A 144,179-nucleotide genomic window follows, 5' to 3' on the forward strand; every position below is an offset into this window, starting at 1 on the left:
TAAGCTGATAAGCAACTTCAGCAAAGTCTCAGGATACAAAATCAATGTGCAAAAATCACAAGCATTCTTATACACCAATAACAGACAAACAGAGAGCCAAATCATGAGTGAACTCCCATTCACAATTGCTTCAAAGAGAATAAAATACTTAGGAATCCAACTTACAAGAGATGTGAAGGACCTCTTCAAGGAGAACTACAAACCACTGCTCAATGAAACAAAAGAGGATACAAACAAATGGAAGAACATTCCATGCTCAAGGGTAGGAAGAATCAATATCATGAAAATGGCCATACTGCCCAAGGTAATTTATAGATTCAATGCCATCCCCATCAAGCTACCAATGACTTTCTTCACAGAATTGGAAAAAACTACTTTAAAGTTCATATGGAACTGAAAAAGAGCCTGCATCACCAAGTCAATCATAAGCCAAAAGAACAAAGCTGGAGGCATCATGCTACCTGACTTCAAACTATACTACAAGGCTACAGTAACCAAAACAGCATGGTACTGGTACCAAAACACAGATATAGATCAGTGGAACAGAACAGAGCCCTCAGAAATAACACCACATATCTGCAACTATCTGATATTTGAGAAACCTGAGAAAAACAAGCAATGGGGAAAGGATTCCCTATTTAATAAATGGTGCTGGGAAAACTGGCTAGCCATATGTAGACAACTGAAACTGGATCCCTTCCTTACACCTTAAACAAAAATTCATTCAAGATGGATTAAAGACTTAAATATCAGACCTAAAACCATAAAAACCCTAGAAGAAAACCTAGGCATTACCATTCAAGACATAGGCATGGGAAAGGACTTCATGTCTAAAACATCAAAAGCAATGGCAACAAAAGCCAAAATTGACAAATGGGATCTAATTAAACTAAAGAGCTTCTGCACAGCAAAAGAAACTACCATCAGAGTGAACAGGCAACCTACAAAATGGGAGAAAATTTTTGCAACCTACTCATCTGACAAAGGGCTAATATCCAGAATCGACAATGAACTCAAACAAATTTACAAGAAAAAACAAACAACCCCGTGAAAAAGTGGGCGAAGGACATGAACAGACACTTCTCAAAAGAAGACATTTATGCAGCCAAAAAACACATGAAAAAATGCTCACCATCACTGGCCATCAGAGAAATGCAAATCAAAACCACAATGAGATACCATCTCACACTAGTTAGAATGGCAATCATTAAAAAGTCAGGAAACAACAGGTGCTGGAGAGGATGTGAAGAAATAGGAACGCTATTACACTGTTGGTGGGACTGTAAACTAGTTCAACTATTGTGGAAGTCAGTGTGGCGATTCCTCAGGGATCTAGAACTAGAAATACCATTTGACCCAGCCATCCCATTACTGGGTATATACCCAAAGGACTATAAATCATGCTGCTATAAAGACACATGCACACGTATGTTTATTGCAGCACTGTTCACAATAGCAAAGACTTGGAACCAACCCAAATGTCCAAGAATGATAGACTGGATTAAGAAAATGTGGCACATATACACCATGGAATACTATGCAGCCATAAAAAATGATGAGTTCATGTCCTTCGTAGGGACATGGATGAAATTGGAAATCATCATTCTCAGTAAACCATCACAAGGAGAAAAAAACCAAACACCGCATGTTCTCACTCATAGGTGGGAATTGAACAATGAGAACACATGGACACAGGAAGCGGAACATCACACTCTGGGGACTGTTGTGGGGTGGGGGGAGGTGGGAGGGATAGCATTAGGAGATATACCTAATGCTAAATGACGAGTTAATGGGTGCAGCACACCAGCATGGCACATGTATACATATGTAACTAACCAGCACATTGTGCACATGTACCCTAAAACTTAAAGTATAATAATAATAAAATAAAAAAAGAGAAATATCTTGGTTGCTTCTAGTTTTTCAAATTATAGATAGAGCTGCTGTACACATTTGTGTGCAGATATTTGTATAGATATAAATTTTCAATTCATTTGGGTAAACACCTGGTGTGATTGCTGGGTCCTATGGTAAGACTATGTTGTATTTTTTAATAAGCTATAAAAATGTATGCTAAAGTGGCTATACCACTTTGCATTTCCACTTGCAATGACTGATCATTCCCGTTGCTTCTTCAACCCTTTCAGCATTTGGTATTGTCAGGTTTTTTATTTTAGCAATTTTAATAGGTGTGTAGTAGTATCTTATTGTTTTAATGTTCAATTCTCTAAGGAGACACATTGTTGAGTATCTTTTTTATATGCTTATTTGCCATGTGAATACTTCTTTGGTGAAGTGTTTATTCAGATCTTTTGCCCATTTTTAATTGGGTTTTTATTTTCTTATTGTTGAATTTTGAGAGTTCTTTGTATATTTTTAATAGAAGTCCTTTATGAGATATGTGTTTTGTAAATATTCTCTACCAGTCTGTGGCTTGTCTTTTCACTTACTCAACAAAGTATTTTACAGAGCAAATGTTTATAATTTTAATAGAGTCTAACATCAATTTTTTCTTGGATTATACTTTTGGTGTTTTATCTAAAAAGTCATTCTCAAACCCAAAGTCACCTAAACTTCTCCTTTATTATCGTCTATAAATTGTATGGTTTTGTGTTTTACATTTAGGTTTATAACTCATTTTAGTTAATTTTTTTGTGAAAGGTATGGGTTTTGTGTCTAGATCCATGTAGTCTTATGTAGTTAGCAAGTTGTTTTAGCTCCATATTTTGATGATCCTTTCTCCATTGACTTACCTGTGCCCCTTTGTTAAAGATCGGTTTATTTGTGTAGGTCTATTTCTGGACTCTTATTCCATTCCATTGATCCACTTGTCTGTTCTTTTTCTAGTACCACATCATTTTTTGTTAAAGTCTTGAATAGTGTTGACTCTACGATTTTCTTGTTCCCCTTCAGGATTGGGTTGGCTATTCAGGGTCTTCTTCTTTCTACATAAACTTCAAAATCAGTTTGTTAATATACACAAATAATTTGCTAAAATTTTGATTGTGATTGCCTTAAATCTATAGATCAAGTTGGGAAAACCAATACATCTCTGTTTATTAAGATCTTTGATTTTTAAAGTCAATTTTATAGTTTTCCTCATATAAATCTTGCATGTATTTTGTTAATTTGTATCTAAGTATTTCATTTTTTTGATGCTAATTTAAATGATGTGTTTCTAATTTCAAATTCCAATTGTTCATTGCTGGTTTGCAGGAAAGCAACTGACTTTTGTAGATTAACCAACAGCACACTTTTGTTTATTATCTTGCAGACTTGCTATAATCGCTTATTAGTTCCAGGAAGGCTTTTTATTTTTTCTCAGTCAACAATAGATAATCATGTCATCTGCTAACAAATACAGTTTTGGTTCTTCTTTTACAATGTATATACCTTTTACTTCTTTGTTTTATTGCACTAAGACTTTTTCGATACAATGTTAAATAGGAATGATGAGAGGGGACATCTTCCCAGTCTTAGGAGAAAAGCATCTAGTTCCTTATCAAGTATGGTCATATCTGTGGATTTGGCAAAAGATGCTCTTTTTCAAGTTGGGTGTTCCCACTCCTATTTTCTGAAAGAGATTATGGATAATTAATATACTTTCTTCTTAAATATTTGTTTCTTAAATTCACCAGTGAAACCATCTGGCCCTGGTGTTTTTATTTTTGGAGGATTATTAATTATCAATTTAATTTCTTCAATAGATATTGAGCTATTCAGATGGTATATTTCTCTGTGTGTGAGTTTTGGTAAATTATGTCTTTCAAATAATTTTTCCATTTCTTCTAAGTAAGTAAGCAAATTTGAGAGCATGGAGACATTTATATTATATTCATTTACTATCCTTTTAATATCCATAGGATTGGTAGTAATTTCTGATATTAGCAGTTTGTGACTTCTTTCTTTTTTTTTTCTTGGTTAGCCTGGCTAGAGGCTTATCAATCTTATTAATTTTTTTCAAAGAACTGGCTTTTAATTTCAATGATTTTCTCTTTCAATTTTTTCCTGCTTTTAATTTCATTGATATGTTTTAATTTTTATTAGTTCTTTTCTTCTGTTTGCTTTAGGTTTGTACAGCTGTTTTTTCTCTAGCTTACAAAGGTGAAATTTTAGGTTATTGATTTTAAATGTTTCTTCTTTGCTAGTATATGCATTCAATACTACAAATTTCCCTCTGAGCACTGCTTTTTCTGCATTTCACAAAGTTTGATAAGTTGCATTTCATTTAGTTCAAACATTTTAAAATGTCTTTTGAAATGTCTTCTATGACCTACATTTTATTTAGAAATGTGTTGTTTAATCTGCATATTTTGGAACATTCCAGCTATCTTCTGTTTTTTTTTTTCCAGTTTAATAGTATTTATTGGGGTCTGAGAGCATGCTTTGGGTGATGTTTATTATTTTGTTAAGTTGTGTTTCATGGCTCGGAATGTGATCTATCTTGGTAAAAGTTCCATGTGAGCTTGAGAAGAATGTGTATTCCGCTGTTGTTGAACAGTGGATTCCATAAATGTCAATTAAATTCTGTTGCTATTCAGTTCAACTATATCTTCTCTAATTTTCTGCTGGCTGGATCTGTCAATTACTGATGGTGTGGAGTGGTGTTGAAGACTGTGATTATAATAGCGAGTTTGTCAATTTCTCCTATTTCTATCAGTTTTTGCCTTATGTACTTTGGCCCTCTCTTGTTAGGCAATTACCTCAAAACCAGCTACAAAATATGCTAGATGTTGTCATGGGAAAAATGGACAATATGCAGGAACAGATGAATAATGTAAGCAGAGCAAAGGAAACTAGAAAAGAACCAAAAGAAAATGTTAGAAATAAAAAAGTTTGTAACAGAAATTAAGAATACCTTTGATGGATTTGTCAGTAGACTGGATATGGTCAAGGAAAGAATCCAGAAGTTTTTTTCATTAGAACTCTTAGCATATTAATCATAGTTATTTTAAATTCCCAGGATTCTAATCATTCCAAGATCTATGCTCTATCTGTACGTGGTTCTGATGCTTACTTGTCTCTTCCGACTTTTCCTCCCGCTTTTTGGGATGTCTTGTAATTTTTAATAATTTATACATGATGTATTAGGCAATAAGAACTGAGGTAAACAAGCTTTAGTGTGAGGTTTTAGATACATTTATCTGGCTAAGAAGAGTGAGGCTGTGTTTACTGTTTACTGTAGCTGTAGTTGTCAGGTTCCTCTAGTGTTCTCATTTTTGTCTGCCTATTTTCCTTGGGTGTTTCCAGAGACTCCTTCTTAAGTAGAATCCATGTCTTGCTACTCTATCACTTGTAATCCACTGTTATGCTGGAGCTCTGTAGATGGGTTAGTAAGGTATTGGAGAGGATAAATGTCCAATCATCTTATGATTAAATCTCTGTTTTGCTTTTTTTTCTTCTTTGAGATGAAGTCTTGCTCTGCTGCCCAGGCTGGAGTGCAGTGGTGCATTCTCAGCTTACTGCAACCTCTGCCTCCTGGGTTCAAGCAATTATCCTGCTTTAGCCTCCTGAGCAGCTGGGATTACAGGTACACACCAACATGCCCAGCTAATTTTTGTATTTTTAGTGGAGACAGGGTTTTGCCATATTGGCCAAGCTGGAGCTTTTATTTTTTATTTTTGGTCTTTTCAAGTGGGCCAGAGTCCTTGGGCTGTGACCTTCAGAAGAGTTTTTTAGTTTTTTTTTTTTTCTCCTCCCCTTATATAAGGCAGGAAGGCCAGAGGGGGCTTAAATTGTCCAATTGCCTTATCCTTCATTCTTTATATGCTTTCTTTCACAATCTGGGAAGTATTCTTTAAATAGGTGTCAAATATTTATTTAGAAGAAAACTTAGGTACTGTTGGGGAGGACAGAAGAGGGAACACCTTTCAATACTCTGAGTATTTCATCCTAAAATTGCATACTGAATTTAGCAAACACCATGTACTTAACCAGATCCACCTTCCTTCGGAGACCACAGTGGCTTTAAATGTCCACAAATTCTTTGATACTCTTCCCTTCAGGACATGGAGCTTCCCCTTCTATTTGAGTGTGAACTGGACTTAGTGAGTCACTTCTGATGAGTAGAAAGAAAAATGAAAATGTGATTTCAGAAATGGGGTCATAAAAAGCACTGCGGCTTCTTGCTTGCAATCTCACCTGCTCTTGGATCACTCAGATGAAGACACCCAGGTACTAGTGAGAAACTGAAGCTTTCTGCCAAGACCCAGTAGGAAATGTAGCTGTCTGTCATTAGCTGTCAGTGGGCTATCTTCAAGTGGATCCACTAGTGCTGGCCTTGAGATGACTGCATGCTGGCTGACATGTTTGCAACCTCACGAGATACCCTGGGCAGAACCACATAGCTAAGCTGCTCCTGGATTCTTGACTCTCAGACTCTCAGACACTGTGTGAGATAATAAATGTTTGTGTTTTAAACTACTATTTAATTCAGCTATTTAAAATATATCTATGATGACTTAAGTATAGTCCTTGGCAGTCTTACTCTACTACACATCACACCATCACATTACACAGACACACACACACACACACACATATCCCTCTGTTGATTTCCAAAATATTTACTCAAATTTAATTTCTTAAATATTATAATTTTGCCCATCTCATTACATTTTAGTGCTACTTACCTGGTAGAGTTGGCAATCAGATCTATTTGACTGGGTAATCCATCCCTTAATGTGCCTCTCTTTGGGGTAGAAGAGTGATACAACACTATTTTAGCAGTGGGATTTAAGGCTTTTTCACCAAGGCTAGAGACTAGCCTTGGGAGTAGTGAACCCTAGAGTCAGCAAACGAGTCCCTAAGAGCCCTGGGGTAGGTCTCATGTTTTTTTCTTCAGTCCTTGTATTATTATTCAGAAGGAAGCCAGGGAATCTAGTACTTGATATACATTAAGTAAGAGGATGAAGAAAGGCAGCATAGAGACAGGGAAGTGAGGATAGCATCCTTTCCGATGACTTTGCCTTGGTGACTAAATGATGTTGGAGGCATAGTGAAGTGTGGACTCTGAGGTACCACTATATATCCTTTCATTCAACAGATATTTATTGAGCTCTCACTATGTGTCAGGCACTGTTCTAGGTGCTGAGCACATAGTGGTAAGTACACACATCCCCTCACTCTGGACAAGTTATATTCTGGTGGTTTTGAGGTTCATTCAGGTCAGGTCCTTGTCATGGCCCAGCTACAACTGACCCCAGTCAACTCACAGTTGCAGCAAAAATCTTTGTACAACTCTCCATCTCCACAAACTGTATTCGCTGAAGGTGACTCTGTGAGAGAAGAAATTCATTAATAAATTTCAAACAAGTTGTTCTTTAGAGAAAGAGCTTCCAAAAATGATTATACATTCTGGAGGGTGAATATCCCGTGATGTATTCATGTATCAGTATGTTAGTCCTAAGGTCATTTTATACAATAGAAAAAAAAAGAAAAATAAAGAGAACCGGAAACCAAAATCTGAGGATGCAAACGAAGTGTCATTTGTTCAAGAAAGAAATAATGTCAGAACCATGGACATTTACAAAGATTCAGGTCTTTGTGATTAAGACTGTGCCTGAAAGGTAAATATGTGTTCTCTTAGGGAGACTCTGGGAGGCTGAGGAAATTAGTTCTTGTTAGTTTCTTCTTGACAGGCCTGGGCAGAGGCTGAGGCCCTGCAGAGCCTGCTTTTCACTTCACTACCTGTGGCAAAACAGTAAGTAGGCTGGTGCATCAGAGTCCTGTTGCAGGAAGCAGAAACCATGCAAACTGTTTTAAACAGAAAGATGTTGAAACGATGTAATTAAGTGTTTACAAAGTCACGAAGGACTGTAGAATCAGGCTGTAAGCTGTGTCTTTAGGAATGACTCTCAGAACAAGATTATTGAGCTAGCCCACCAGGGGTGCTTCAGTCTGTGCAAAAGTCAGGAAGGTGAGGGATCAGGAGGTCACTCCCAGGCCTGCAGCATTCACAAACTCCCCACTGCAATAGTGACCCAGGGTTCAGAAAGCCACTGATGCTGAGGCCAATGCCTGTCTGCAGCAAGGTAGCTAGTGGCCAGACACTGGATCACAGATTTGTTTTGTTTTGTTTTGTTTTCCCGCCACTACTACCACAACTGCCTCTTGAAACCCATGAAGCTAGTCTCTAGATGCTGGAATGCTGCTTCAGAAAAACAACATTGCTACAACCTTGCTGGCAGTAAATACCCAGTAATTCAGCATCTTGCATGTAACATAGTTTCAGCCAATGAGACACAGCAGATTTCTGCATGGAGTGGGATGGGGCAGAGGGCTTCCAGAAAACTTTGGCTTTTCTAAAAAACGGGATGGATATTTCTGGTTCTTGCCTCTTTCTCTTTCTTCTTACCTTGAACGTGAATGTGATATCTGGAACTGCTGAAGCCATTTTGTGACCTACATTGCTAGAATCAACATGATCTGGAAGGAGACATTAAAAATGCACCACTCTGGACCACTTGCTTTGAGCCTCTTGGTATGAGACACAGAAAAAGTATGTATCTTTGTTAGTTTAAGCCACTGTTAGTCCAAAAGGAGTTGGAGTATTGGCAGTTGAAGGCATTCCAAATGGCTACAACATCTTTTCTCTATCTATCTACTCCTTCCTTTTCTTTCTTCTCTTTCCTCTGTTCCTTCTCCTTTTCTTTCTCTAACAACTCTTTCATCTGTCTGTCCATGCTTGTGAGGTGGGGGGATGGTACCCAAGAGGTTGCACTGAAGGAATACATCACTGCAGCACATTTTTGTTTCCATTGGAGGTCATTTATCTCCTAGAGACATAGCTGAGTGGGCCCTTTGGAGCCACCAGGCCTCATGCAATGTATCAGCTGCAATACTCCAGTCAACCCTGACTCCTACAGTTGTATTATTCCAGATGTAAACACCATACTATCCCAACTCTGAGGTTGTTTCTCTGGGTATCTATTAGGTTGAAATACATAAATGAAATTGCTGATATTTGACCATTTTGACTGCTAAAATAGTATTAAATTTATGTGGTGCCACTTAAGATGATGCTTAGTCATGGAGGATAATGGAAAACTCTGAAGCCCAAATGAAGTTAATTTATAACCCAAAGAGCTATTATCTATATCAGGTCAAAGTGATCCATGTCTGGTTCCTCTTTTCATGTCAGCATTGGGACATCTCTTTGGGTCATCTGAAAAGTTCAGTCTCACATTTCAAAAGGAACTAGCAATGAACACTTCTAGGTCAAATCTTTCACTTTTTGTCATCTCAACTCAATCTGAAGCTAAATTTTATTGTAGTCTTAAGTAGACTATTATTTACTGTAATCTCAAGGATCTACACTGAACTGCCCTAAGTAAATTGTGGGGTATAATGGTATGGAGCAGAGTATTACCACATGTGCTGTATTAGCCAAACCATATCATGTGCTTTTTTCCTGGAAAATTCCTTAGTAAATTGCACGGGAAGAGCTTACTGTAGACTCCCTGCCTCATCCCCACCATAGGTAATAGACTTACCCATGAATATGGTAGAGGATCAAAAAAGGGACATTGATGTTAATGACTGCTCTGCCCACTGGGCATTTATCCTAGGACACCAATATATCCATTGTTCTCCAGGGCTTCATTGGCTCTATGACAACTGGAAGGGTCAGAAATGATCATGATCTCTGACTCTGGTTTCTTTCTTCAGTTATGTTTCTGGGCCTCTGTGCTGTGCAGATAATTTTTTTTCCCTGTTGGGTTATGAATGGCACAAGTGTTTCCCAAGTTGGGATTTTTTTTCTCCTTTGCTATCACTGCCAATGTATCTGACAGTTACAAAAGGTACCAAGGGAAAGTTACCAGAGTTCCAATTCAATTAACACAACTAACTGACTATTGTAACTTGTAGACATTACCAATGGTAATTAACACTTCTGAAAAAGGTTTATTTCTTCTCTTGAAGAAGAGATTGGGAGGAAAGGTATAGCATTAACTAGAGTTTGGAGAAATGTCAATATTCAGGAGCCAAAGTTTACAACATTAGTTAATTGTTGAGTTGGAGAAATTTGTTCCAGTGACGAAACTCCTTGGGAAGAGATTTCGTCTGTTTTGCTCTGTCCTGTATCTCCTGTGCTTAGCACAGGGCCTGGCACATAGTAGACATGAAATAAATATTAGCTTATTAGACAAGTGAATGAAGGAATAAAGTGGTTATGTGATATCAAAGTGCTATAAGCCAGTCCTCAGAACTTCTCCATGTTTCACAGAAGAGCAGTCTCATTTCCACAAGTTCCCAATGGGTCTATCTGTGTAGTGGGGCTGAGTATTTTACTCACATGGTAACTCTCTGGTCTTCCTCATGAATCACTACTCAGTAGACAATGTGGTGGTGGTGGGGTGCCTGGACTGATTATTTAAGTCATCCCTTTAGATGGTAGTCTTCTGGAATAATTGATCAATGTCTCCCATTTCCATGCTCTTCCCTGCACTTCCCAAAGATGGTGACTGGGTATAGAAAAGGGAATGTTCTTTCTCCCATGTGGGTCTCATATAAACCCTATTGACTTTCATACCGCCTGCTTTCTGAACTTCTCTCAGGGTCTGAGGAAACATATTCCCCATTTGGAAACAGAGATCACAAGTTAAGCTAGATTTCTAGGCCCCTCTCCCAAACTGAGTTGAACCACCACATTCGCTTTGATGGGATGATTCCTGGATTAGCATAGGCAGCCCAGAGAGGAGGGATGAGGACACACAAATCTAATTGATTCCCTTTCTCTTCAGTCTGCCTTTTCCTTCACACAACCCTTAAGGGACAGAAGGAACACATTTTCCTGTGATTTATTTCCTTCTTTTTCCCTTATCTATCATTCAGTAGGTATCTTAGATTGGACAGGGCTATGTTTCAGCAGCAAATAGAAGCTGGACTCTCAGTAGCTTGATATAATGCAGTACATATCCACTGTACACTGTGCACTGTGAGATGCTCTGCTATATACCATCACTCAAGGATCCTGGCTGACAGAGGCACCACCAGCTTGCAGCTGCACCAGAATGGGTTTTGTGGACTTTCCCACATGTGGACTTTTCCACACTTCCTCACATGTGGATATCTCACACTCACACTTAAATACTTTTTTGTCTTACTAAATTATGCCTACCTGGGAACAATATATCACATATCTTAGTCCTAGGGATGAAAGGCCGCATGGGAGAGATATTTTAAAGGAAAAACTAAAATGCATTAAATTAATGCTGGCAAAAGATTATTGCCATTATATTCATCAAATAGAAAAGGTAGGATTTTGTTTGTTCTTTCCAGTATGAAAAATACAAAATTATGAAAAAATGTATTGATATGATTTGGCTCTGTATCCCCACCCAAATCTCATCTCAAATTGTAATTCCCACATATCGAGGGAGGGTCCTGGTGGGAAGTGATTGGATCAGGGGGGCCATTTCCCCCATGCTGTTTTGTGACAGTGAGTGAGTTCTTATGAGAGCTGATGGTTTTACAGTGTAGCTCTTCCCCTTTGCTTGCTTACTCTTTCTCACCATCATGTAAGACGTGCCTTGCTTCCCCTTCACCTTCTGCCATGATTGTAAGTTTCCTGAGGCCTCCCTAGCCATGTGGAGCTGTGAACCAATTAAACCTCTTTTCTTTATAAATTACCCAGTCTCAGGTAGTATCTTTATAGCAGTGTGAAAACAGATTAATACATGTATTATAAACAGAAAATATGTGGTTAAGTCAAGAGATGGCAGAGGAAAGTAAAACATTTCTCATATCAACAAAACACCTGCCTATCCTGGTCTACTTACCATTCTCTTACCAGTTGATGGGACTTGTAAGAAATACATGTAGCAGCTCTTCCTTAGCATTTAGGAAACCTTTGCAGGCTCAAATGACAACTCTATTATGCAAGTGTCTGGGAATTTTATAGCGGATTTTAAGCAAAGGTGACATGAGTACTGTTCAGAACATATTTTCTTGATGACTGTGGGACATTGTATGATCTTTAATTATATACAGCACTTCTGGGGCTACTGGCTATGAGGAAGATTCACCTTGGCCCATATGGTCCCAATAGTCCTGCTGCCCTGGTTTACATGCATGTGTTTTACTGGAACGGGTCTAGGGATGTGCCATAAAGAAAGGAGCAAGAGCTCTTCATGGGTAGAGCAACCCCAGAACTGTTCTAACTTTCTATTTCTATTAACTGTGACCTGGAAATCCAATCTGGCATCCTTCAATTGAATTCCACATAAACAATTGTGATTAATTAATTGTCAGTTGTGAGTAAAATAAGAATAAACTTCATTAAATGAAAAGTCTAAAAGTTTCTAATACTAATCAAGTGTTAAACCTTTTACTTTTTCCTTCTTATTCCAAGTTTTTTTTTTCATTGTATCCTGGTTGTGCCCCAGTTTTTGAATAATGGCAACACTTAAAAACGTGACTTCCAAATGAGAGATGTTTTCGGCCATGAAAAAATACTGAACAAATGCTAGAAGGCATTGTACTTTTATTGTAAATCAAGCAGTTCAATAGATAGGAAATTCAGAGAAAACAGAGAAATAGACATAAGGCATGAAGTAGAATTTTCTTCAGAGCTGGTCTTTCATGTTGGGGATTTCCTTGCCAGTAACTTTGTCCTGTTGAAGCAGAACTTCAACTCTATTTATGGGGCTGGGTGACCACATAACCTTGCATTGTATAGTTCAATGCCCGCCAGTCCAGAATATTGGGTTTGATGTAGATACCTTGATACACAAACCAGATTTTTTCTGGGGACAGCACAGAGTCCCACATGTACACATCTCCAATCTCTCCCACAATGGACTGGCTCTTATCAAACTTGCCTCCATAGGAACCCTGCTGCTACCCAGGGCAATCTTGGGGTAAGCTCCCACAGAGAAACCCTGCCTTAGCCCCATCCTCACCTAAGGCTTCTCACTGACCCAGAACTCAGCAATGCCTGAGGAGGACTCCCAGCTGGCATAGATGTGCACCAGGGTGGGGAAATTCTCACAGACCTTGAAGAAAACCTTGTCACCCCCAATGATAAGATTGTTTTCTCCAATTTGAGACTTAAAAATGACCATCTCATTGCTCTTGGTCTGGATGCTGTAGGAGAAGAGGTGATAGCCATGGGAGAGGTCGGTATAAGCATGAAGACACGCAATGAAGTTCTGTAGAGGTTTCTCCAGCTGTGTGATCAAGCTCACGTGAGCACTATTAGATTCTTTAGGAAAAATAAACACCTTCCCAATCATGTCTGTGAGAGAAAAAAAAGATATAATCTTCATCTGAAATGTGAACAGGAAAAAAATCACAAATTCAATTTTACATTCGGTAACCTCTTGTCTTTTCTTCCTACCATCTATCCCTGACACCCCCACCTACCCTACTCCACATAGTCATATACCTTTGACCTCCCTACTTGTCTGAGCAATGGCTTCCACGAGGCTAGTGAGGACAGAAACCCAAACAGTAGCTTGTCCATGTTCTTAGCTTGGGCTCTTACAGCAGCAGCAGTGACCGGGATGAGGGTATCAGATAGCACAATGGTTGTGCCCACCCAGCTTCTAACTTAGTTATTATGTAGAGATTCACATTCTTAGGCCGCAGGCTATTCAGGGTTTATATGCACCTTGGGTGAGGATGGGGGAGGAAGAGCACCAATAATGTGTGAGTAATTTTCCAGCCCTGCCCCCTGGGTATCAGCAATCAGAGCTGCTGCTGGGGAAGGAAGGGTGAGACCCTGGGCTGGAAAATCAACGGGAGTTATTTATTAGACACAAGTGACTGCTAGAGCTCCGAGTCCTGTGACCCAGATTTTGCTGCTAGAAAGACAGTGGTTACAGAGCTGCTTCTGGGGAAGGAAGGGTGAGACCCTGGGCTGGAAAATCAACGGGAGTTATTTATTAGACACAAGTGACTGCTAGAGCTCCGAGTCCTGTGACCCAGATTTTGCTGCTAGAAAGACAGTGGTTACAGAGCTGCAGTGTTATGGATGAGATGAGGGGCTGGGCTGGCCATGTCAAGAGGGCATCATGCTACTCTTCACTCTGTCTGAGGACCCTGTGTTCTTCCATGAGATCCTGAGCCACGTGGAGGGTCTCCCTGAGCTTGGGCCTCTAACGGGCTGTGGAAACAAGGCCTCTTCTTTCTTTTTTTTGTTCTGTGAAGTAGTCGTCTGTTTGTAGAACATTCTGGGATTCTGCTTTCTGATATAAACATTGAAAATCTACCCCCTCCCCCCATTAATTTAGTATAATATGCCAGCATTTTGTTAAGGAGATTCAAAAAATTGGAGGATATCCCTTCCAGTTTCTGAGGAATTGTTCTGACCATCTCTCACCTGCCTCTCTCCCTTTCCCTTTTCACATTATGACTTGCCTTCCCAGATACTTAGTAACCGTTCTCTGAGAGGTCAGCGGTTGACTGACAGTTTTGTTATCTTCTGACCCCAGCCATTTAAGGGGAAGTTTAAAAACCATATATGGTGATACTCTCTCTTTTTTTTTCAGTGAAATAACATTTTATTAAATTCAATATGTTGCTCCCGGTGCTTAAGATTTTTTTTTGAGATTGATTTTTGCCACCCACCATACTTATTATTACTTCTAGCTTCATTGCATTAGGTAATATGAAAACCTGTCCTCTATATCTTCTTATCTATTTATTTATTTATTTTTATTATACTTTAAGTTCTGGGGTACATATGCAGAACGTGAAGTTTTGTTACATAGTTATATATGTGTCATGGTGGTTTGCTGCACCCATCAACCCGTCATCTACATTAGGTATGTCTCCTAATGCTGTCCCTCCCCCAGCCCCCCATCCCCTGACAAGCCCCAGCGTGTGATGTTCCCCTCCCTGTGTCCATGTGTTCTCATTGTTCAACTCCCATTTATGAGTGAGAACATGTGGTGTTTGATTTTCTGTTCTTGTGTTAGTTTGCTAATAATGATGGTTTCCAGCTTCATCTGTGTCCCTGCAAAGGACATGAACTCATCCTTTTCTATGGCAGCATAGCATTCCATGGCTTATATGTGCTACACTTTCTTTATCCAGTCTATAATTGATGGGCATTTGGGTTGGTTCCAAGTCTTTGCTATTGTGAATAGTGCTGTAATAAACATAACGTGTGTATGTCTCTTTGTAGTAGAATGATTTATAATCCTTGATACTCTCTTAACATGCACACATGCATGCATGCATTCATTAAACACACTTTCTGTGAATGTCTATTGTGTGCCATGCATTATGTAGATTTTATTTTCTTGACTTTCTTGCTGGGCTTTAACAGTGACCGCCATGTCTCTTGCGGTTAAATGGTCATGAATGGAGTCATAATAACTCAACCTTGCTTTTTTTCCCCAAACATCAAACTGAAATTTCTTAACCCCAGATATTTATTATTCCATTTATTCTACATTTTAAATTATATTAATCAGCTCTACACCTTATTGTGATTACTCTACTCCTGAACACTCCTCTTTTTCTTTTCCTTTTTTTTTTTTTTTTGCCAGCACTTCATCCACTCTGCTTCATCTTTCCTCCCAACATTCTTGGATGGATTTTCCTGATTTAGTAACTCCCATCCATAACCTTTTTCTCTCCTGTTCTAATCTTCAGAGTGGGTCACACCTTGTCACTTTCTCAAAGCAGTTCCCCATTTTGTCATTTCCCTGAAAGTCTGAGTGAGGTTTACAGTTGGAGTTTGCTTAAGCTACCACTTGTGTCTTGAATGAAATGCAGAATCATTATCCTGGGATCTGAAGTGATTCACAATTCTTTCCCAATCTATTGGTCTGACCTTGCTTCCTCCACAAGTCCTGTTCTGTGGTCAAACTCATCTACTTATAATCCTATTATATGCCCTGGGTCTCTCCTTTTAAATACTTTGATCCATTCTCTTCTTTATAACTGAAGTAGCTTTCAGACATATCTCTCTGCTTCTGAAACTCCAATGCTTCTTAAAATTCTATTTCATATGCCATCCCCATGAAGTCTCTCCTGATTGAATAAATTAGGATGTTTTCATCTTCTGAATATCATAGTGCTGAAGTGCAAAGGTTTTGGAATTAGACAAACCTGGATTTCAAATCTAGCTTTCTCATTTTATAAATGTGGACACTTAGGGAAGTATTCAAACATTTTGAACCTATAGTTCCTCATGTGTGAAACAGGAATACCCCCACATTCATGGGGTTTGAGTGGCTAGTAATGCACACTAAGTACTTAGCGCAGTGCTTTGAAGCATAGGAAGTGCTTCAACATCATTGTTGTTATTATGAAATTTCTCTGGTAATTACAATATTCTGCTTCATATTATAGGTGTTTATATATGTAACAGGGTGCCATCTAAACACCCTTAGAGATGGGAAGATACTTAAAGTAGTTTGTCCTTCTCTTCATTCCATCCACCAGCTAGCCCTTTGTTTTATACTTAGTAGGGACTTAGTAAATATTTTGTTGAATTAAATAAGCAGTAATACAAATCTGTATAGATTTTTTTTTTTATTTTTATTTTTTTATTTTTTTTTATTTTTTTATTTTTTATTATACTTTAAGTTTTAGGGTACATGTGCACAATGTGCAGGTTAGTTACATATGTATACATGTGCCATGCTGGTGCGCTGCACCCACTAACTCGTCATCTAGCATTAGGTATATCTCCCAAAGCTATCCCTCCCCCCTCCCCGCTCCCCACCACAGTCCCCAGAGTATGATATTCCCCTTCCTGTGTCCATGTGATCTCATTGTTCAATTCCCACCGATGAGTGAGAATATGCGGTGTTTGGTTTTTTGTTCTTGCGATAGTTTACTGAGAATGATGGTTTCCAATTTCATCCATGTCCCTACAAAGGATATGAACTCATCATTTTTTATGGCTGCATAGTATTCCATGGTGTATATGTGCCACATTTTCTTAATCCAGTCTATCATTGTTGGACATTTGGGTTGGTTCCAAGTCTTTGCTATTGTGAATAATGCCGCAATAAACATACGTGTGCATGTGTCTTTATAGCAGCATGATTTATAGTCATTTGGGTATATACCCAGTAATGGGATGGCTGGGTCAAATGGTATTTCTAGTTCTAGATCCCTGAGGAATGGCCACACTGACTTCCACAATGGTTGAACTAGTTTACAGTCCCACCAACAGTGTAAAAGTGTTCCTATTTCTCCACATCCTCTCCAGCACCTGTTGTTTCCTGACTTTTTAATGATTGCCATATATAGATTTTTTTAAGTGACAAGATAATTAAGGGAAAAGAAAGGAAAATACTCCCTCTGAGTCAAGACCTTTACAACACGCATTCCCATGGATTAAAGATTTTTTTTATAATTTTGATGAGAACACTTAACATAATATCTACTCTTCTGACAAATTTTTAAGTGCACAGTATGGTATTGTTAGCTATAGGCACAACGATATACAGCAGATCTCTAGAATTTGCTCATATCGTATAACTGGAACCACGTACCTGTGAAACAGCATCTCTCCATTTCTCTCTCTCCCCAGTCACTGGCAACAACAATTTTCCTCTGTTTCTATGACTTTAACTATTTTAGATTCCTCATGTAGGTGAGATCATGACAGCCTTACTTTATTTAGCATAATGTCCTACAGGTTTTAAATTGTTTCCATGTCTTGATTATTGTGAATAATGCTGCAATGAACATTGAGTGCAGATATCTCTTCGAGATGCTGATCTAGATTCTTTGGATATATACCCAGAAGTGGGATTGCTGGATCATGTGGTAGTTCCATTTTAATTTTCTGAAAATCTTCCATTTAACAAACCTATATTTTTCAGAACAACTTCACCATTTTACATTTCCACCAACAGCATACAAGGGTTTTAACTTTCTCACATCCTTGGTAATACCTGTTATCTTTTTTATTTAAATAGTCATTCTAACAGATGTGAGGTGACAGCTGATTTTGGTTTTGATTTGCACCTTCTTTATGATTAATGATAATGGAGACCAGTCGAACGGACAGCAAAGCTAGCTTAAAGGAGATCCCACTGACCACACAGGCAATAATTGAACACTAATATAAGTAATTAATGTAATTATAAATCATTAAATAAAATAGCCATGAATCCAAAATGATTTAGATAAAAAATTATTTAAAAGTTAAAGAACAAGATATTTAGTTTCAAACTACCTCCCTGAAAAATATTTACTAATTTAAAAGAGAAAAAGAGTGACTTCAGAAGAGAGAATCTTGATTTATATAACCTTAATCAAGCTATTAAGCAAACATCATTAGAAATAGGATAATTCAGAATCACATGCCTCTTGATAGCATGCAATGAAAAAAACACAGCATTCCTTCTGTCATGCCAACAACTCATAACATAAATCTAGCCATAAGAAAATATCTGAACAATAAAAATTTAGGAATATTCAACACAATAACCAGCCTATAATCTTTGGAAGTGTCCAGGTAATGGAAGGTAGAGAAACACTGAGGAACTTTTCCAGTTTTAAGGAAGTTAATAACAATAAATGAAAACTTTGATTTTTGAGCTTGACATTTTTGTTATAAAGAAAGTGTTTGACACACCTGGAAAAACATTGACTGGGAATCTGAGGATTACATAGTAATAATTAATAAATGTTAATTTTCTGATTGGATGATTGCTTTGTGGTTACAAAGGAGAATGTCCTTGTTTGTTGGAAATACTAAAATATTTGAGAGTGATGACCTTTGTGTCAGCGACTTACTCTCTAATGTTTAAAAACGGAGTTACTGTACTTTCAAGTTGTCTTTAAGTTTGAGAAAAATAAAAAAGGAAAATTTGAAGAGAAAAAATAGCACTCGATCTTGCCTGGGAAGATACATGAGCCATGGTCAAGGAGAAAGTAAGAGAAACTATTTAGGTCATGGAAAAAAATGAGGATGAGCGTTTTCACAGTTTCTAAATGAACACTCCTGTTGGGTGATCAGTCACTCTGAGGAGACTACCCTTCTCAGAAACAATGTTCTTGATCAGGTGGGAGAAGGAGAGGTAATAAGAGGTAGGAAAAGGTGAGGTGAAGGGACTCTAACTGTTCTACTCTTTCTTTTCTGGAATAAGTCATTGTTTCCCTCAAGGCCTTGGGGGAAAGCAATAAAGGGTACGCAGAAATCAGAAGGGGATGTATTGGAATTGTGATGTGGAAAACTGAACTTTATGTCTTAATTTATGTTTTATGACACTAAGTGTTTAGGAATGACAGTGGTTCTTGATTTAGTGTCTTTGTAATTTGATCACCTTATATAAGAGAATTTCCTTTTTCCTAGGAAACATTGACTAACGTATTTAAGAGTAAAGGGGCATGATGACTCCAATTTACTCCATATAATTTAGAGATAGAAATAATGAAGCAAATGAGGCAAAAAGTAAACAATTGGTGTATCTAGGAACAGGGTATGTAGGAGTTACTTGTATTATACTTGCAACTTTTTCATAAGTTTGAAATTAAAAAAATACACATGTAAAAACAATGTTGGGGGAGGAAGAATTAGTGATGACATTGCTTCTGTCAGAAGAGCTGAAACAAACATAGGACAGGTGAAAGGCAGAGATCATGGAGATAACTGAAGATTAAGGGATTTATGAATATGCTTCAGATAACTTCTAAGGTCCTAAGGGTTATGCAAGATATCAAGGTCACTATAAACTTGAGGAAAGACTGAGTTAAGGGGTTATGGGATTGAAAACATGAAGTAGAACAGGATTTGGGGACAACTCAAGAATTCATTATTCTGATTTTTATTGAAATGCTGTGGAGGTTTAAGGACATTTAACTGTACTGGATGGAAGCAGGTGCCACAGTTGATATGACTACTTGATTACGACCCTGGTGTGTACGTGCACTAAATCAAAAATGCACAATTCTAAGCTGATGGAATGGTTTTATGGAATAAAAAGCAATTACAAGTCTTCACTCCATTCCATAACTTCCATGTAGTAAAGAGAAAAATAAACAGAAGTCAAATGAAAAAATCAAAACATCACTTGCAACTGTCTCAGAAGAACTTTGAGTGACATGCAGGAGACAGGAATTTGCATCAGGCAAGAGGAGTTGGCATTGTGCAAATATAGGGAACCCTGGATGCCAGGAACTTGACATGCCCAATGAAAAGTCTCCCAGAAAGAGTCTAACTGCCGATACTCAGGCTATGATTTTCTCAGAAAATCTATACTGCTGAAATGGAATTAGTTAACAAATTGATGTCTTTGGAAAATACCAAACGTTACCTACTCACATAGTGCCCTCTGCCTTGGAAACACTACAGAGGCTAATCCACAGTCTTTTAAAAATTTTAATTTAATTAAATTTTAATTTCCAGGATATATGTGCAGGATGTCCAGGTTTGTTATATAGGTAAATGTGTGCCATGGTGGTTTGCAGCACCTATCAACCCATCACCTAGGTATTAAACCCACATGCATTAGCTATTTATCCTGATGCTCTTCCTCCCCCCATCCCCCAACAGGCCCTAGTGTGTGATGTTCCCCTCCCTGTGTGCATGTGTTCCCATGGTTCAGCTCCCACTTATAAGTGAGAACATGGAGTGTTTGGTTTTCTGTTCCTGTGTTACTTTGCTGAACATAATGGCTTCCAGCTCCATCCATGTCCCTGCAAAGGACATGATCTTATTCCTTTTTATAGCTGCCTAGTATTCCATGGTGTGTATGTACCACATTTTCTTTATCCAGTCTATCATTAATGGGCATTTGGGCTGATTTCATATCTTTACTATTGTGAATAGTGCTGCAATGAACATACCTGCAATGAACATCCCTTTCATTTGACTTATATTCCTTCAGTATGAAGTATATTCCTTTGTGTATATACCCAGTAATGGGATTGCTGGGTCAAATGGTATTTCTGGTTCTAGGACTTTGAGGAATCACCACACTGTTTTCCATAATGGTTGAACTAATTCACATTCCCACCATCAGTGTAAAAGTGTTTCTAATTCTCCACAACCTCACCAGCTTCTGTTGTTTCTTGACTTTTTAATAATCACCATTCTGACTGGCATGAGACGGTAGGTCATTGTGGTTTTGATTTTCATTTCTCTAGTGATCAGTGATGTTGAGCTTTTTTTCGTATGTTTGCTGGCTGCATAAATGTCTTCTTTTGAGAAGTGTCTGTTCATATCCTTTGTCCCCTTTTTAACGGGGTTGTTTGTTTTTCTTTTTTTTCTTGTAAATTTGTTTAAGTTCCCTGTAGATTCTGGATATTAGACCTTGGTCATATGGATAGATTTCAAAATTTCTCTCCCATTCTGTAGGTTGTCTGTTCACTCTGATGACAGTTTCTTTTGCTGTGCAGAAGCTCTTTAATTAGTCCCATTTGTCAATTTTTGCTTTTGTTGCAATTGCTTTTGGCGTTTTTGTCATAAAATCTTTGCCTGTGCCTATGTCTTGAATGGTATCACCTAACTTTTCTTCTAGGGTTTTTATAATTTTGGGTTTTACATTTAAGTCTTTAATCCACCTTGAGTTAATTTTTGTGTAAGGTGTAAGGAAGACGTCTAGTTTCAATTTTCTGCATATGGCTAGCCAGTTTTCCCAGCATCATTTATTAAATAGGGAACCCTTTCCCCATTGCTGGTTTTTGTCAGGTTTGTCAAAGATCAGATGGTTGTAGATGTTCAGTCTTATTTATGAAATCTCTATTGTGTTCCATTGGTCTATGTGTCTATTTTTGTACCAGTACTATGCTGTTTTTGTTACTGTAGCCTTGCAGTATAGTTTGAAGCCAGGTAGTGTGATGCCTCCAGCTTTGTTCTTTTGCTTAGGATTGTCTTGGCTATACAAGCTCTTTTTTTGGTTCCATATGAATTTTTGTTTGTTTGTTTGAGATGGAGTCTCACTCTGTTTCCCAGGCTGGAGTGAAGTGGTGTGATCTCACTGCAAGCTCTGCCTCCCAGGTTCATGCCATTCTTCTGCCTCAGCCTCCCAAGTAGCTGAGACTACAGGTGCCCACCACCATGCCTGGCTAATTTTTTTTTTTTTGTATTTTTAGTAGAGACAGGGTTTCACCATGTTAGCTAGGATAGTCTCGATCTCCTGACCTCGTGATGCACCCGCCTTGGCCTCCCAAAGTGCTGGGATTACAGGTGTGAGCCACTGCTCCCAGCCTCCATATGAATTTTAAAGCAGTTTTTTTTCTAGTTCTGTGAAGAACGTCAATGGTAGTTTAATGGGGATAGTATTGAATCTATAAATTACTTTAGGCAGTATGGCCATTTTTACGATATTTATTCTTCCTATTCAGGAGCATGGAATGTTTTTCCATTTGTTTGTGTCCTCTCTGATTTCACTGAACAGTGGTTTGTAGTTCTCCTTGAAGAGGTCCTTCACTTCCCTTGTTAGCTGTATTCCTAGGTATTTTATTCTCTTTCTAGTAATTGTGAATGGGAATTCATTCATTATTTGGCTTTATGCTTGTCTATTTTTGGTGTATAGGAATGCTTGTGATTTTTGCACATTGATTTTGTATCCTGAGACTTTGTTGAAGTTGCTTATCAGCTTAAGTAGCTTTTGGGCTGAGATAAAGGGTTTTCTAGATATAGGATCATGTCATCTGCAAACAGAGGCAGTTTGACTTCCTCTTTTCCTGTTTGAATACCTTTATTTCTTGCTTTTGCCTGATCGCCCTGGCCAGAACTTCCAATGCTCTGTCGAGCAGGAGTCCATCATTTTTTAAAGACAAAAATTCTTGCACCATATATATATAAAATCTCCCTCGATGTAGTCAAAAATAGGGGAAGATAAACCATCTAAGAGAATTGCTCCAGAAATCTCAAAGTACCAACTACTGGGAAAATTAAAAATTCCCATTTTTAATAAGTCTCCTTGGTATCTGTCTGGAGTCTAATTCTATTGCTTCCCTTGAGATACTCAGAAAGTATTGAGAAAAAGAGACCCAGGAGAGGAGGTGTAGACAACATGGCTTTTCCTCTGAGATTTTCCTCCTGATCTCTGAGCTTATAGGAACTTCTTTTTCTCCTCCTATAGACATAGCTTTCAGAGCCTGGGAGATCCATGAAATGTCACATGCCATTCTTTCTCTAAGCTACAATCTATTCGGAGAAGTAAGTAATTGTAAGAGTCTAGATCTCTGAAGAGGAACTAGGTTTTTTGCTTTATTGTTTGTTTATTTTTTATAGACACTGTCAGACCAGATTTGAGAGGTGATGGGGATACCTTCGTGTCCTTCTTAGCTCAAGCAGGTTCCAGTCCTACTTGTTCCTGTACCCATCCTAGGCTAGGATCTAGAATTCTGGGTGGAAAACATCACATATATGCCAACTGGACTCAAGTTCTAAAAGCACAGCCTTACAGAGTCTTTCTCACATTCATCTTATGAACAAGGATTTTTATTCCTTTGGATTCTTCAAATAGCTATTATAATCACAGATGTTTAAAGAGGTCACTTTATCCATGCCTGGCATCTTACAATTTGCTTGTGTTTCAAGGTGTCTGGGGAAGAAGCCATAGGGTTTTGTTTATTTGTTTGTTTTCTTTAGTAGTTATTTACATGAAACATCAATTTTCAGGAAATAAATTGAATATTTTAAATTCTTTTCTCTCATAGGTTCATTCAGATTTAAATAAAAGACACACACCTTTTTATAAGTACCAGTAAATTCTGTAACACCTTCTTTGTATCTTATCACATCTTTAGAATTTTCTAGTCCCTCTTTTCTTTTTTATTTGGCATATAATCTTCATAACTAAAACATTTGCCGTGCTATTTTATCAGTCTATTGCAGTGCTCTTATTTTCCCAAGAGGATCATCTACACATCAATCTCTCTCTCTCTTTCTCGTGCTCTCATCTTTTATTGTCTCATACTGTTTTGTTCTCTTTGTTTTTGTTGATTTTAAAAAAATTCTTGAATACCTTCTTCCTATTACAGAGCAATATCAAGGATAATTTTAAGAAATATCAACTGTTGAACAGCTACCTTGTGCTAAGGGCTTTGAATGAATTACATAATTTAATCCTCACAATATTACTTTGAGGTTAGTACTTTTGTTACCCTATTTACAGATGAGAATGAGGGTTGGTGAGGCTAACAAGTTGCTCAAGTCTTCATAGTTAGGTGGTAGAGCTGGGGATTGATTCAAGAATTAATGAACTTTAAATTTACACAATAATAAGAAAAAGAAAGGATCCAGGAATGGTGGTAATGTTGGTGCATAGGGATACTTTGTTAACACTATTCCTTACTCTAAACTCTCAACGTGGATGGTGGACACATTCACCAACTAGCAGAGATAAGGAGATGGCAAGGTCAACTAATAAAGACCTGACACCTATTGACAACTCAGAAACTCATCCCTCCTAAGCTCTAACATCACTGGCCACTAAGTCAAAGCTGACCCTTCTCTTTCCCATGCAACATTTTTTGTCTTTTCCCATGATTGCTCTAGTTTGTCATTATCATCTGATTCCATGTGGGAAAATGTGAAGAAGGATTAGGAGAAAAACACTGAGATTTACGCCAGGATGCTACACAAAAGCATCCCTTATTGTTTGAGTCCCACAATTTTCATGGGTAGCTAATGCTCTCTCCTTGGCAAATTGAGCTCCAATTATAATGCAATAATAATTCTAGGTTCTTCATACTCTTCAGTCACCTAGTACATATTGAAGGATTCTCTGAGTGAATTGTGTGAAGGACTGAGAAGATTTAACAGCCCTGGCACATTCTTTCAAACTGTTTACAATCTAATTTGGGAAATAAGACTGACACATGGGAGAAAACAGACAACAATGCAAGATAACATGGACTGGGCCACAGCATATGGTACAAGGATGAAGGCAGTGGTGTGTTGGTAGATGTTTAACAATCAGCTCTCCAGGAAAAAAAATAGTCCTGATACTGATTGTCCATTTCTCAGTTAACACTATTTCTCTACAGCAGATCTTAATCTACCCAGATGATACTACAGAATATGGAGCTGAGAAAGAATGTTAGCAATCTTCTCTGGTGAGCTGGTGCAAGCTGCCTCCAGCTTGGGTATAGGCTTTATGAAAGAAAGAGAAGTGAGAAGCAGGGTTGTTGTGAGATGATTTCATGAAGATGCTAGGCAATGAGCTGAGTCTTGAAATACTCCTAAGAAACAATTTTTAAACATTAAAAATAGATCTAATTTGGTGGTTTAAAAATTCTGTATTTAAGCGAAGAATAAGAATATAATTTCATTTGGGGGTTTTATGTTAAGAAAGTACTGAGAGTGATGAGGATGTGCTTCCAAGCACAGAGGACTTGGAATCTGGGTGGGCAACAGGGAGTGGAGGTCAGCCCAGGCAAGAAGAAAAATATGAACACAGGCACAGCTTTGACAAGGGGTATTGGAATGTTCCTAGACCCTGGGAAGGTTGGCTTTTTTTTTTTTTTTTTGCAGTGGAGGAGATAGTGAAGATGGCAGATTGGCTGTGTAAGAATAGTCTGATAGTGCAGGGCCTTATCAGCCCAGCAGAGGTGTGCTTACCAGACCAGATAAGTGATATATGATTAGTATATTAGAACTTAGAGACAATCTTGTTTAAGCTTCTTATTTTGCATTTGAGGCCATGGAGACATATTTGCCCCAGACCACATGTTTTGACATTGACAGACTCCAGATCAGGTTCCAGATTTCCCAAGTCCCAGTCAATTCCAATGTTTCTTCCATCATAATAAGCCCACCTAAAGGATGGTAAGTCTAATAGCAACAGATTCCTAGGGATAAAATCTTATTCATGCTCAAATGAATTAACTTTGATGAAGTATAATGCAGTATGATACAATATAATATTACATGACATAATATAATACAATGCAATACAATTAAAATATAACGTAACAAAGTTTACCATTTTTTTGGTATACATTTTTGTGAGTTTTGACAAATTTATGCACCTCTATTATCACCTTCACAATCAATAACATTTTTTTTTACCCCAGTAAGTTCCCTTGTGTTCTTTTTTGGCAATTCCCCAGCAATTCTGGCAACCACTTTTTTTGTCAGTATAAATTAGATTTGTATTTCTAGAGTATCATATAAATAGAATCATACAGTATTAACTCTTTTGTTTCTGACTTGATTCAACATACTGTTTTAAAGATTCAGCCATATTGCTGTTAGTATTAGAAATTTGTTCCTCTTATTGCTGAGCAGTGTTTCATTATATGGATGCATTATTTCTTGGACAATTGGGTTATTTGCAGTTTTTTGACATTCAGGAAGAAAGCTGAGAGGGCCATTTACACATACCTGTCTCTATGTGGACACATGTTTTCATTCCTATTGTGTCAACATGTAGAAAAAATTACTGAGTCATGGAGTAAGTACATATTTAACTTTATAAAAAACTGCCAAATTGTTCTCCAACTTGATGATTCTATTTTACATTTCCACCAGCAATGTTTAAGCTTCAACTTCTTTACTTACTTGCCAAAATTCTTTGTTGTTAGGCTTTTAAATGTCAGCCATTCAAATGGGCATGCAGTGGTATCTCATTGTGGTTTTATTTTACAAGTTTTTAATGGCTAATGATGTTGAGCATTCTTTCCTGTGCTTACTGACCATTTCTATATCTTATTTTTGTGAAATGTCTCTTCAAATATTTTGTCCATGAAAAATGTGTCTTATTATTGAATTATAAGAATTCTTTATATATGCTAGTTACAATTTTAGACATATGTATTGTAAATATTTACTCCTACTTGCGGTTTTCCTTTTCATTTATCTTTTCTTTCTTTTTTTTCTTTTTTTCTTTTTGATATGGTCTCACTTTGTCACCCAGGCTGGAGTGCAGTGGCACAATCTTGGCTCACTGCAACCTCCACCTCCCAGGTTCAAGTGATTCTCATGCCTCAGCCTCCTGAGTAGCTGGGATTACAGGTGTGTGCCACCAGATGAGCTAATTTTTGTATTTTTAATAGAGATGAGGTTTTGCCATGTTACCCAGGCTGGTGTCAAACTCATGGCCTCAAGTAGTTAGATTGTCTCAGCCTCCCAAAGAGCTGGGATTACAGGTATGAGCCACTGCACCTGCCCAAGCCTTTTAATTTTTCTAACGATGTTGTTTGAAGGTTAGAAGCTTTTGATTTGTGATTTTGTTCTTTTATGGGTTATGCTTTTTTTTATTATACTTTAAGTTTTAGGGTACATGTGCACAGCGTGAAGGTTTGTTACATATGTATACATGTGCCATATTGGTGTGCTGCACCCATTAACTCATTGTTTAACATTAGGTACATCTCCAAATGCTATCCCTCACCCCTACCTGCACCCCACAACAGGCTCTGGTGTGTGATGTTCCCCTTTCTGTGTCCATGCGTTCTCATTGTTCAATTCCCACCTATGAGTGAGAACATGCGGTGTTTGGTTTTTTGTCCTTGCGGTAGTTTGCTGAGAATGATGGTTTCCAACTTCATCCATGTCCCTACAAAGGACATGAACTCATCATTTTTTATGGCTGCATAGTACTCCATGGTATATATGTGCCACATTTTCTTAATCCAGTCTATCATTGTTGGACATTTGGGTTGGTGCCAAGTGTTTGCTATTGTGAATAGTGCCGCAATAAACATACGTGTGCATGTGTCTTTATAGCAGCATGATTTATAATTCTTTGGGTATATACTCAGTAATGGGATGGCTGAGTCAAATGATATTTCTAGTTCTGGATCCCTGAGGAATCGCCACACTGACTTCCACAATGGTTGAACTAGTTTACAGTCCCACCAACAGTGTAAAAGTGTTCTTATTTCTCCACATCCTCTCCAGCACCTGTTGTTTCCTGACTTTTTAATGATCGCCATTCTAATTGGCGTGAGATGGTATCTCATTTTGGTTTTGATTTGCATTTCTCTGATGACCAATGATGATGAGCATTTTTTCATGTGTCTGTTGGTTGCATAAATGTCTTCTTTTGAGAAGTGTCTGTTCATATCCTTTGCCCACTTATTGATGGGGTTGTTTGTTTTTTTCTTGTAAATTTGTTTGAGTTCATTGTCGATTCTGGATATTAGCCCTTTGTCAGATGAGTAGATTGCAAAAATTTTCTCCCATTTTGTAGGTTGCCTGTTCACTCTGATGGTAGTTTCTTTTGCTGTGCAGAAGCTCTTTAGTTTAATTAGACCCCATTTGTCAATTTTGGCTTTTGTTGCCATTGCTTTTGGTGTTTTAGTCATGAAGTCCTTGCCCATGCCTATGTCCTGAATGGTAAAGCCTAGGTTTTCTTCTAGGGTTTTTATGGTTTTAGGTCTAACATTTAAGTCTTTAATCTATCTTGAATAAATTTTGGAATAAGGTGTAAGGAAGGGACCCAGTTTCAGTTTTCTACATATGGCTAGCCAGTTTCCCCGGCACCATTTATTAAATAGGGAATCCTTTCCCCATTGCTTATTTTTCTCAGGTTTGTCAAAGATCAGATAGTTGTAGACATGCGGCATTATTTCTGAGGGCTCTGTTCTGTTCCATTGATCTATATCTCTGTTTTGGTACCAGTACCATGCTGTTTTGGTTATTGTAGCCTTGTAGTATAGTTGAAGTCAGGTAGCGTGATGCCTCCAGCTTTGTTCTTTTGGCTTAGGATTGACTTGGCGAGCTCTTTTTTTGGTTCCATATGAACTTTAAAGTAGTTTTTTCCAATTCTGTGAAGAAAGTCATTGGTAGCTTGATGGGTATGGCATTGAATCTATAAATTACCTTGGGCAGTATGGCCATTTTCATGATATTGATTCTTCCTACCCATGAGCATGGAATATTCTTCCATTTGTTTGTATCCTCTTTTATTTCGTTGAGCAGTGGTTTGTAGTTCTACTTGAAGAGGTCCTTCACGTCCCTTGTAAGTTGGATTCCTATGTATTTTATTCTCTTTGAAGCAATTGTGAATGGGAGTCACTCATGATTTGGCTCTCTGTTTGTCTGTTATTGGTGTATAAGAATGCTTGTGATTTTTGCACATGGGTTTTGTATCCTGAGACTTTGCTGAAGTTGCCTATCAGCTTAAGCATATTTTGGGCAGAGACAATGGGGTTTTCTAGATATATGACAATGTTATCTGCAAACAGGGACAATTTGACTTCCTCTTTTCCTAATTGAATACTCTTAATTTCCTTCTCCTGCTTGATTGCCTTGGCCAGAACTCCCAACACTATGTTGAATAGGAGGGGTGAGAGAGGGCATCCCTGTCTTGTGCCAGTTTTCAAAGGGAATGCTTCCAGTTTTTGCCCATTTGGTATGATATTGGCTGTGGGTTTGTCATAGATAGCTCTTATTATTTTGAGATTTGTCCCATCAATACCTTATTGAGAGTTTTTAGCATGAAGGTTGTTGAATTTTGTCAAAGGCCTTTTCTGCATCTATTGAGGTAATCATGTGGTTTTTGTCATTGGTTCTGTTTATATGCTGGATTACATTTATTGATTTTCGTATGTTGAACCAGCCTTGCATCCCAGGGATGAAGCCCACTTGATCATAGTGGATAAGCTTTTTGATGTGCTGCTGGATTCAGTTTGCCAGTATTTTTTTGAGGATTTTTGCATTGATGTTCATCAGGGATATTGGTCTAAAATTCTCTTTTTTGTGTGTGTCTCTGCCAGGCTTTGGTATCAGGATGATGCTGGCCTCATGAAATGAGTTAGGGAGGATTCCCTCTTTTTCTATTGATTGGAATAGTTTCAGAAGGAATGGTACCAGCTCCTCCTTGTGCCTCTGGTAGAATTTGGCTGTGAATCCATCTGGTCCTGGACTTTTTTTGGTTGGTAAGCTACTAATTATTGCCTCAATTTCAGAGCCTGTTATTGGTCTATTCAGAGATTCAACTTCTTCCTGGTTTAGTCTTGGGAGGGTGTATGTGTCAAGGAATGTATCCATTTATTCCAGATTTTCTAGTTTATTTGCGTAGATGTTTTTATAGTATTCTCTGATGGTAGTTTGTATTTCTGTGGGATTGGTGGTGATATCCCCTTGATCATTTTTTATGGCGTCTATTTGATTCTGCTCTCTTTTCTTCTTTATTAGTCTTTCTAGCAGTCAATCAATTTTGTTGATCTTTTCAAAAAACCAGCTCCTGGATTCGTTGATTTTTTGAAGGCTTTTTTGTGTCTCTATTTCCTTCAATTCTGGTCTGATCCTAGTTATTTCTTGCCTTCTGCTAGCTTTTGAATGTGTTTGCTCTTGCTTTTCTAGTTCTTTTAATTGTGATGTTAGGGTGTCAATTTTAAATCTTTCCTGCTTTCTCTTGTGGGCATTTAGTGCTATAAATTTCCCTCTACACACCGCTTTGAATGTGTCCCAGAGATTCTGGTATGTGTGTCTTTGTTCTCGTTGATTTCAAAGAACATCTTTATTTCCAGCTTCATTTCATTGTGTACCCAGTAGTCATTCAGGAGCAGGGTATTCAGTTTCCATGTAGTTGAGTGGTTTTGAGTGAGTTTCTTAATCCTGAGTTGTAGTTTGATTGCACTGCGGTCTGAGAGACAGTTTGTTATAATTTCTGTTCTTTTACATTTGCTGAGGGGTGCTTTACTTCCAACTATGTGGTCAATTTTGGAATAGGTGTGGTGTGGTGCTGAAAAGAATGTATATTCTGTTGATTTGGGGTGGAGAGTTCTGTAGATGTCTATTAGGTTCGCTTGGTGCAGAGCTGAGTTCAATTCCTGGGTATCCTTGTTAACTTTCTGTCTCGTTGATCTGTCTAATGTTGACAGTGGGGTGTTAAAGTCTCCCATTATTATTGTGTGGGAGTCTGAGTCTCTGTAGGTCACTCAGGACTTGCTTTATGAATCTGGGTGCTCCTGTATAGGGTGCATATATATTTAGGATAATTAGCTCTTCTTGTTGAATTGATCCCTTTACCATTATGCAATGGCCTTCTTTGTCTCTTTTGATCTTTGTTAGTTTAAAGTCTGTTTTATCAGAGACTAGGATTGCAACCCCTGCCTTTTTTTGTTTTCCATTTGCTTGGTAGATCTTCCTCCATCCCTTTATTATGAGCCTATGTGTGTCTCTGCATGTGAGATGGGTTTCCTGAATACAGCACACTGATGGGTCTTGACTCTTTATCCAATTTGCCAGTCTGTGTCTTTTAATTGGAGCATTTAGCCCATTTACATTTAAAGTTAATATCACTATGTGTGAATTTGATCCTGTCATTATGATGTTAGCTGGCTATTTTGCTCTTTAGTTGATGCAGTTTCTTTTTTTTTTTTTTTTGGATTTCACCATTTTTTTTTTTATTATACTTTAAGTTTTAGGGTACATGTGCACATTGTGCAGGTTAGTTACATATGTATACATGTGCCATGCTGGTGCGCTGCACCCACTAACTCGTCATCTAGCATTAGGTATATCTCCCAATGCTATCCCTCCCCCCTCCCCCCAACCCACAACAGTCCCCAGAGTATGATATTCCCCTTCCTGTGTCCATGTGTTCTCATTGTTCAATTCCCACCTATGAGTGAGAATATGCGGTGTTTGGTTTTTTGTTCTTGCGATAGTTTACTGAGAATGATGGTTTCCAATTTCATCCATGTCCCTACAAAGGATATGAACTCATCATTTTTTATGGCTGCATAGTATTCCATGGTGTATATGTGCCACATTTTCTTAATCCAGTCTATCATTGTTGGACATTTGGGTTGGTTCCAAGTCTTTGCTATTGTGAATAATGCCACAATAAACATACGTGTGCATGTGTCTTTATAGCAGCATGATTTATAGTCATTTGGGTATATACCCAGTAATGGGATGGCTGGGTCAAATGGTATTTCTAGTTCTAGATCCCTGAGGAATCGCCACACTGACTTCCACAATGGTTGAACTAGTTTACAGTCCCACCAACAGTGTAAAAGTGTTCCTATTTCTCCACATCCTCTCCAGCACCTGTCGTTTCCTGACTTTTTAATGATTGCCATTCTAACTGGTGTGAGATGATATCTCATAGTGGTTTTGATTTGCATTTCTCTGATGGCCAGTGATGATGAGCATTTTTTCATGTGTTTTTTGGCTGCATAAATGTCTTCTTTTGAGAAGTGCCTGTTCATGTCCTTCACCCACTTTTTGATGGGGTTGTTTGTTTTTTTCTTGTAAATTTGTTTGAGTTCACTGTAGATTCTGGATATTAGCCCTTTGTCAGATGAGTAGGTTGCGAAAATTTTCTCCCATGTTGTAGGTTGCCTATTCACTCTGATGGTAGTTTCTTTTGCTGTGCAGAAGCTCTTTAGTTTAATTAGATCCCATTTGTCAATCTTGGCTTTTGTTGCCATTGCTTTTGGTGTTTTGGACATGAAGTCCTTGCCCATGCCTATGTCCTGAATGGTAATGCCTAGGTTTTCTTCTAGGGTTTTTATGGTTTTAGGTCTAACGTTTAAATCTTTAATCCATCTTGAATTGATTTTTGTATAAGGTGTAAGGAAGGGATCCAGTTTCAGCTTTCTACATATGGCTAGCCAGTTTTCCCAGCACCATTTATTAAATAGGGAATCCTTTCCCCATTGCTTGTTTTTCTCAGGTTTGTCAAAGATCAGATAGTTGTAGGTAAGCGGCGTTATTTCTGAGGGCTCTGTTCTGTTCCATTGATCTATATTTCTGTTTTGGTACCAGTACCATGCTGTTTTGGTTACGGTAGCCTTGTAGTATAGTTTGAAGTCAGGTAGTGTGATGCCTCCAGCTTTGTTCTTTTGGCTTAGGATTGACTTGGCGATGCGGGCTCTCTTTTGGTTCCATATGAACTTTAAAGTAGTTTTTTCCAATTCTGTGAAGAAAGTCATTGGTAGCTTGATGGGGATGGCATTGAATCTGTAAATTACCTTGGGCAGTATGGCCATTTTCACGATATTGATTCTTCCTACCCATGAGCAAGGCAGAGCCAAAGACAAAAACCACATGATTATCTCAATAGATGCAGAAAAAGCCTTTGACAAAATTCAACAACCCTTCATGCTAAAAACTCTCAATAAATTAGGTATTGATGGGACATATTTCAAAATAATAAGAGCTATCTATGACAAACCCACAGCCAATATCATACTGAATGGGCAAAAACTGGAAGCATTCCCTTTGAAAACTGGCACAAGACAGGGATGTCCTCTCTCACCGCTCCTATTCAACATAGTGTTGGAAGTTCTGGCCAGGGCAATCAGGCAGGAGAAGGAAATAAAGGGTATTCAATTAGGAAAAAAGGAAGTCAAATTGTCCCTGTTTGCAGACGACATGATTGTTTATCTAGAAAACCCCATCGTCTCAGCCCAAAATCTCCTTAAGCTGATAAGCAACTTCAGCAAAGTCTCAGGATACAAAATCAATGTACAAAAATCACAAGCATTCTTATACACCAACAACAGACAAACAGAGAGCCAAATCATGAGTGAACTCCCATTCACAATTGCTTCAAAGAGAATAAAATACCTAGGAATCCAACTTACAAGGGATGTGAAGCACCTCTTCAAGGAGAACTACAAACCACTGCTCAAGGAAATAAAAGAGGATACAAACAAATGGAAGAACATTCCTTGCTCATGGGTAGTTGATGCAGTTTCTTCCTAGCCTCGATCGTCTTTACAATTTGGCATGTTTTTGCAGTGGCTGGTACTGGTTGTTCCTTTCCATGTTTAGTGCTTCCTTCAGGAGCTCTTTTTGGGCAGGCCTGGTGGTGACAAAATCTCTCAGCATTTGCTTGTCTGTAAAGTATTCTTTTTCTCCTTCACTTATGAAGCTTAGTTTGGCTGGATATGAAATTCTGGGTTGAAAATTCTTTTTTTAAGAATGTTGAATATTGGCTCCCACTCCCTTCTGGCTTGTAGAGTTTCTGCTGAGAGATCAGCTGTTAGTCTGATGGACTTCCCTTTATGGGTAACCTGACCTTTCTCTCTGGCTGCCCTTAACATTTTTTCCTTCATTTCAACTTTGGTGTATCTGACTATTATTTGTCTTGGAGTTGCTCTTCTCGAGGAGTATCTTTATGGTGTTCTCTGTATTTCCTGAATTTGAATGTTGGCCTGCCTTGCTAGATTGGGGAAGTTCTCCTGGATAATATCCTGCAGAGTGTTTTTGAACTTGATTCCATTCTCCCCGTCACTTTCAGGTACACCAATCATACGTAGATTTGGTCTTTTCACATAGTCCCACGTTTCTTGGAGGGTTTGTTCATTTCTTTTTATTCTTTTTTCTCTAAACTTCTCTTCTCGCTTCGTTTCATTCATTTGATCTTCCATCACTGATAACCTTTCTTCCAGTTGATCGAATCGGCTACTGAGGCTTGTGCATTCATCACGTAGTTCTAATGCCATGGTTTTCAGGTCCATCAGGTCCTTTAAGGACTTCTCTGCATTGGTTATTCTAGTTAGCCATTCATCTAATCTTTTTTCAAGGTTTTTAACTTCTTTGCCATTGGTTTGAACTTCCTCCTTTAGCTCGGAGAAGTTTGATCATCTGAAGCCTTCTTCTCTCAACTCGTCAAAGTCATTCTCTGTCCAGCTTTGTTCCGTTGCTGGTGAGGAGCTGCATTCCTTTGGAGGAGAAGAGGTGCTCTGATTTTTAGAATTTTCAGTTTTTCTACTCTGTTTTTTCCCCATCTTTGTGGTTTTATCTACCTTTGGTCTTTTATGATGGTGATGTACAGATGGGGTTTTGGTGTGGGTGTCTTTTCTGTTTGTTAGTTTTTCTTCTAACAGTCAGGACCCTCAGCTGCAGGTCTGTTGGAGTTTTCCAGAGGTCCACTCCAGACCCTGTTTGCCTGGGTATCAGCAGTGGAGGCTGCAGAACAGCAAATATTGGTGAACAGCAAAAGTTGCTGCCTGATCGTTCCTCTGGAAGTTTTATCTCAGAGGAGTACCCGGCCCTGTGAGGTGACAGTTTGCCCCTACTGGGGGGTGCCTCCCAGTTAGGCTACTCAGGGGTCAGGGACCCACTTGAGGAGGCAGTCTGTCCATTCTCAGATCTCCAGCTGCATGCTGGGAGAACCACTACTCTCTTCAAAGCTGTCAGACAGGGACATTTAAGCCTGCAGAGGTTTCTGCTGCCTTTTGTTTGGCTATGCCCTGCCCCCAGAGGCAGAGTCTACAGAGGCAGGCAGGCCTCCTTGAGATGCGGTGGGCTCCACCCAGTTCGAGCTTCCAGGCCGCTTTGTTTATCTACTCAAGCCTCGGTAATGGTGGGTGACCCTCCCCCAGCCTCGCTGCCACCTTGCAGTTTGATCTCAGACTGCTGTGCTAGCAATGAGCAAGGCTCCATGGGTGTAGGACCCTCTGAGCCATGTGCAGGATATAATCTCCTGGTGTGCCATTTGCTAAGACCATCGGAAAAGCGCAGTGTTAGGGTGGGAGTCACCCGATTTTCCTGGTGCCATCTCTCACCCCTTTCCTTGGCTAGGAAAGGAAATTCCCTGACCTCTTGTACCTCCTGGGTGAGGCGATGCCTCACCCTGCTTTGGCTCATGCTCAATGCACTGCACCCACTGTCCGGCACCCACTGTCTGACAATCCCCAATGAGATGAACCTGGTACCTCAGTTGGAAATGCAGAAATCATTCATCTTCTGCATCACTCATGCTGGGAGCTGTAGACTGGAGCTGTTCCTATTCGGCCATCTTGGCTCCGACCACTGCTTTTTGTTTTATATCTAGGAAATCTTTGCTCATTTCAAGGTATTGAAGATTTTATTTCTTATTTTTGTCTGGAATTTGTATAGCTTTATCTTTTATATACATATCTATGATTCATTCTGAATTTGTGTGTGTGTGTGTGTGTGTGTGTGACATGAGATAAGGTTTGAGGTTTATTTTTCCCATATGGACATTCATTTTTTCTATCAACATTTGTTGAAAATACTGTCACTGAGATACATTAGCACTTTATCAAAAATCAGTGGCTATATATGTGGGTCTACTTTTGGACTCTCCATTTTTTTCTATTGCCTGCACTTGCATCACTACCATACAATGTTGATTACCATAGTCTTCAAATGAAGTAGTGTAAGTTCTTTAACTTTGTACTTCTTTCCTAAAATTGTTTTAGCATTCTTGGTCTTCCACATATTCATATAAATTTTAGAATGGGAATATGTTTCATTATTCTGGCTAGAAGATTTGGTACCCTAGTCTTAAGTAGGTCATTGTGAATTCAGAAATTGTACAGAGAGGAGACATAACTTTAAAGAAAAAGCCCACTGAATGTGATGTCAAAATAGATATGGCTCCAAAATGTTGACCCATTAATGTACAGGTATAATGGCAAGGTCATTAAAGAAGACAGAAAAATTGAAATAGAGAGCTTTTTATCAGTATAAGAAAGGTTAATGTTTAGTTTGCTTTCAAAAATATGAAATTTATTATGATTGCAAGAAACATTAATAGAGAAGCCAAGAGGGAGGTAAGCTGGAGACTTGGGAAAAAGATATGGTGATGAAAATAGAGATTTGAGAACAATCATCATAAAAATCGCACACACAAGGGCTAAGGATGTACCAGAGAAGAGCATACGTAATTATGGTAGAGGGAGAATGAGCAGATTCATGGAAGGTAACGAAATGAGTGCTGGGAAGAGAGAAAAACAGTGTGGTTTCATGGAAACCAAGGTCAGAGAATGTTTCCATGAGGTAGGAGTTCGAAGTGTTTAAACAGAGAAAGATGAGAAAAAGGAGATAAAACAAAGTCCAGTGGCCTTAGCAATGGAGAATTCTTTGGTGACATTTGAGCAAACAATCTCATGGGCATGAACATGCCAAAGCCAACTTGCAGGGAATTATGGAGAGTGGGAAAGAAAGCCTGTTTTAATACTTCTGAAAATAAAGGGAGAACAATAAGATGGTCACTAAAGAGAACCATAGGATCAGATATATGCTCTCCATACAGTTTATACATGCTTGCTTTTTGACAAAAGGGATTAGTATCTCTGCTTCTCAAAATTGTATGTTCACCATATTTTTAAAAATAGTTAAGCCAGTTGGGCTACAGATAGCTGCAGATTTCTCTCTCAACTCCGGAGTCTCTTCTACACCTCAAGTTGTCCCAGTCCTTTATAATGACAGTGGCAACTACACAACGTTTTCTGTCACAGCTCTCTCTTCCTGACTTCACTCAAAAGGCCTACTGGAATCAGTAAAAAAAAAAAAAAAAAAAAAAAAAAGATTTCTTTGATGGGACTTGAGTGATCAATTTTAGTAGAGAGATAATGGCAGAATTTGTGTTGTAGTTGTTCCGTTTTGAGAGTACAATAACATATTTGGACCACATTACCTCTCCAAAATCAAGTTTCTATATTCATAATTCAACTGAAACACTGTGTAAAAGCTCCTTGGTGACCCTGTTATGAAATCCAGTGACCACGTCTCAAAGTTTTCCGTCTTCAAATATTTCAAACTGCTATATCTTTTTTTTTTTTTTTTTTTTTGCAAAACTTTCATCTTTATGGTTTTCTTGACATGGGCTTCACTGGAGTCCTCCTTGTTAAGAGGGTTTAAAGAGTGGATGTTATTATTGGTTGAAATATAGAGCATGGCTTTCTCCTTGCTGTCTTTTTCCCTTCTTAACATCACTATAATGTCTGTGAGGTGAGCAGGCATGCAGAAGCCCTCTCCATGCGCAGAAAGTAATTTGCTCCACAGTGACAATGTTCATATGTATAAAGCCCCAAAGAGCCACAAGTAGGCTTCTCTCTTCATGTGCAAGGACCCTGCATGAGCATCATGATCAAAAAGAAGGAAATTGGATTCAGTCTCAGTACAGTTATCATTTTTCTTTGTTTTAAAGTCCAATTAGTGTTGAGAATTTACTCCTTGTTGACTCCATTTGTTGCTTTCAGACACTGATATAGCAGAATGCAGAGAAAGAACTTCACAGAAGTGTCAGAATTCATCTTCTTGGGATTTTCTAGCTTTGGAAAGCATCAGATAACCCTCTTTGTGGTTTTCCTAACTGTCTACATTTTAACTCTGGTTGCTAACATCATCATTGTGACTATCATCTGCATTGACCATCATCTCCACACTCCCATGTATTTCTTCCTAAGCATGCTGGCTAGTTCAGAGACGGTGTACACACTGGTCATTGTGCCACGAATGCTTTTGAGCCTCATTTTTCATAACCAACCTATCTCCTTGGCAGGCTGTGCTACACAAATGTTCTTTTTTGTTATCTTGGCCACTAATAATTGCTTCCTGCTTACTGCAATGGGGTATGACCGCTATGTGGCCATCTGCAGACCCCTGAGATACACTGTCATCATGAGCAAGGGACTATGTGCCCAGCTGGTGTGTGGGTCCTTTGGCATTGGTCCGACTATGGCAGTTCTCCATGTGACAGCCATGTTCAATTTGCCATTCTGTGGCACAGTGGTAGACCACTTCTTTTGTGACATTTACCCAGTCATGAAACTTTCTTGCACTGATACCACTATCAATGAGATAATAAATTATGGTGTAAGTTCATTTGTGATTTTTGTGCCCATAGGCCTGATATTTATCTCCTATGTCCTTGTCATCTCTTCCATCCTTCAAATTGCCTCAGCTGAGGGCCGGAAGAAGACCTTTGCCACCTGTGCCTCCCACCTCACTGTGGTTATTGTCCACTGTGGCTGTGCCTCCATTGCCTACCTCAAGCTGAAGTCAGAAAGTTCAATAGAAAAAGACCTTGTTCTCTCAGTGATGTACACCATCATCACTCCCTTGCTGAACCCTGTTGTTTACAGTCTGAGAAACAAGGAGGTAAAGGATGCCCTATGCAGAGTTGTGGGCAGAAATATTTCTTAATGGATTGGATTATTTCATTAAGAGACCATTAGCCCAGTGTAGTGTGTCTACTCACAAACACGCCACAATACACAAGTTCATCAAATATAATATTTGTTGAGAATACTGTCAAAGAATAGAAATGCCTGTCTGTTTAGTGTTCTAGGCATGGCAGAAAGCAGGATTTCTGCTCTGGTGAATTTTGTTACCAGATACAAGAATCACTCCAAGCTGGATTAAGACTACTTGTTTCTGTGCTTGAAGATTTCAGTTTTGAAAGCTTTTTGGCTCCCATTTTACCTGAACTCTCTGACAGTCAAATCTTTGAGCTTGTCTGGTTAGGGGATGTGGAGTAGAGACAGTGGGAACATAGGTGGCAGCGGTGTTAGGGAAATAAGCCGCAGAGACACCAACCTTTATTTCTCTCTGCTTACATAAAAAAGAAAGCTTTCATTCTCAGGAGTCAAATAATATTCCATGTGACAGTCATTTTGTAATTATATCTTAATTCTTGCGGATTGAAAAATGAACAGCTTTGAAAAAAAAGTCTCTTCTTTTATTATCCAGCTGTATTCGCTCCTCAAGTGTTCATTTCTATGTGTATTCCTTCCTTCTGTGCAACCAAGGCAGAAATCTCTGCTGTTCCCTAGGGGATAAGCAGAAAGAACACATACTGGTGGCTTTTCTCTGAAACTACATTTTTATCCAGATGCACTTTTCATGAAGACTCGTCTCTTTTCAACTTATGGTAGCTTTTTAGATTTTTAATTTATATGTAGTAGCTTCAGTGACATTGAAGTTGTTGTCTTAGATATTGGTTGTACTAATTCTAGGGTCCAAGATAAATGCCATTAACTTCCATTCTCTCAGCAAACTGTGCAAGCTTCATATTTCTCCAGATATTTATTTGTAAAATAAGCATAACTATGCTACATTATTGTATACCCTCAATGGGAAACATTGTGGGAATATTTTGTTTTATGAATCTTCCCACCAGAGTTTATCTCTACTCTGAGACAGAGCTGGAAGGTACTTTCTAAGAGACACAGATATGGAAACATCTGTTTTCACACACTCATGACATCTACTGTTGTTCCATCCTCAAGTCAGTTCCTATCTCTTACTCTCGAGTTTTATTTTTCTGTTCCTAACCACAGAAATATGGTTAAGTGTCTTTTAGGTGACCTGTGATCTTCTCTGTCTTCTACAGATCCCTTTGTGAGGAGGTCACAAACTGGAGGTGAAGGGTCTCTGCACAGAGTCCCCTTGATCCCCAACTGGCTGTCCCAGTTGGATAACATCACAGCTGATAGCAGGGTCTCCCTACTGACCAGCCTGATGTCCTTCCCAAAAGATGTCTCAACCTGAGGTTCATAGTTTTCTAGGGGGTGCCTGGGCGGGTGTCAGAGGATTTTTGAACTTTTTTGAAATTATTCACTACATTTCTAATATAGGTGTTAATGTGACCTTTTCATCGTATTCTTAGAGAGTTAATTCTGGCATAAGTATTTCTTCCCTCAAATCCAAACAGAAATATGAGACCAGATCCAACTTTCTTCCTTCAGAGACTATTGATATCTACAATATCCTTACACCCTCTTAAATAAGGATCCTTTGACCTGGTCCAGTTTTGCCTATATAGGCATTGCTGTTCTTACACTAGTTAGAGAATATGGAAGGTATGGGTGGTTCTCAGCTTGGAGGTTGAGGAATAATGGGTTATGGGGGAATATCAGAGGCCAAGTGTGGTCTTATTGAAAGTTTTTCTGTCTTCTTCCATCCCTTCCTGTATTCCCTCCTGTATTCCTTAAGTATTTCAATACAATTCCTGCTCCTCCAACACTTTGTAGATGAGTGAATACCCCACTAGTGTTCGTTGTTTTACATACTTCGCATGGATTTAGACTCACTAGAGAAAGCAGCATCTACAGGCAAAGTGCAATAGCATAAGAGTGGGTAGGTTTATGTGGTCACAGGTCCCTCCTGGAGGATGAATTAGGAAGAGTGAGTCATTTTGTTGCTGCTTCCTATTGTCTATGCAAAATGCTTATATTGATAGTAAATGTGGCATTATTTTCACTATCTCAATTGTTTTGTTGTCTTTATTTGTTGCACTCATCCTGAGTGCATGATTATTCCCCAATGTCTCACTCTATCCATACTCCTTTATTTTTCTTCCTTTGTACATTTCAAATACTTTTATTATTTTAATATGTTTTTTGTTAAGCTCTTTTATTCACCAGAAACATAGTCATAATATCACATATTTATTAAATCTATTTACCTATTTCAAGCACTATGTGTCAAGCAATTAACTATCTCTGGGGTTACATTAACGACTAATGCGGAGATTCTGTTTCATGTAATTCACAGTCCAGTGGGAAAGCAGACAAAATAACAAGAAGTACAAAAACTTGCTAAAGGCACATGCACAGGATTGTTGTTTGGGGTCAGAGGCGTTGTTCAGAAAAGGAATCTATTTAGAAGGTCAGAAAACATTCATAGAGAGGTGATATTTAATTAACTTCTTGTGGCATTGGGTCAACTGGTGTCTGCAAAGGATGAGGGAAGATGATAAGGGAAAGAGAAGAGTCTGACAGAGACACACTAACCTTAAAAATGCAGAAGTGTTAGTTGGGCGGGTGTTTTATTCACCTGTATGCCCATTGCCCTGTTGAATACTAGTCTGGCAAAAAGTAAGTGCTTAATATACCTTTGCATAAATGAATGTGTGAACATCTATTGAGTATAAAGTCTTGTCCAAGGGTTTCCTCAGGTGTATTTTTTGATAGATACATCTTGTTATATTCTTTCTGTTTGTCTGATAGACTCCTTTTACCTAAAATCAAGTAACAGAGAAAATAACAGAGTACAGGTGACAATCCTGAGTGCATACTTGAAGTTATTTGCCTTCGTTGCAGGATTGCCTAATAAACTCAGCTGACTATTTATCATATATTTACATTAGTTAGTCACTTAAAATTGCACACTGGATTAATATGTTTTAGCTATAAGCAGGACCATTATTTTGACAATCTTTAAAATAATTGCTTGATAGCTTGACATATAAAATCAAGAGTTAAGACATTTAAACATTTATCTTTAGGAAAATTATGAAAAGACTATTATGGATCTTATAACTTCTGTAAATGATTTTTACAGTGTTGATTTTGTAACTTCTTTAGAGAAAAACTAGTTTTACCTGATATCCTTTTACATTCATCACTTGTAACCTATAATGGATTAGAGGAGACGATGGCTCCATCCCTCCCAACAATGAGTGGAATAAAACATTTTATTGATGGGTGCAAATGTTTCTGGGAGAAGAGAAAGCATGGAAGTGGGCAGGAGAGATAAACTTAAGCCAAGGATAAGCAGGTAGTATGTGTCACAGAGAGCTTAACTTTGAAAATGACATGTTTAAAGGGTACAAGAACCTAAGTTAGTTTTGTTGTGCCGCTAAGGTGTGAACACAAGTGTGAGTGTGTGCGGTGTGTGTGTATATGTATACATGCATGCACATGTATATTTTTGTGGGAGGGTGCTAACATTTAAAAGCTTTAGGTATAATGGGCATTGCGATAAAATGCTTTATTTGCATTATTTCATTTAATAACGATCTTTAATGTTTATATAGCTCTTTAGAGTTTACAAAGGTCTTTTGTGTTCATCATCCCGTTTGATTCTTATAACACTCCTGTAAGGTACTAGTCCCACAGTTTTCGGATATATCCATTGCAAATGGTAGTTTAAATTACTTTTCCAAGGTCATATTCATTGTTAGAACTAGCAGTAGGACTAAAATAGAAGTGAGCCTTAACTATAAATCTAGTAATTCTGAATTCCATGCTTTTTATTCTTTGTCCATTTTTATTACTTCATCCATTCATTCAAACACACGTGTGCATGTGCCTGCGTGTGCATGCACGCACGCACACACACACACTGTATTAATTCTTATCAGAGAATAAAGTACAAAGAATAAACTTTATTTTTGAGATCCTAAAACTTCATTTCACTCAGAATTGATGAACTTCTTCTAAAATGTTCTAATTCCTTCCCTGACCCTGTAAATAAAATATATTGATGATCATGAATGTATTTTTTAAAAACGTTTACCATGGGCACTTAACTGTATCTTGTGTTGTGGTTCGGTGATATTGTCAGTTGGAACTGAGCTTATATAATCTTTGCTTCTGAATTAAAAGATTCACATATTCCAGTATTTTATGAACTTTGTGTAGAATTGTATAGTTTCTGATTCTTTAATTATTTAGTTTGTTACTTCAACAAATATGAAATGCCTGTTCACTCTGAGTGTCAGACACTGGGTTAGGCACTAGGAATGTAGAGATAAATAAGGCCCTAGTCTTGCATTGAGTAGCTAACAATCTACTTGCAACCCATTTCAGTGCAGTGTGATTAATGCAATACACAGAGTACTGTGAAGACCCAGAGAAAAAAATTCCTAACTCAATTGGTGAATTTCATCCTTGCATGTATTTGTAGCAGGTCAAGGTGAATGAGTTTGACAAGTTCAAGAACTTTATTCTAGTAAAACTTCAGGAGATTAAGCCTACTCAGAGATAGCAAGTGCCCCCAGGTTAATGAATCCAGAATCTCTATAATTTATCATCCACAATGTTCAGTACGTAATTACAAAATGCTCAACATTGGGGAAAAAAACAACATTGTGGCCCCTATCAAGAGAAAATGAGTCAACACGTCAACCCTAAGATGACTCCATTCAGTAGTCAGGGACTTTAAAGTAGCTAGTGTATATAGGCTCAAGAACTTATAGAAAATTTTCTTATAATAAGTAAACATATGTAGAATCTCAGTCAAGAAATCTAGAACTGAAAATTAAAATACGTGAAATAAAAATTTACTGTTTAACAGTAGACTGGTGTTGGTAGAAAAAAGGGTCAATGAACTTGAGAGTGATTAATAAAAATTATTGAATCTGAAAAACAGAGAAAAAATGAATAACAATGAACAGAGTCTCAATGACCTGTGCTACAATTCAAGACATCTAATGTACATGTACTTGAAGTCTCAGAAAGAGAGAATAGTATGTGTCACAAAAATATTTGAAAAAACATTGGTTAAAATGTTCATATTATTAAAAAATATAAGATACAGATCTAAGAATCTGAGTGAATTCCAGGTAGGGTAAATAGAAAAATGTCAAATATATGTAAGCAGAGTCAAATATTTAAAACCAGAAATGAAAAAAAAATCTTGAAAGTAACCAGGTTAAAATAATAATTTTTTCCAAGATGACAGATTAGAAGCTTGTCAGCACACCTTACCCACTTGGAAATAGCAAAATACTGTGTATAAATTTACACTGCTAAATTTTATCAAAAAAAAAAAAAAAACAAAACAAAAAACACCAGGAGTGCCTAAGAAACTGCCAGCCAGCACAGGAGGCAGTTATTGGTTTGGAGAATTTTGGTAGGGAAATTTGTGATCTGGCCTTGAGTAGGGGAGGAGTCCCCATGGCTAGAACAGAGGTGAATGTGATGTGGGCTTTAGCCACAGGCATGGGAGTTGATCACCCTGTCTTTGTAAGACGACTTGAAGAGATTTGGCCTGGAAGCCATGGTTTTGACACAGGCAGTGAGTTTATGGCCTGCAGCAGTTTTGCCATCTGAAGACAAACTATTTGTGACTTGGCTGGTTGTCTCAGCTTGCTGCCAGCCGCAAGCTGTGGCAAGGATGCTTGTCAGGTTGAAAGCATTAAAGCAAGGTGGGTTCCACTACTGCCTGCTTGGCTGTGGTGCATGAGTTGCCTCTCCAACTATGCCGGCTCTATGGCATGGTAACAGGTGCTTTGCTCCTCCTTGAAGTATTGCTCCATGGGCCTAAGAACTGCCTTCTGACTCCTGTCAGGGCCAGCACATATGCCCACTATTGAGGGCCCAAGTGCAGGCTTCACCATCCCAGCCCTCCCCAGCTTGCCTGCTCACCCCTGCCTCAGAGGCAGAGCATGAGATTAGAACCACTGAGAGCTCCACAGCCCAACCCATCACCTGGGACACCTGAGCATTTCTCCTGGTTAACAAAGGTCAAGCATAAACTTACTGCTACCACCATAGCTGGCTCTCACCTGCAAGCACCACTTAATGGCCAGGAGGTGAACCCACACAGTGCAATATAAAATTTGCTAACATAATTGCAGCCTAGAAGCAAATAGCAATGTCTAACCTAACTGAACATCCTGAATGCCCAGACAGAGATGTGAAGGAGAAACTGATCCCATTTTTACCTGTTGAGTTTGTGGTACTGGGATTACCATAAAGAGACCTCAGCAACTTCCTCCAGGGACCTGAGGACTTCCCCACCACCCTGTCAGGGCTAGTGCTTGCACTTGCTATTGGAGGGCCTGAGTGTAGGCTTCCCCTCCCTGGCTCCACCATCCCCTCCTAGAGGGAGGGTGGGACTGAAGCTCTTGAGTGCTCCAGAGCCCAACCCACCACCTGAAACACTGGAGCACTTCTCCAGCTGTTAACAGAGTTCAAGCATAAACCCTACAGGTACCACCTCAGCTGGCTTTTACCTGAAAATGTCACCTACTGGCTAGGAAGTTGACTGGCACAACACAATACAAAATCTGATACAAGAGTGCAGCACTTGGGAAGGAGACAAACTTTTCCCAACTTCTACTAACACCATTGCCCATGCCACCTTAGCTTGTCAGGGGGCAGTGAGCCTGCTCACCCACCTGGTACACCACTACAACAACCAGCATTTTAGAAAGCTGGCACACTACAGCTATTTATAACCAAGAAAATAATAGAGTCTTGACTACTGAATGCACCCAGAGGCACAGTCAAATGACCCTGTCCAACATAAATCATAGTGACACCCCCAAGAAAAAAAGTTCCTGCCTGCATTAATGAAAGTAAATTCAAAATTAAGAAGTGACTGTTTGCCCAGATGCAAAGAAATCAGCATAATTATTCTGGAAGTATTAAAAAAACAAGGGTTTATGATGCCCCAAAGGAACACAGTAATTTTCTAGCAATGGATCCTATCCAAAAGAAAATATTTCAAAAGCCAGAAAAATTCAAAATATTGATTTTAAAGAAGCTCAATGAAATACAAGATAAATCTAAAAATGAATACAAAGAAATCCGAAAATCAACTCAGGATATAAAATAGAAATTTACTGAGGAGATATCTTAATTTTTTTTCTGGAAATGAAAAAATCTTTGAAGGAGTTACAAAATACAGTTGAAACCTTCAACAATAGATTATACCATGCAGAATAGAGACTCTCTGAATCTGAAGACAGGTCTTTTGAATTAATCCAATCAGACAAAAATAAAGTAAAAAGAATAAAAAGAAGGAACAAAGCTTTCAAGAAGTATGAGACTACAGAAAATGACCAAGCTTATGAATCATTGTTATTCTTGAGGGAAAAGAAAAACCAAGAAGTTTAGGAGATCTGTTTAAAAAAATAATTGATGAAACCATCTCTTATCTTACAACACATTTAGACATCCAGATACAAAAGGCCTGGCAAACACCTGGAACATACATAGCGAGATGGACTTCACCACAGTATATAGTTAACAGACTGTCTAAAGTCAATGTGAAAGTAAAAGATTCTGTAAATTACCTTGGGCAGTATGGCCATTTTCACGCTATTGATTCTTCCTAGCCATGAGCATGGAATGTTCTTCCATTTGTTTGTATCCTCTTTTATTTCCTTGAGCAATGGTTTGTAGTTCTCCTTGAAGAGGTCCTTCACATCCCTTGTAAGTTGGATTCCTAGGTATTTTATTCTCTTTGAAGCAATTGTGAATGGGAGTTCACTCATGATTTGGCTCTCTGTTTGTCTGTTGTTGGTGTATAAGAATGCTTGTGATTTCTGTACATTGATTTTGTATCCTGAGACTTTGCTGAAGTTGCTTATCAGCTTAAGGAGATTTTGGGCTGAGACAATGGGGTTTTCTAGATATACAATCATGTCGTCTGCAAATAGGGACAATTTGACTTCCTCTTTTCCTAATTGAATACCCTTTATTTCCTTCTCCTGCCTAATTGCCCTGGCCAGAACTTCCAACACTATGTTGAATAGGAGTGGTGAGTGCCAATTTTCAAAGGGAATGCTTCCAGTTTTTGCCCATTCAGTATGATATTGGCTGTGGGTTTGTCATAGATAGCTCTTATTATTTTGAAATACGTCCCATCAATACCTAATTTATTGGGAGTTTTTAGCATGAAGGTAATTTACAGATTCAATGCCATCCCCATGAAGCTACCAATAACTTTCTTCACAGAATTGGAAAAAACTACTTTAAAGTTCATATGGAACCAAAAAAGAGCCTGCATCACCAAGTCAATCCTAAGCCAAAAGAACAAAGCTGAAGACATCACACTACCTGACTTCAAACTATACTACAAGGCTACAGTAACCAAAACAGCATGGTACTGGTACCAAAACAGAGATATAGATCAATGGAACAGAACAGAGCCCTCAGGAATAACACCGCATATCTACAACTATCTGATCTTTGACAAACCTAAGAAAAACAAGCAATGGGGAAAGGATTCCCTATTTAATAAATGGTGCTGGGAAAACTGGCTAGCCATAGGTAGAAAGCTGAAACTGGATGCCTTCCTTACACCTTATACAAAAATCAATTCAAGATGGATTAAAGACTTAAACGTTAGACCTAAAACCATAAAAACCCTAGAAGAAAACCTAGGCTTTACCATTCAGGACATAGGCATGGGCAAGGACTTCATGTCTAAAACACCAAAAGCAATGGCAACAAAAGACAAAATTGACAAATGGGATCTAATTAAACTAAAGAGCTTCTGCACAGCAAAAGAAATTACCATCAGAGTGAACAGGCAACCTACAAAATGGGAGAAAATTTTCGCAACCTACTCATCTGACAAAGGGCTAATATCCAGAATCTATAATGAACTCAAACAAATTTACAAGAAAAAAACAAACAACCCCATCAATAAGTGGGCGAAGGACATGAACAGACACTTCTCAAAAGAAGACATTTATGCAGCCAAAAAACACATGAGAAAATGCTCACCATCACTGGCCATCTGAGAAATGCAAATCAAAACCACAATGAGATACCATCTCACACCAGTTAGAATGGCAATCATTAAAAAGTCAGGAAACGACAGGTGCTGGAGAGGATGTGGAGAAATAGGAACACTTTTACACTGTTGGTGGGACTGTAAACTAGTTCAACCATTGTGGAAGTCAGTGTGGTGATTCCTCAGGGGTCTAGAAGTAGAAATACCATTTGACCCAGCAATCCCATTACTGGGTATATACCCAAAGGACTATAAATCATGCTGCTATAAAGACACATGCACACGTATGTTTATTGTGGCATTATTCACAATAGCAAAGACTTGGAACCAACCCAAATGTCCAACAATGATAGACTGGATTAAGAAAATGTGGCACATATACACCATGGAATACTATGCAGCCATAAAAATGATGAGTTCATGTCCTTTGTAGGGACAAGGATGAAATTGGAAATCATCATTCTCAGTAAACTATCGCAAGAACAAGAAACCAAACACCGCATATTCTCACTCATAAGTGGGAATTGAACAATGAGAACACATGGACACAGGAAGGGGAACATCACACTCTGGGGCCTGTTGTGGGGGAGGGGTGGGGGGAGGGACAGCACTGGGAGATATACCTAATGCTAGATGACGAGTTAGTGGGTGCAGCGCACCAGCATGTCACATGTATACATATGTAAGTAACCTGCACATTGTGCACATGTACCCTAAAACTTAAAGTATAATAATAATAATAATAATAATAAATAAAAAAATAAATAAAAATAAAAGCAAAAAAAAAAGAAAGTAAAAGATTCTAAAATTATCAAGATAAAATTGTCTAGCCACCCATAAAGGAAACCTCATCATATTAGCAGTGGATTTCTCAGCAGAAACCTTGCAAGCCAGAAGGGATTAGGATCCTATTTTTAGAGTTGTTAAAGAAAAAACTGTCAACCACGAGTTTTACATGCTGCAAGAATAAGCTTTTTATGTGAAAGAGAAAAAAATATATTTCCCAGACAAACAAATGCTGAGAGAATTCATTACTACCAGACCAGTTCTACTAGAAATGCTCAAAGGAGTTCTAAACATGGAAATGGAAGGTTGATATTTGCCATCATAAAACACACAAAAATATACACCTCACAGACCTTGTAGAAACAATTATACAAGGAAGAAGAGAAAGAAATCAAATGGCAACATGACACAACTCCACCAAACCATGAAGACAAGCAGAGATAAAAAAGAAAAAAATAATGTTCAAAATAACCAGAAAACTAACATTATGACAAGAACTAAACTTTACATATCAATCTTAAGCTTGCATGTAAATAGATTAAACACTTTAAAGATATAGAATGTCTGAATTAAAACACATGAACCAACTGTATGCTGCTTCTACAAAACTTATCTTACTGCTAGAAACAGACTGAATGCAAAGGGATGGAAAAAGGTATTCCCCACAAATGGAAACCAAAAGCAAGCAGGAATAGCTATATTTATATCAGATAAAATATACTTTAAATCAACAACATTAAAAAGAGGCAAAGAACGTTATTATATAATGATAAATGTATAAATTCAACAATAATATAAAGCAATCATAAATATGTATGTACTAAACACCGGAGCACTCAGATTCTTGAAGCAAATATTACCAGACACAAAGAGAGAGCAATGCAATAATGGTGGGGGGGCTTCAACACCCCACTAACAGCACTAGAAAGATCATCAAGACAGAAAATCAACAAAGAAACATTGGACATAAATTAGGCTTTAGATCAAAGGAAACTGACAGACGTTGACTTAACATTCTATCTAACAAATGCAGAACATACATTCTTCCCATAGCACATAGGACATTTTCCAATACAGTTCATATGTTAGGCCATGAAACTAGCTTCAGTAAATTGAAAGAAATTAAATCATAGCAAGTATCTTCTCAGAACATAGCAAAATAAAACTAGAAAACAATACCAAGAAGAATTCCCAAAACTAGACAAATATATGGAAATTAAACAGCATACTCTTGAACAATCTTGCATCAATGACAAAATTAAATTGGAAGTTTGAAAAACTTTTGAATTTAATAAAAACAGAGACAAAAGCAAAACTTTTAGAATATAGCAAAAGCAATGCTGCAAGGGAAGTTTATAGTGTCAAAGGCCTACACCAAAAACCTCCCACCAAAAATAAAAAGATAAAAAATAAACAATCTGAAATTGCACCTCAAGGAAATAGAAAACAAGAACAAACCAAACCCAAAGCTAGAAGAAGAAAAGAAATAACAAAGATCAGGGAAAAACTAAACAAAATTGAGACCAAGGGAACAATAGAAAGGAACAATGAAAGAAAAGTTGGTTTTTCAAAAGACAAACAAAATTGATAAACTGTAGCTACACTAACCAAGAAAAGAACAGAGAGGATTTAAATACACACAATTATAAATAAAAATGTAGACATTAACAACTTATACTACAGAAATGCAAAAGAACATCAGAGACTACTATGAACAACTCTACATTGGCAAATTAGAAAACCTAGAGGAAATTTATTAATTCATGGAAATATACAATCTCCCAAGATTAAACCAGGAAGAGGTAGAAATCCTGAACAGACCAATAATGAAGAGTGAGGTTGAATCAGTAATAAAATTCTGCCAACAACAACAAAATCCCAGGACCAGGTGAGTTCACATCCAATTCTATGAAACATACAAAGAATTTGTACTAATCCTACTGAAACTATTCCAAGAAAATAGAGAGGAAGTAAATCCTCCGTAACTCATTCTATGAAGTTAGTATCATCCTAAAACCAAAGCCTTACAAGAGGACAACAATAAAACAGAACTACAGACCAGTATCTCTGATGCACATAGAGGCAAAAATTCTCAACAAAATACTAGCTAATGGAATCCAGTATCATATAAAAAATACCACCATAATCAAGTGGATTTTATTCTGTGGCTGCAAGGATGGTTCAACATATACAAATCTATCAATGTGACTCATGACATAATCAGAATTAAAAACGAAAACCATATGATCATCTCAATAGATGCAGAAAAAGCATTTGATAAAATTCAGCATAATAATGTCCCCAACAAACTATGCATAGAAGGAACATACCTCAAAATAATAAAAGCCATATATGACAAAACTGCAGCCAACATAATACTGAATTGGGAAAAGTTGAAGGCAATCTCCCTAAGAACTGCAATAAGACAAGAATGCACCCATTTACCACTCTTATTCAACGTAGTACTGGAAGTCCTAGTCAGAGCAATTAGGCAAGAGAAAGAAATTTAAGGCATTCACATTGGAAAAGAGGAAGTCAAACTATCTCTGCTCACTGATGATATGATCTTAGAAAACCCTAATGACTCCTCTAAAAACACTCAGATTTGATGAACAAATTCAGTAAAGTTTTAGATACAAAATCAATGTACAAAAATCAGTAGCATTTCTATACACCAGTAACAATCAAGCTGACAACCAAATCAAGAAGTCAATTCCATTAGCAATAGTTACAAAAATAACATATCTAGAAATATATTTAGCCAAGGAAGTGAAAGATCTCCACAAAGAAAACTACAAAACACTGATGAAAGAAATTGTAGATGATAGAAATAAATGGAAAAAGTCCCATGCTCATGAATCAGGGAATTAACATTGTTAGAATGACCATACTGCCCAAAGCAATGTACAGACTCAATGCAATCCCTATGAAACTACCAACATCATTTTTTTTTTCACAGAATTAGGAAAAATAATCTTAAAATTCATCTGAAATGAAAAAAGAGCCTGAGTAACCAAAGCAATCTTAAGCAAAAAGAACAATGCTGCAGGAATCACATTACCTGACCTCAAATTATGCTATAAAGCTGGCCAGTAAGCAAAACAGCACGGTATTGGTATAAAAATAGACACATAGATCAATGAAACAGAATGAAAAAAAACCATAAATAAAGCCACATATCTTTAGGTAACTGACCTTTGCAAAGTTGAGAAAAACATACACTGGGGAAAGGACACTCTTTTCAATAAATGGTGCTAGAAAAATTATATTACTGTATGCAGAATAATAAAACTGGATCTGTCTTTCTCCATATACAAAATCAACTCAAGATGGATGAAAAAGTTAAATTTAAGACCTAAAATTATAGAGCTACTAGAAGAAAACCTATGGAAATTCTTTTAGACATAGGTCTAGGCAAAGAATTTATGACTGTGACAAAAGCACAAGGAAGAAAAATAAAAATAAACAAATAAAAATTAAGCTAAAAAGTTTCTGCACAGCAACAGAACAGAGTGAACAGATAATCAGGAGAAAATATTTATAAACTATGCATCCAACAGGGGACTGATATCCAGAATTAAACAATAAAAACAACAAAAACCAAATTACCACATTAAAAAGTGGGCAAAAGACATGAATAGACTTCTTTTTCGAAAGAAGACATACAAATGGCCAACAAGATTATAAAAAAACATGCGAAATGACTAATAATCAGAGAAATAAAAATTAAAACCACAGTGAGATATAATCTTAAAACAGTCAGAATGGCTATTATAAAAGAGTGGAAAAATAACAGATGTTGGGGAGAATACAGAGTAAAGAGTAAAGAGCATGCTTACACACTGTCGGTGGGAATGTAAATTACTACAATGTTTATGGAAAACAATACAGAGATTTTTCAATTAATTAAAAATAGAGATACCATTCGATACAGCAATCCAACTACTGGATATATATCCAAAGAAAATAAATCATTATATCAAAAACATAACCTGCACTCACATGTTTATCATTGTCCTATTCACAATAGCAAAGATAGAATCAACATAAATGTCTATGATTGGGTAATTGAATAAAGAAAATCACACACACACACACACACCATAAAATACTAAGCCACAAAAATGAAAGAAATCATGTATTTTTCAGCAACATGGATAGAACTGGAGACCATTATTTTAAGTGAAACAACTCAGAGGCAGAAAGTCAAATACTGCATGTTCTCATTTATAAGTGGTAGCTAAATAATGTGTACACATGTACACAGGCTTTATGAAATAATCATCACAGGAGTCTTGGAATGGTAGGAGGGTGGGAGGAGGGTAAGGGATGAAAAACTACTTAATGGGTACAATGTACACTACTCAGATGATGCTTACCTTAAAAGCCTGGACTTTGCCACTATGTAATATATTCATATAATAAATCTGCGCCTGTATCCCTGAAATTTATACAAAAAAAGAAATACTACATAGCAGGGAACAAGAATAATTTTACTTGACTTCTAATCAGAAACAATGGAGGCCAGAATAAATTCAATGACATTTTTAGTGTTATGCCAGAATTCTATATCCAGCAAAAATTTTATTCAAGATAAAGGTAAAGATAATTTCAGGTAAGTAAAAATTGAGATAATTTATGCACTACCAGAAATGCTAAAGGGAGTTCTTCAGACTGAAGTTAAGTGACATCAGGTGCAAGCTTTATATTTGCAGAATAAGGACAATTGAAAATGGCAAATATGTGGGTAAATATAAAGGAATATCTTTTTTTCTCAATTGTTTTAAATAATGTATTATTTAAAGAAAAATATGAAATATTATTGTAAGATTTATAATGTTTATAATGTGTGTTGACATCATACTTATGACAACTATAGCACAAAGGAAAAGACAAATGTAAATATACTTTTATGAAATGCTTTTGTTTAATAAAAGTGGTGCAATTTAACTCTAAGAAAAATTGTTATGAGTTATGAATGCATGTTAATCCACAGAGCAGCAATTAGAATAATGCAAAGAGGTATAGCTAAGAAGACAATAGATAAATAAAACAGAATACTAAAAAATTTGTTTGATCCAAAAGAGGAAAGCAGTGAGAAATAGAGGAAAAAGTAAAGGATAGGACAAATAGAAAAAAATAGCAAAAGCTGGGTGTGGGGACTCGTGCCTATAATCCCAACTACTCAGGAGGCTGAGACAGGAGGATCACTTGAGGCCAGGAATTTATGATCAGCCTAGAAAAATGGTAGATTTAAATCCAACAATGTATGTAATTATGTTTAACCTAAGTATATTGAACATGTCTGTGAAAAGGCAGTCATCGTATTTTACCAGAATAGATGAAAACAAGCAAAACCCAAGTATACTCTATTTTAGAAGACAAACATAAAAATATGTAGATATATTGAAAAAAGTATGGAGAAAGATATAGTATGCAAACTCTAATTCTACTAGAGTGGTTATACATTCCAGAACTTTCTATAGCATTTTTGGTAGTGTAGAAATTATTTGAATTTCCACTTACCTAAAAACGTTTTTCACGTTTATTTCTAAATCATTAGCAGACAAAGTAGACATAAAAACAATAAATATAACCATAGATGAGAAAATGATTTCATTATGATAAAGGTCTAATTCATCAGTAAGACATACCAATCTTAAATGCTCCTGCTCCTAATAACAGAACTTCAAAATAAATAAAGCAAAAACTAGGAGAAATCAAAAGAGAAACAGACAAACTCACAATTCTAATTGGGATTTTAGTCCTCTTCTTTTATCAATTGATTTAACAAGTAGACATAAAATAAGAATATACGACATCGATATCTAAGGACATTCTAACCAAAAACAGAACATACTGTCGTTTCAAGTGCTTATGGAATCGAGAGAGAACATGTGATGAATCATACAATGACTCAATAAACTTATAAAAATTAAAATAATGCCGACTTTCTCTGACCATAATGAAATTCAGTTAGTAATAAGACAAAAAAAATAAAAAATTCTTAAACATTTAGAAATTAAACAACACACAGCTAAATAACTGACGGATTAAAGAAGAAACCATAAGGAACATCAGACAATATTGTAAGTTGAATAGAAATGAAGACAAAAAGTATTAAATCTTGTGAAATTCAGCTAAACCAGTACATAGAAATTATAGTTTGAATGCTTATAGTTAAGAAAACCAGTATATCAGCCATGGCCCATTCTTGAGACAGAAATCACATAGTAATTTCAACAATGAAAATTTAATATAATGAATTAATTGTAACAGGAGATTGCCTGTAGGTTCAGTGACATATGGAGCCACTAATGGCCAGATGGCAGTCTCATCTTCCAATTAAATGGACTATTGTTATGTTTTCTGGTAGAAGTATTTTCCCCAGGGGTGCTAAAACCAGCAGAGTTCAAGGTTGCTGAGACAGGCTAAAAAACTCTGTAAGCGAATTATTAGGTGTAGTAATAGGAATAAAAGAAATCCTTCCCACTTCCACCCTTTAACTCCTGACCCCTTGAATTTTAGCTATGATGGGGTGACAGTACTATATAACAGTATGATTCAAAACATACACTACATTCTATAAAACAGAACTCTATAATTTCAAGATATTTCCCAACTAGTGTTGTAACTAAGTCTTTAGTATGCCATTCATTTTTCAAGTACATAAGCTATTTTTGGACAATAAAGCATGTGGTAAGACAAGTTTATTCCATGGACGTGAACCCATTGCTGTATCTCCTTTATTGTTAAATTAGTTCCTTGAGCAGATGCAATGCTATGGGAAATGCCATGAAGGTGTTTAAGGCATTCTGTGCACCCACAGATAGTGGTGCTGCCAGAAGGATTACAGGCAGGGAAAGCAAATCCATGTCTAGTATACAAGCCTATTCCAGCAAAGGCAAATTTCTTCCCCTTCCATTACAAAAGATGTTCAAATAATCAACCTGCTAGGAGGCCATTTTTCACAAGGCATGGTGTTATAGTTAGGGTTTACTATTTGTCTCCATTCTCAACAAATTATGTGCTCAACAGCAGTGTTAGCTGCGTCAGCCTTGGTAAGGGGAAGCCCATATTGTTAAATCCATGTGTAGTCTCTGTCCCTGCTAACGTGGCCATTTTGTTTATCAGACCTTTGTATAAGCAAAGTGTCTGGGGAAAGAAGCTAACTGGCATCTATAGAACATGCCATTTTGCTCATGTGACCATTGTAAGCCTTCATTTTGCTTGGTGGGCCACAGTCACATTTTGGGTTTTGAGATATTAGCATCAATTCAGGGACAAGGTCAAGTTATTCTGAAATGTCTGAGTATTTTCTACTTCTCAATGGAGTATATGTATATACCTCTAGTATACAGCCACAGATCCTTTTGGGGGAAGTTTTGGTGGAAGATTTACAGTGTGTGCTTGCATCAGTGATACTTCCCCAAGAAGTCTTGAACTCCCTTTCAATTGAGGGCCATGGTTCTGTGAATTATGATAGGTCTAGAAACTGGTTGAAAGACCATGATGCTCTGCTGTATTAACTTAAGTCACATGATAGAATTAGTGTTAGCTCTGGTCTGACATACTCTCTGGTAAGTTGGTTCAAGGACCTACCCTGTGTCTACTTCTTCAGTTCCTGAATGTATAATTAGAATAGACATACATAGCAACTGGCAGAATACTCAAAGTGGTTCCCTGACCCATAGCATGAGGGCCATTATAATAGGAAGTATTAAGTAGAAGCCCCTAGAACTTCCTTTTCCTACCAACATAGTACATATGAAGCAATTCTGCATTACTATGGGAATTGTAGCGATTAATGGCATCTTAAAAGACCTAAAAGAAGCAAGGGTGGTTATACCCATCATGTCCCTCTTTAATCCTCACAGTTTGGTCTGTGAAAAAGTTAGATGTAAATTAGAGGAAGACTCTGGACTACTGTACACTTAATCAGCTTGTCACACTAATTGCAGTTGCTCCTCCAGATGTAGTATCTCTATTGGAGCAAATGAACATAGCACCTGGCAGTTGGTATGTAGCTATTGAAATAGTGACTATTTCTCCACGTTAACTTTAAGGAGAACCAGAAGCAGTTGCTTTTACCTGGCAGGACCAATAGTATACTTTCACAGTTTTGCCTTAGGGCTATGATAATTCTGCTGCCCTCCATCATAATATAGATCACAAAAATGTTGTTTGTCATAAAATTTCATAGAACATCACAATTAACTTATATTGATAAAGTTAAGCAAATTGGATCAGTCAAAGGGAAGGTAACACATACTTTAGAGGCCTTAGTAATAAAGATGCATGAATAAGAGGGTAAGTTCTCATACTGTATAAGTTAGGGTCCAATTAGGAGAAAAAACACACAGTGATTTGAATAGGGAGTTTAATGTAATGAATTATTAAGTACAAGAGGGAACTTGAGTAATGAGGTATTTGATAATAATTAGCAAAAATAATTCTAAAGAATATAGGAATAGCAGATATAAGTAACAGTCACTACCCCTAGGGTCAAGATAGAGTAGTGTGAGAAAACAACTTTTCCATGGATTTTTTTAGCATTCTTACAAAAACCTCAGTCTTCAGAGACATGGAAATGTATACATTATAAGAATAGAGAATGTTTGCTTTCATTTCCTCTAGAAACATTTTGTTTTTTAGATACACTGAGTATTAAATCTGTAAACATTTGTTTCCCTAATGGTGGAGCTAATTGCTTCCATACTGTAAACCTTATCATCTCAAGAGCCAAATAGTAATTTTGGGTTAGGCACAAAAATTAAAGCATTATCTGCCTAGTTGTTTACATCCCAAATGGGGAGAACCCCAGGGCCATGAAGAAACATTTAGGTTGTAAAAGCCATAGACACTGGGTTTATCTTCCTCTTGGAGAAATTGATATACAAACCAAAGAGTTAGAGTAAAGACTTTTCCTATTCAGTTCCAAGGAGATTCAGAAGCGGAGGGATAAAAATGATTTTTCCCCTTTATAAATGGAGGACATTTGTGTTTCTTCATCTCTTGCATAGAGAGTAATTCTGTCACTTGTGTATCAATTTTTTTTTCTATTTGGGTCTTATAATGCAGGATTTTGGGTGTGGAGAGACTAATACTGCAATGTCATTTTGGCTATTGATTGTACATTGAACATGGTAAGAAATCAACTTTTATCAAGAAATCATCTTTTATCCAGAAACTTCATGTTTGCATTAAGGAAAATTTAATAAAGATAAACATTAAAAGCTGACATGCACCCAGAGGCAACCCTTCCTGCATCAGGGCTTATACCCAGACTTAATTAGACAGGGCACAGTCTGGCATAGTGGCTCATGTCTGTAATCTCAGCACTTTGGGAAGCACAAGTGGGTGGATCTCTTGAGCCCAGGAGTTTGAGACGAGCCTGGGCAACATGGTGAAACCCTATCTTTACAAAGAATACAAAAACTAGCTAGGCATGGTGGCATGTGCCTGTCAGCTACTCAGGAGGCTGAGGTGGGAGGATCACTTAAAACCCAGGATGTCGAGGCTGCACTGAGTCTGTAATTGTGCCACTGCACTCCAGCCTGGATGACAGAGTGAGACCCTGTCTCAGCATTGATCCACTGTATGGCTGCGATGTTGCAATTAAGATGCTGCAATGTGCCATTCAGAGAGAACTTGATGGGATCTATACTTTTGAAATTTTGCCAAAAAAAAATGCTCTCTAATGTACTGGGGACAGTTATTCAGAAGAATATGTCTTACTAGAGGCACTCCACCATGCAAAGAGGGATGTTGAGGGAAACTTGGTGCTATTAATTACTGTGTACTGCAAGAGATGGATGTTGGTGAAGCTGACCATGTTGCAGGAATTTGGTATTGGTGAAGTCAGCCTATACTAAAGAAACCTGCCAGGTGGATCACACTGGCAATATAACTGGAAATTATGAGGCAGAGCATGAGAAAATAGGAAGCTGCACAAAATAAGAGTTACAGAAATTTGCATAAGCATCCCTCGTGTCTGTAACAGAATAATACTAAACTATGTGTACACTGGGCCAGATACCATAAGGCTGGCAGAGAAGAATTATGGGAAGACATGGGCTAAACAGAGATTATTAAGTTTATACTTGGCTGGGGGATGTTGTAACCAGCTAGAGTAGAGATGCTTAACTGAATACTGTGGGCCCTCAACTGAGATCTCAATAAGGCCACACCTTAGTGGTAGGGCTACTCTAACACTGAAGTAATGGGTAATGCGAAATGCCATATCAAACTTAGGAAGAAAGTTCAATAAGGTCAAGCTTATTTACAAGTAACTCAAATACGTAACAGAACACAGTTCAATACTCTTTTAAAATACACAAGAAAAAAATGCAGCTCTCCACACATAAAATAAAAATCTCCAATATTCACTAAAAAACTGCTAGATATATGAAGAAGCAGAAGTACGTCACCTATAATCAGAAGAAAAGTCAGTCGGAAAAAAAAGAGACAGAAATGAAAAAGATGATGGGGTTAGCAGACAGGGATGCTAAAACAATTACAAATAGTACAAATTTGTTTAAGGTTAAGAGGAAATATGGATGTAATAAGGAGAGGAATGAGTGAGGTAAAAGAACCAAATGTAACTTCTAGAAATCAAAGAAAATATCTGCAATAAAAATTTCACTGGATAAGATTAGTAGCAGACTAGAACCTGCAGAAGAAAAGGACATTTAAATTGAAGACAAAGCAATAGAAATTATCAAAATAAGGAGCACACAGAGAGAAAATATTGGAAAACAATCAACTGTGCTTTAGTGATTTGTAGAAAAAACATCAAGCAGTTCTTAGACAGAAATCTGTAGTTTCTAAGGCTTATATTGGTAAATAAGAAATGTCCAAATTCAATGATTAAGCATTTTAAGAGGCTAAAAGAAAAATTGAAGCCAAATTGGATAGAATAAGATAACAGAGAGGAGAACTGAAATCAATGAAATGAAAAGCAAACAAAAATAAAGTCAAAAAGCCCAAAAGGTTTTTAAAAAGTACCCTAAAACTTAAAGTACAATAAATAAATAAATAAATAAACAAACAAACAAATAAATAAATGTGATAAACTTCTAGGTAGATGAGCCAAGAAAGAGAGGAAGACATAATTAATGAGGGACTCCAACTATAAATTCTGTAAATATAAGAAGATTAAAACAGGAATATCATGAAGAACTTGTGCCAATAAATTCCACCACTTTTAAGAAGTGAATGATTCTTCAAAAGTCACAGGTGATAAAATTTTACTCAAGAAAATATAAGAAATGGAAAATCTGAATGGCCATATATCTATTAAATTAATTAAATTAAATTAAATTTTCCCACAAAGAATGTGCCAGGCTCAATGACATCACTAGTAAATTCTATAAAAGATTTAAGGAAGAACATGTACTAATTCATCACAAACTTTCTGATTAAAAAGGAAGTGAAAATACTTTCCATTTAGTTTTATAAGGCCAGCTTTATTCTGATATCAAAATCAGACAAAGTCTTCATGCACAACATAAAAAAAGAAAAACTAAAGAAAAACCTCCCTCATAAATACAGATGCAAAGCTCTTTAACAAAATGCTAGTAAATAAAACCCAACAATAATTAAAATGGGTCATATAAACAAGTAAAATTTACCCCAGGAATAAAAGGTTGGTTTAACATTTAAAAATCAGTTAATACAATTTGCTGTATATAGGAAAAGTCATGTGATTAACTGAAAATTGATTCAGGAAAAAAAATTGGCAAAATTTAGCCTTCATTCACGAAAAAACTTCTGGCAACCTAGAAATAGGAAAGAATCTTCTCAGCTGCCAGCTATTATCATAAGCATAATGATTGATTTGTTTTAGATTTGTACAATTTGTTGTCCTTTAAAATAAGCCATAATTATACTTAATGGTGAACTCCAGGGTTTTGACATAGGTAGAAATAAAATGAATTACAAACAGCACAAAGAAGAGGAATGAGTAAACGGCATCAAACTGTTTAATTTTCTTGTATTATGTTTAAATGATATAATGTGAATTAAGGATAGACTTTGGAAACTTAAATGTCCATAATATAAATCATAGATCAATGATGAAGAAAAATAGGGAGGAGGAAGAGGGGATGGAGGGGCTGAAAAAGCCAATCTAACAGGTACAATATAACACTAAAAATACATGATTAATGCAAAACAAAGCAGGAAAGGAGGACTACAGGAAAAACAAATAAATAAAATAGAAAATAAATAGCCATACGGGAGACTTAAACCCAACCATATTAGCAACATATTAGCAATTCAACCTAGTAGACTAAACATCTCAATTAGAAGTCAAAGTTTGCCAAACTGAATTAAAAAAGCAGTACCTCTTGTATGATGTTTGTATGAAGTGCACTTTAATTATAAATACCAAATAGATAAAAGTAAATGGATGGAAAACGTATGCCATGCAAAACAGTAAGCATCATAGGTTTCATATGATATATCAGACAAAGTAGACTCCAGAATAAAGAACATTATCATGGATAAATAGGAGTAGTATGACAAGAATATTATCATAAATATTATCATTCCAAAATGATAAAAGACATCAAGAATGAAGAAGACATAACAATATAACATATCTATGCACTTAATACCAGAGTTTCAAAATAAATAAAACAGAAACTGATAAAACTGAAAGGAAAAATTGACAATCTCACAATTACATTGTGCTATATTGATAGTTTAATACTTCTCCCTCAATAATTGTAACAAGTAGACATAAAATCAATAAAATTAAAGAAAAAAATAGAAAGAATTGAAGAAAAAGGAAGAAAATGTTGAAGAATAAAAAAAGGATACCTACAGTTTTAGCTAACTTGAGCTCTTTGTTGTTTATAAAGCACTTCATTTTAAAGTGGCAGAATACACCTTCCTTTCAAGTGTTCATGGGTCAATCGTCAAGAGAAACCATTTGCTGGAATTTAAAATAAGTCTAAATCCTTTAAAATACATTAAAAAGGAGTATAATAAAGAGTATCTTCTACTATAACATAAATATATGTATAAAATACCTGAGTGTTTAAAAATTAAACACCACACTTTTAAATAACCCATGAGTCAGAGAAGAAATCAAAAGAAAGTTTAGAGAGTATTTTAAATTAAATGAAAATTTAAAAAATTGTCATGATGCTGTTAAAGTAGAGCTTAGGGAGAAATCATAGCATTGCATTTTTATATAAGATTAGAGGAATGGGATAAAATCAGTGATCTATCTTTCTATCTTAAAAAGCTAGATGGAGAAAAACTCAATGTAAGAGCCATCCAAGTTTTGCATATATCAATAGTTCATTCATTTATATTGCTGATCAATATTCCATAGTATTAATGTGTTTTTTGCCTATTTTCAATTAGATTGTTTGCTTTCTTACTGTTGAATTTTGAGAGTTATAAAATATTTTTCTAGGAATCTACTGCAATTGACCTCCAAATTTTTACTACAATTCCAAATTCTCATGACAATAGTGGAAGGAATTCTGATGTATTGAGAAGAGGAGGAAACAATAATCTCTAAGAACCACTGGGACTTTAGTCACAGGATTACAATAATAATGATAGATATATATTTTTTATTTTTAAATGTAAAAAATTTTTATTAGAAAATAAACAAAATGTGGTTGCACTGAGGAGATATCTGTTTCCCTAAGAAATATGCTGTATACCTATCAAATGTAAATTGTGCTAGGTAGACACTGATAAACCTTTATTGGTTTAGGTAGACACTGATAAACCTTTATTGTTTTATAATAGCAAGGTTTTAAACTTGAGAATAGAAAGGAACCGGGTTAAACTTAAATGATTAAAATTAAGATTATAGAGAATAATATTTCCAGAATCAGCAGTTGAGTGATTTTTTTTTCCCTAAATGACACTGACTCCATAGCATTATCTATCAGCATTTTCCACATCCTCTTCAGACTGCATCACGTGAAACAGGAATTATTTGTGAAGGTGTTTGTCCTTAGCTCCAGAATTTGTGCAGCAATAGGGACACTTTTTTTCCCAGAGGATACTAGGCCAGAGAGAGAGGGTTACACTGTGGGGTTTTGGGTTCTGAGTGGAAAGGCTCCTTAGATCTCTATAAAAGAGAAGGTGATGCAATCTGCTGAAAGTGAGGGTGATGAATAAGGTTGGGCCTGTGCAATGCTCATAGTGAATATTCAAAAAGCACAAGGAATGAAGGAAGGAAGGAAGGGAGGGAGGGAGGGAGGAAGATGGAGCACATTGTCATTGTTCTGGGAACTACTGTTCTAATCAATGTGAGAGAAGTCAACATACATACTCTAAGGATTTGTCCTTCAGACCACAAGGCCAGAGTTAATGGAGACCTTACCATGGCTAAAGAGAACTTGGCAGTGATCATTGGAAGGATAAGTAGAGCTGTCCTTTGAGAATGAAACAAAGATCTCCAAACTTGGGCTCCTGGGGCATGAAGATTTTGGCTATATACATCTTTTCTCTACTTTGGCTGTTCATTGACATGAATACTTTCAAATGCTTCTGGATCTTCTCATTACTGGAATCTGGGCCACAAAGGTTGGGAGGCAAACAGTAACTGGTAGTTTTAATAATTAACTATCACTGATTTCTCAGCCAAAGGTCATTCTCTTTCTACCTTTCTGAAGCTCAGACTCAAGACACATAGATATGTGAAGAAGTGAAAAATCCAAATTATTGATTCTCTTCAACACCCTCCACCTCCTACCCTATGTAGGTAAACTGTAAATGGTCTGAGCTCTGTGGCAGAAGCTCCCCTAACTAGTGAGACACTTAGCACTTTGTGAGGGTGTTGTGTAGCCTGCTCACACTTGCTGCTGGCATTGGACTTTGCTCAGACAAATAGGAGAGGTAGTGGGGTGGGCTGGAGGGCATGTGGGAAAAGTGGGAAAAAAAACTGCTAATAAAAGGGTTCAATCTGCTTTTTTCTTACCTAACATTTTGTTGGGTAAATATTTTTCTTCTTTTCTTTTTCTTGGGCATACATAAGAATAAGTTCTTGTTTCTTAGAGAATCTACTACTTACTATGTGAGCTTGGTTCTACAGCTAGAGAAACTTCTGCAGACATTTACTTTGTTCTTGAGGCTTCTTTAGCTTCACCCTTACCTGCAGGCTCCATTTCTTTAAAACCTAGTACAAAGACAGTGAATTAGTTCTAGTTAAGTTGAGAATTAAAGAATACAGTTTGTACAGTGGGGTTAAAATGTTGCTCTCCAAATCATTGAATATTTAACCACCCTAGCGCTCACTGCTACTAGCTTTAGGAGTCCTCCTGAGGCATTGCTGGACCCTGGGTCAATAGAAAGGCATGGTGAGGCAAGGTCTATAGCAGGGATATTTCGTGGGCTCATTCCAAGACAGTCCTGGGACACGAGTAGGATTTCTATGGAAATGGGTTCCACAAGGACCAGTTCTTTGTGGAAGTAATCTGGCTATCAGAGATTCTTTTGCGTGTGTGTGTATAAGTGAGGTACATCTGCCATCCTGATATTCTAGAGCAATGGAAAAGAGTTCACTTCTGAACTCTAGAGTAAAATGTTTTTTATCACCAAGCGCCATCTAAGAACTCAGAAATAAATATGATTGGCATTTGAATTGGATCATTATTAGCTTACTTTCCTTATGTTTCTGCTACTACTTTTGCATTGCTTATGCTTCAAGTTGCCTGCAAAATTTAATTTTTAAATGCTTTGTTAAGCTTGTAAAATGATTTTTTTTCCTAAACAGAGGGCTTTGTGTATAGTTATTAAGATCTTCATTAATCAGTTCTTTATTACCCTGAGCAGCAGAGAATTAAAGAGTAACTGAAAATATATTTTGAACAGCCAGAATGATGTGACTAAATAAATCTATGCTCTAAAATGTATTGGCAGCATTTTTTTCTGGGATTAGTTTGCTAAGAGTTTCATTATGAATGGATGCCGAATTTCATGAAAGTCTTTTTCCACATAGATTGAGATGATGACGTGCTTTTCTTGTTTTGAGTTGTGGTGAAATAAATGTATTGATTAAAAAATGTTAACCCCAGCTTTAATCCTTGGAGTAAATCCAACACAATTGTGATGAATAACCAGGTTTAAATACTACTACTGTCCTTGTCAGATTTTGCTATCAGGCTATGCTTTTACTAAATAAATTGGGAAAAGTTCCCTCATTTTTATTCTCTGGAGCAATTTTTGTAAGATTGGTGCTTAACAGCGATCATCTGATCTGATCCAGGCGTTGTCTTTATACAAAGATTTAAAAGTATAAATTCAATTTCTTTAATGTTTATTTAGATTCTCAGTTTTTTTGTGTTTGATTTTATGAGTTATATTTTTAGGTTTATTTTATCTAAAACTTTTCAAATATTTGATATAAAATTATCTGTAATATCTTCTTATGATTTCACATGCCCATAGGTTCATGATATTTGTTTTTTGTGCTTGCTTTATTTCTTGATCTGTCTAGGTAGGGGAATATTAACTTCATTGGTTTCTCCAAATTACAAACTTTTTGCTTTATTGATCTTCTCTAGTTTATTCTTTTCTATTTGACAAATTCTTGCCTTAATTTATTGAATTATAGATCCTTAGTTTGATTTAAGTTACAAATGCTTAATTGATTGATTTTTATCTTCTTTTCTAAGCTGTGCATTTAAAGCTGTATACTGCTCTATAATCACTGCTGTAGCAATATTTGACAAGTTTTTACATGGCTTATCTTTATTATCATCCAGATACATTATTTTTTAATGTCCACTGAGATTTATTTCTCACCTGCTGTTTGTTAAAAATATATTTAAAATTTTAAAAATAATTTTTTAACAGATTTGGGTTTCTGGCTTAATTATAAGTCAGGAAATATACACTACATGATTTTAATTCTTTGAAATTTTTTGAGAATTGCTTTATGACCTAGCATATAGTCAAGTTTAAAAAATGTTTTGTATGCACTTGAAAAGAGTGTGTATTCAACAGTTGGTGAGTAGTGACATCTGTATCTATATACATGTATATATAAATTCAATCAAGTTTGTTAATGAGTTGTTTAAACTTTTTGTCTCCATACAATTTTTCATTTAACTATTCTATCAGCGTCTGATAATTGTGTCAAATACTTCCACTATAATTTCATGTCCCAGGTGTGGCATGAAAGCAGCAGAGAGAACTACTGGATCTGAAAATGAAGCTGATAAAGATAATGGACATCTTTCAGTTGATTACCTGTGTGGACAGATGACCCAATTCCTATAGGGCCACTCCTATAGGAGTGTTGTGCTGTTGAATATTCACAAGACTCTGAAAAACTGGTACAACTTAGGGAACAGAAGGGGAATCCCTAGTAAAGTGAGGCTATATTTTTTCAAAGCTCAATGGGATAGAGGCTCAAAAAAAAAAAGAATAGATCAGGTTTGGAGAAGGGGGGTGAAGAAGATGGTTGAGTAGAATCTTTGAGCAATTGTCCTCCTTTAGTAAAATCATCTGAACAACTATTCACACAAGAAAGCACCTTTGTAAGAACTAGAACATCAGGCGCTGATGCATGTTCACCTGCATCAAGAACATTCAGGGAAATATAACCTCAACAAATGTTCTAAAGAAGTCACCAGTGACATCCTAAAGTGAAGACAATGTGACAATGTGTGATCTCTGAGAAAGTGAATTCAAAATCGTTGTTTTGAGGAAGCTCAATAAACTTTAAGAAAACAGGAAAACAATTTAGAAATTTATTAGATAAATTTAAAAATCTCTTGATTGAAGCAATAATTTAAAAAAACACCCAGATATCCTGGAGCTGAAAAATACAGTTGGCAAACTAAAAAATGCATCAGAGTATCCCAACAACAGAATTTATCAAGCAGAAAAAAGAGTTCAAAGACGGGCTATTTGAAAGCACACAATCAGAGGAGAAGAAAGGAAAAAATGAAAAATGCTTGTGAGATCTAAAAAATAGCCTCAAAAATAATCTAAGCGTCATTGGCCTTAAAAAGGGAGTGGAGAAAGAGATAGTGGTAGAATGTTCAATCAAAGAGATAATAATGGAGAAACTCCAAGCCTAGAGAAACATATGGAGATCCAAGCACAAGAATGTCAAAGATCACCAGGCAGCTTAAACTCAAAAACGATACTCCAAGGCATATAACATTCGAACTCTCAAAAGGTCAAGGACAAAGAGAGGGTCCTAAAAGCAGCAAGAGAAAAGAAACAAGAGACTCAAGCACCTCAATTGCAAAAATAATCCCAAATAATCTGATTTAAAAGGGGGAGGAAGACCTGAATATACATTTATCAAAAGAAAACATGCAAGTGACCAAAATATATATTTTAAAATGCTCAATATCACTAATCATCAGGAAAATGCAATCAAAACTGCAATGAAATGACCAGTTAAAATGATATAGCCAGTTAAAATGGCTATTATCAAAAAGACTGAAAATAATGATACCAGTGAGGATGTGCAGAAAATGGAATGTTCATACACTGTTGGTAGAAAAGTAAATTAGTACTGCAAGTATGAAAAGCAATATAGAAGTTCCTCATAAAACTAAAAATAGAAACTACCATATGATCTAGCAATTTTGCTGCTGAGTATATACTTAAAAAAAGGAAATCAGTATATTGAAGAAATATCTGCACTTCCATGTTTATTGCAGCACTATTCACAATACTCAAGATATGGAATTAACCTACATGTTCATCTATGGATGAATGGATAAAGAAAATGTAGGATATATACATAATGGACTACAGTTTAGCCATAAAAATGAAATCCTGTCATTTGTGACAACATGGATGAATCTGGAAGATATTATGTTAGAGAAAGTAAGCCAGGCACAGAAAGACAAATATCACATGTTCTCACTCATACGTGGGAACTAAAAATATATATCATGGAGATAGTAAGTAGAATGGTGATTATCAGCGGCTGGAAAGGCCTGGAGAGAGGGGAGAATGAAGAGAGATTGGTGAATGGATACAAAAATACCATTAGAAGGAATAAATTTTAGTGTTTGTTAACCCATCAGGGTGACAAGAATTTATTGTATATTTTTAAATAGCTAGCAAAGAAACTTCAAATGTTCCCAACACAAAGAAATGATAAAGGTTTGCAGTAATAAATATCCCAATTACCCTAATTTGACCATTACACATAGTAGTTATCAAAATATCGCATGTACCCCCATAAATATGTATTACTATGTGTATCAATAAAAAAGGAAAAATATAGGCCAAAATACAGAAAAAGTAAATTTTAGGCCAGGCGCGGTGGCTCACACCTGTAATCCCAGCACTTTGGGAGTCCAGGATGGGTGGATCACAAGGTCAGGGGTTCGAGACCAGCCTGACCAACATGGTAAAACCCCATCTCTACTAAAGATACAAAAATTAGCTGGGTGTGGTGGCGGGTACCTGTAATCCCAGCTACTCAGGAGGCTGAGGCAGGAGAATTGCTTGAACCCGGGAGGCGGAGGTTGCAGTGAGCTGAGATCGAGCCACTGCACTCCAGCCTGGGCGACAGAGTGAGACTCTGTCTCAAAAAAGAGAAGAAAAAGTAAATTTTATTGTATCCGTATATTCATAGACTGAGGTTTATATCTGCTACCCAACTATATAAAAAATAAAGTTATCCATTTTTAGGGGCTTAATTTTTAGTTAAAGTACACAAGATTGCACAACAGAAGAAAAATAAGTGTGCAAATAAATGTATGTTAAGTATTGAATAAGTGAGACAAATTGTAAAAATCAATTAAAGCAAGCAATACCTAATAAAATAAAAATATTATTATGTTTGTACTGCCCACACGTTCTTTGTTTGACATCATGGGAATCTGAAGAATTGCAAGACATAGTTTCATCTTCAAAATGGCACATGTATACCTGTGTATCAAACCTGCACGTTGTGCACATGTACCCTAGAACTAAAGTATAATAAAAAAAGTTTACATCCTATGGGTTAAAAGCCTGTAAAAATGTGTCCTTCGAGCCCAGAATGATCATGTCAGCTTCTTTTCCCTGTCTTTCACCTTTAACACGTAACAGAATAAACTTCTCCTGGAAGCTGCTTGCTCTCTGCTACTCTCCTCTAGCCCAATGGATAGCACAAAGACTTGTATTTGTCAAATTTCCACTATTTTTCCCTAGCTTGAGGGGGAAAAAAAAGAAATAAAGGGCTATATGGTAAATTTGAAAAATAATGATAAACCTATTTAAATAAAACACTAAATTAAAGAAATGTCCCTACAATGATGCCTTGGTAGTTTGGTGATATAAAATATTGTTAATTTAGGCCGGGCGCGGTGGCTCACGCCTGTAATCCCAGCACTTTGGGAGGCCGAGGCGGGCGGATCACGAGGTCAGGAGATCGAGACCATCCTGGCTAACACGGTGAAACCCCGTCTCTACTAAAAATACAAAAAATTAGCCGGGCGTGGTAGCGGGCGCCTGTAGTCCCAGCTACTCGGGAGGCTGAGGCAGGAGAATGGCGTGAACCCGGGAGGCGGAGCTTGCAGTGAGCCGAGATCGCGCCACTGCACTCCAGCCTGGGCGACAGAGCGAGACTCCGTCTCAAAAAAAAAAAAAAAAAAAAAAAAAAATATTGTTAATTTAATAAAGCAGTAATAATGACAGATTTTTAAAAAATTACTTGGCGAAATTTTAAAAATGGGAAATTTTACTGATCAATGAAATTTTAAAGTTACTTTTCACTGCTCTAGAATCTCTTTTAGGGGTAGAGCATTTGGCCCTTATAGGCTTAATTCTGTATGTGGATGTGGTTGATCTGCTTGAATGCTTGTTCTGAGGGTCTCCAACAAGGAAGAATTAACTTTCTATCCCAGAAAGGGAGGTCTTCCCTGGGAGTTGAAGTAGTACTGTCCTTGGAGAGGTGTGGGCAGGAGATAGAAATAGAGAATTTCTATAAAAAGACATTCCTCTTAACTGCACGAAGTTGGCTGCATTATTGGAGAAATAATTCTATCCATTAGTGATATTTTGGAAAGAATAGTGTCAGCCTGGACATTCCAGCTCCTATTTCATTTTTTAATACTAGGTTTTATTTGATAAAAGCCCCTTCAGAGCCTAAAATGACTGAACAGAGGAGTCAGATAGCTCGAATTTGTAAAATGTAAGAAAGAACTAAAGGGTGAAACTGCCTGTGGTGAGCAATGGGATTTTTAAGATACGGGATGAAATTGTCTTTGAATACGTGGCTGCATGCAAGGGAGGGGGAAGAAGCCAGAGAATAGGATAGTGGTCTTAGATTTCATTCTTTTTTTTCTAATTCACTGCAATTCTTTTCTAACATTTGTCTGATTTGGAGAGAAGGAACATTATGCCTCATATGTCAGTGCATGGTGTTTGTCTTGCTGAAGGCTGAGAATATGGAGTGGACTGAGAAGAAACTGTTCTTATTGACATAATTTTATCCTAGAAATGATGTAAGAGCAGCATTGATCTCTTTAGATGAACTAGGACCTGACTTTGCATTGTCTTTGTTTTTCAGCAGCACAGAGAGTTCAGAAACTAGGAAGTATGGAGAAGGCCCCAGCTACTAACATCATTAGGAATAAAGTTTTTGCTTTCTTTCATAGCTGGAAATCTCGCTCCTCTGGCTCAGAAAAATAAAGGGCTCTACCTCTCTTGAGAACCCTCAGCACCTAGGACAAGGAGAAACTTAGTGCTTCCAGTGGAGGGGGCTGGTGACATGAAGTCTACAAAGTTCCCAAGAGAGGACAAAACCTGAGAGCATCAGCATGTCTCATGCAAACTTCCTCTGCCCCTGGAAAAAACTCTGGGGGATCCAGGCAGGAGAAGAGATAAGCTGTGGCCCACATGGCTCCCTGGAGAGAAAGACAGCTCTGCTCTGGTTTACTGGGCTAACTGGAAGACAGCATTCCCAGAAAGGCTATTATGGAGCAGAATTGTAGCAACGGTGTTCTTTCCCCCAGCTAGTGGAGCTGAGCTTATAATGCAGCTCAGCCTTCAGCACATGCAGAGATCCACCAACAGAAAAAGAAGGGCCCTTCTAATGTTTGTACAGTCCATAAATCAGTTCTCTGGTGGAGACAGCCTCACCCTTGTTCTTTTGGTGGTCTTTTCTTTTTTACCCGGTACCTTAACCAGGAACTGACTTGTCTTTGCTCACTTACCTTAACTTCAAATATTATCTTATATGTTCTTCCTGTGGTGGAAGATTGATTTTTTTCCATCATTCTCTTCTCTAATACCTCTTCTTCATTATTTTCTATTGAATGCCAGCTCCTTTCCCTCTTCTCAAGAAGAGGGAAAAGACACATGTCATAACCATTTTCCCTATTGAAGGAAGCTGGCAGTTTTATAACATAACTCTCATTACATTCCTAAGACAGAGACTGGGATGGGTGTAGTGCAGTGGTCTTCAAACTTATTTTTTAAACATTCACAATTTTCTTTACAATTTTTTGAATTCATCTCTTAGTTACAAATTCATTTATTTGTAAGTTATACATAGTTGATTATACTAATCTGTGCATGTAAAAACACAAAAATAAAACATTTAAATAGTTGAGTTAAATTTGAAATATATAATATTAATTTTTTATCAATTTTAGCTAGTCTCTTACATCACTATATATCATCAAGGCAAAGTTCATCATTAATAATAATGGAAGTAAATGTGTAATTGTTTCAGCTCACAGTGTAGCCAATAAAGAGATTGTTCTAGCAGGAAAAGTAATAGGACTTCCACTTTTTGGTTGTTTGCTTGTGCTTGCTTTATGAAGAGTCTCTTTAATTTGCAATTTCTCACAGGAATCTTTTTAAGCCCCTCATTCCTTTTATGATGGTTAATGTAATAAAAACTAGATAAGATCATCTGTAAACTTATGTAGACAGATACATGTACATTATTTTTGTCTTAATATTCAATATGCTGAAAGTGCATAATGTGTGAGGTTCCCTACTGTTAATGGCCCTGGGCCATAGATTCACACTCAGGAAAGCATGTGTACTGTATGTGAAATGAATCCATCTCAAATAGGCTCTGAGTGTATCATTGCCAATATGCACATTACATGTCTGTAAACCTTATTTTTATTATGTTATAGATACAAATAAATAAAATGTTAAGTATTTTCTTCCCAGTCCAATGAATCATTTTGCACATTCATCAATGTGTGGACAGCCTATATTAAGAACCATCACTGGTTTAGTGAATGTGTAAGAGACTCTTAGTGATCCACCAATATCTCACTTGGAAACCCTAAAAACAACAGATGCCATATGATCACATTATATCCAATAGGTCAATGTAAATGGAAGAGATGTGGATCTACTAGGTTGTACACTTAAAGGGAAGAGGCTTGTTTTTTGTTTTAGCCCTTTGTGTTTACTGAGAAATTCTTAAGATGGATAGAGGTAAAGCCTTCACAAAAGGCCTTGTGATGAAATCCTCACATTGAGAATTTCTAGGGAAGGAAATAGAAGGGAGTGACATCAGCAGGATGGCTGGTTAGTGCTGCCTAATGCTTGTCTCTGCACAAAAAAGGACCAAAACAATAAACAATCACATTTCAACGACAGTATCTGAAGGAGAGTGCTTGAGTAAAACAGGGGAATGACAGAGACCCTGTGAGGCATGGAGATTTGAGATGGCTGCACTAAAAAGGCAACAAAATACCCTGTCTTTGTCACCCCATCTCCCCAATTAGGATCAGCTTAGAATCAGGATGGACTCTTCCTACTGGGAAAAAGTGAATGGGAGACCCCCAAGTGCTCCAATTAAAGCCATGGACACTTGCTGCAGTCTTTGCTGCTGGAGAACTCTGCAGTCTGCAAAGACCCCCAGACCAGTCAAGGAAACTGCCTGGAGTTCACATGGCCATATTACCTCAAAGAAGCAGCCCACATTATGCTCCCTCCTCCATGATCTAAGCTGCTACCCTAAAGTGCCATCTTAAGACTGAAGTCACTTCTCCAGTACATCATGTTCCAGGGCCAGTAGCAACTGCATCTCCCCATCCCCAAGGTTCCACCACCACTACACCATGCCCATACATGGTAGTGCACTATTCCTAGTCAAGTAGCCATAGCCCCATACCCCTTAAGAATAAAGTGCCTAGGAGGCACTTCATCTTTTCCATCCCAGTGACTGTAGCATGCCAACCTCATTTACTTGCAGTGTAGGCCCAGCAGTACAGCTGTAACTGTGGAACCCAGGCCCAGTTGATGCCCCACTGTCCAAAGAACAGATAGTCATGCCTAGGAAAGAGGCATTGCCTGACTCTGGTGAAGCAGCCTCATGTCCCTTTCCCCAGTAAATAGGATATGCCCAACCCTGGTCCAGCTGACCTCAAGCACTGATAAAACAGACTGCTGTTTTTGCCTCCAGTAGGGAGGCTGGGAGTGACCCCAGCAGAGCAGCCTCTATGCACCCATGCAGAATGGCCTGGTACCCCCCAACCCACTAGTGGGGTGGCTACACCCAATCCAGTGGAACAGCTGCACAAACTCCTGCAGCCTAGGCTTCTAAGGTATTTGAAGGCATGCTGACATTGACTACAGTTAAAGGAACTGCATGGAGACTATACTTCTGAGCCCACATGGAGCCAAAGCCAATGCACCCTATTCAAACAATACCCTAGGACACATCTGCAGGCAAAAATCTTTCCCTGTGTTAGCCATTGTATAAAATTGAAAGAAGTGACCATTCCACAAGATGCACAGATATCAACATAGGGACACAAAAAATACAAAAAAGCAAAGAAACATGACATCACCAAGGGAATAGAAATCTGCAGTAACTGACCTCAAGCAATGGAAATTTACAAATTACCTGAAAAAAATGCAAAATAATGATCTTAAGAAAACTCAGGAAGATGTAAGAGAATACAGATAGAAAATATAATAAAATCAAGAAAATAAATCATGATTTGATGGAGAAGCTCAACAAAGAGATAGATATCATTAAAAAATACTTAGAAATCTTGGAGTTGAGGTCTTCAGTAAATGAAATAAAAATACCCTTAAAAGCTTCAACAGCAGTCTAAGATCAAGCAGAATAAAGAATTTTTGAACTTGAAGACCAGTCTCTTGAATAACCCAGTCAGGGAAAAAAAAGAAAAAAGAATGAAAAATAGCAAAAAAAATCCGATGAGGCCTTTTGGACATCAACCGTTAAATGAACAAATGTTTGCATTATGTGATTTTCATAGGAAGAAGAGATGGAGAAAGGCATAGAAAACTTATCGAATGAAATAATAGCTGAAAATGTCTCATGTTTTGGGAGAGATATGAATATGCAGATCCATGTAGCTTAAAGGATCCTAATTAGATTCAACTCAAAGAGATCCTCTCCAAGGTACATTATAATTAAACTATCAAAAGTCAAAGACAAAAAGAATTCTAAACACATCAAGTCAATATGTAAGGGAACCACCATTAGACTATAAGCAGATTTTTCAGAAGAAACCTTGCAGGCCAGGAGAGAATAGGATCATGAATAGGATGACCTACTCAAAGTGCTAAAAGAAAAAAATCATCATCTAAAAATACTATACTCAGCAAAGCTATCTTTCAAAAATGAAGACAAAAAATTCCAGACAAGTAAAAGCTATGGAAATGTTTCACTGCTTGTATTAGTCTGTTCTCACGCTGCTGATAAAGACGTTACCTGAGACTGGGAAATTTCCAAAAGAAAGATGTTCAATGGACTTACAGTTCCACGTGTCTGGAGAGGCCTCACAATCACGGTGGAAGGCAAGGAGGAGCAACTCACATCTTACATGGATGGCAGCAGGCAAAGAGAGTGAGCTTGTGCAGGGAAACTCCCCCTTATAGTACCATCAGATCTTGTGAGACATATTCACTATCATGAATAAGTGATACTGCTGAAAAACCTGTCCCCATGATTCAATTACATCCCACTGGGTCCCTCCCATGACACATGGGAATTTAAGATGATATTTGGGTGGGGACACAGGCAAACCATATTACTGCTATACTGACCTTACAACAAATGATTAAGGGAATGCTTTAAATGGAAGTGAAAGGACTTTAATTATTACCATTAAATCACAGAATATAAAACTCACTGAGAGAAAAGCTCATAATCAAATTCAGAATACTGCATTACTGTGATAGTGGTATGTAAATCTTTCAAATGTCTAGTATGAAGGTTAAAAATCATCTACAATTACCAAAACTAAATACACTGTTAAGAAATACACAACATAGAAAGATTTTAATTAAGGCAACAAAATGAAAAATTGTGGGGAAGAGGGTAAAAGTCTAGAATATTTGTATGTGACCAAAGCTAAGTTGTTATCAACTTATAATGGTATTTTATAGCTGTAATGTTTTATGTAAACCCAGAGTAATTTTAAAAATTACAGCAGATACACATATGAAAAACAGAAAGGAAACAAAACTTATCACTAAAGAAATCACTAAACCACAAAGGTAAACAACAAGAGAGGGAGAAGAACAAAAGATCTATAAAATAACCAGAAAATAACTAGCAGAATGACAGTAGTAAGTTCTTACCTATCAGTAATAATCTTGAATGTAAATTGATTAAGTTATCCAATTAAATGATATAGAGTGAGTAAATTGATAAAAAAGAAAAAAAGACCCATTTAGATGCTGCCTGCAAATGAGTCATTTTACCTGTGGGACACACATACACTGAAAGTAAAGGGATGAAAAAGGATATTCTATGGAAATGGGATAAGTGATATTTCATGCAAATGAAAGCCAAAAGAGAGCAAAAATAGCTATACTTAGATAAACTAGACATCAAGTGAAAAAAGTAAAAAGATGCAAAGATGGTTATAAAGGTGTCAATTCAACTAGGGGACATAACAACTATAAATTTATATGCATCTGACACTTGGATACTCAAATATATAATGCACATGTTATAAATCTAATTAGAGAGATAAACTGTAACATTTAATAATAGTAGGGGACTTAAGCACCCCATGCTTAGCAATGGACAGATCATTTAGAAAGAAAATCAGTAAAGAAACATTGGATTTCAAATGGACTCTATATAAAATGAATCTAAGAAACTTTTACAGAATATTCCACTCAACAGCTATAAAATCTAGTCTTCATCAGCCCATGGAATGTCCTCCAGGACAGATCACATGTTAGGCCATAAAACAAGTCTCAAAAAAATGTAAAAATATCTTAATCATATCAAGTATCTTTTCTGACCACAGTGGGATAAAATCTGAAATTAATAACAGGAGGAATCCTGAAAACAATCAATTAATACAAAAATTAAACAATATAGTCCTGAATAACAAATGGGTCAATTAAGAAATTAAAAAGGAAATTAAAACTTTCTTCAAACAATGAAAATGAAAATACAACATACCAAAATCTATTAGATACAGCAAAGGCAGTTATTTGAGGAAAACTTATAGCAATAAATGCATACACCAAAAATTTGAAAGATATAAAATAAACCATGTAATGTTGCACCTGAGGAATTAGAAAAACAAGAACAAACTAAACCCAAAAATATTAAAAGAAAAGAAATAATAAATTACACTATAAAATTACAAAAGATCAATAAAACAAAGAGTTTTTAAATGATAAACAAAACAGACATACCTTTAGCTAGACCAATCAAGAAAAAGAGAGAAGATTAAAATAAATAAAGTTAAAGATGAAAAAGTAGACATCACAACTGACATCAAATAAATACAAAGGATTGTTAGAGATTATTATAAACAACTATATGCCTATAAATTGGAAAACCATTAACAGAAATTGATAAATTCCTAGACACATACAACCTACTAAAATTGAATCATGAAGAAATAAAAATTCTGAACAGATCAATAACGAGTAAGAAGATTGATTCAGAAATAAAAGGTTTCCCACCAAAGAAAAGTCCAGGACCTGATGATTTCAGTGCTAAATTCTACCAAACAGTTAAAGAAGAACCAATACAAATACTTTTCAAACTATTCTAAAATATTGAAGAAAATACAAAATTTATTGTATAAGACCAGCATCCCTTGGTACCAAAACCATACAAAGACACAACAGCAACAAAAAAGGAAAACTACAGGCAAATTTCTCTGATGAATATACATACAAAAATTCTCCACAAAATACTAGCAGATTGAATTCAACAACACATTAAAAAGATCATTCACTATACTCAAGTGGAATTCATTTCAGGCATGCAAGGATGATTCAACACACACAAATCAATAAACATGATGCATGATATTAACAGAATCAAGGAGAAAAACTGTCACTTTAGTGGATATAGAAAAAGCATTTGATAAAATTCAACATCCTTTCATGATAAAAACTCTCAGTAACTTAGATAAAAAAGGAACATATCTCAACACAATAAAGGCTATATATGACAAATCCACATTAACACCATACTAAATTAGGAAAAGTTGAAAGCTTTCCCCCTAAAATATAGAATAGGAAATAATACTAGCTTTTGCTACTCCTATTCACCTTAGTACTGGAAGTCTTAGCCAGAGCAATTAGGGAAAAGAAAGGAAAAAAAAAAAAGGCATACAAATTGGAAAGGAGGAAGTCAAATTATTCCTGTTTCCAGCGGACATGATTTTATATGTAGAAAACACTAGAGACTCTACCAAAAATCTTCTAGAACTAATACACAAATTCAATACAGTTTCAGAATAAAAAATCAGTATACAAAGGTCAGTAGCATTTCTGTACACCAATAATGAATAATCTAAAAAAGAAATCAAGAAAGCAATCCCATTTACAATAGCTACAAAAAATAAAATACCTTGGAATAAATTTAATCAAGATGGTGAAAGAATGCCACAATGAAAACTATAAAACAGAGATGAAAGAAATTGGAGAGATAACAACTAAGTGGAAAGATATTGTGTGTGTATGGATTGGAAAAATCAATATTGTTAAAATGTCCATAGTATTCCAAGTGATTTACAGAGTCAATGCAATTCTTATCAAGGGAATTGAACAATGAGAACACATGGACACAGGAAGGGGAATATCACACACCGGGGACTGTTGTGGAGTGGGGGGAGGGGGAAGAGATAGCATTAGGAGATATACCTAATGCTAAATGACGAGTTAATTGGTGCAGCACACCAACATGGCAAATGTATACATATGTAACAAACCTGCACGTTGTGCACATGTACCCTAAAACTTAAAGTATAATAATAATAAAATTTTTTAAAAAAAGAAAAAAGTAAAAAAAAAAAAATACCAATGACATTCTTTGCAGCCATAAAAAAGAAACCTATTTAAAATTTGTATGGGGGGACAGGCCAAGACGGCTGAAGAGAAACAGCTCCTGTCTGCAGCTTCCAGCAAGACCAACCCAGAAGACAGGTGATTTCTGCATTTCCAACTGAGGTACCCAGTTCATCTCACTGGGACTGGTTAGGCAGTGGGTGCAGCCCACAGAGAGCAAGCAGAAACAGGATGGGGTGTTGCTTCACCTGGGAAGTGTGAGGAGCCAGGGGACCTCCCTCCCTCCGGCCAAGGGAAGCAGTAAGGGACTGTGCTACTCACCCCGAGAACTACTACGCTTTTCCCACAGATTTTTGCAATCTACAGAGTAGGAGAGTCTCTCCTGAGCCTACACTACCAGGGTCCTGGTGAGAGGTGACAGCGTGCTGGCAGTCCTCACAGCCCTCGCTCGCTTGCTCTCGGCGCCTCCTCTGCCTGGGCTCCCACTTTGGCAGCACTTGAGGAGCCCTTCAGCCCACCGCTGCACTGTGGGAGCCCCTTTCTGGGCCAGCCAAGGCCGGAGCTGGCTCCCTCAGCTTGCAGGGAGGTGTGGAGGGAGAGGCGCCGGGAACCAGGGCTGCAGGTGGCGCTTGCAGGCCAACTGGAGTTCCGAGTGGGCGTGGGCTTGGCGGGCCCTGAACTCGGAGCAGCTGGCCGGCCCTGCCGGCCCGGGCAATGAGAGGCTTAGCACCCGAGCCAGCGGCTGTGGAGGGTGTACTGGGTCCCCCAGCAGTGCCAGCCCACCTGCGCTGCACTCTATTTCTCGCCGGGCCTTAGCTGCCTTCCCGTGGGGCAGGGCTCGGGACCTGCAGCCCGCCATACCTGAGCCTCCCACCCCTCCGTGGGCTCCTGTGCCGCCCGAGCCTCCCCGATGAGTGCGGCCCCCTGCTCCATGGCGCCCAGTCCCATCGACCACCCAAGGGCTGAGGAGTGCGGGTGCACAGCACGGGACTGGCAGGCAGCTCCATCTGCAGCCCAGGTGCGGGATCCACTGAGTGAAGCCAGCTGAGCTCCTGAGTCTGGTGAGGATGTGGGGAACCTTTGTGTCTAGCTCAGGGATTGTAAATACACCAATCAGCACCCTGTGTCTAGCTCAGGGTTTGTGAATGCACCAATGGACACTCTATATCTAGCTACTCTGGCGGGGCCTTGGAGAACCTTTATGTCTAGCTCAGGGATTGTAAATACACCAATCAGCACTCTGTATCTAGCTCAAGGTTTGTAAATACACCAATCAGCACCCTGTGTCTAGCTCAGCGTTTGTGAATGCACCAATGGACACTCCATATCTAGCTATTCTGGTGGGGACTTGGAGAACCTTTGTGTCTAGCTCAGGGATTGTAAATGCACCAGTCAGCGCCCTGTCAAAACAAACCACTGGGCTCTACCAATCAGCAGGACGTGGGTGGGGCCAGATAGGAGAATAAAAGCAGGCTGCCAGAGCCAGCAGTGGCAACCCGCTGAGGTCCCCTTTCACAATGTGGAAGCTTTGTTCTTTTGCTCTTTGCAGTAAATCTTGCTACTGCTCACTCTTTGGGTCCACACTGCTTTTATGAGATGTAACACTCACCACGAAGGTCTGCAGCCTCGCTCTTGAAGCCAGCGAGACCACGAGCCCACCGGGAGGAAAGAACAACTCCAGCCGCGCAATGAACAACTCCAGGTGTGCCGCCTTAAGAGCTGTAATACTCACCGTGAAGGTCTGCAGCTTCACGCCTGAAGCCAGCGAGACTACGAACCTACCAGAAGGAAGAAACTCCAAACACATCCGAATATCAGAAGGAACAAACTCCAGACGCGCCACCTTAAGAGCTGTAACACTCACCGCGAGGGTCCACGGCTTCATTCTTGAAGTCAGTGAGACCAAGAACCCACCAATTCCGGACACACTGGGTTTCAAGCACAAAACTTGGGCGGGTGTTTGCGCAGGCACCAAGCTAGCTGCTAGAGTGTCCATGCTAGCCATGCCCAGAGTCCAGAGCAGTTCATAGCATCAGAGGCCTTACTGTCCTCTCTCCTCAGCTATATTCTCCAGAAATTCCTAGTTCACTACCATATACCTTAAGCTTAGGTAGTCCTTGGCACTTGGGTGACAAAAGCCTAATCTATCAGGTCATTTTAGGGAAGTGGCTTAGATGTCTTTCATAGAGCGCATGGAAGATAAAAGTGATTTGTGACGTTGTGCTTGGGACTTGGCATGGAATTTCACCTGTTTGTGCTAATACCTTCCCTGACAGCCTCACCAGTGTGAAGCTGAGAGAAAAATCATTCCAGGGACTTGGACCCACAATGGCCACACAGAGATGAACTCGGGGCTTAGGATAGAATAGATCACTCTCAATTGGCGTTCCGAGAGGATTGCTGTACGGCACAAAAATTCCAGGTGCATGATTCACAGTGAATATAGTAGCAGCTATAGGAGTGATTAATAGCAAAGATGTTGGAGCCAGACTGTCTGGGTTTGTGTCCTGGCTCAGCTTCTTATAACCGTGTGATTTTGGGCAAGCTTTTAAACTTTCTGTACCCCAGTTTCCTCAAGTGCAGGAATGGTATTAGTGTCTACTTTGTAGAGCCGTTATGATGACTAAATAAATTAATATAAATAACTGTTTCAAAGAGTACACCATGAGCATAATATAAGTGTTTCTCTTTTGACATGCTGAGGCTGTGTCCTTCATCTAGTTGGCCTGTGGCTCCATCTGGGATAGAGCTGGGGTGAGGAAAATGCTAATAAATGTTAGAGATGAAAGAAGGAAGACCCAGACAATACTTGGCTTCTGACACAATGAGATGATGCAATAGGTAAATAACTTTACAAGCTAGATTACTGTGCTATGAAATAATTTGCTAAATTATTTTAGAAGCACTCCATTCCTCCCATACATAGCTTACCTATCAACAATTAGCCCTGAGGAAAAGTAAATTCTAAAGTTTTCCTATAGTGTAGAGAAGAAGGTATTTCTACCTTTAGTAGCTATTCCATGAGGATTGATTCTTTATATACAAAACAGATAAAAATAAGGGAAGTCTAAGAAGACCCTGCTCCCTTTCCACTGAGGGACAAGATCAGTGTGAGGGAGGAGAGTCTTATATTCAAAATGTGGGTCTTCAGCTCGGACTGGGTGAAGGGAACATTTGAGAAGTAAAGGCAATGTTAAGAACAGAGAGCTCCTGACTCAGATCTGATTTTGAATTCCAGATATCTGATGTGCAGGAGCCTGCAGTCCAAAACAAGGCAGCTCAACCTAGATAAGAGAGAATGCATAAGGACATTTCCAAGACACTCTCAGCGGTTTTAGGTAAGGACAATAGATCAAGAGATATGGGACTTCTGGGAAACTTGTGGCAAGGAAAGTAAACAACACAACTGAGGCTGGAGAAGAGGAGAGAATTGCCAAGCTAAGGGTTCTGCAGGAAGATGTGGTAAACACCCAAAGCTGGGAGTCCACCTTGGCTCAGGAAGATATGGGTGATGTCATGGAAGAATAACCCAAGCCAGAAGAGTGGATCATCTGTTCACCAGCCACAGACTACAGTGTGTGTGTGTGTGTGTGTGTGTGTGTGTGTGTGCATGCACATATATATACACACATATGTATATACATATATGCATATGTATATACATATAGGTGTGTGTATATGTGTGTATCTTTTTGTCCAGATAAACCAGAAGACAGGTGGTCCAAGGAAGCAACTATCACCCTGTCTTTATCTATCTATGTATGTCTCTATCAAGAAAGAGAGATTTATTTTAGGAATTGGGCTCATATGATTGGGGAGGCTGGAAAGTTCAAAATCTGCAGGGTAAGGCAGCAGGCTGGAGACCCAGGGAGGAGTTGCAGTTTGAGTCTAAAGGTGAATTGCTGGCAGAATCCCTTCCTCTTCAGGGAGGTCAGTCTCTTTTTATTAAAGCTTTCAACTTATTGGATGAGGCCACGCACATTATAAAGGATAATCTGCTTTACTCAAAGTCTACAGATTTAAATGTTAGTCTGATCTTAAAAATACCTTAACGAAGGGCCGGGCATGGTGGCTCACGCCTGTAATCCCAGCACTTTGAGAGGCCGAGGTGGGCGGATCAGCTGAGGTCAGGAGTTCAAGACCAGTCTAGCCAACATGCTGAAACCCTGTCTCTACTACATATATAAAAATTAGCTCGGCATGGTGGTGGGCACCTGTAGTCCCAGATACTCAGCAGGCTGAGGCAGAATCGCTTGAATCCAGGAGGTGGACATCGCAGTGAGCTGAGGTTGCGCCACTGCACTCCAGCCTGGGTGATAGAGTGAGACTCCATCTCAAAAAAAAAAAAAAAAAAAAAAAACCTTCACGAAAATATCTAGACTAGAATAATATTTGATGAAATATGAGAGTATCATGGCCTAGTTAAGTTGACATATCAAATTAATCATTACAGAATTACAACCAGCAGGAGGACAATAGTAGAGATCTGGAGACCGGTGGGTACACGCAGAGACAGGGAGACTTTTTCCTCTTTTCTCCACCTATGAAGCATCACCCACACACCCTTCTCACTACTACCCGATATTGATACAACACCAAGCTCATTCTGCCCATCATGCAGACAGCAAATTACTGAAATGATGAGTTTTGCAGTAGAGAAAGATTTATTCATAGGGAAACCCAGAGAGGAGACAGGAGAACAGCTCTCAAATCCGCTTCCCTGAAGATAAGGCTGGCTCAGGGATATTCATGGGGTAAAGAAGCGAGGTGGTCTAAAGCATGAAGAAAAGTGACTGGCAGTAGGGATAAATGAGGTAACTGATGATGTGTACAAGTGTAGTTGGTGTTCATGGCTCCTTATAGGATGCATGTTCAGAAAATGGTGGTGTTATCACGATTTGAGAGAAGAATTTTTGGCTCTTTGACATCAAAAGCTCGCCTCTTGAGCATTTGTGCAGGCCCAGTTGAAAGGTCAGTGGTCTTAACTGGTTTAAGTTGGACAAAAGCTGACCCCCAAGTTCCTGAAAACAACTTAAGCAATTGTTACCATGGTGACATATACATCAGAAGCATTATCTCTAAGGGAGCTCATGAAGGATAAGTTATAGTGTTTAGCAGTGTGGCTTTCAGCTACATGGGTTAAAAAAAATCAACAAAAAGCAAGTGACTAAAAAGATTAGCCCTTGGTTTCAACAAGATCTTGGGAAGAGAGACAAGGGTGGGGAAGGTTACCTGAGAGACTGTGTTTTTCTCCAATTGAGAGGCTACTATCTAAATGAACTGTAGGAATTACTGCATAGGACTAAGACTAAACTATGTAATACACTTGTTTATTCCTGTTAACCAATGACTAGAGACCTGGCAGGAAGCAAATCAGCTATAGACAATAAAGAATTTGTATTTTCTCTGCATATCTGAACTTGTAGTATGAGTGAATTTAGTGACCACTCAATAGGACTTGAATCAACAGTTCAAGCTTCTCTCTTCTTTTCTGTATCCCTAAAAATTATCAGGTTTTGATATCCAGTAGCATTCAACATTGCCTGCATCATTCATCTTGTCTTCAGCAGAAGTGTTACTGACAAAGCTGGTCCCCCAAAAGATAGAGTCTTTCCTTGTTTCCTGTCATGAAGCCAATACACAAAACGAAAAGTGAGCATCAAGCAGAGCAAACTTTATTCGATGGCCATGGAATTCAGATGTGGGGGCATGGCTCACAAATCAATTTCTCCACTAGTGAAGGGTGAGAGGGCTAAAATATAATATTTCTTTAATGAATATTTCTTTAATGACATTACAAGTAAGGGGAGAAATATTCACGTGTTTTCCAAAAATGGGCCGTGAACTCCCTGGAACCAGAGTTCTCCCTTCCTTTTTGTCGTTTTATGGCTTCTGGTCATTGCCATGGTGATTGTCAACAGTCACAGCACTGATGGGAGTGTCATTTAGCATGGAAATGAGATTATAATGAAACCTGAGGTTTTTTTTGAAGTTGATCTCTCTTGGTTATAACCAGTTTCAGCTGGTCTGGCTATAAAGGAAAATTTTTATTGCAGGTATTCTTTTTCTTAAAGATCAGCAAAGTTAGGGCAGAGTAGAAATTCAGCTATGTCACACAGGCATTACGCTGGGTAACAGAAGGATATCAGTCCAGAGTTCCACTGTAGCCATTGGGAGCCATCTCTACCATATCTATCTTCCCATTTCAGAAAGAATCTAACTTTCTCTTAACAGGTTGTGTTAGATGACTTAGTTATATAAACAACATCCCCAGGGGCTATCATCAGAAAGATGAATGGGTGGTGCAGAGGTGATTTTTTTCAGTGCTTTGAAACTATTTTGTATGATTATATAATGGTGGATATATGTCTCTGTAAACTTGTCAAAACCCATAGTCTGTACGACACACAAAGAGGATGCTAATGAGAATTTTAGACTTTGGTTGATAATGATGTATCAGTGTTGGTTCATGGATTGTAACTGGTGCTGGATATTGATGGTTGGGGAGGCTGTATGTGGGAGTGGGGAGAGGGTATGTGAGAACTTTCTGTACTTTCTGATCAACTTTGTTGTGAACCTACAACTGTTCTAAAAAATAAAGTCTATTCAACTCAATTTTAAAATTCAAAAAACAAAATTAAATAAAATATCCATCCTCTCTTGTCTTCTTCAGCAAATCTTGTGGCTACTGAAAGAATAGCCAGTGTCCCAAAACACATTAGAAGATGCTCAGCATCTAATCAGGGAAGTGCAAGTCAAACAGTATTGGGATATCATTTTTGCCTCAAGTTACAGAAGTTTAGAACTCTTCAGCCCTTCCAAGAATATGGAGAAATGGGGATTCATATATTGGTGATATCACTGTGAAAGGCTACAAATATTTTAAAGTTACTTGGAACACTGTTATAAAATTAAAAAAAATACCCATTGACTCATAAATCACTAAAGTCTAACAACCTAATAGGTCCCAGTATGTAAAAATATATTTAAAAGAATGATTGTCACACTATATTTTAATTGTAAATATGTAAAACAACCATTAACAGGAGAATGGTTGAATAAATTATACTCCATATTTACTATGGAATATTATGCAGCTACATAAAATGAGTTAAACATGTGTGTATTAATCCGAAGTGACAGTTATAGCATATTCTAAGTGAAAAATGCATATTGCAGAGTAATGCATGTGGTTTAGTCTTGGTAAACATAAAGAAACACAGGGAAATAGGTATCTTTATATTTGTTAATGCAGAAAGATAAGGGGTAAAAAGATAGAGAATAAACCATTAACACTGATTACTTTGGGAATGAGGAAAAGTGAAGAGACTGTTGACTTTCTTTATATGCTGACAGTTGTTTTATTGTTCAAACAAGTAGGTACTGCTTTTGTAGCTTGAAAGCAAAATTCAATAAATTGTAGAGGGAATAAATACAACAAAAGAGATGCTGTGGATGGTATGGCCTCAGGGTCAAACATCTATAGTCCATCAGACTTTTTACATTGCCAAGAGTGACTGCCTCTTAGTACAGCTCCTGTGCATTACTATACTAAGAAATTCGTCTCTTTTCTGTGCTTTGAGGGATGTTATAAAAATATAAACCTTCTGCACTCTGTGCAAGGTACATGACTTGCTGCAGGATGAGAAGTCTATTAGTCAAAGTTCAGTAAGTAGGTGAAGAGAAAGATCTCTTCTCCCACTCCATCCCATCCCCGTCCTGTTCCTAAATTGGTATGCATCCAGCTTAAGAAGAATGTAGGGGGTAATGGGTCATGCCCCCAAAAAGGAGTTAAAGGGATGAGAAAATTTTCCTACTTAAAAAGGTTCTACCATTCTATAGCACTGTAGGATGACTGAAGTTAGCAATACTATATTATGTAGTTTCAAATAGCTAGAAGGATATTGAATGTACCCAACACAAGGAAATGATAAATGTTTGAGATGATGCATATGCTAATTACCCTCTATATATGTATCACAACATCACTATATACTCCACAATGTGTACAATTATTACATGCCAATTATAGTTATTTTTAAAAAATAAAAAAGTATGTCCAGTCTAACATCAAAGCTCAAACATAATGTATTAACCATCTACTTATGCATAACAAATTACTTCAAAACTTACCAGCTCACCTTCCTGTGACCATGTGTTCTCATTGTTCAATTTCCACCTATGAGTGAGAACACGCGGTGTTTGGTTTTTTGTCCTTGTGATAGTTTGCTGAGAATGATGACCTGCACGTTGTGCACATGTACCCTAAAACTTAAAGTATAATTAAAAAAAAAACTTACCAGCTCATACAGTCTCTGTGGGTCAGGACACTGGGAGTGACTTTGCTGCTTGGCTCTGGTTCAGAGCCTCTCATGGGTCAAGGTATTTTCTTGGGCTCATCAGAAGACTCAACTGGGGCTGGAGGACCAGCATTCAAGGGGGTCACTCACATGGCTAGTGAGTTAGAGCTGGTTGTTTTTGAAAGATCTTAAGTTCTCCCATGCGTGCCCTCTTTCAGGGCTGCTTAGTGTCCTTAGAGATAGGACAGTTGGCGTCTCCCAGAGCTACTGATCCTAGGAAGAAAGCAAGGATAATGCCACAGTGCCTTTTATGACCTAGCCTCAGAAGTCACATGCAGTCCCTATTGTACATTCTACTCCATTAGTGGCAAGTCACTAAGCAAAGGTCACACTCAAGGAGAGAGGAGTTAGGCTCCATTATTTGAAGGGAAGAGTATGTGAGAGTGTGTAAACATTAAGCTACAACCACCACACAATACTCATTGGTGCCCTGCTGTTTTCTAGCTTTCAGGAATTCCTAAAAATTTCAGGTCCACTGAAGACATTCTTTTTCTCCAGAGGTTTGTGAAGTATTTTCTTAATAGCTTTTCTTTAACTTCATTGAGCTGTGGTGATCTAGGTTCTCCATTCCTTTTTTTAGGTCCTGTACTTACTTCCATTTATACAAGACCAGAACTCCACAAATTTTTGTAAAGACTTGTACTCATAGTTTTCCCCCCAAATCATGTATTTATCAATGCAACCATCCCAGGAGTCCATTGGAACTAGTTCCATCATGACCTACATCCCTGTACTCATCAGTCACCATACAACCAATAGTGGCTGACTATAGAGCACTTACTCTATACCTGACACTGTCTGAATGGCTTGACACATATTCACATCAAATACACCAAGTCACCCCTCTCGATTGAGGTCTTCATTCACAGTCTAAATTGCTCTTTCTCCACTTCCAGTTGCCAAATCCTTTCCCTAGGGGATCCATGGCCCATCACTGGCAAGGTCCCTAATATCTTTGTCTCTTCTCTTGAATGTTTCCTTCACCTTTGTGTTCACACTGAAACCTGGCACTCCCTTGAAGCTCTGTCTCTATTGTGGCCCCTCATAGAGTAGATATTTTCTGTCCTGGGGATAGGGTAGCTCTTTGCTCCTTATTGCTGCTTCCAGTCCATTTCTCTCCATCCTCCTTAAAAACTTTTCAGCTTTGAAACTCCTGCTATCAGACTCCACTACTGCAACTGTCTCTCCCTTTTTTTTTTTTTTTGAGGCGGAGTCTTGCTCCGTCCCCCAGGCTGGAGTGCAGTGGCGCTATCACAGCTCACTGCAAGCTCCGCCTCCTGGCTTCGCGCCATTCTCCTGCCTCAGCCTCCCGAGTTGCTGGGACTACAGGCGCCCCCCACCATGCCCAGCTAATTTTTTTTGTATTTTTAGTAGAGACGGGGTTTCACCATGGTAGCCAGGATGGTCTTGATCTCCTGACCTCATGATCCACCCGTCTCAGTCTCCCAAAGTGCTGGGATTACAGGCGTGAGCCACTGCGCCCGGTCCTTTTTTTTTTTTTTTTTTTTGTCATTTAAAGACACTTCTGGTTACTCCCTTTACTTCCTTGAATATTTTAATTCCTACATTACTATCACTCTCTGTAATGCTATTATCATAATTCTTAGTGATTTTAATAACCATGTAGACTATCCTGTCAAAACCTTGGTGCTTTTGTTTTGTCTTATCCTCCGATAATTTTTGTTCTTACTCTAGCTCAGCCACATATTTCTATGTCTTATGCTAGATCTGTCCATTATCAAAAACTATATCCCCTCTGTTAATCACTATGTCCATCACTGCCTATATTTCCAGCTGTCTCCTTTTAGTATCTGAGGGAACAAATCTTTGACCTAAATAGCACCTTGTTGATCCTCACACTGTTTCTTACTCTTCTCCTGTCCTAGCTTCTCTTCTTACCCACCTTAGATTCCATGGTCCCTTTTTATAATCACTCTCTGGCAGAGTATCAACTAATTTCTCTTTCCTTTGCATTTACCTAAAATATCTCCAACCCTAGTTAAATCCAACTTTCAACCTACTTTGCCACGGAAACAAACAGTAGACAGTTGGAGAACAACACAAAGACCCTTTCATTCCACTCTGTGTTAAAGACACTTTGGGTTCAAGTATTGCTAGGCAACCTTATCATATTTTTCTAGTCCAAATTTGTTGCACATTAGAATATCCTGGGGAAGCTTTCAAAATAATCCTAATGTCCTGGTTATGCCCCAGACCATTTGAATCACAATATCTAGCTGGTAAATCAAGGCATCATTTAAAAAAATATATCCCCAGATGATTTCAATGTGTAGCCACATTTGAGAACCACTGCCCTTCCAGATGACTCAGTTTCATACATACTGGCTTTTTTTTTTTTTTCTTTTTCTGTTCCTCCTGCATGCACAGCACAGTACTGCCACAAGGTCTTTGAAATGATTCTCTGCTTCTTCTGGAATGCTTTTTGACCATGAAGTTGCATGATTGACTCCTTCATTTCTTCAAGTTTCTGCTGCAAAGTCATTCATTAGTAATGTCTTCCTGAACTATCCCATATAAAATAGAAACTCTGCTCTTAGCACTCCTTACCTCCCTTGCCTGACTTTTCCTCTTTAGCATTTCTTGCCATCTGAAATATTATGTATTTATTTGTTAAATATTTATTGCCTCTCCATAACTACTAGAATAATAGCAGAGAACTTGTCCATTTTGTTTCTTGAATATTAACAAATATGCACAGTAAATTTATTTAGTGATGGATCAATAGGTGCTTAATAAATATATCTAAAACGGCTATGCAGCAAAAACTTCCAAGGATCTTATTTTCATCTAATTTTTGTGTTCAGGATAACTGTTTTTTTATGCAATAAATGCACTTTATAATTCTGATCAAAGGCTGGGTTGGGCCTTCAGTTTGGGATATTGAGAGCTTAGATTCTTTGAGAGCCATGAAGTCCCTAGATCTTATACATGAGTATTGCTGGGATGATAGAAAGAGATACCAACAACAATATAAGCAAATAGGAAATGTCACAGTTTCAAGTCGGTAGTGTTGTGTTTTGAGCAACAAAAAGAATATAGCACTAGAAGGAGAACCAGTTTTTACTCAAGATCAGGGCCCAGAGGGACAACAGACCAGTGCTTGCCACTGCAACATACATAGAAAGTAAGTTTTGTTGGTGAGCTGATGGGGTGGAAAGAGTGTCTGGAGAAGTGGTAGTGGCAGTAATTACAAGGGAGAGGGCTCAGTCTACTACACTTGATTTGGATACCAGTGGGGTTTTCCTTTCTGAGTTGTTAGCCGAGGAAGTATGCATTCAGCATAAGCTTTTAGAAGATGTAATACTAAAGAAAGGAGGATTTACAGACTAATACTACATCATTTTTTAAAGCTATGGGCAGATCATATATATTAAGCATAATGAACAAATCATCACAACAGATTAAAGATGAGTCTTTTTTTTTTTTTTTTTCTGAGACAAGATCTTGCTGTGTTACCCAGGCTGGAGTGCAGTGGTGCAATCTCAGCTCACTGAAACCTTCACGTCCCATGCTCAAACAATCCTCCCACCTCAGCTTCCCAAGTAGCTGGAACCACAGGCGTGCCACCACACCTGGCTAGTTTTTTGTATTTTTGTAGAGATGGGGCTTCACTATGCTGCCCAGGCTGATCTCAAACTCCTGAGCTCAAGCAATCCACCCGCCTGGACCTCCCAAAGTGCTGGGATTATAGGTGTGAGCCACTGTGCCCTGGCCAAGATGAGTCTTTAGTCAACATTTTTCAACTTTGCTCAAATTACCCTGATTTTTTGAGTAATAAACACAAGTAGTCCTTCCTAAGCACGGATTCTCCACGTGCAGTAATGATAAGTTTGAATCAATTTATAAATCTCTAGGGATAACAAATGTCATGTTTCTTTATTTTTCTAAATCAAATTAATTATATTACCAAGTTTCTGCTCATCAAAGCCCATGAGAATTTCAGCATCAGTTTCTTTTTCTCTACTGTATTATATTGGGATGATGGGCTTATGCAGCACAAGAAAATGTGGACAGGCTACATTTTGGAAAGTGATAAAGACTGTTCCATACTTAGGCCTGGGAATCAACTTGAAGTTTCCCAACTTCTGTGCCAGGTGAGTCACGGGGACTCTTGTTGGTTAGAAATTGTGGATAGAAATTTTATCCTTGTGGATAGAAATTATAATTTAAATATTTTCTATTTAACCATGATCAAAATCAAAAGCATGTACTCACGATGAAAAAGGCCAGAAAGAAAGATTCCTGTAGGGTCAGGCTCTTTGTACTTTCAACACGTAAAGCTTGTCATGTCTCCCCCTAGTAAAGTAAGTGAGAAGAGGTTGAAGAACTTTCACAATCTAGTGACATTGGGAGCACAAGGTACTAAGAGAACATGAAATTTAAATGCATGAGGCTCTGTTTCTTGTTCCGTTTGTTAAGAAGAAGCAAGAAACTTTCCGAGATAGTCAGGGTTTTCTGGAGCTATTTATCACAAGTTCCTCCTAGAAAAATTACTTCATTAAGTATACTCAAGTGTTATGTAATCACCCTGAGATGTAACCATCACTTGAAGAGTTACAAAACATATACTGTTCATTTTATGTATAAAATATACATTATAGGAAACTGAATTTTTCATTAAAATTGCAAACGAACTAATCAGCTGTACGTTAGTCTGATTCATTATTCTGTAAATCATATAAGCTCTTCTTTTTCAGTGAAAGAAAAAATGTGTGTGGGAGAACTCCTATCTTATGGTCTACTTCTTCTCCTTGATTCCACCACAAATAAAAGATGCCTTCACAGGTTCTAGTTTCATTATAATCTGCAAAATTATTCTTTTCACAGAGTTTAATCTCTATGGGCATTCATACGGCTGTTTTCCTCTGGGATCTTTCTGCTTGTGGGGTGCTGTGTTTGAAGAATGTGCAGATATTCATGAATCCATGACATGGAGCTCTTTCAAGTGACCCATCTTCTCCTGTTCCTCCTCTAGGAGAATGAACTCCCTTGAAGCTGTGCCACCCACTTCCCCCCCAAAGCTACAGTCTCCAGCCATACCCACTTGGTGGCCTTTCTCGTTTTGAAGTGTATGGAAAAAATACAGTTTACTACTCTCCTGCAGTCAAAGAGCTTCCAAAGTAAGAAGTGGTAGAGAAGCATATAACATATTTGTTGGTGTTAATGAGGAAGCAAAAAAAAAAGACATGTATTCTCTAATGAGGCCATAACAGAAAAAGGAAAACAATTAATTTCTCAATAATTTTTTCCAAAGAAATAAAATTTAGCAGTAAACTTAAGAATAATAATTATTCTTTAGCAGCATGGGTGTCAACAACTCAGCCTCAACACAGGCTTACAAACTGGGAGCTCCTTGAAGTCAAATGTTTTCTTCTCCTCCATGTATCCTCAGCAGTGTGTCTCCCCAGCACTTACAAAGTGTTAAATAAAAGCTAGATGACCACACCTGAATCAAGTGAATACTGACCCTAGCCTTCTCGTACGGACTTTATAGCTTAAATATCCCAGGTTATAGTAATGTATTCTTTAGTTCTTATTCTCTACTTTCTTTTCATTCTCCATATTTATTTATATTGTTAAGCACTGCATTAGTTTCCTGTGGCTGCTATAAAAAATGACCACAAACTTGGTGACTTGAAACAACAGAAATTTATTCTCTCACAGTTCTGGAGGCTAGAAGTCTAAAATCAAGACCTCCACAGAGCTGGTCAAGTCCATAGCTCTCTCCCATCTTTCTGTGTTTCCAGCAATCCTTAGTGTTTGTTGGCTTGCAGATGCATCACCCCAATCTCTGCCTCTGTTTTCACATTGACTTCTTTTCTGTGAAAATTATTTCATTAAGTATACTCAATTGTTCTCTCATGTTCTCCTCTTATGAGGACAACACTTGTCTTTGGGTTTAAGATCCACCCAATCCAGGATAATCTCATTTCAAGATCTTTAACTTAATTGTATTTGCAAAGACACTTTCAAAATAAGGTCACCTCCACAGGTTCCCGGTAGACATATCTTTTCAAGGCCAACATTCAACCTTACAATCATCTTTGCTTTTTAAAATTATGGGACCGTCTTCCTCCTTTTGACTTTGATGCACAAATCTTTCTATCTTTGCTCCATCTAGATCTACACAGATGTCTCTAAGATAAAATAACCCATCATAATTAATTCACTAGAAGTCAGGGGACCTGGGCTTTGCTTTTGAATTTTTCAGTTTTCATTATCAGACAATGTGATCTTTGGTACTATTAATCACTTTGAATCTTATTTTTCATGTTGGTTGCAAATGTAAAAATCAATTAGACCTAGCTTAACAAAAAGAAAAATTCATTGTAAATTGTAGCAGCATCCCATAAAACTTAAGTGCAAGAATGTAGCCACACCTTAAGAAGACATTAGATGATGAAGTTGGGAAGTTTTAGCACTCTCTCTCACTTTTTTGTCTCCATTTCTGTCTGTAATCTATTTACTTCCTTTTTTTCTGTTCGGATGGCTATTTTCCTCACAAAAACTACCAATTTAATGTTATAGTTTAATCTACATGGACAGTTTCTTTTCATCTTTCCCCACCACTTCCTGACTCTCCTGTTTCATTTTCTTCTCTACATTTTTACTTCCCAATTTCTACTTCTTTCCTAGTTCCAAATTCCTAAATGAGGGAATCAGAGTGATCCAACTGGGATTTGATAAACTTCTCTGATTCTACCAACTCTGATCAAAGATAGGGTCACATTACAAAGAGACAAATTTTGAGAATTAAACAATATGGATTCAGAGTAAAGGCAGTTACAGTGAAGAAAACATTTGGAGTTTGACAGGTTCACAAAAAATGTGTACCACATTTCTCTCCTATAAAATGGAGCTAACACTTTCTGCTATGCTCACTTTACAATTAAAAAAAATTTTTTGAGGGTCATAGCAGACATCGTGTTTAAGAACACATTGAATATTATTACACACTTGGAAGAATTGTTTTGAAGTTTTATAGTGCTAGATTTGGGTTCCGAACAAGTGGCAGACCTGATCTTGATGAAAGAAAGAAGATAATTCATCCAGTTGTGAAGTGGATAAAGGTTTTCTAAGAGCTCATCACCATGACTCCCAAAGTTTTGATTGTCTTCATAATGATGGGAAATCACAATTTCAGGAATAGGAACAAAGTTTCTGTGAGAGTTAAGAAGAATCCAGAGGTGCAAGGTGTAAGTGGTGATGTTTGTGTGTGGAGGTAATCCTTCCAAGTTTATCCAGACAACAATGGCAAGAGTAAGAACTGAACTTAAATACTGATGCACTTAGACATGGAAAATGCTGAACTTTATGTGTAATGATTTGTCAGTTATTTATTATATGATTATTTATTTTCTGACAGGTCATAAAAGCAGGATACATCATTGACAACAGAAGTAATTATCAGCTTTAGAATAAAAGCAAAAAGATTCTTAGGTTTCTTGGGGCACTATAATACAGTGTTGATGTTGGGAGGAGTAAAAGAAACAGGTATATCTTTTAACAGGTTGGTCAAAGAGGTTACATGTTTTTTTCAAGAAGGTTGTCAGTTGGAATTATTGTTGCTTCTGCCCTTATTCCAACGGGGCTGGTACAGCAATAATGCCTACTTTCCCAGGCTTTGAAGCATGTCTGCATCAGGACAGGCCGACAGTCCTGGAAAGGGCACAGAGAGAAGCCTGGAGTGAGCTCCTGGAGTGAGGGAAGCCTGGACTGTACTTAGGGAGATTTGAGTTCTTATTCTCAGGATCTTCTTTCTGTCCCTCCTTTTACTGTTTCATTAAAACAAACAAACAAATGAGCAAACAAACGAAAAACCCCAGCTAGCCAAATTCCTGTAGTAGACCTGGTGGGAAAAGCCAAAGAGGTTATCCTAAGACTTTACATCTGCACCAGCTGAAGAAAATCTCAGATGGCACATGTGAACCAGGCCTGGTCATCAGACACTGGACTTTATTTGGGGACAAATGTATGCAATTTCCTGGAGTGTAATCTGTGCCGAACATGCCCTATTAAGAATTTATAGCAGGAGACAGCTGGCCAAAGATTTGGGGTCCTGGCTTTCTATTATCACTGCTAATATGAGGCACATAAGCAGGTGCTCACTAAATAATAAATTAATGAACAGTCTACTGAACATGTCCTTTTGCAATATGGCACTGAGAGTCATCTGTCTTATTTTATGAAGCATCAGCAGTTTCTGATTCATACTCTGTGAAAATGGCAGTATTCCCCGGAGGCAGAAATGCACAATTTTTCCTTGGCAGTTGAGAACACCACTACATTGCTTGTCTTCAGTTACAAATGGAGAGATTAGTGTTGGCCATGAGAGCAGACTCTTCTTCCCCAAAGAGGGTCACAGGGCAACAGAGGTAGAATAAAGATACAGAGAGACATTTGGTTAAGAGGAGAGATTTGAAGGAACACATGTCAAAATGCCTTAATATTCCTGGTAAGGTAGGATACCAAGTCACTGACTAAGAATGGAATGAGTAGGGCTATAGTTGGTGATTTGGAAAAGCCACTGTGTTGAATGTGATATAAGGCAAAAACATACTCACTTTCTTCAGATATCTGTATATCTCATATTTCTGTGGTTTACTCAGGTCTCTACTCACATGTCGCTTTTTTACAGAAGTCTTACAAGCCCAGCCCATTAATAAAAATGCCTCTGGTCGGGCGCGGTGGCTCACGCCTGTAATCCCAACACTTTGGGAGGCCGAGGCGGGCGGATCACGAGGTCAGGAGATCGAGACCATCCTGGCTAACACAGTGAAACCCTGTCTCTACTAAAAATGCAAAAAAATTAGCCAGGCGCGGTGGCGGGCGCCTGTAGTCCCAGCTATTCGCGAGGCAGAGGCAGGAAAATGGCGTGAACCCGGGAGGCGGAGCTTGCAGTGAGCCGACATCGCGCCACTGCACTCCAGCCTAGGCGACAGAGCCAGACTCCGTCTCAAAAAAAAAAAAAAAAAAAAAAAAGCCTCTGTATTACCCTTGCTCTGTATTATTTTATTAAAAATAATGTGACATTATATTTGTATATTTATGTATTTGTTTATGATACTTCTCCCTACCAAGAAGAAACCTTCATGAAAAAAGGTAACACTTTGTTTCATCTGAGTCTTTCAGGAAACAGAATCTGAATTGGAGATAGGAGTGTGAAAGGTCTATTGTGGAGTGACCTATGAAAGCAAAAGGGAGGAAGCGAGAATAGGGAGTGTGTGTGATCAGGCTGTGCTGTAGATTTGACAAAGTCCCTCCCAACCCATTGGGGAACACTGGAGAGATGACGACTTAGTAAAGGAATCCCATATTGGTAGAAATGGCCTCCGTACCACAGTCTTGTTTAGTCATTGGCTGGGAGACCCCCAAAAGAATATGACCTTGAATCAAAAGCCCCCATGGACTTGGAGGTGTTAACATCTTGAGACTCTTATCTGTCCATACTCTTTGCGTATAGGTAACAAATTCTTTCTTGAAGAGGGAATCTGAACAGGTTATCTCCACACCTTTAATAGTCTACCTTTTATATGGCATGGATACATTTTCAATATACCTTCAGGCAGTACCTCTTTAAGGCTTCCACGAAGCCTTTCTTTCTGAAGAGAAACCTAGATGATGGAGATTAGTGGGAAAAACTGTAGCCTTCATCTTTGCAGTCTGTCTTGGGGCCACAGCTGATACTATTATTTTCTTCTTCATCTATTAATTCTAACTTCCCCCTCACTTTCAGCTCTCACTTCTAAAGTTCTCAGTGGCTTACTTGTGGTTTCACCGCAACCCTTGTTCCTGAGATGTCTGAGTCTAGTAATCCCATCCTTCACAGGTAGAGGTTATTGCACTTGAACATTCACAATCACAATTGTCAAGGAATTACCAAGAAGTATCTAATCTAAATGAATCACTGAGTTCCACAATTATTTCTTGGTGTCCCTACTGTGTAAAAACATCCCTACCTCTTCCTGCTGTCACAATGATGATTCCTTTTCTTACCTGCTAGTCCTTGAATATAAAAAGTCCAAAACGCCCAGGTGGCAGTCATAGGTTGTAATTCAATGGCACCCTTGATGTGTCCCTGTGTAGGGTGGGCCTTTTGGGGGCACCAGGACCTTTAACATTGCAAGGCTCAGAATAAACAGACAGAAGGCACAAATTCTCCCAAAGGGACACAGAAATGATGGTAAGTGGGGATACTTCTGTTTTTACTTCTTGGACTTGGACCTATGCATTATTCCCACTGGTGACACAGCATCGTATAGACAGATGTCTCTGATCCAGTGTACATACTGTGTTTTGGAAGAAAGCACCTTATCTTTGCAAATGGTTTATTCCAAGCTGGTACTTCAGCTATGTCTTTAGCAGGTCATTCCAATATCCTCTCAGGCAGGCTGCTTCTAAATTATTCAGCTTGTGGTACAGTTAGTGGATACCATGGTCATGGGCCCACTCCTGCACCTCCTTTGCTGCAAGATGGGCCCAATGGTTGGATGATTTATAGAGCAGGATTTCATCCTTGAGGATCTAGTAGTCTGTAAACCCCCAATAGAGGTGCAGATAGAGGCTCTCCAGGTAGGAAAAGGAAACCATTACCTAGAGTAAGTTTCTGTCCTGTGAGGATAAACTGCTAACCCTTCCAGGAAGAAAGGAGCCCAATGTAGTCAACTTGCCAATAAATAGCTGGTTTGTCTCCTTGATAAATAGTGCCATACTTGGAGTACATTATTGGTCTCTGTTACTGGCAGTTGGATAATCAGAGGTGCTAGTAGTTATCAAAAGCTTAGTGAATGGCAATACATGCATAGCCTCTATCTCTGCCACTGTTGAAGATGTTCCTGTCAAATCAGGACTAAGTTGATCACTGATAAAAGCTGGCTAATATCAAGTGGCTGAGTCACTCCATCTACTTGATTGTTTGGTGATTCTTCTATGGTTGATGCTTCCTGGTAGTAACAAATGTGTGATACAAGATTCACACTTCATGTCCACTCTCACATATACATCCACATGCCTCTATTTCAGACTTTCTTGTCTGCAGTCTTCCAATGCTTTTCCTTTTAGGTTCCTGACAAACAAGTCAGGCTATTTGTTATGCTTATGAGTCTTCACATATTCTAATGTAGGGGCACTTCTCATTTAGCAAAAAGTAAATAATCAAGTGTACCATCCAAAGCCCCACCAGTTAGGAAAACTTTCCTTCTGCACCATCTTTGAAGGCTATCCTTGAGTGAGGCTATAATGCATCTATTTTTGACTTGTACCTACATATTGAGTTGATGCATCGACAAACCAAGCTAGTACATTTTCTTTATGCAGAAACTTCATAGTGAACTAAGGAAGGGTGATGCAGATATCACCCTGGCTGGTGACATGGAGATTTAGTTTACATGTTTATGCAACTTGCTTTTATGTTTTTGCCTTCTGGTCCTGCTTGTGCTGTCTCTGATGTATACTGTGGATCTTTTGAATAATTGTTACTGGGCCTATCTGACTTTACAGTTTTGAAGGTCAAGCAAGATCTACTTCATGAAGAAAAATTCTAAATGCATGATCACTGGTGTCCATTGTTGCCAAACATTCTATCTCTACTAGGGCCTCGTAGCTTACCAGGGGCTGATTTTCCAAAAGTTTGTGATTCTCTGCTCTACAAGGCATAACCCTGCTACAGAACCTCAAAGACTCATGTTGTGATTCTTCCTCTAGAGCTTGCCATATGTTCTACACTACTTATTTTTCTACCATTGACAGCTACAACAAAATAAGGTCTGCTAAATCATATAGCCCAAGTGACAGGTCTAATTGCACTACAACCTGTATCTGCTGCAGAACTCCTTCTATTCCAAGTCCTACTCAAAGTTGCAAGGCTATCATGTAATATAAAAGCTAGAGCATTACTCCTAGTTTGTGGACTTACTGCCTCCAGAATGAAAAGGGGCCTACCAAGTATTGTGCTTCCTTTTCTTGTGGTAGGGGATGTGAGATGCACCAACTTGTTTTATTTGGAGGGAGTGTCGTGGCATACCTCTGACCACGGGATTTCTGAAACCAAAATGACAAATTTCTGAGTGTTCAGAGTTTTTTTTTCTCTCTCTCTGTAGTACATGTATCTTACCAAACCCTCTAGTATGCTAGCCACATTGCACTCACCCTGTCTGATCAACATGATGTGATTGATATGGCGGATCAGTGTGATGTTCTGTGGCAATGGCTTTCAGAACCATTGGATGAAAGGAACAGAATCTAGCATGAGCATTGAGGAGAAGCCTCTGCATCCATACTGCAGAATTGAGTCAAAGGAACACCTGCTTCTTTTACAATTAGGATGCAGATTGCTCCACAATGTACACCGTTACAACCAGCATTAGAAATCCACAAAATTCAAAAGTTCACATATTTAGAGAGATGCTTCCTCTAGAGTCACACTGCATTTGCTCTAATCTACTCCAGCAACATTGCCCAGGGCCCTGCTTCTCAATACCCATAAGGAAAGGCTGGAAGATGGCACCTTAGTTCAATTCTGCTGCTGAAAAATCAGTCCCTGTGCTTGTCAGTAAAAATGGCAAAAAAAAAAAAGAGGAAGATATGTAGTCTCTGTCTTACTACCAGCCTCTAAATATTTGATGGGCTGAACCAAAATCACCTTGAGAACTGTAGTTTCAAGGGAGTCCAGGAAATATACTTTTTAGCCTTTCACTCTCTGCCATTTGGAAAGGCAAACTAGAAGAGTGAAGTAGATGTTGAACATGAGTCCACCATTTTCATCTCAATAACGATCCCTCATCAGAGGCTTTTTGAAAGGATTAAATATGATAATATATGGAATTGCTTATTACAGCAGCTAAATGTAGTAATATTCAATAACTGTTAGGTCTTCTTTCTTAAACCATTTATTCATAATCAAGAGTATTAATTTTCAACCCCAAATCATGTCAATAATATTCAAAAGATGGATTTACTGTCAATTTGTCCATCTGTGATGTAACTAGGTATAGGATTGACAATTTAAGTCAGTGCTGTCCGGTATAGAACAGTATGAACTGTTCTATAAGAATAAAATGCACACTGAATTTCAAAGACTTAGTGTAAAGTAAATGTAAAATGTCTCATTAATAATTTTTTACTAATTAAGTGGTGAAATGATATTTTAAAGAAATATTGACTTAATAAAATATATTATTCAAATTAATTTTATTTCTTTATTTCTGCATTTAAAAACTTTGACCACTAGAAACATTAAAATTACATATGTAATTTAATTATATTTCTTTTGGACATTAATGCCAGAACTAGTCCCTGAACTCTACCTTCTAAGTTTGCGTCTCCCTCTTGTGAGGGTCTTTCTGTTGCATTTAGAGTTCTCCTGCTTTTCTGGTTTTAATTATCCATATTATAGTTTACATGAGGTATTTTTTAAAAATTCATTAAAAACATTATGAGAGACCACAAAGAAATATGACTACATCTGACTCTGATATTGGCTCTCCCACCCTGTCCCCTAAGTTATGAAACTCTGGAACATTCTGTTTTCTCCCTGTACTAACCTGAACACAGAACTTGGCACCTCTTCAAGTCTGCAAAATAATCTCCAAAAGCCTGGGTAAGCAATGATAATGGCATTCTTGAAGAGCTGTAAAAGAAAATAGATGAAGGACTTTACATTGCACCCTTAAAGCAAATCTAACACCCCCTCCAATTAGTCATTTCTAATGTTTTCCTAAATCCCTTCTCTGTTACTCAATGAATAGGTCTTCTGGCTCCCTCCTACTATTTCCTCCCTCTCTCCACTATCTTCCTGCCTCACTGGCCTCTTCCTCCGCCTCTAAGATTCACTCCTGTTAAAATTCCTCATCCCTTTAGTAAGCGGAACAATTTAATTGCTGTATTGTGTTCCTTCGGCATTTCCTTAGGGTCTCATACTCCAAAAAAAAGTAATTTCTTTTGAATAAATACAAAGTCTCCCTAAGAGGAATTTTGGGAAATATGATTTTCTTCATTTCATTACACAGAATAAATTGGATAAGTTTAGAAAGTAAAGATTTCAATGCTAAGAAATTTGGTAAATATAATAAGGAGCTTTACCAAGTCTCAAGCCTCTTTAGTGTAAGACAATCATTCCTCATCACATTTGGGTTGATATAGTCTACCTGCAGCTTGCACATTCCGTTCTAATAACAAGGCAGGTTCCATCTTGTTTCACACTACAAGAGCAGTTCATCAGTCTGAAGACAAGGCCAACACATATTTTTCTCATTTATGTCCCTTCCTACCCCCATGTGTCCTTAATAATCTCCCTATGATAACAAGTTTCTTAATTTAAGGTAAAAAATAGGTCATAGTTCATTTGTGTAGCTGTGTTAATTAACCCTCCAAATTCCAAGACAAGAGCTCATCCTTGTTGGCTCACTTTATCAACTCTTCCATATTCTTCCAGTTCTTTGAAATTTATCTCTAGTATGTCTCATTTCCTAAGATGATGATTTTATCAGAACATAACCAATGTAATATTCAGTATCATACTACATACTACCAAAATATATTGAGAGTTGAGAACACTAGAATCCCAATAATAATAAAACTAGGTTTCATTTATCAGCTAGCTACAGCTCTAAGTTGCTTTATATGCAATTAGCGCATTGTAATTATCATAACTACAGAAGAGGCAGGCATTATTATGTCTATATTGTACCTAGGAAACTACGGCTTAACAAGATTAAGGTATTTCCCCCCAAAAAAACGACATTCTATTTCCCACCAATGTGATGTTTCATTCAGGATCCATACTCCATATAATTCCCCACTGCTCTGAAGTCCATAAAGTTCATTATAAAAGCATAGGGTTTTGGAATTGAAGGGACTTAGAGATTATCTAATCCTATATACTCACTTTACAATTACTACAGATGTCCCAACTAATTAGAGCCATTCTTACCCCAAGACTTGGTTGATAGAATATTATACATTTAGGGACATCCAGGAGGTAATGATAGTAACTTGTCTTGCAAAAAGGTTTAAAATATCTTTTTTTCTTAATGACCCTAAATGAAGGCAAATGGCTTTCCAAGAACAGCTCTTTCAAGTAGGGAGCAACATATCAGCTGACTTGTTACCCGCTTTTTATTTGCATGATCAGTGTATTACCATCAACTTTTAGTAGCAGATAAAGGTATTTAAGGAATCAGCCTCAAGATGAGTAAACTTTATCGGAAAAGGCTGTCACAAGCTTGGGTAGCTGTCTTATGGGCTTATTTCTTAGTCCTTTTGGGCTGTTGTAACAAAATACCTTAGACTGGGTAATTTATAAAACAGCAGAAATTTATTGCTTATAGGTCTGGAGGCTGAGAAGTCTAAGATCAAAGTGCTAGCAGATTTGGTTCTGATGAGGGCCTGTTTCACATAGATGGCACTTGCTGTGTCCTCAGTTGGCAGAAGGGGCAAGGAAGCTTGCTTAAGCCTCCTTTATAAGGTACAAATTACATTTATGAGGGTGCAGCACTCATGACTTAATCACTTCTTGAAGGCCCCTTCGTATCATATTGGGTATTAGCTTCTGACATACGAATTTTTGGGACCACAACATTCAGACCATAGCAGCTTTGATACTGTTTGGGTATATCATGATTAATCAGCCGGAGGGTAGTGATTGCATCAGTGGAAAGAGGGAATGCTATGAAGATAAAAGTCAAGTTATTGAGCTCAAAAGATACACTGCTTACTTTGAAGTGTTTTCCAGGACTAACCCAGAACAAACTCCTCCCCATGTGGAAACCTTCCAAATGCTTTTGCCTGGTTGTTATAAATTGATCTCATATGGCACTGCCCATTAAGTTGGAGAGTACGCTACAAATATGTATTCTACAAATGTGTACTCTGTGTTTCATAGACCTTACAGTTTTCTAGAGGATGGTATGATGCCTATCTCTGCTGAATATCAAAAAGATCTTCAGAACTGAACAAAAATTGCTTAATTATACATTGTTCTTTCCTATGGCCAGACATTCTTTTGTTGTTAGAGAGAGTCATTATGTAATAAAAAATCTTGAATTTTGGAGTAATAAAAACAAAGTGTTCCATCGTATATTCATTTACTAAAAATATTTATCAAGAGATGACTCTATGTTAGTAACTGGCAAATGTTATAAATAAGACTTGTAAGGTTACTACTCTCATAGAACACAGATTCTAGAGAGAGGAGTTAGATAATTAATACATCAATAAATGAGTAAAATAAATCGTATAAGGACAATAGGATGATAAGATTTGTGGCAAGGAGGTATTTTAGACTGGGTAGTCAGAGAAGGCCTCTCTTTGGAAGAAGCAACTGAGAAGGAAACATCATATAAGTGAACAGATAGAGGCCAATAGGTCATAATTTAGGGCAGCTATAGGTAATACATAAAGGAATGGGTGTGGGTGTGTACTAATAAGTCTTGTTTTTTTTTGTTTTTGTTTTTGTTTTTGTTTTTGAGACAGAGTCTCGCTCTGTTGCCCAGGCTGGAGTGCAGTGGCACAATCTTGGCTCACTGCAACCTCCGCATTCCAGGTTCAAGTGATTCTCCTGCCTCAGCCTCCCAAGTAGCTCGGATTATAGGTGTGCGCCCTCACACCAGGCTAATTTTTGTATTTTTAGTAGAGATGGGGTTTCACCATGTTAGTCAGGCTGGTCTCGAACTCCTGACCTCGTGATCTGCCTGCCTCAGCCTCCCAAAGTGCTGGAATTGAGCCATCGCTCCCGTGTAAGTCTTTATTTAGAAAAACAGGCAGGGGTGGGGGAGTCAGATTTGGCCTGCAGGGTAAAGCATTTCAGGCAGGAGGAATCTGGGAAGTTGAAAGGCCAAGGCTAGGTGTAGGCTTTGTATTCTTGTATTCTTAGAAAGTAGTATGGCTGGAGGCTAGTGAGAGTGAGAGTGATAGGGTGTTGGAGACAGAGGTAGAGGCCAGGTCAGGTAGGGCTTTTTAGACTTATGAAGAAATTTACATTTTATTCTAAATGCAAAAGGAAGCCACCAGAATGATTCACACAGGGAACAGTGACACAATCTGATTTATATTTTAAAGAGGCTCTGGTTGCTGAGCAGTTACTATTTTTAGGGAAGCTAAAGTGGAAGCAAGGAGAGTCAGGAAGCTGTTACAGTAATCCTAGGAAAATACCATAGTGAAGACAGGGAGAGCTGGAAGTGTAGCAGTTTGAATTTCTCTCTTCATGGCTCCTTAACTATACATGAACTTTGAACTTCATTTCCTTCATCAGCTAAGTATAGATAAAATTCCTATTATCTTTGTTAGGATAAAATAAGCCTATAAGGCAAATGTCCAACAAATGGTTAGATGTCGGTTATGTTAGTTCTTTCTTTTTCTTCTTTGTCTAAAGCTCATACATTTTTTTTCTTCCTTCTCCCCTTTCTTTCTTTTTCTCCTTTCCATGGATATTTCTCTCCTTCCATAGATATTTAATGGTGAACTGGTTTGTGCAAAACACAATACTTGGTACTGGAAGATATAGAGAGATCTTGTTTTTAAACATTTATTGACTTATACAGTTGGGTGCTCAAAAAAGCAGAACCTTTAATTTTCCCTTTAGTTTTTCTTTTCTTTACTTTTTTAGTAAGGGAAACTGCCATTTTAAAGTCCTAACTAGTTATATAAATAATAATGAAGAAAAAATCATCTTGGAGAAGATCTTAGTTTTGGGCAGAATCAACTAAGGGTGATATACAAAAAACTCCTTAAATTAAAACAAAAATTAACTTAACATTGGTTCTGAGAATATACTGGAAGTTTTATCCTGGGAAACATATGTACAAGTTTTTTGTTTTTTGTTTTTTTTTTTTGTGACAAATATGCCCCAACCCACAACCCTTGTATATATGCAGCACAAGATTACTGGGGACGATAAGGTTATTAAAATAGCCACTGTAATTAAAGTGGTCTTGATATGGTTTGGGTGTGTCCCCACCCAAAATTTCATCTTGAATTGTAATCCCCATAATCACCATAATCCCCAAATGTCAAGGAAGAGACAAGGGGGAGGCAACTGAATCATGGAGGCAGCTTCCTCCAAGCTGTTCTCATGATAGTGAGTCAGTTTTCACGAGATGTGATGGTTTTATAAGTGTTTGATAGTTCCACCTGTGTTCATTCTCCTTCCTGACACCCTGTGAAGAAGGTGCCTTGCTTCCCCTTTGCCTTCCACCATAATGGTAAGTTTCTTGAGGCCTCCCGAGACATGCTGAACCATGAGTCAGTCAACTAAGCCTCTTTCCTTTATAAATTACCCAGTCTCAGGCAATTCTTTATAGCAATGTGAAAACGGACTAATATACAACTGAAGTCATTTGGTAAAATAAGCTTCAAGATTCCTCTTTTCATCTCTCACTGAAGGTAAGATCACCATGGCTAAAGTGGGGTGGATTTATCCTGAGTCAGATTTATGCTCTTGCTCTGTATGGTTCATACCTTTACAAACGGTTTTTAAATTAAAGCCTAAAGTCATCCCAATTTTTCTCTCTGAATGATTTACCCTCCCAGAAGAAATGTTTTCAGCTAACTTGTAATTATCCCTCTTTATGATGTAGCATAGTATTTTGGAAAATACACTAGTTTCAAATCAGCCATGACCAGCTAGCTGCATGATGTAGGACAGATTCCTTAAAATTTGTAAGATCCAGTTACCTCCTTATAAAATGAAGCCTTTGTACTAGATCATTCCAATGTCTTGTGCTCAGTGACTCAACAAAAGGACCAAACTGCATATCTGCCCCACAACTTTGGAGGCAAAGAGTAAGATGGTCAAAAGTAGAACTCTAGCAAGGTATAGTAAGAGAAACAGGAGAAGTTGTTTGTAGAGAAAACACCATACAGCTTAATTTTGAAACCACATTATTCTCAGATTACATGTTTTTAAAAATTGCTTTAGTTGAAAAATTTTATAAACTGTTGGTAACAAATTTGTAAACCACAATAATAACTCTCTGCCTAGTATTCTATGTACCCCAGCCCCAGTGTGAACATTTCATTGCAATCAAGTCCTAAGAGAAAACATCAGAAAGGCTTTAAGATAATACCTTAGAACAGCAGGTTCATTTATCTGGGTACTGGAACATAATGAAGATAGACATTCTTCTCTCATTTTATAGGATACCTATAAATAACCAAAGCCCAGTGAACTTCATGGCAGAAAATAATTTAAAGTAATTAGGATTTTTAAAAAGGAAAAGGAAATAGAGTTATGAGAAGAGAGATTTGGGATTAATACAGCAAAGGAGAAGGATTAACTCTAGTTTTGTATTCGTTACCCAGAAAGAAGTCTTTGGATCATTTTTGTGCACCATGGGAATTTCACATGCAGAGAGGACCTGAGGAATTTCATATGCAGTGAAACATCACCTTTTTGCATTTAACTGAAATTGATGTTCATATTAAATCTATTTTATGTGGGAATGAGTAAAAAATTGATGATTTTAAAAATTAAAAACTACAGTTTTCTACAATATTTTTGTACTAAAAAATTAGATTGCAATTCAAATGCTAAAAACTGGCTAATGATTAATAAATATTGGACACACCTATGCTGAATTATTTTGCATGCTTTAAATATTATGCTTATGAAGAGTCTGTAATACTATAGAGAAAATCTTTTACTTTATTAAGTGAAAAAGTAAAATGTGACTTTTATGTAAAGTATTATCTCAACATAAAAAAACTAAAAGAAATGTTCTTTCTATAATGTCCAGTTAGTTGGATTTTGAATGATTCATTCATTCTTCTTTATGTATTTTTTATAATATCCTATTTTTTCCAAATGGGTCCACAGTATTTTTATTTGTAATTGGAAAACGAAATACTTAATTTGAAAACCTCCTTGTGTATAATCTGATTAAGTCTTGGAATATATAAGGAACCTCTTAGATTGTTTTGGAAAGAACAGTTATTCATAAAGGCAAATAATTAATCAGAAGATATCTGGTAGCAATAAAACTGTTGAAAGCAGAAATGCTCTCTTTTTTTTTGAAAGGGTAAAATTAGAAAATTATAATTACAGGATATTATATTGTTGGTGATAGTGTGAAAGTTTTGCCTCCTGGCTTTCCCACCCCTCAGAGAGCAGAAAGCATTTTCTTCCTTATAGAAGAAGATAAAGCAGGGCCAAGTAGAGAGTGATATTCCTGAGCATCAGCTGGTACAGCAAACACACAATAACAACAGCAAGCAAAACAAAACAAATATACAACAAACTCCTTACATTAAAGCAAAAATTAATTTAGTGCCTGCAGCAAAGGAAAGCTCTTTGCCCCTTTTCAACTACCTCTTTTCTGTTTGCGTTTGGCACCTCTCTTTGCCTGGTCTTTGGTGACCGCTTGAATGCTACTCATTAATTTCAAGGCTAAATCCTCACCCTTTTGCTTTTCTTTCTCTATAATCTCTCTCTCAGAGATATTGTTCATTCTCATAGCTTAACTTTTTCACCTTATATTGATAGCTCCCTATTTTATATTCTAAGAACTTCTTACCTATCTTTTCAACTTTCTGCTGAGTATTTCCACTTAATGTCTTTAAAGTTATCTCTAACTAAATGTGTTTGCAACCGAACTCACCCAAACTTCATATTTTTAGGAACCACCTCCTGCTTTCGGCACTCAGAATGGTAAGAGTGTTCTTTCATTCTGTCTTCTTCTTCATGATCCATACTAGATCTGGGACAAATTTCTGATTTAGCCTTTGTAACAACATTTACTTTCCATCTCTACTCTCATCCTTTTGGTTCAGGTTCCTCTCATCTCATTGTTGGTGACATTTTGGAAACATGAAAACATATTCTGAATGTAGTATGAGGTTCTCAGTTTGAGGCTAACTTGCGTTTCCACTGGGATTCAGACTTGTCAGAGTTGAAGTCCACAGGAATCCATTTGCACAAAATAATTTTTATGTGAAAGAACTTCTGTGAAGGAACTTGTACAAGGGGAGGGGAGATGAAGGCAGAGGTTGGAGAGGGACAGCGTATTTCCTGTTTCCCATTGTGATGTCTGGAAGAGGTGCTGCAGGGCTGCTGTTGTCATGACGGGCTCTGTAGGAATAAGAATGTCTGTTTCTGGCCGGGCGCAGTGGCTCACGCCTGTAATCCCAGCACTTTGGGAGGCCGAGGTGGGCGGATCATGAGGTCAGGAGATCGAGACCATCCTGGCTAACGCGGTGAAACCCCGTGTCCACTAAAAATACAAAATATTACCCGGGCGTGGTGGTGGGTGCCTGTAGTCCCAGCTACTCCGGAGGCTGAGGCAGGAGAATGGCATGAACCCGGGAGGCGGAGCTTGCAGATCGCGCCACTGCACTCCAGCCTGGGCGACAGAGCAAGACTCCATCTCAAAAAAGAAAAAAAAAAAAAGTCTGTTTCTGTTTCTATGTAATGAAGAGCAATGCCACTTGGAGAAGTTTTTCTACTCTTTTGAGAAGACTGAAAGACACAGTGTCAGTCAGCATGTCACCTGTAGAGGGTCATGATTGCAAGTTGTCCAGGTTCTTGGTGTTTTGAACAAAGAGTTGGACAAAACACCCAGCAAAGCGAAGAAAGAATGAAGCAACAAAAGAATGAAAGAATGAAAGCAGGGATTTATTGAAAACGAAAGTACACTCTACAGTGTGGGAGTGTGCTGAGCGGTAGCTCTAGGGCCAGGATACAGAATGTTCTTGGGTCCAAATACTCCCTAGAATTTTCCCATTGGCCACTTCATGTTCACCTCATGTCAGTGACGTGGTAGCTTGCCATCAGTCTGATTGGTTGCAGAAAGCAGCCAACCAGGGGCTGAAGTGAAGTTACAAAGGTCACACTCCTGTGCAAACATCTGATTGGTTGTCAATCAGAGGCTAGGGTGAAGTTACAAAGTTATACTTCCATGCAAACGAATACTCCACCCACAATCAATCTGATTGGTTGTGGACAGCAACCATTCAGAAGCTGGAGTGAAGTTACAAACTTGCAAAGGAAGGCTGGACCTGCAATCAGTCTGATTTGTTGCGGACAGACAATTTCCCATCTGCCTGCAGAAAAGGTCAAAGGGAGTAGCCTCTGGTCCTTTTGTTACTTAGGCGTGTAAAGTTAGGATTTTCCTTTCAATTTAGTTCTAGGAAGTCGGCATGAAACAGCCTTAGGTTCCCTGCCTCCAGACCCTATTCTCCTGCCTCAAGCATACAACCTTTATTTCCAGCTAAAATTCCTAGCTAAAAATGTCTAGCAAAATTCCTAGAAATAAGTGAATTAATGAAGACAAAATGAAGCAATACAAAGATACGTGATGGGAAGAGGGCAGATCTTACAAAAGACATATTATATTCCAGAATGACAATGGTAAATATTACACAAATATGTACAATTGACAAAAATACAATAACAATTTAGTGGAGAAAGGATAATCTTTTCAATAGGAAAATGAAACCTGACCTAACTTTCACCTTATGCAAAAATAAACTTAAATATGTTACAGATATATATGTAAATCTAAAACTATGAAATTTTTGGAGAAAATCTTCCTGAACTGGAATTGGGCAAAGAGTTTTCAGACATGGTGCCAAAAAACGACAGAACTGATCAATCAAACTTCATCAAAATACAAAACTTTTGCTTTGTGAAAGTAATTGTAAAGAGAATGAAAATACCAGCAATAGCCCAGGATAAAATGTTTGCAAAAAATATATCTGACAATAGAGTTGCATCCGGAATATATAAAGAACTCTCAAAATCTGAGACTTGGAATATAAACAATCCAGTTAAATATGTCAAAATATTTGAACAGACGCTTCACCATAAGATGTAATGATGACAAGCATATGGAAAACTATTCAGTATTATAAGCCATTAAAGAAATAGAAAGTAAAACCTCTATAATACAACTACACATGTAAAATAATGGCTAAAAGATAAAACACACACACACACACATTACCAACCGCTGGCAAGGATGCAGAACAACTGGAATTATCACATTGGGAAAGAAAAAATGTACAGCCACTCGAAAACAGTTTGGCAGTTTCTTATAAAATTAAACATACACTCACTATATGACATGGATACCTCATTCTTTGCTATTTATCCAAATAGAATGGAAATTTATGTTCACACAAAACCCAGTAGGCTAATGTTTCTAGAAGCTCTATTCATAATTACCAAAAACTGTAGCCAACCCAAATCTCCTTCAATGAACAAACAAGAGATACATCCACACAATGAAATACCATTCAGCATTATAAAGGAACAAGCTGTTGATTGACTCAGCAGCTTGGCTGCATCTCAATAGTATTAAGCTAAGTGTAAGAAGACAATTTCAAAAGGTCACATACTGTATGATTCCATTTACCTTATAGTCTTGAAAAGAGAAGACTACAGTAATAGAGAATAGATCAGTAATTGTTAGGATTGGGGTGAATGAGAGTTGTGACTGAAGGTATAGAATGAGAGAGTTTTTTAGATGATCAAATGGTTCTGTATCCTAATTGTGGTGCTGGTTACACAAATGAATATTTGCTAAATTTATAGAATTGCACACACACACACAAATCAACTTTCCTATGTGATAATTTTAAAAAACTTAATTAAAAATTTAAAGAATTATTTTTTGGTGGATTTCAGCAGTTCACAATCTTAATAATGAAGCTATGGGTATTACAACTCTATTGTAATATTACCAATATGCATATATCCTCATAAATGATGTCTTTGCCTTTTTTTTTTTAAATGCTGACAGGCTAAGATTAACTTTGGTGAAAACTCAGCAAGAAAATTGGAATAATATCAGAAAACCCATTACAGAGGAAGTAACCGAAATATGTAATTTAAAGCAAAATATTATTGAGAGGTATAATTCCAACTGCTCTTTAAAGAGATTGGACTATGCTAAAGTAAAGCACTCACCTGTCATCCAAGTTAAGGTGAATTTGGATATTTTGGTTGGAAGAGAGATTTGGAGTGCTTAAATATTCTGCATCACACAAAAAAGAATGTTTTAAAATGTTGAGGAGAGACAACATAGGGAGCCTGAACTTCTATGTCTTCTTCACTCAGCAGTAATGAGGTGTGCTGCTCCTTTCCTGCTGGGGTGGTGTTAGAGGAGGCCAAGTTGAATGTCAGGACTTATACTACCTGCCAGTAGCAATAAGACCATCCCCCTCATAGTGTCAGTGGAAGTCAGTGGAGGTCACACAGGAGTGGTAACAAGGCACACCTATCCCTCCGAGCCAGGATGGTTTAAGTGGAAGCCTAGTGAGAAACTTTAATTCCCATCCTCACCCATCAATAATAAGGAGATTGACCTCCCTTTAGGTGTCAGTGGAAGCCAAGTGGTGAACCTGGATTTTTGTCCCTACTTCGCATTAATGAGGTGGCACATCTTTTGCAACAGCAGTGTCAGAGAAAGCCAGCTAAGGCAGAATATTTTTAAAAGGATCCAAAGTCTCATAACATAATACAAAATATCTATGTTTCAATAGATAATCATGAATCTTATCAAGAACCAGGAATATCTCAAACTGAATGATAAAAGGCAATCAACAGATGCCAATATCAAGATGATACAAATGTTAGAATTAGCTGAGAGATTTTAAAGCAGCCATCCATAAGAATGCTTCATGAGCAATTATGAACATGCTTAAAACAAAGAATAGAAGATCTTAGCAGATAAATAGAAATTTTCAGCAAAAAAAAGAAGATATAAATTAGAACTAGATGAAAATTTTAGAATTGAAAAAAAAAATCAATGTATGTACTCAACACTAGACAGGAGGGGACAGAGGAAAGAATCAGTGAATTGGATGATTAAAAAATAGAAACTATCCAGTCTGAAAAACAGATGAAATAGATGGAAAAGAATTGACAGAGCTTCAAGGACCTGGGAGGATATGACAAAGGAGCTATCATTTGTGTAACTGATTTCCTGGAACCAAAGGAGAAAGAGGACAGAGCTGAAAGAATTCAAATAATTCTTTCAAAGTATTCAAAGAATTAAAGGCTGAGAACTTCCCAAATTTGGCAAGAGACATAAAGCTACATATTCAAGGACTTGAGAGAACCTGAAACAAGATAAATTAAAACTAATTCACACCAAGATCCATCATAGTCCAACTTCTGAAAGCTATAGAAAAAGGAAAATTTTCGAAAGCAGTTAGAGAAACAACAAATTACCTATACCAAAACAAAACAAAACAAAACAAAACAAAAACAACCAACCAAACAAAAAGACTGAAATGGAGAGAATTTCTGATCAGAAACCACAAAGTTACAAGGAAACAATACCATATTTTTAAAGTACTGAACAAAACAACTCAGAATTCTATACCCAGCAAAAATACCCCTCAGGAATAAAAGGGAAAACAAGACATTCTCAGATAAAAGAAAATTAAGAATTTGTTGCCAGCAGACTTACCCTAAAAGAATGGCCAATAGAAGTTCTTTCTGAACATCTATGTCCACTCCACCCAGCAGTAATGAGGGGCCCATCTCCTCCCCTGCTGGGATGGGGTCAGAAGAGGCTGAGTTGCATGTCAGGACTTATATTGCCAGCCAGTAGTAATAAGACCACCCCACTCACAGGTTCAGTGGAAGTCACATAGGAGTGGCAATGAGACATACCTCTCCCTCCCAGACAGGAATGTTTTCTTAAAAAGGAAACAGTACCAGAAAGAAGCTTGAAATATCAGGGAGGAAGAAAGAAAATTGAATGTGAAAATAGAGGTAAATAAAATAGATTTTCCTTCTCTGGAGTTTTAAAAGTTATGTTTGGTTAAAATGAAAATTATAACTGTCAGTGCTATAAGGGTTGATGTGGTTTTAAATTTGTGTAGAGGAAATATTTAACACAATTATGTTATAAAAGAAGGAGGATAAAGGGTTATAAATGGAGGTAAGATTTCTACTCTTTACTCAAACTGGTAAACTGATGACACCTAGACTATGATAAATTTTGGATATATAATACTTAGCACAACCACCAAAAATCTATACCAAAATCTACATCTAAAATGAAACAGAAAAATCAAAATGGAATTTGAAAATATATCCATGTTACCCATAGGAAGGCATGAAAAAGAGAAACACAAAAAAACAGATAAAATAGAAAAGAAATAAAATAGCAGATTTAAGTCCTAGCATATTAATAATTACATAAAACATAAATGGTCTAGATATACCAAATCAAAACAGATTGCAGAGTGGATGTCATAACATGACCTAAATATATGCTGTCTAGTAGAAATTAACTTTAAATATAGGCAGGTAGAAAATAAACAAATGGGAAAGAATAATCATGCAAGTATTAATTAAAAGAAACCAGGAGTGGGTATATTAATATCAGGTAAGGTAGGCTTCTGAGAAAAGAAAATGACCAGAGAAAGAGAGAGACATAATATGATGATAATCCTACAGCTAACTTTGTACTTAATGGTGAAAGACTGACTGCTTTATCTATAGGTTTGAAAATAAGGTAAATATGTCCACTTCCTTTTATTAACACAATGCTATAACTAGCCAGCACAATAAAGCAAAAAGAGGAAATAAAAAGCATCCTGATTGGAAAAAAAAGAAATAAAATGTCTTTCTTTGCAGAAGACATAATTGTCTATGTAGAAATTCCAAGGAGTCTACAAAAATCTCTTAGAACTAATAAGTGAGTTCAGTCAGATCATAAAATGTAAGATACACCTACAAAAATCTATTGTATTTCTATATACCAGTAATGAACATGCAGGCACTGAAATTAGTAGCAAAAAGCCATTTACAACTGGAAAATAAGTGAAATAGCAGTAGGTATAACAAAATATGTATAGGATTTGTATATTCAAAGCTATAAATGCTGATAAAAAATCAAAGATCAAAGTAAGTGAAGAGATATATGTGTTTATGGATTGGAAGACTCACATAGTGAATACATTACTTCTTCCTAAATTGATATATAGAAATAATGTAATTTCTATCAATATCTCAGAATTTTTTTGTAGATATAGAAAAGATTATTCTAAAATTTATATGGAAAAGCTAAGGAAATATAATAGTTAAAATAATATAGGAAAGAAGGAGTAAAGTAAAGAAATAAGTCTACCAAATTTTAAGGCTTATTATATATTTATAATAATAAAGACTGTTAAGTATTGGTAGAAAGATAGATAAACAGATCAATAGGACAGAATAGAGAAACTAAAATAGTCACAAATATGTCCTACTTATTTTTTAGAGAGATTACGAAGTAATCTGATGGAGAAAGATAGCCTGTTCAACAATTAGTGATGCTGGAGCACTTAGAGATTCACAGGCAAAAATAATAATAATAATAATAAACTTCAACCTAAGTCTCATATCTTATATAAAAATTAAGTCAAAGTAGACTACTCACCTAAATATAGGCAGGATTCTTTACACTAAAATTATGATCCATGAAAAATATGATAAATTGGGTTTCATTAAAATTTAAAACTTCATTAAATTTAAATTCAAAATTTAAAATGTTTGACAGCTTATTACTTATAATACTGAATAGGATTCCATTGTGTGGGTGTTCAACAGATTATTTACCTTCTCACTTATTGAATGACTTCTTGGTTGACTCCAATTTTTACAGACTATGAAGAAAGCTGCTATAAACTTTTGTATGCAGATTTCTTTGTGGACAAAAGTTTTTCATCATTTAGATAAACACCTAGCAGTGTGGTTGCTGGATCATAGGGCAAGAATATGTTTATCTTTGTGTAAAACTGTCCAACTCTCTTCCAAAGTAGCTATACCATGTTGCATCCCAACCCTTAATGATTGAGAGTTCCTACTGTACCACATCTTCACCAGCAATTGGAGTTGTCAGTGTTTTAAATTTTAGCCATTCTAATAACTACGTGGTGGTATTTCATTGTTATTTTAATTTTCATTTTCCTAATAAGAAATGATGAACATTTATTCATGTGCTTATTTGCTATCTATAGATTTTTGATGATGTTGCTATTCAGTTATTTGGCTCATTTTTAAATTGGGTTACTTGTTTTGTTATTGTTGAGTTGTAAGAGTTCTTTGTACATTTTGGATACAAGTTCAATTTCAGTAGCTTTCAGTTCTCTAACTTTGTTCTGTCCAGTATTGTGTTGGCTATTCTAGATGCTTTATCTTTCCATAAAAGCTTTAGAAGCAGTTTGTCAATATTTACAAAATACCTTGCTGAGATTTTGATTAGAATTGTGTGAATCTGTAAATCTGTTGAGAAAAGATGCTATCTTAACAATATTGACTATTTCAATCCAAGAACATGAAATATCTCAATTTATTTAGATAATCTTTGATTTTTCTATTCAGTTTTATGTAGTTTTCTATATGAAAATTCTACACTTTTGTTTAGATTTATGTTTATTTTATTATTTGTGGTATTTATTTCTAATTTCGTTTTTTCATTACTGGTGCATAGAAAAACAATTGACTTTTGTATAGTGACCTTGTATTCTATTACATTACCATACTCATTAGTCCTGGAAGCTTTGTTTGAAGGTTCTTTGGGGTTTATTCAATAATGTCAATTGTTAATAAAGACAACACTAATTCTTTCTTCCAATCTATATACCTTTTATTTCTTTTTCTTGTCTTATTGCAGAAACCAGGACTTCTGGTAGGATGTTGAATAGAAGTGCTGAGAGGGAACATCCTTGTCTTGCTCTTGATCTTAGGGGGAAAGAATTCAGTTTCTCACCTTAAGTATAATGTTAGTTGTGGGTTTAAAAAATATTCTTTATCAAGTTGAAAAAGTTCTTCTTTATTCCTAATTTGCTGAGAATTTTACTTTTTCTAAATCAGAAGTCAGCATTGGCTTTTGTCAGATGCTTTTCCTGCACCAACTGACATAAACATATGATTTTTCTTCTTTATCATGTTGATTTGGTGGATTACATTGATTGGCTTTTGAATCTTGAACTAGCCTTGAATACATGAAATAAACGACATTTAGTCGTGGTGTATACTTTACCTTATATATTGTTGTATTTGATTTACTCATATTTTGTCAAAATTTTTACCTTAACATTCATTAGAGATATTGTCTATGTTTTTAAAAAATGTGTCTACTTGATTTTGGTATGAAGGTAATAGTGACTTCATGGAATTACTCAAAAAACATTTTCTCTGCTTCCACTTTCTAGAAGAGACTGTGGAAAATTGGCATTATTTATTACTTAATTATTTGGTGGACTTCACCAGTAAAACCATCTGGGCCTGTTACTTTAATTTTTTGAAAGGCTAATTATTATTAAATTATTTTTTTAATACATATAAGGCTATTCAGTTTCTTTATTCTCCTTGTGTGAGTTGTGGTACATTGTATCTTTCAAGGAATTGACCTATTTCATTTAAGTTGTCAAATTTCTGGGCATAGAGTTTTTCATATTTCCTTATAATCTTCTTAATATCAGTGGGTCAGTAGTTATGGCCCCTTTTTCATTTAGGGTATTGCTAATTTGTGTGTTCTTTTATTTTTCTTCTTTCTCTTTCAAGAGGTTTATAAATTTTACTGATCTTTCCAAAGAATCAGCTTTAAACTTTGCTGATAGTCAATATCAAATGTTTTTCTACTTTCAATTTTATTGATTTCTGCTGATATTTATTTTTCTTCTGCTTGCTTTGTTTTTCTTTCCCCAGTTTCTTATGACAAGGCTTATGTTATTAATGCCAAATGTTTCTTCCTTTCTATTGTATGCATTTAGTGATTTAAATTTGCCTTCAAACATTACTATTTCTGCATGTCAAAAATGATAAGTTGTATTTCCATTTTCTTTCAGCTCAAAATATATTTTAAAAATTTCTCTTCAGACTTCTTCTTTGACCAATGTGTTACATAGAAATTTTCACATATGCTGGGGTTTTCCAGCTATCCTCTGTTCTTGATTTCTGGTTTTAACTTCACTGTGATCTGATAACATACGTTGTATAATTTCTATTTTTAAAAATTGGTAAATGTGTGGTTTATGCTCCAGAATGTCTATCTTGGTGAATGTTTCATGTGAGCTTGAGAAGAATGTGTATTCCATTGTCATTGGGTGGAGTATTCTATAAATATCAATTAGAGAAAGTGGTTGATAGTTCTGTTTAGTTCCTCTATATTCTTTCTGATATTCTGTGTTCTTAAACAATTACTGATGAAAGGGCATTTAAGTATTCACCTATAATAGATTTGGTGCTTTACCTTTTCAGTTCTAAAAGTTTTTCACTCATGTATTTTGATGTCCTTTTGCTCCAAACATACACATTTATATATTTTTTCATCTTGTAGAATCAATATTTTTATCATTATGTTATACCCTTTTTTATACTTCATAATCTTCCCAGTTCAGAATTCAGCTTTGTCTGAAATTAATATAATTGCTGCAACTTTCTTTGGATTAGTGTTAGCATGGTATATCTTTCTCCATTTCTTTATTTTTAAGCTGTGTACATGGGTTTTTATTCAGATAGAAACTATAAACAACCTATAAATGAATCCTGTGTGCCTCCACAGTCTTTTAATTAAATGTATTTAGACCATTCATATTTAAACAACCTTTAAATTAGTCTTGTTTTTTATAACCTTGACAGTCTGTCTTTTAATTGAAGCAACTGTTTTCTATTTATTGCATTTGTTCTTTGTTTGTTTTCTTCTTTTTTGTATTCTGTGGTTTTAATCAAGCATTTTATATAACTCCATATTGTCTCTTAGCATACCAGTTTTTGTTCTTTAAAAATTATAATAGTTATCCTGGAGTATACAATATACATTTTAAGCTAATCTAAGTTCACTTTCAAAAAACACTCTGCTGCTTCACATTTGTAGTGTAGATATCTTATAATAATGATTATTCCCAATTCTTCCCAGCTACTTTTTGTTTATTTTATTTATTTATTTATTCCACTAACCAAGTACATTGCTACTATTATTGCTTTAAAGAAGCACACACACCCCTTAACCTAAAATAAAAGTTTTTTAAAAAACTAGTTTTTTTAGTTCAATTAAGAATAATCTACTTTCTTCCTTTTTTATGTTGATTCAAGTTTCTGACCTATGTAATTTTTTTCTTCATAAATATGTTATTTTAGCATTTCTTGAATGGCAAGTCTTTTGGCATTAAGTTCATTTAATTTTGCTTGTCTGATAAAGTCTTTGTTTCTCTTTTATTTTTGAAGAATAGTTTTGCTCTCCATAGAATTCTAGGTGGCTGTGTTTTTTATTTTAACACTTTAAACATTTTACTCCACCTTCTTCTTGTTTGCAGGGGTTTCTGATAAGGAGTCTGCATTAATTCTTATTCTCACTCCTCTGTAGTTAAGATAATTATTTCCCTCTGGCTTATTTAAAGATTTTCTCTGTCCTTGATTTTCTGAGCCTGGAATATAATATGACTCATTTGCTTAAGTGGAGTTTTTGTTTGTTTGTTTGCTTATTTTTTCGTAGGAGCATTTGGTTTACCTTGCTTGGTGTCCTCTAAGATTTCTGGATCTGTGGTGTCATGCCTGTCATTAATTTTGGAAGGTTCTTAGTCATTATTATTTCAATTTTTTTATTACATTCTTTTGTTCTTCTCTTCCTGTTATTCTTATTCCGTATGTTATACCTTTTGATATTTTCCCCCAGTTATTTGATGTTCTGTTTTCTTTTCTTCTCTTTTTTTTTACTTCTTGCATTTTAGTTTGTGAAGTTTCTATTGAAAAATTTCCAAGCTCATTTACTCTCTCCTTGGTCATGTTGAATGTAATAATGAGTCCATGGAAGGCATTCTTTATTTCTCTCACTTTGTTTTTGATTTCTAGCATTTCTTTATTATTCTTTCTTAGGTTTTCTCACTACTTACATTACACATCTTTCTTGCATGTTGTCTACTTTTTCCTTTAGAGCCCTTATCATGTATTTTAGATCTTCATAGTTATTAAAATTCTCTGACTGATAATTCCAATATCTGTGACATATCTGAATCTGGTTTGATGCTTGACTTTTGTTTTCAGATTCTGTTTTTTTCTTTTCAGCATACCTTATAATTTTTGTTATTGTTGAAAGCTGTACATGTTGTATTAGGTAATAGAAAGTAACATAAATAGGCCTTTAATGCAAGAATTTATGCTAATCTGGTCAGAGACTTCAAATTCCTCTACTGTCCTTGTTTTTGTCTCTCCTTTTGACTTTGGGTTCCCATAAGTACTCTTCCTCAAAAAGTCTGCGTCTGACACTCTCTCAGCTGTAATCCACTGTTATTATACTGGAGCCCTGTTGGTATGGTGGTAAGTTAGGGTGGAGGAAGTTTTCTATTATCTACTAATTAGTTCTCAGTCTTTTAGTTGGCCCATGTCTCAAAGCTGTGACCATCACATGATTTTCTCCTTTAGTATATTTTCCCCAGGTCATCTCGTTTCCCTGCCTGCAGAATTGCCCATCTGTTCGTTTGAAGTCCTGACCCATGTTGATGATTTTTCCTTCTTAGTTGAGATGGAAAGGGTAAAGGTGACTGGATAGAAAGGATTCCTTCCCCTGACCTAAGACTCTAGCAAAGTTAGTTTTCTATGAAATACAGGCCTTTGTTATGGAGAAGGATGTGAGGGTATTTCACAATGATTAATTTTCCCTTCCCCCTGCCAGAGCCAAGAGGAGATCCTTTTTGAATCTTCACCATGAGAATCTGGTGAGGTTCCTGTATGCAAAATCCATGAAAGTGTGGGAGCTCCTATAAGACCGTGACCCCTAGGAATTTCTCACTGTCAAGCTAGTCCATACTGAGCTCCCAGCAGTTCATCAAAATTGCCATTCGAGTACTCTAGTTTATGGCTCCAGTGCCTCCTGAAAGGAGGCAGATCTCAGCTGTGTCTTAGCTGTAATATCTCTTCAGATATCCAGGTGGCAACTTGACTTGCAACCTCAGTTCTCTAATGGGTCCAAAAAAGTTATTGGCTTTTAGTTCGTCCAGCTTTTTCTGATTCTAAGGATGGAATGACAACTTCTAAACTCCTTTTGCTCTGATTAAACCTTAAAAAGACATGTACAGATTGAACACTAACAGTAGCATCCATTCATTCCTAGTTTGGTTAGAAATAAGAAACTTAGCTAAAATTGCCCAGTAACAGAAAGCCTAGAGTCTAAATTGTTCTGTGGGATAAACATTCTAAATCAAGAAATCAACAAATCCAATGAAAGACTAGAGAAATAAATTTGAGAAATATTTCCATTGTTTTCCTTCCTTCCCCCATTTCATCTTATATTTTACTTTCATCCTAAAGGCCTTTCCTCTCCCCACCTCCTATCTCCAGTCCACAGAATTAAACTCTGGTCACTCAGTTCCTCAATTCCTTTGAAAAAATTGAGATAATTAAAAAGCTCGAGAAACGAAAGTGAAAAATTCTTGACTTTTAAGTTCCAAAAGGTATACAATAGAAATATTTGCATGCACACTTGGAGAGCAGATTTTTTAATTTCTTAAACTAGATATAGCTTTGGGCTGGTCAAATTCAAAGGAAGGAACCACACAGGAGTGAAATTAGCAGTGAAACACTGACCAGTCTTGTCTGAACAATGCAGGAAACTTTCTGAGAGTTTAGAACCAAGATGCGATGTCCATCTTGTTGCAGTTTAGTGAGGTTTGTTGACAGCAATCAGCTGGAAGTTTATTGATCATCCAGAAGTGGCTTAGCAATTCTCCCACCCAAAATACCTTTGTAGATAGTCCCTCATGAAAGAGCAAAGAAAAAAGATAAAAGCCTCTAGAATAGAAGAAGAAGAAGAGGTAGAAATAGTACAAGAGAAGACGGGAACATTAGAGAGAAATTGGGGGTACAGTGGGGGGTAAAAAATTAAGCCCTTATATTTAGGCAAGTTGAGGCAATATGGAACCAGCTAGAAAACTCTCCTCTGAGCCACAATAATGCAACAACACAGCATGCCTGAGGGCATGTTTTGCTGTCATTTCCAAAGAAGGCAGAAAATGTTTAAATACAGATGTGTTCGGTTATCAGGATGGAGGAATGCTGGAGCTAAACCTCAGTTGCTACACAGTAAATGAAAGGAACTTCTCTTAAGCAAAGAAGAATAGTGTAATAAGGAGGATTGGAGCAACTACCTGGGTTTAAGTAATTCTGACAATCACCAGCTATATGACTTTGACTACCTATTAGAGTTACCCATCTCTCCTCTGAGCCTTAGTTTCCTAACAGATAAAGTGCCGATGATATTATCTCTACCAATACCACAGACATGTGGTGAGGGTCAAATGAAAATGCTTTATAAACTATATGCTGGTGCTGCTAACACATTACATTAAGGGTCCACAGGCCATAAGAAGCTAGAGTAAGCTCATTTCCAGGGCAAGAGTGAAGGAGCTATTGAGGCTAGGGGTCCAGAAGCCAAATGAGGAAAAAATAAGATGGCTTATAGATGGCAAATGAGAAGACAGGAAGAAAGTCCAGACTCTGGTGGGAGCACAGCCTATTCTGAAGCTATTTTGAGGATCCTTGAAAGCCTCAAGAGTGACATCTAGAAACTGCAACATCCACTTCTAGTCTTTGATAAGAAAAGTCTATCGCCAAAGAAAAATGCATACTCTTTCTGCATACTCTTTCTCTGTTCTCCCAACCCTATTGAATAGATCTTCCTATTTACTTAATCTAATCTACTTTGTTTAAAGTATGAAAGTTTTCTTTTAGTGAATACTGGGATCCCGTGGTGGACTTTGGTTAAGAGCCCATTTTTACCAGTCACTTCTCACAGCTACAACATAAGGAATGGGAAGGCTTGAAGTCAGCAGACTGAATTCAAGCCTTAGCTCTCTCATTCATTAACTCTCTATTCCTGGTTGAGTTGCTTAAATGTTGTGACTCTCAATTTCAAGAGGTCTTTGTGGGTGAATCATTAACTTCTATCTCAGTTCAGTGGCCTTCAGGTTTATATTGTGTCTCCCTACCCCCACCCAGTACAAGTGCATAGGCTTTCCTTTGGGCTTACAGATGTCTCAGAGATATATGTCTGTAGATTGCTGGGGAGGAGGGAGTGTGTGTCCAACAGAAATATTGCAAAGGCATTTAACGTATCCTAGCCTCAGTTCTACTAGGCAGTGAGTGAGTGAGGTACTCATGCTTTCTAAAGTCTTCGATGGCATCCACAGAAATAAGAGTTTAAAGTTTGAGTTGCTGGAAGTTTCCTTACAAAAAAGAGTCCTGCACCACCATAAAGATCTCAAATCCCTCTATTGCATGATCTGTCCCTTTATTGCTAATGGTGTTTAGTATGTGCTTGAAGAGAGGTGAGCTGGTTGACTGGCCAAGAACCTGCGTTTATTATTCTTTATTTATAATTTAAAAACATCAATTGGAACTAAAGCTTTCTTCCTTCTGTGCTCTAGTTTAGCATTCATTAGTCTACCAAATATATATATATATATATATGCTATGTTAATATATATGCTACGTTAATATATATTTTATATATATATATATATATATATATATATATATATATATATATATATATATCAGTCTCTCTGTCCACAGGCCAGACACTTGGCATAATTGACCAGTTATTCCCAGCACCTGGCTCCAGATCTAACGCAACACAGTGTCTACTGAATTCTTGAATCTGTTTAAGTAAGGGTTAGGTTTGCTTGTGGAGCTCTAAATGCTTTTCTATGATTTGTTTTAATATTGGAGAAAATGGATACTCATGTTCCCTAAATTCTTAGCTGGTTCTGCATGAATAAGACTTTACAGCTTGTGCTGTGCTGGAGATGCTCTTCCTCGCAAGTCCCCACTGGCTAGAGTAAGGGTCCCAGGTGGCCCTTTTATATAGGACCTCTCTTGGAAAAGCCTTGGGGATGAGGTTTTGATTTACTTGGAATGTTTGAGGCCCCGGAGAATGTAAATTTTGCCTAGTTTGATTTCTCTAGTACATCACTATCTCCATTGTGAGTCGCCCTTGGGTGAGGATTTATTCTAGGAAAACAGAAAATGCCAGCCAACTGGTGCAAGTTCAAGTTCTGCCTTCACTCCTTTTTCTATCTCAATCTTATTATCTGTATAATGAGAGCCTTATCCTTGCCTCCCTTGAGATTGTTCTGAGGACCTAGTGAGATAATGGTTGGGAAATTGTCTTGTGGCAAGGGGCTACAGTATGAAAGCAGTGATACCGAGCATGAATGATGACTAAAATAATTCCAAAAAAGGGATTGTTGAAAACATTTGATTCCATAATGTCTGACTGTTAAGCTATTCTGTTCAAACAAGATTTCTGAAAAACCTGAGTGATAAATGTTCTAAAATTCCATGGTGATGAAATGTTCTGAGTGATGCCCAGCAGGAGCTGCATAGCCTTTGGCCCCAGGAGATAGCACTACACACAGATCAAGGCAACCTTACTGTCCAGGTAACAGGCATTTATTTCACTGAACTTCAACGTGCAAAGTCCATTCTTAGCTTGATGAGATTTAGCTTTATATAGATCAGGAAAAAATATCCCGAGGCTTACATTTTTGTCATTAAATATTAAGCATACTTTGTTCATTTCTCCATCACATTGAATTATGGTGAGTTCTGCATAAACCCATCTCCCTTTCAAGACTGGAAACTATTTAAGGGATAGTACAGGGCTTATTTCAAGATTTTTTTATGTCTAGCATAGTATCTGGCACATAGTAAATACTTTATGAATGTTTATTGAATGACTGGTAAACATTTCATGAATGTTTACTGAATGCCTGTCAAAATCTTTACCAGCAATGTTTTGCTTTTTTCAGTTTTTTTTCTTGTCAGTTAACAACTTGTCTTAGTTACTTTTAGCCACCTTATGATGTTCTTAGAGAACTTTAGATATGGTTTTATTTTTGCCATTGACCTTGTTAATCCTGAAAAATGCCCTAGTAGTTCTATTATGGTCTGGAATGCAGATACATGTGTCCTTTGGATCTCTGCTGTTTTGTTTGTTTGTTCGTTCAAAGGCTTTTCTGATTAAAGAGTCCACACTTTCAGCCTAGTAGAAAGTGTGCCCTGAGACCATACTGCCACCAGGTCTGAGGCCCAGCCTAGTCACTGATTTGACAGCAAATCCTTATTCTTCCCTTGGTGCTCATCTGTATCTCAAACCCCAAATCTGCATGACAGTCCTGGGACAGCCTCCACTCCATGTTCTCTATGACAGTCTGATTCAGCCTCATCTTAAGTACATAATTATTTCTGTGTATTCTCCCCAATACCTTAGTCACATTTTCTTTTTACTCATGAGCTTTTTGGCTTGCAGTCCAAAGTCTCTCTCCCCCCATATGGCTTTTTAGATATCTCAGGGGAGCTAAGTATGATAAAGATGTTAAGAATTCATATAGATGCTTCACAAACTGAATCCTAGTTCTCCTAAGTCCTGGGTAGTTCCCATGTTTAAAAGTAAAAACTGTCCGGGTGCAGTGGTTCACGCCTGCAATCCCAGCACTTTAGGAGGCCAAGGTGGGTGGATCACCTGAGGTCAGGAGTTTGAGATCAGCCTGGCCAACATGGAGAAACCCTGTCTCTACTAAAAATACAAAAATTAGCTGGATGTGGTGACGCATGCCTGTAATCCCAGCTACTCAGGAGGCTGAGACAGGAGAATCACTTGAACCCAGGAGGTGGAGTTTGCAGAGAGCTGAGATTGTGCCACTGCACTCCAGCCTGGGCAACAGAGCAAGACTCTGTTTTAAAAAAAAAAAAAGTTAAAGCTGAAATTCCTTAATTTGGCATACAAGGCCTTCGGAATATGACCCCAACCTACCCTTCTGGTTTTATCTCCTTCAATCCCCACCTCCTCCATGTCCTGGAGTCAGCACAACTGAATCATTTTTCGTTACCTGATCAGTCCTTTTGCTTTCATACCTGTAGCTACATTGTTTCTTCTCTTTGGAATTCTTTCTTATCATTCAGACAATCTCTTGTGTTTTAAAAACAGTTTACGTCACAGGTCCCCTCCTCTTTAAAGACTTCCCTAACATCTCCAACAGTCTCTCTCTCTTCCCCTTTCCCTTTGTTTCTTTTTCTGAGTTCTTCTTTAATTGTTTGTAAATGCCACTTATCATAAAGAACTGAAACCATACTGTCAAATGCTTGTTTTTACCACTAGGCTTGTAGCTTCCTGAAGCCAGACAAGAAAGCTTTTTTAATCTTTATTTCTCCAGGACCTAGCATAGAGGCTAGTTCATAGCTCTTGCCCATTATGTGTTTTCTGATTTAACCAAATTTGAAAGGATCCAGGAGTATCTCAGATTGTGCCCTCAAAACACTGTCATGATGACTGTAGAATTGTCAGCATCTCTAATTAAACTGTATATGCTCACCATCTTTAATAAGCAGTTTTGCTAGAATCTGGGATAAATTAACACATCCAGGAGAGAACATCTATTTCTCCTGGGCTATCTAATCCTGAGGCCACTTTCCCTCCCCACACAGTAACTTATTACTTGACATGTCATAAACATACTCCAATAGGGAATCCAGTTTCAGAAGCCCTGGTGCTCTAGTATAGGAAGAAAGGAATTATAGGAAAAAGATTTTAAGTGTGTCTTGGATTCTATTTTCTCAAGGGGCTTTCTATTGCCTTCATTAGGTGGAGATTCACAAAGAAACCAAAAGGTCAGTAAAAAATTCTCAGCCCACACTACTTTCTGACCTTTTATTTAGGCATATCTTATACTTGTTTGTCTATTTATCCCCAAAAATAGGGATAACACTCCATCCAGTAACTTTATTTAAAGCTTCAGACTCCCAGTTGTATGAAACTGCTATTCCTCTTTTGCCTCTTATTTAAGGGGCAGGTCTCTAGGAGCCAAGCGTTTGTGAGTTTACACCTCATATTCCTGCCTAGTGTGGATGTTGACAGCCTCAGGAGAACTCTTCCTAAATGGTCAGGAAAACTTCCCACCAACAGCCCTGCACAGAGCATCTTTGACCTCTTTGTTTCTCAGGGTGTATACCACAGGGTTCAGTAGGGGAGTGATGACAGTGTAGGTCACCGAGATCAGCTGGTCATGTTCTCTGGTGTTCTCTGACTTGGGCTTGAGGTAGGCAATGGAAGCACAGCCGTAGTGGACAATGACCACAGTGAGGTGGGATGCACAGGTGGCAAAAGCCTTCTTCCGGCCCTCAACTGAAGCAATCTTGAGGATTGTAGAGATAATGAGAACATAAGAAATGAAAACCAGACCCATAGGTACAACAAGCACCAGCACACTGATAATCAAAGTCAGGATTTCATTGACAGTGGTGTCAATGCAGGAGAGCTTCATCACAGGGCGGATGTCACAGAAGAAGTGGGGCACCTTTCTAGCACAGAAGGGTAACCTGAATACAGATGTCACTTGTGTTATTGCTACAATCAGCCCAATGCTGCAGGCCCCCAGGACAAGCTGGATACACAGCCTCTTGTTCATAATAACCATGTATCTCAGGGGGTTGCAGATGGCCACATAGCGGTCATATCCCATTGCTGTGAGCAGGAAGCAGTTAGTGATGCCAAAGGTTACAAAAAAGAACATCTGTGTGGCACACCCTGCCAATGATATGGGCTGGCTCATACCTACGAGGCTGGAGAGCATTCTTGGGAGAATGACCAATGTATATACAGTCTCTGAAGTGGACAGCATGCTCAGGAAGAAGTACATGGGTGTGTGAAGATGAAGATCAATTCAGATGATGGTCACAATGATGATATTGCCTGCTAAGGTTAAGATGTATAGTGCAAGGAACATGCCAAAAAGGGTGATCTGCTGCTCATGGAAGCTAGAGAAACCTTGGAAAACAAAGTCAGTGATGAGAGTAAAGTTCTCTCTTTTCATTGATTGGTTCCCAAATCTGAAACATAAAAGCATAAAAGTCACATAGTCTCAGTAAAGCAGTAGAAGCACATTTCTGAAATTGATTGAAGTTCAATAGTTCTCAGTTACAAATCTGGTGATATATTTCCTAGTGGATTAAGTTAATCCCTGGGTTTACTTATCTTTACTTAAAATATTTTTACTCTGTGACCATCTGTTATAATTTTCCATGCATCACAGAATCATATAGTCTCACTTTTTCACTGTATAACCATACATGCTCCTACTTCATTTCTACTCTTCCTCCCTGACATCTGGAATGGCTTCTCTTTTCTCCTCTTATTTCTTTCCTACTCTTCAGAGACGAGTGCACATTTTCAGGCCTTCATAAAACTGTATTACACTCGGAGGTTCTCATGTTTATTTGGATTATTTTTACCCCATTATTGCTGCCTCACCTCACACAAACACTTAGCAACTTTATAATACCTTTTACATCTTTTCATATTTCACTAGCTCCAAATTATGCATGGATTGGGTGCTTGAAAATAATTTGTTTAGGGATGGACTAGTGATGTCTTTTCTTTCAAGACTATGAATCATCCCCCTTGCACATCCTTTAAGAAGTAGAAGCAAAGTAGAAAGGTTCATCTTGTCTTCAGGAAGAAAAAGGAAAATCTTAGCTAACCACCAGCCTCTCCCCACTTCTGTCTGAGTGATGGAAGTCTGCTGACAGTTCAGAGCACTGATTCACGTATGTTATAAACTATGCTACATCTTTACCTTCCCTAAACTAGAAGGCAAATTTATAGCCAATACAACTTTGTGAGTAAGCCTACACCCACTCTGCAGAGATAAACAATTGTATCAGGAAAGATACAGCAAATTTAAGTGTCCCTCACCTAAAGCAAAAGCAGACCCTGAATATAAAAAAAACAGCTACACCAAAGATACATCATTTTGTTGAAGGAAGGGGATCAGTTCAATTTATGTAATATTTCACATTTTTATCTCTTTAAACAGTAAGCTTCTCTAGGGTATTTAAATTATATTCTGATTTGCTTATGCATATTCAGAAAGAGAAGTTTTGCATAAAGTAAATCACATCAATGATGAAGGTTAGTATGCATGGAGACTTTCTTCAAGTTCATAAAAATCTATTTAAAAGAAGTTGATGACCAGCTGTTAATCATTTACACTAAGAATGCTAAAAAGAAAGTAAAGCTGCAATAGAGAATATTTTCCAATAAAGAAAATCATTTGATACTAAAATATATGTCTAAAGACATTTGTCTTCTGTGAGGCTTCTGAGCAAAAACTGTGTAGTAGTCCAGCCACGGAATGGTATGGTGCCTCTATGGTGAAATCAGAAATGCTTGGCAGAGCTTTTAACTGTTACGATAATGAGCACAGAAGCTCTTGGCCATTCACGATGTGAAATGTCCTGCAAAACTTGTGGTGATTCTGCCCAAGGAAGAATTGCCTTCTTCCAAATACCAATAAAGTTCCCATTGAGAAACACACAGCTAAAATATCATCTTATCTGGCTGAAACTTGTCTGTCTTGAGGTAGAAGAATGGCTATTATGATTTGGTTAGCATCCTCCCCACTCTTGGAAGTCTATAATTCTTCAAAGGAAATGGAAGGAAGAGCAAACATAGCTTATGAAGACCTGTCCAGCTGTGATAGGACCTGAAATACTACAATAAATTAAAGTCAGCTCATATGTAATGAGCCCCACTTCAGTCCTTCTTCTAAAGACCACTCACATGACTCTGCTTAGCACTGAGGCACAACGGGAAAGCTGGGCTGGAGGAGGCCGAGAAGTAAAGATTGAAATGTCAGGCTCCCTTGGCCACAATGGATAGGCATAGGGTGACCAAGGTGAGCAAGGTGACCAAGAGTGCCTACGGCAGGACCTGAGGCTGAGCAGGCAGGGCATAAACACACACTAGTAGGAATATAGTCAGGTTTGAGAGTCATAGGCATTCTTGATAACCCCTTTGTGTGGAAAAGTCTTTGAAGCCAGAGGAGATGCTCTCCCAGGATCAGGCAGCTGGGCTTCTGGGGGTCACTCCCTGAAGACATTCTGAGAGCCACCCCCTGGGGCTGGGAGGATGCAGGTATCAGGCACCTGGAGGTCTCATTATGTATAGGGCTCATTTACTCAATTCCAGGCTAGCGCTTGGGGAGCCTGGGGAAAGTTTTTGCTTCAAGTTGAAATAACATTTGAGGAAGCTGGTTTATTTAGTTGATTTTTAATTGTTTGAATAAGCACATTGTGAGTGTGTATATGTGCATGTGGTTTATTTTTTATTTTTTATTTTTTTACAGATGTATCTTAGAAATCCATATTGAAAAATCTAAGCAGCTCAAGCTTAGAGCCATACCACCTTGGATTTCAGGAAGTTTAGGGCCTTTTGCTTATAGGCAGGAACTCTATCTAGTATCAGAATCTGGTTTTCTTTTTGGAAAAGAAGTATTTAAATATGGACGTCATTCTGCAGAGGGCAGTTCATGCTGCCTGTCCTTGCCCTGTGGCATTCAGGATTGGAAGTACACCATCTTTAGATCCAAAGATTCTCTCCTGGAGGCTAGGAAACAAATTAGCTTTTGAACACTGTTCTCTTTACCCAGATTTTTCTTCCCTTTATTTGGTAAGCTTCTAACTGTCTGTCAAGACCCAACTCCAAACTTACTTCTCACTGAATACTTTCCATGAGTTGTTTACTACTTCTTTAAAAATTTCTTAGTCTTTCATGTGATATTTATTTATCTGCATCCATTCATTCTTTAAGCACTTAGCATATGTCAGGCCCTGTGCTAGTTGCTGGAAATACAGAAATGGACGAGGTGCTGCACCAACCCTCCAGGAGCTCAGGGTTTAGTTGCAGGTGATAGACAATCATAATAACTGAAATGTAACTGTAAGTGAGACAGGGAGGAGACAGTCCTTGATTAGACTCAGGTTGATTATGAAAAATTACATTGTATAGGTAAAGTGAGAACAGATTACAAAAGAGTATTTGAATGTATCACTTTTAAGAGCCTCTCAAGTGATTCTCACTTATCTCTCCTGTTCTTAGACTCTAAAGTTCCTTAGCAAGTGGCCTCTTAAGGAAGTGATACTTTTTTTTTTTTTTTTTTAAACCGCTAACCGTTTTTTTCCCTTTTCCGGTCTTTCTGGTGATTTTCCTTCCTTGTTGAAAAAAAAAAAAACCATACCCTGCACTGGGATTTGGTACATTGACCTGTGAGTGGTGTGAAGATGGATTTGAAGTTGGCAAAAAGAGGAAGAAAAACCAGCTAGGCTGCTGATGTAACAGAGATAATTGGGATTGATCTAGAGGGGTGGCAATTGGCCCAGAGGGGAGGGACACATGTGAGAGACATTTGAGGAAAATCAATAGGGCTTGTAACTGAATCAATGTGTGGCTCAAAGGAGAGGAAAGAACCAATAATTTCATAAACTGCTCTCATCAGGTTCATTCATGCCAACTCTCTGATTATTTACAAATATACATAGCTTCTTCTTGTAACAGATGAAGCAAAGAAAATGATCTCCATATTAACGGTTCATGATCAGATATCATTGGTGGCTATGAGATCTCAACAGGAAAGGAGTGGAATTGGGCTAAAGAGCTCAAGGCTTTATGATACTATTGCTTTGGGACAAATTAGGAAGACTGTAGAAATGGGGAACTGGGTTGATGATATAAAAATGTGGTATCTGGCAAAAAGGATAGGTATACCACTTCAGTAGCAATTAATATTTATCAAACACTTTCACAGATTTTTGTCTCACATAGGCCTCCAAATAACCCTCCGAAGTCAGTAGCAGTATCTAATTTTACAGATTAGGGATGTACAGAAAGTCCAATCTGCCACCAATAGCAAATATATTGGGATTTTATGCTAGAAAAAAAATGAACACATGTGGAGTGACTATAGAAACAAAGCTGGCAAAACAGCCAAAAGAACCTAATGCAAAATCTTCTAGTTCTGCAGACTGCTTTATTTGGGGAACAGATTTCAGTAGTTCTTATTATAGTTTGTTTATGGCATTCAATTTAGTTTAGGATCCTGGGTCTAGACCTCTTAAGAAGGCTTTGGAATTGTCAATGGGAGTCTTTCAGGGCCCCGGATAGGGCTCAAAACAGATTTAACTGAGGTTCCTAAAGTTAGATCTACTCTCACACCGTCTTCCACACTATTTCTGTCACCTAGAGCTGGCGTGTCCAAACTGTCTGTGTATGAAAACCCCTTTTTACATTCAAATATTTCTTGGATCTCCAAATTGATAATATTTGGATAATAATAGTTGTACTATTTGTGCCTATTGATAGGAAAAATAAGTTCTGAAAAGGAGAACTATGAATTAGTAATTGGTGCTTTCAAATGAATTATGGTACTTTAAAAAATACTTGTAGATGCTTTTGTCAGTATTTATTCAGACTGCATGTGAGAATTGATGCACACAGGAACCCTGAGACTTCTTGCAGTGACTCTGAGGCAACTAGGAGAGAAGAGAGAATGATGTTGTGAGATGTATTTGGCAGGTTAGTAAGGAGGGCATAAATAAAGGGAATCTGGAGGAGAAATGCAGACAGGTGCTCTTAGTGGTTTATTAACCACAAAAAGAACACTCAGAGTGAAATCTGAGTGATTGCCCCATAGACATAGATACCACTTTGCTTAGGTCTAGTTCCACATAAGCAGAGCCTGAAATAATGTCCTGGGTATATCCAGGAAGTAATACTTGAAAGACCCTCGGAGAATAGTTAGTTTCCTTTTACTGGAACGTAGGATCAGGGACTATAAGAGAAGCCCAGTTACAAAGTCAAGACCTCCTAGGTAAAAGGGAATTCTATTGACAAAGAACAAATGAGAATCCTATTGTTAAAGCTAGGGCTCTGTGTCCATATCAAGAGTGACTTGATGTTGACCTCAGAGTGACCCAGGGAGCAATGTCTGTTGTAGGGTGGTGGTGGAGAAGGCACTGAGAGCTTTCCATGTGCCAGGGAATGGTATGTCCATAACATTGTCGAGTTCTCACAGCAACCCTGGGAGTTGATATTGTCAGACTCACCATGCAGATAGGAAACAAAAACCAGGGAGGTTAAGTATCATAACAGGACACATGCTTGTAATGGCGGATCTATGATTGGGAATGCATGCCTCTCTGTTCAAAGCCTGTACTCTATCTACAATATCATACTGTTTTAGCATATCCTACTCAAGGTCATTGGTTCTTAGAGTTGGGGTTCAGGGTAAACAATAACTGTTCTTCAGTAGTTGTTGGCCCACTTTAGACTTCCTTTCCTATTTTCCTCTTTGGGGTTGTGCTGAGTGAAAAAGGGATGCACCAAAGTATTTTATGAAAAGGAGTGTATTATAATACACTATTTCTAAACTTCCAGACTGATTCCAAAGTCCAAGATATCACGAATGGGATCTGAGATATGTGTAAATCCACAATTTGGGATGGGGTGGAGGCTTCTCCTTTTCCTAGGAGTATGGAGCAGTATAAGTTAGTTATTATGGAGGAGAAAGCTGGTTAAAATGAATATCATGAGCTTACAATGCAACTACAGACTTCAGGGCTGGGTTGCACGTGTTTAAATCCTGATTCTGCCTTGAGGAATTAACTTATCTGAGGTCTCAGTTTCCTCATCCATAAAAAAGAATAATAAAATATCTATCTCATAGATTTATAGTGAAGATTAAATTAATAACATACTTAAAATAATGACTACTATCTAGGATACATTCAATAAATGTACCAAAAGGAGATGTCACAAAGAGGGACAAACAGCCTGAAAGTGTTAAAATAATAGAAGGAAAATGAGAGAAGAGCTACCTTCTAATGTATTTTAGCTTCTCACAGCAGTCTTCCTTGCTTTTTCTTTCCTTCCTTCCTTCTTTCTTCCTTTTAATAAATATCTAACATCTACTATGCACCAGACACTGTTCTACGTGCAACAGATGCAAAAAGAGCACTCACAGTGAAGTCTGAATAATTGCCCCATAGACATAGGTACCACCTTGCTTAGGTCAGGTTCCGCAGAAGCAGAGCCTAAAATAAGGTTTTGGGTACAGTGATTGACTAAGGAGTGCCCTCAGAGGAAAGGGAATGAGAGAAGCAGGATGGGGCAGGGGAATCACTATGCAAGAACACAGTCTTAGCTGGAGCATAACTTCAGCCTGATCTAATGGAGGGATCTAGAATTGTGCCCTAGAGTTGGTCCCATCTTCAGACAAGGGGTGGTGGTGGCCTTTTGTACCCTTTGTGTCATTCATGAAGTCAAGTTCACCTTACATAAACTCCTATGATATGATAGTATATATTCTTCCTATTCTCCCTGCTGGTTTACAATACCTTATGACAAGAGTAACAGGAATAATGTCTAACATTATAGTGCAGTGCATGGATATGCTTTATCTTATTTGATTTTCATCAAGCTTGGTAAACCCATATATCTGACTTGGCAAATCCATCTATTTCTTTTTTTCATTAATATTTTTCTTCCTTTTTTCAATCTATGAGGGGAATAGATTCCTAGATGCTGCCTAGATCAGCCACCTGGTGCTTTCACAGTATCTCTCATCTTATTGTCCCTCTCACTGTGACACCTCATCAAACTCTTTTTCTTTGATTGTTATTGAACTGACCAGCACCTAAGAGAGAGGCTTTCTGCCCAAAGCTCTGAGCAAGGCATCCTTGACCTCTTTATTCCTCAGGCTGTATACAACAGGGTTCAGCAGAGGAGTAATAACAGTGTATGTCACAGAGATAAGTCTGTCCTGCAGGGAATTTTGGGATTTGGGTTTTAGGTAGATGAAAGAAGTACAGCCATAGTGGACAATGACCACTGTGAGGTGTGAGGCACAAGTAGCAAAGGCCTTTCTCTGGCCCTCAGCTGATGCAATCTTGAGGATGGTGGTGACAATTAGGACATAGGAGATGAAGATCAAGACCATGGGCAGAACAAGGACACAGAGACTGATGAGCAAAGTAATAAACTCCTTGATAGTAGTGTCTGCACAGGCGAGCTTCGTTATGGGCCGGATATCACAAAAGAAGTGGGAGATGAGATTAGCATCACAGAAGGGAAGGCTGAATACAGAAGACACCTGAATGATAGCTGTGCTCAGGCCAATGTTCCAGGATCCACTGACCAGTTGTATACAAGCCTTTTTGCCCATGATGACTGAATACTGTAAGGGGTTGCAGATGGCCACATAGCGGTCATACCCCATGGCTGTGAGAAGGAAGCATTTATTGACACCAAAAGTGAGATAGAAAAAGAGCTGAGCGGCACAGCCTGGGATGGAGATGGTTTGTTGAGGACTGAGCAGACCGGACAGCATTTGGGGGTTGATGGCCACAGTATAATAGGTCTCAGAAATAGACAGCACACTCAGGAAGAAATACATGGGTGTGTGAAGTTGATGGTTAAAGCGGATAACTGTCAAGATGATAGCATTGCTGGCAAGGGTCAAAAGGTATAAGACCAAAAAGACCACAAAGAGGATGAGTCTGTGATGCTACTCAAAAATGGAGAAACCCTCATATGTAAACTCTGTCACAGCCATGAAATTGGGCCTTGGCATTAAGGAGAATCTGAGTCTGAAAGAGATGAAGTGGGAATGTTGAGCATCCAGGCTGGAAACAGTAGGCTGGTCCAGGATCGTCATCAGCCATGTGCAGGCACTGAAATGGCGTGTAGCTCTGGGTTTCAGATGCTCTCAACATTCAGACACAGGCAAGTACTGAAGGACCCATCAAGGTTCTCTGGGCCCTGAGACTGGGGGACAGACGTAGTATGTGTCTGTTGACAGGAAGTAAATGTGTAAAGGGAGTACAGATGCCCTTCAATGTATGATGAGGCTACATCCTGATAAACCCATCATACGTTGAAAATATCATGTTAAAAATGCATTTAATACACCTGACTGAACATCATAGCTTATCCTAGCCTACCTTAAATGTATTCAGAACACTTGCATTAGCCTACAACTGGGCAAATCACCTAAAACAAAGTCTATTTTATGATGAAGTGTTGAATATCATAGGTAATTTTTGAATATTGTACTGAAAGTGAAAAACCAAACGGTTGTATAGGTACTTGAAGTATGAATTCTTCTGTATGCATATCATTCTCACACTATTATACAGTCAGAGACTGTATGTACTGGAGACCCCTAACTGGTTTGACTAGAAGTAGATGTAGACCAGAGAAAGTACTGAATACCTGTGCCCAGGCCTGAAACTCTACTCAGCCTCACCTGGTTTAAATCACCAATGGCACATTGCTCGTCAAAGGCCAGTGCAAAGGGACATACCTAAAGAGTGAATGAGTTCAAGCCAAGGACAGATGGCTGTGTGAGGTGCACTCCTGGGAAGTCAAGAGAGGACCATTCTCCTGTGTCCCAGGACTCTGGAGTCCCTCTCCTCAAAACTTGCTCCATCTCTGTTCAGAAGGGCTTCCATTTGGTAAGTCAAGGTAGAAAGCACTGCCTTCTCTCAAGGTTCAAATTCACAGTGGCCAGTGTCTGGAATAAGGAAGTAAGAGGAGACACTCCTTTTCTCCCGTGTGGGTAGTCCAGTGTGCTGACCTAGAACATTCTGTGGTGCGTAGCCACTTCTCTTTTCAGTCCTGCTTTCTTCCAATATCCCCAAATATTATGCGTTTAACACCCGAGTCTCCCCGTTCCGTGTGGAGGGTAGCTTCTGCTTCTATTTTTTAGTCTCTAAACACAATGTAGGCTTGGAAGGTTTTTTATAGATTTAAAACACTAGTAACTATAAGACAACAGCAATAGAAACAACAAAATATTTAAGTTCATAATAATCTCTGGCTTTAACCCCAGTGTAAATGGAGGGATGCCTGATTTTCTTTGCTCGTTTCATTTGTCTCCATGTGCTCATCTACAAAATAGAATAATAATATCTACTTCATAGTGTCGCTATGGAGACCATATGAATTACTGTATGTAAATTGCCAAGTGCAGTTCCTGATACATAGCAGGCAAATACTACATTAAATTTCTGCTTTCCTCCCTTCTTCTGTCCTTCCCATCCCCACCCCCCATAACTCTGGGTTCCATTTGTATGCTTGGCCACCCAAACATGCGCACACACACACACATACACATCATAATTTTTTTTGCTTTCTTTCTTTTTTTCATGTTCCTGGATGGTTGTTGTCATTAATTTCTTCAATCCCTGTTGAAAGGTCCGGTCTTTACTTTCCATACTCACTTCTCTTCCAACTCTAGATTTTGAAATGTGTGGGAATTGGGGGCAGGGTAGTCTGGAGTTAAATACCTCTGTGATCAAACCCAAGCCCCACTTACTCATATATGACCTTGGAAACAGTTATCACCTCTCTAGGCCTCAATTTCTTCACTTGTAAGATGAAGACTGTGCTAATATCTATCTCAGAGACTGCTATGAAGAAATGCTGAGTGTCACAATCTGGGATGGAGATGGTTTGTTGAGGGCTGCGGAGACTGGACAGCATTTCAATGAGAATATGCTGGATAAGGCATTTAGGCTTTGGAAGCTTTGCCTTCCTTAAGGCTGGTACCCAGATTATCCTTTCTGGGTGATTTTTTTTCACTATTTATGCTTTTGATTCCCAAGTTTTGTGACACAGCTGTATATTCATTTTTTCCACTTGATAATTATCTCAGGAGATAAAAGAGAGAGATGAGGGTCATGACGTTATGAGATGAGGGCCACGAGGTCACATTTAGTTACAGAACAAGAATCCCTGCATCAAGTCCTGAAATGTGACTTACATATCACTGGGCAGGACGGAGGCTTATTCAGGATTCAGGAGAGTGAGGCTTGAAACTAGAATTTCCAGGACTCCCATTGTACTGTGGCAGACACAGCACACAGAGAATCTTCCGAATTGGAGGACTAGAAATAAAACAGAACCTACCAGGACCTTTCAGTTAATTTATCTCCCTGATCAGTCAGATCTGGGAGTAACAAACATACAGAAAGCAGCACCAGGCTCTCCTGCACCTCCCCATTGCCCTGTCCCTTTAAGTCTGAATTGCTGGCTGCCCAAGAGGACCATTCTCCTGTGCCCTAGGACTCTGGGGTCCCTCTCCCCAAAACCACAGTGACTGTCTGCAAGGCAGCAATAGCACAATCCAAACACTCTGATGTCTGGGGAACTCATTATAAAAGTGGCTCATCAACAATCATACAGCTAGTACTTCGACAATCTTGGTTTTTCCCACAGGAATGAAGTCTTTGCATCAGCATAAGGTCCTGGACTGCTCCGTGGTTGAAGAGGACTCATGCCTCATGATCGCATTATGGGGAGGGCCTCAGAACCAATCATGTTTAAGGATGCAGCGTCGTGAGACAAATCACTCACACTCCAGGGTCTCTCTGTCCTAACTGCTGAAGGACCTACCTCTGAGGTCTCTTCAGTTTGAATGTTGTGGGAACCATGACTCATTCATTTACTGATTTCTTCAGCAAATACTCAAAGAATGTCTCTCACATGCTAGGAACATGGAATACAGCAGAAACTGGGAACACTACACCTGTAGTGTAAGCCAGTTTTGCCTGCTTTGCAGTACCTGGCTACCCCTGTGTGTTACCCACAAAAAGCTGAGCACCTTCTCCTTGAGGAGATCAGAAGGAAGAGCTTTACTAAAGTAATTTCTGTAGCCCCCTCTTTCTCTCTCCAGCACTTAGTCCATCAACTGACCCAACCTTGCTTTCCTTTTAGAAGGTGAGCCCAAGATGGGCCTTTCTGAAGGTTGGAAGAGAATTGGATATCAAATCCCCCAGGATACCCTAAGACTTGGGCTCTTCAGTAATTCCTAGTTCTGGTGCCCAGTTTGTATCTTTCTCTTAGAGACTCTCTAAGTACCAGCATACTGAGAAATAAATATTTGAAAGCAGGACAGTTTATTGTGGTGTCTTTGACAAGCCAAATAAGCTGGGAGAGACTGACAAGCATGGAAGAGTTGCCAGGCATTCAGTTCAATTCCACATAATCTCTCTTAAGGCCCTCAAACATTTACCCAACAGAAACTGGAAGTACTTGAGCTCATAAGCTATTAAGATCCAAAGTCCCACAGGCAAGAGATGAATTTACGGCATATTTATCACTGCTTGAGAATGGCCAGTGCATAACTTCGTTAGGACTGTTTGAAAACCTTTAGGGAGCAGCTAAAGGAAGGCTTAAAGTTGGGCAGCAAGTCTTATCGAGACCTTGAAATAATCATTAATCTTGGGCCTTTTTTGTCAATGTCTCTTCTTTATAGTTCTCCTGGTAGCTATTTAAATATGTAGCTCTTTGAAATTAGAAATAGAATGGAATTGAAACCTATGAGAAAGAAAAGGAAACCTGATACTGAAATTGTGAACAGGAAAGTGACTGACTTTTTAAAATATAAGTTTTATTGTGTGTTTATCTGAAGAAAGATGGGTTTAGGGGAAAAAGGCTAAGAAAATCTAGGATGAATGTAGGTTTTTTTCTGACAAAGGAGAAAAATGTATTGACGACTACATCATCTGCACATTTTGACAGTTTTCTCTTTTCTGTTCTGATTTTTATCTCTCTTATTTATTTCTCTTCACATTGCATTTGGTTATGAAATATAATATTCAATACTAACACTTATAGATGCATTTTTGTCTTTTTTTCGGACTTTAAATGTTTTTCATGTTTTATTAACCATTAAACATGATGCTTGCTATAGATCTCTGGCAGATATAAGGAAGTTCCCTTCTATTCCTGGTTTGTTTGCAAGTTTATCATAAATGGTCTGTTAAATTTTCAGCTAGTTTCTTTTCTGCATTCATTGACATAATCATATGCTTTTTATTCTCTAAGTTGTTAGGGGTGAATTACATTAAGAGATTTTTAAAATATTGGCTCATTTATACGTTTTAACGGAAACCCCTACTTGATCTTTGTATATACTGCTGAATTCAGTTTACTATTTTTTCATCTATCCGTTATTGGCTGATAATTATCTTTTCCGACTTGGCTATTTTTGGTATGAAAGGTTTGCAATTAGCAGCCTCTTTAAATGCTGGCTAAATCTCACACCTTTCTATCCTCTGAGCATGATGTTGTTTTTTGTGTCTTTGTTTTTTTGGAAAGAGTAGGTTTTTCACTACTAGCGTTTCCTGTTTTATGGGGTTTTTATTCTAGTACATTTTCTATTTCTTGTCTAATTATGGTAATATATCCTTTTCTCCAAATCTGCCCATTTTATATACCTTTTAAAAATAAATTAGTATAAAGTTGTTCAAAATATGCTTTTATAAGTATTTTGTTCCTCCGTATCTGTCCTTGTATCCTACTTGATAATGTTTCTTGTGTCTCTTTGATTTTTGTTGATCATGGCTGTTGGGGTTTCATTTCTAATTAATCTCTTCAACTATCCAAACTTAAAAAATAAAATATCTATTTTTTTAGTTTTCTTTATTTTTGCATTTAAATTCATCATAATTATTTGTTTTTACCTTCTCTAGATTTGCTACTCTTTTGGAAACTTTTTGAATTTAAATATTCATTTATTATTTTCCAGTAAATATATAAAGCAGTTCTGAGAACTGCTTTGGATGTAAGTCATTAGTTTTGTAGTCTTTTTGTGAAGCCATAGTAGTATATATTTTAAAATTTTATTTTTGTTTCTTCTTTAACTCATAGTTTATTTAAATGCTTATGTTAAGAGAAAAAGCTTAATACAGGAGTCAAGAGCACTTGTCTCTCTCTGCCACTCACTAACTACATAACCTTAGATATATTGCTCAGTCTCTCTGTGCTTCAATTTTATTTGTATACTGAGAGGAATAATACTACCTATCTCAAGCAGTATTAAAGACTGCATGAGTAAATATTTCAAAGTGCTTAGAATAATGGTTAACATATAGTAAGTGCTATACATGTGTTTATTAAATATCTATGATGTATATAGATCTTTGAAGGTTAATGGAGAAGAGTTTGGCTACTTCTTTTTTGGTTGATTTCTTATTTTATTGCATTGTGGTCCATGAAAAAAATATTTACATAATATCAATATTGAGACATCCTTTGGGATCAAAAGAGTGAACATTCTCTTTATGAAGGTTTGAGCTTTAGATTAGGCCTGTTAATTATTGCTACAACTCTTTTAAGTCCTACTAAACCATTGAATGTTTTGTTAGTTTCAAAAAAAAAAAATGTTGTCTCCAGCTATGATTGTGTGTTTGTCAATTTATCTTAGTAGTTTTATCAGTTTTTGCATAGTACATTTTAAAACTAAGTTGTTAGGGCCTTATACATTCATAAATGGAGTATCTTCCTGGTGAATTATTTTATCAACATCATAAGTTCCTTAGTTGTTTTCACTTTAAATGATATTTTGTTTGTTATGAGCAATATTACAACAATTTTCTTTTTGTTTTCATTTGCTTGAATACCATTTTCAGCCTCTTTATTTTCCAACTTTTTGTCATTTTAATATACATTTAAAAAAATTGAAGTGGTAGATTATTAAAATTCAGTCTGAGAGCCTCTGTGTTTCCATTAATTAGCTTAATCCATTCACATTTATTGTAATTAAATAAATTTTTGAATATTACTTACACCATATTTTATATTTTTTATTTACTAGGTTTTCCTAATATCTACTTGTTTCTTAGCCAGCCTTTTGGTTAATTGTTTTTTAAAATTTGTTTCCATTGTTTACTATGCACACTATGCAGTTAGATATCCACCATTTCTATTTCTCCAGCATTCATCCTTAATTTTTACAGTTTAATCTTATTTTCGCTAAATAATCCAAATATAGAATTTAAGATGTGAAATAGCACTACATTATTTTAAAAGTTAGTTATTATTCACACATAATTCTTGCCTTTTGGAGGCAGCCACTTTCAGTTCTTTTACCTGTTTCTTATGTTATGCATCTTTATGTTTCTGTTATATTGTATAAAATATGCACATAATGATATTTCTTGATTTCTAAATGTTAGGCATTCTCTCTTGACTTCCTAGCTCATTTACAACACCATCTCTGTGTACATGAACACAAACACACCCACATACTTCTCCTGTCATCCTTTCAGTAAAAATTAAATCTATTTTCAGAACATACATTATTATGATATGAACATATTTTTCACAACTGAGCCATGCAGCTTACTATAAGTTCCTATCTCTTTCTTTGCAATTTTTTTCTTGCTAATTTTTTGTAATTGAACTCTGTTATTAAGTTTTCGAGTATCTTGAATCAATTCTCAAACTCTCCATCAGAACTATAAAGCCTTTTCTCTATAGATACAGTTAGATACAGTCAAATACATGAGATAATCTCCCCAGGTCATATTTATTTAGTTATTTATTTAGCCTTCTAGTTATTTTGTTTCTTTTTGGCCTAATACCACCATTCTGAAGTTCTTTACTCTCCTGAAATCTGAATTTGATTGTTCTTTAGGACTGCTGCATGATTATAGTGCTGGAGCTTTTCCTCACCAAAATGCTGGGATTTTCTTGTCTCTCACCTGTGTTAGTTTCCCTGCTTGCTAGATCCCTCATTTTGATGGAGAACCTCTTCAATAGCTATCTGAGAACAAGAACATGGGATGTAAATTTTTTGAAACATCCACTTCTCTAAAAATATGTATGTTGTATTTTGTTGTATTAATCTATTTTAGAAATAATTTTATATCACAATTTTGAAGGCATTGTTTCATTGTTTACCAAATTCTAGTGTAATTGTTGAAAAGTCTAATTTCACTTAAAGTCTCAGTCTTTTAACACGATGTGTTTTTCTCCCTTTCTTTGTCTGGAAACTCTTAGCATTTTTCTTTATCCCTAGAATTTTGATGTGACATGACGGCACTCTTCAATGTGTGTTCCTTTCTTATTTTCTTTCTTGCTATGTTAGTTACTCAATCTGGCAATTTATATTTTTCAAGTATTTTGAAATACTGTTTTCCTTGATGCTGTTCTTCCTCTATTTTTTTGTTTGGAACTCATATTTGTTGGACATTCTACCTCTTCTATCAATCTTCACATTGTTTTGTCTCTTATTTCCTAACTTTTTAATCTTTTTATTACATTTTCTGTAAGGCTTCCTCAAAATTATCTTCCAATTTGTTAATGTATCATTGAAAGAAATTGTCTTATTTTCCAAAGTTTTCTTTTTGTAGAAGCCTGTTTTTATTTCACGGACACACTCAGTTCTTTCATCTCATTGAGGATATTAAACATGTGTGCATACACATCCTACGTATATATACACACACATACATGTATTTCAATATGCATATATGTATACTTATATATTTATATTATATATTTACATATTTATATATAATACATACTTAATTTGAATATATGTATATTCATGTACATGTATACACATATATGCACATATACATATATGCATATTTACATGCATTTAAATCATATGTATGTGCATATTAACACATATATAAATATTAAATTATTTCCTCTTTAATGCATTATCTCTATTTTTTTCCAATTTTTAAATTTTTTCTGTTTGCTTGTTCCAGTGTGGCTTTTTTTTTTTTTGGAGATGGAGTCTTGCTCTGTCACCCATGCTAGAGTGCAGTGGCATGATCTCTGCTCACTACAACCTCCGTCTCCTGGATTCAAGCGATTCTCCTGCCTCAGCCTCCTGAGTAGCTGGGATTACGGGCACCTGCCACCTCACCCGGCTAATTTTTTGTATTTTTATTAGAGATGGGATTTCACCATCTTGGCCAGGCTGGTCTTGAACTCCTGACCTAGTGACCCACTCGCCTCAGCCTCCCAAACTGCTGGGATTACAGAAGTAGTGTGGCTTTTAATGTTAGAAACCACCTTGGCTGTCCATTCATATCTAATAAAAAAGCTCTAATAAGCCAATTGAAAGTTCTGGGTGTGTTTCTTGTATTGACAGCAATACAATGGCAAGTAGTTTTCATTAGGAAGCACCCAGATGTCAGTATCTATAAGTTTATTCTCTCAGAATTCTTCATTTCCCTAGGAAGAATTCCTTTAATGTTCTTTCTGGTGGTTGTAAACCTTGTTGCCAGAATTGTGGGAGTCAAAGAAGGAAAAGGAGACTGGAGGAAAGTCTCTCCGCATGGTTTGTAGAATTTTCTTAATCTCCTCATTGTCTACACTGCACTTCTTCTCCAACTTTCAAACCCTTCTGGAAAATGTAAATCTGCAGTATTTTACTTGAATATGGGAAGTACAGTGAGTTATATTAGAAATGTGCAATCCTGGGCTTAGGGAGACTAAATCTGCTATAATATGCAGTATGCCTGCCTGCTCTTTGCTCCAGAGGGAGACACTGTCTCTGTGTTTCAAGGCTGTTCCCTATACAAATATCTTTGAAATCATATGGATCAACGGATCATCAGTGCCTGTCCTCACAAGATGTACAGAAATGTAAGAGGCCCACAGAGAATTGTCACAGTCAATTCAAGCATGTAAACCAAAAGCTAAATGGGAAAGAAGATATATTGTGTGTGGCAGTGGATGGGGTAAATATTGGCCTCTATAATAAAGTGTAGAAGCATTGGCATCACCTGTAGGAGAAAAGCAGCATGGCTTTTATAAGGGAGATATGTTCTTTAAGAGGCTACATGAACCATCTGTTGTATAAAGAAAAAAATGTATTTTTGGTTTCGAAAAATTGGAAAGGATTGAAATAGAAGAGGGGCTTCAAGATGGCTGACTAGATGCATCTGGTATTCACCTCTTCCACGGAGAGGAACCAAATTAGTGAGTATATAATTACTTTGAATAGCTCATTTGAGAACACTAGAATTCAACAGAACAGTTATGGGAAGCACCAGAAGCAAGGAAAGAGAGGGAAGCAATGTAGCCTGTTCAGCTGGGATCTGCTGGCAGCCTGAAGAGGTTCCCTAATGTGGGGAAAGAGTAAGCAAGAAGCCCCCCAGTGGTCCTCATTTTCACCCAAGACTCCTACAACTCTAGCCACAGGAAAGGAGCTCAACCCTAGTAAGGTTCGAAACTTACATAGGGAACTGCCTGGGGGACTACACAAAGGCACTGCTCTAGAGGGAGCTCATGCTGGGTCCCACAACCCCCAGAGTCTTGTGCAGCTGCAATACAGCATCATTTTGAGAGCCCAGCCTCCACCAGTCTCTGTCCTGCCCTAGGGCTTAACAGCTTCTGCATCTCCACATCCCTGAAGCCCCACTGACATTCTGTACCTACCGCTGCTACTCCTGGGATCAAGGTGGGAACCATGGGCAGAGACCCCTGCATCTCACCTGCGGAGGGATGGCTGCACACTTTTAAGTGCCCCAAGGAAAAATTCCACAGCTCGCAGCTGCCTCCATTGCAGGCTGGTGCAAGGTTGAGGCACAAGCAACATGCACAGTTCCCAGCAACATGCCTAAGGTTGCTTCCACTGAAAGCAACTCCACCCTCCTCAGTAGTAGGGCCACAGTGCAGTCACTGCTGCCCCATCTAAGCATTCTTCTGGGGGCCTAGGGATCACCCTGTCTCTCCCTACAAAAGCCAATACCTGAATGCACCACTGGGGAGACTGCCCAGCCCAGATCCACCAACTCCAGTACTCAGCACACCGTTTGAGGCCTGGAAATCACCCAGCCCAGCCTAACAGTGTTTGGCACCTGAGCACACTACTGTTGGGGTCTGAGGTCAAGCCCACTCAACCTGCAGCTACAACAGATAGCATCACATGGATGTGCCACCTGCAGGCCTGTACAGCGCATTGCAGCAACTGCCAACATCACTGTGGACTGCTTGGGTCCCAGAGGGTTGTCCTGCCACTATTACTGTCATTGCCCATGCCACGCCTGACGCCCAGGTGCTTAAGAACCTGCCCACCCTCCCTGCCACTGCTGGTACCCAAGCAAGTCACCTGGAGCCCCAAGAATCAGCCTGCTTGCACAAGTTAAAATCAATGCCAGCATACGTCACCATGGGGCCATGAACAGGCATGATTATCCCACTGCCATCACCACCCAGGCCCAAAGACTAGCTCACCTGGCATTCCAGTTCCTACCCAAACTTCACCACAGCCTCTACTAACTACTACACCATAAGCCACTGAGGAAATCACAGAAACCACTGACATTGTACAGCAAAATAAGTCATAGAGACACTACACCACTGTATGCACCCATGATCCAAGCCACAGTGCCCTAACCAACCAATACCATAGATATACCTTCAGGAAAAATTCCA

At 37.7% G+C, this 144,179-nt stretch overlaps 4 protein-coding genes across 4 annotated transcripts; 1 reads left to right on the plus strand and 3 right to left on the minus strand.

Moving 5' to 3' along the window:
• Positions 1–12,471: 12,471 nt before the first annotated feature.
• LOC129397826 (serum amyloid P-component-like) lies at positions 12,472–86,429 on the minus strand. The gene is made up of 4 exons (XM_055112801.1): positions 86,092–86,429; positions 63,630–63,734; positions 41,436–41,561; positions 12,472–13,240 (listed from the first exon to the last, which is right to left on the minus strand). The coding sequence occupies exons 2-4, from the start codon at positions 63,670–63,672 to the stop codon at positions 12,906–12,908; spliced, it is 504 nt and encodes a 167-aa protein (XP_054968776.1). The 5' UTR covers positions 63,673–63,734; positions 86,092–86,429; the 3' UTR covers positions 12,472–12,905.
• Positions 36,826–40,290, plus strand: LOC100973313 (olfactory receptor 10J5). The gene has a single exon (XM_003820970.5). It carries the CDS (start codon positions 37,814–37,816, stop codon positions 38,741–38,743), a length of 930 nt encoding a protein of 309 aa, XP_003821018.1. The 5' UTR covers positions 36,826–37,813; the 3' UTR covers positions 38,744–40,290.
• A 38,611-nt stretch (positions 86,430–125,040) lies between the features above and the next one.
• LOC100974350 (olfactory receptor 10J1) lies at positions 125,041–126,003 on the minus strand. The gene is given in 1 exon segment (XM_003820973.7): positions 125,041–126,003. A coding segment is annotated over 1 exon segment (963 nt).
• Positions 126,004–132,488: 6,485 nt separating this feature from the next.
• Positions 132,489–133,563, minus strand: LOC100974674 (olfactory receptor 10J4). Its single transcript, XM_008974457.5, has one exon. The coding sequence runs from the start codon at positions 133,384–133,386 to the stop codon at positions 132,628–132,630; it is 759 nt and encodes a 252-aa protein (XP_008972705.6). The 5' UTR covers positions 133,387–133,563; the 3' UTR covers positions 132,489–132,627.
• Positions 133,564–144,179: the final 10,616 nt, after the last annotated feature.

The sequence above is a fragment of the Pan paniscus genome, chromosome 1 (assembly GCF_029289425.2).
Source record: "Pan paniscus chromosome 1, NHGRI_mPanPan1-v2.0_pri, whole genome shotgun sequence".
In the NCBI taxonomy this organism is placed as follows: Eukaryota; Metazoa; Chordata; class Mammalia; order Primates; family Hominidae; genus Pan; species Pan paniscus.

Excerpts from the sequence above, each read along its gene's own strand:
- LOC100973313 (XM_003820970.5), top strand. The coding sequence starts at position 37,814 with ATGCAGAGAAAGAACTTCACAGAAGTGTCAGAATTCATCTTCTTGGGA.
- LOC129397826 (XM_055112801.1), bottom strand. The coding sequence starts at position 63,672 with ATGTCTGCAGAAGTTTCTCTAGCTGTAGAACCAAGCTCACATA. Across the intron at positions 41,562-63,629 it reads TGTAGAACCAAGCTCACATA|GTAAAAGGAGTCTATCAGAC; the intron begins GTAAGTAGTAGA and ends ACTTGATTTTAG. Across the intron at positions 13,241-41,435 it reads ACACATTCATTTATGCAAAG|ACATGATTGGGAAGGTGTTT; the intron begins GTATATTAAGCA and ends TTTCTCTCACAG.
- LOC100974674 (XM_008974457.5), bottom strand. The coding sequence starts at position 133,386 with ATGTATTTCTTCCTGAGTGTGCTGTCTATTTCTGAGACCTATTATACT.